A 130,307-nucleotide genomic window follows, 5' to 3' on the forward strand; every position below is an offset into this window, starting at 1 on the left:
ACGTCCAGATGAACAGAATCAACTTTTTGGGGTTTCATCACATTCCTCGTTCTGATGCTGTTTGAACTTCAGCAGGCTGTCTTGATCATATCTACCTATCTAAATGCATCAAGTTGCTGCAATATGAATGGCTGATTAGACATTTGCACTAACAAGCAGCAGACCAAGTGTACCAAGTGACTGATTTTTTTTTTAATCATTTTTACTTCTATTATTACAAACATAAGCTTTAAAAAAATAAAATAAAATAAAGAATGTGTTAAGAGCACCAGAGCACTTTCCCATAAACTGCTTCATTGATTACAAGAGGAAAAAACACGATACCCATATTACATATCAAACATGATTTACATTACACTGAATTGGTACATCATCATGTTTAGTATTTCATGAATCAATTTAGGCCACAAACTGTTCAATGAAAACAGATCTACAGACCCATGGATCAACACTACAGCCAAACCAGTGATGATTGGTTTCACTGGTTTGGTTCTGCTTTGTTTTGTCTGCAGGCATTTTTATATCACACTTACTCTTTTCTATTTCTAACACTCAGGACATAAAAACACACCCTGTTTCGTGAAACCACTCCTCTTCCTGGAATTATCTGAACCATAAAATACCCTCCCCCTTCTTCCTGTTTGCCCTTTGATCAACATAACTTCCTGTTTTCTGATCCTTCCAAATATATGCCAGAGTGCAGACAACTGACAAGATAGCAAAGCAAGAAAAAGGAACTGAGTTTTGGTTTGGATCGGGTGGCAGGAAGTGAAACTTTCACACACGCACTCTCTCTGAGGTAAAATGGCGCAGCAAGGAATTCAGCTCGACCAGGACAAACTCTGCTGTTCGATCTGTTTGGATCTACTGAAAGATCCTGTGACTATTCCCTGCGGACACAACTACTGCATGAACTGCATCAAATGCTGCTGGGATAGAGGTGATCTGAGGGAGATCCCCTGCTGCCCTCAGTGCAGACAAGCCTTCATACCAAGACCTGCTCTGGTGAAAAACACCATGTTGGCAGAATTAGTGGAGGAGCTGAAGAAAAGCGGACTCCAAGCTCCTCCTGCTGATCACTGCGATGCTGGATCTGAAGATGTGGCCTGTGATTTTTGCATTGGGGAAAAAATGAAAGCTGTCAAGTCGTGTCTGCAGTGTCTGGTCTTTTACTGTGAGCAGCACCTCCAGCCTCACTATGAATCTCCTGCCTTCAAAAAACACAAGCTGGTGGACCCCTCCCAGATGAGGATTATCTGCCCTCGCCACAATGAGGTGATGAAGATATTCTGCCGCACTGATCAACAGTGCATTTGTTATCTGTGCTCCATGGATGAGCATAAAGGTCACTGCACTGTCTCCGCTGAAGCAGAAAGGAAAGAGAGGCAGAAAGCACTCGGGGCAAGTCATGAAAAACTCCAGCAGAGACTCCAGGAGAGAGAGGAAGCCAAGAGAGTGTTTCAGCAGGAGGTGGAGGCCATTAATCACTCTGCTGATAAAGCTGTGAGGTGCAGTGAGACGATTTTCACTGAACTGATTAAAACAATTGAGAAAAGAAGATCTGATGTGACCCAGCAGATCAGACTTCAGCAAAAAACTGAGGTCAGTCGGGTTAAAGAGCTTCAGGAGAAGCTGCAGCAGGAGATCTCTGAGCTGAGGAGGAGAAACACTGAGCTGGAGCAGCTTTTCCATACGGAGGACCACACACAGTTTCTCTGCACTTACACCTCACTGTCACACATCAGCGAATGGACAGATTCACCGAGCATCAACATCCGTCCTCTGCGCTACTTTAAGGATGTGACAGCAGCTGTGGCAAAAGCCAGGGATAAAATGCAGGAAATGTTTAGTGATGTTTATACCAACATCTCACAGACAGTGAGTGAAGTGGATGTTTTACTGCCACAACCAGATCCCAAAACAAGAGCTACATTCTTACAGTATTCCTGTCAGCTCACACTGGATCAGAGCACAGCAAACTCATTATTGATATTGTCCGAAGGGAACAGGAAAGTAACAGGAATGCCCACTTTGCTAGCGGCAGTGCAACTGGCAGTGGATTTATATGCCAACAAACCAGAATCACATGCTTTCACTAACAGGTTTCAGGTGCTGAGCAGAGAGACTCTGACTGGACGTTGTTACTGGGAGGTGGAGTGGAGCGGCAGAGGGGTTACAGTGGCAGTCACATACCGGGATATCAGCAGGAAGCAGCAAGAAGAAAGTGAATTCGGACACAATGACAAATCCTGGGCTTTGCAATGTGTTGACCAAAGATGCTTTTTCAAACATAACAAAAGAAAGACTCCCATTTCAGTCTGCCGGCCGTCCAGAGTAGGAGTGTACCTGGATCACAGAGCAGGCATTCTGTCCTTCTACAGAGTCTCTGGCACCATGACTCTCCTCCACAGAGTCCAGACCACATTCACTCAGCCCCTCTGTGCCGGACTCGGACTAGATATGGGATCCACTGCTAAGCTGTCTGACCTCAAATAGACTGGAGTTATTTAACAGCTGGTGCGAGTGGATAGAAGCTACACTAATCATGATGATGTTTGTTATGCTTCTATGATCATTTCTTTGACTAATTACAGTAATTTGTGGGAAGTTTCGATGCATGCTCAAACATGCAGGTAAGGAAGTCCCAAAAAGTTGATTCTATTCATCTGGTTGTGGTGTTGTAATTTGTGGGGTCAAAATACAGAAATACTACATATTTCATAACTTCATTTATGTTTCTAATCATATCTCATTAAATAAGTGTCCCTGTACTGGGTGCTTATTCGTTTAATGTTTCTTTAGGTGTGTTAATAGCAGAAGAGCAGAAGAGAAAAGGTGATGAGGGTCACTGAAAAGCAACACTCCATGATTATTAAGCCTTATTGGTGTGCAAAGTGTTCATGATATAAATGGGTACATGTATATTTCGTACTCTGTTCAGCTGCGCTATGTGGACATTCTTTATTTTCCAGTGTTGATGCTGCCTATGGGGGTGCGCAAGGGGGAAAGTGGTGGCAGTCTGGTCTGATCAGGGGGCAACATGTGACCCCCTTTGCACGACAGGAGGTGGATCTCTCTCCTGAGGGCTTCAGCTTGCTGAGACTGCTTTATCACCAAGTCTTGGAGATTCTGGATAGCCTCCTGGTCTGTGCGTCTCCTGTAGTCCTGGAACTGTTGTCTGCCCTGGATACATTCACACATATATAGATTATAGAGTATATGGGCAAAGTAACACATGATAGCAACAAATATTTTGTATATTTTGTATAAGTCTCTGGATCTGAATGAGAAAAGCAGAATTGCATAATTATAGCGGGATTCACTTTTTATCCGGAACAAAAATGAAATATTAACATATTAAAAGTATTTATGTTAAACGACACTATTAAAATAAACTGCATTATTTGTTTATATATGTGTGTGTGACACCGTGGATCCCAGGCTCATCAGCCTTGCACATTGTTTACCATTTTCTTTTGGCTGGTGCTGAGTTTAAGCTGTAGCTCCTTCTTCTGTTCATTCAGACTCGTTGCACTGCGGAGATGCTCCGTATTACACGTGGTCACCTCCATCACAGCTTGACGTGCCTCTTCTACCTTAGCCTGAACACACACACCCCCCAAGTAGAAGATTTAAAAAAAATGTAACCCGAAGTGGTTTTAAAATGTTCATTTTGCAAATGATCAAAACAGCACAGATGTAGACATCTCGCACACACACAGATAAGCATACATCCCACTGTCTGATCTCCTTGGCGTATGCGGCTTCTTTGAGGAGTTTTTCCTGCTTCAGCTCCTCCAGCCTCCTGTTCCCCGATAGCATCTGCAAAGCTTCCAAATCCACAAGCCTCCCAAACTTTGTTCTCATCAACTCGTTGCATTGCTGGTCCAATGCTGCACCAAGATACAAGCAGGCACCCAACAGCACAGATTAACAAACACATGATCAAATCTACGCATGAAGAAAGTCACAGGAATATTTTCTTGAAGCCATGTGGCAAATCCTGCAACACAAATCTGGATTTGTTTTCATCTGCATGTGTGTTTTCTTTTAAAGCTAATGTCTACATGTGACCTGTGAACTTCTCGTATATCTTTACACTTCAGCTCTTCCATGTCAGAGACTCTTACTCTGGATCGTGGCAGCCATGTTTCTGCGGTCGTGGATGAGCTTGGTGTGCTGCTGGCGAGCTTGACGGTGCAGATCTTTCTGATGAAGCTTTTCCCCCTGCAGCTGCTGGATGCGCCCCTTCAGCCTGTCCAGCTCACTCTTGTCCAGCACCAACGCCTCATTCAGATCTGACGGCACTGAGCCATTAACAACATACTCAATCTGGAAGACGCAGGGTGAAAGTGGAAGGAAGGAGAAAACAAAAAGAAAAAGTTCAAGAACTTCTGTAATATAGACTAAACTGCACTGTAACCATTTCTTTTAAATAAAACATCACAAAGTATTGCATGGAAGTCTATTATGGTCAATATTCATAATAAAAATCTGTAAAATCCATGAAAATGTTTTGTTTTAATCCTGTTTGGCTTTGGATCAATAAAGATCAATAAAATCACGCATGCAAAAGAGTGTTCTTCTACTTCGTTTCTTCATTTGAATTTTTGTTTTATTCACTTTATTTAAAGACTTAAACATCTCTACGAGGACAAAAAAAAAACATGTACACAGAATGTTTTTTTAATGGCTATTAAAATTTGTGGATATTGTGTGATCGCCACAGTCCAAATGCCTATTCTGAGAAAAACCTTTTATTTCCTGCAATATTCTTTTAAAATTTATAATTTCTAAAGTGTATTTTTAATTAACATACATTTAATTTTTTAATTTAAAAAAAAAAAGGCAGGATTTGTATAGATTTTGTAAAAGCTTGGATATTTGGTGAAATGGACTAATCAATTGTTTTTGTACAGACTGAGCTGGTTGTACTTTCTCACTATAAGTATTTTTGACAGCAGGCAGACAATCATCTGTTATGTGTTGTTATGACTTGCTGGAAGCAGTTTTGTCACCAGAGAATATCCAGCATGACATCCCATTTACCTGGTGCAATCTCAGAGGAACCACAACATCCAGTTCACTGATTTTCTGCAGTTTCTCCCTGTTGATTAAATCCAAGTCGTCTTCCAGTGCAGCCCGGCTGCTCTTCACAGATTTCTCCTGCAGAGCAGATCAAATCCACGCAAAAACACAAGCACAATAACATGAGTGCAAAACACACGAGTGATAACAAGAGCAAGGTACAGAAAGCACAACAGTGATGAAAACCGATGAGTTTGACCTTTTTTGCGAGGCTGTCGCTCTCCTTCTTCAGAGCTTCAGCGCTCTTTTTCTCCTCTGTTAACAGTTCCTCCAGGTCCAGTCGACGTTCACGCAGCTGCAGTGTGTTCTCAAACAGCTCAGGTTCACAGCCTGAGACACACAAACACAGACTTATGCTTAAAGTCAAATTAAAGAGACCTGTTTTCAGGCTGAAAAATGAAATGACCTGAAATCTGTCTTTAATGGTGCATTTCAAAGTACTGAAACGTTTCTGTGCTCCTGCTGGAACAACAGAAAAGTTTTCACTGTTAAAAAATTAAAGGAGATGAATGTTTTTCACCACTTTACTGACCTTCAGGGCAAATACTGTCATTCACAGCAGCTCCTCCTTCTTCACTGTCATAATCATCATCCCAGTCATCGTCTTCTTCAGAGTCTCCATCACTGTCTCCATCACTGTCCTCTTCTTCTACAAACACACACTGTGATCATAAAGTACTGATGCACACATCGTTACACACACTGTGTTACTTTCCCTCACCTTCATTTCCCGTCTGCTCCTTCTTCTTCACACGTTTGATCTTCTTCTTGAAGACTTTGGTCAGAAACTCTTCATACTTATTGTTTTCCCCGAGCGAAGCCTGGAAGGCAGCGGTCAGAGCCTTCTCCCTCTCCTGCAGCTTGGCTATGTCTCTCCTCTTCATCTCCAGCTGTTCATTGCACTCTCCCAGCTTTGACTGTGAGTGATCAGAGGAAGGAAGTGTGAGGACTACAATAACTGCAGGTCCAGTGTTGTGCTTACACAGTTTTTTGGCAAATAATGATTTCCAGGCCACCAGTGTTTGGCAGCAAACACTACACAGTTATTGTAGTTATGTGTGGAAAAAATGAATTGTAAATTTGAGTCACATATCTGATAAAATCTTCATGCTTCAGGTCTGTTTTCAAGTCTTTTTTTTTATCAATTTAAAGTAAGTCAGTGTTATTTTAAAGCACATTTAGCAGCAGAACAAATAAAATAAGGAATGTCACTGTAAAATAGCAATGTATGAAGCCACCAGAAGCATCAAGAGTACAACAACTACTGATGAATGCAAGTGACAAGCTTTTTAAAAGCTGACAATTGTGCCGACCCTAAACAAACAAACCACTTGCTTCCACGTCTTCCTGTTATGACAGTCACCTGCATGCCCTCTGACACTAAAAACCTCCTCTTTCTCTTTCTCCATCTTTAACATCTACCTTTCAATAAGCCCAACATCTCTCCTCTGCTCGTCACCAAATGAGCCACTCTGTTTTATCCCTAAACTGTCCATTCAAAATAACGATGCATGTGGATGCGCATAGGTGAGCTAAAACATAAGAACGCTGCTATATCCTTTTAAGCAGATTACTATAGCGTATTATTAAATAAAAACACCAACTCCAGGCTAATTCAATCCACCTACTGTGATGCTGTTCTCCTCCATAATGCAGGTGTTGAGCTTCTCATGTAAGCCTCCCTCTCTCCTCTGAAATTGTTTGAGGAGCAGCATCTCCTGAAAGAGCGTCACCAGGCGGAGGTCAGCCAGCTTCAGCCGCCAGTCCAGATGCAGCTTCTGTCGACACAGCAGCAGCAGCTCCGCGTCAAACTGACAAACCGCAGTCTCCATCTGAGGATAAAATCCATCCCCACATCAGTTATTATCCAGAAGACATTCCAACTAGTTATTCAGTTAAAAATCAAATTAATGACAATGACCTCCTCCAGCAGAGTGTTCTGCTCATGCAGCAGTCTGATCTCCTCCTCCTTCTGAAGCTCCTCCTCCAGCTCGCTCAGTTCAGATCCTTCGTCCACTGGTGTCTCCTCTTCTTCTCTGGTTACAGATGAAACAGACAATCTGGGAGTTTCTTCTACATCTCTCCTCTGCTCTTCTTCCTTTTTATCCTCCTCCATTTCTTTCTCCAGCTGCTCCAACAAACTCGCTGCTCCCTCCTGCTCCAAATCCCTAAACCTTTTTAAAATCAAAACATAAAAAATCTACAGTTTTTGTTTTCTAATGTTTTTCATGTCATTGTAGCAACAATGTCAAGCAAACCAACTGAAACCATTTAAAGTTTTGGTTTTCAGAGAACAGCCATCCTCTGTACCTCTGCTCCCTCAGTGACCGGTATCGCTCCAAGGTGGAGTGGCTGTACCACAGCTTCTCCTCTGGCACTTCCTCTGTTAACATGTTGGGCAGGATGGGTGGAGGCCGGCGGAGATGAACCACCAGGCGCTGCTGGACCTTCTGCAGCCGCTGAGCCTGAGCACGCAACCAAGACACCAGACGAAGTTTGGAGTCCCGCAATGCCACGATCCGTCTGTTCAGCTCACTCTGCTTTTCATGCATCTAGTGATGATGGAGTGAGTCATTAGATTATCCAGATAATTTAATAATGACATTTAAGGACCATAATTATATGCCTGCACGTAGGTGTGAAATAGATAGCACAAAGTATATTTAAAGCAGATGTGAACATCTGGGTATTAGTGTGAGTTTGTACATTTTCCTCCAAGGAAATCAGTTCTTCTCTCTTCATCTCAGCGTTCACCCTCCGGTGTTTCACCCCGATGTAGTCCCCGATGTTCTCTTTGGCTTCACGGATGGCTTCCACGTCCTTCGGATCTTCATAGTCCTCACTTGGTTTCTCTGCGTAACTGAGACACCAAAAATCCAAATACATTTTTGAACCAGCATCATAGTAATCATTTAAGCTCCAGCTACTCCTTAGTGGGTTAACCTGACACTGCAGAGTCACTCACATTTGTGCCCATTCCTGCTTCTTCTTTTCTATTTTGGCTCGAGCTTGCTCAGCTTTCTCTGCAGCCTTTCGAAGTCTCTCTTCCTGACGATCTCCCAGCTTGATCTTGGCTGTACGAATCACTGGGTGGCATAACACCTCCTCCTCTGAATGCACATAGGTGACAATGCAGGTCAAGATATATCTTTGATGTGTAAAACAAAGACACAATCACTTTCTTACCGTCAATTTTGGTGCTGCCTTTTGCAGTCTCTGCTCTGACTTTCCTACAATCTAGTGCAGCATCTCTGTGTCCAACAGGCTCTCTGGTTGTGCTCCGATGCCTGACCTGAGCTGAAAGCTCGGCAGGCTCCGGTAAATGGTAAGTGGAGACTCTGTGGCTGGTCTGGATGGCAACCACAGTGACCATTTTTCCACCAAGAGAGTCCCTGAACCTGACATCAAGCATAGGTGTTTGTCATTTGGCTACATACACTATTCTAAAGATGCACGCTCATATTTCACTTGGCCAAAGTTTCAAGTAATGTAGTCTGTGCAGGTCAGTGGTCAAGTCAGGAACACAGCTTTGTCCCACCAGCTGTTCAAGCTTTCTGTTTGAGGGGCAGGCAGTCAGAATCAGAACAAAGCTGGCTGAAAGGGACGCTAACCTTAGAAGGAGAGGAGCTAACACTTTGTTTCACACCAAAAAGGCTCTTTTTAAGACAAATTACTATTTTTTTGATTTGTGAATAATATAAATAGTTGTAGAATAAAAACTTGCATGTACCAGTCCTGTAGTTTTTTGAGTGCTATGCTGCAGCGCTCCTGCTCCCAGGCTAGCTGCTTCCTGACCTCCATCACGCGCTGGGCCTTCAGCCTCTCTGCCTGTTTGTAACATCGCTGGTCCAGCTGCAGCTCCTACAGACACACAACAACACATACATCTAACAACAATCTACTGTGTCTATCCCTTAATAAAACATTCCAGATCAGATTATTTTTCACATCTCATTGAATCTCAGTTTCAGTGGCAACGCAGCTGAATTTCCCAACTCAGGGATAGTGCACACATACACATCCCAGATTTGCATTTGTACCTCAGGTTTCAGGCGAATGTGCTCCGACAGATTCTGGTTGTCATTCAGCACTTTCTTAAATTTCTTCTGGAGTTCACTCAGGTTCTTCTGCTTTTCAGAAACCTTTAGCTCAGCCTCCTTTTGCAGTTGGTCATTTTGCAGCTTTTGCTTAGCCATCTCTAAGCTGGAACAAGGAGACATTAGAAAGTTAGAAGAGAGAAAACTTGATACTTTTCATGAGCCACAGCAAAGTTTCATTGTGAAGAGTCAAGCTTTCAACACCCCCACTTTGGCAGTTTATAACATGATGTCACGAGCTATGAATCCGAGGAACCCTGCACGCTCATATTCTGCCTACTTGTCAACCCTGTAAAGTATGTGTAACTCTGATGTCCAAAATAAACATAATGCATTAATAAGACTTAAAAGTAGTGACTGAGACCATTAACTCATCAGGAAAATGTTTACTTAGGTCACAGATGTGTTGGTTGTAAGGTTATTTTCGTTCTATGTCTTTGTGAAACAGGAGTGTCCTTCTACTGGCCATTAGAAATAATGCAGGATTAAGGTATCTTCATGTTTCAGATCGGGTGAGCTATGTCCATCATATACAGGTGAAGCTGAATTTGAATATCATGCAAAGTTCATTTATTTCACTGATTCAACTTAAAAGGTCAAACTAATATATGATATAGACTCATTACATGAAAAGCAAGATATTTGAAACCTTTATTTTTTATAATTGCTTCAATAGCGGCCTTCAGCTCTTCTGCATTGTTCGGTCTCGTGTCACTCATCTTTCTCTTGGCAATGCCCCATAAATTCTCTATGGGGTTCAGGTCAGGTGAGTTTGCTGGCCACTCAAGCACAGTAATCCCATGGTCATTGAAGCAGGTTTTGGGTACTTTTGGTAGTGTTGGCAGGTCCCAAGTCCAGTTGGAAAACAAAGTCAGCATTTCCATAAAGCTTGTCTGCGGAAGGAAGCATGGAGTGCTCCAAAATGTCCTGGTAGATGGCTGCGTTGACTCTGGACTTAATAAAGCATAGTAGACCAACACCAGCATGACATGGCTCCCCAAATCAACACAGACTGTGGAAACTTCACACTGGACTTCAAGCATCTTAGATTGTGTGCCTCTCCATTCTTCCTCCAGACTCTGGGAACTTGGTTTCCAAATGAGATGCAACATTTGCTCTCACTAGAAAAGAGGATCTTCGACCACTGAGCAACAGACCAGTTCTTTTTTTCATTTAGCCCTTTTTCTTCCACACCTTTCCCTTCCACATAACTTTCTATTAATGTGCTTTGATACAGCACTTTGGGAGCATTCAACTTCTTCTGCAATTACCTTTTGAGGCTTTCCCTCCTTATGGAGGCTGACAATGATGGTTTTATGCACAACTGTCAGGTCAGCAGTCTTCCCCATGATTGTGATTCCTACTGAACCAGACTGAGAGAGCATGTAAAGGCTCAGGAACCTCATGCAGGTGTTTTGGAATAATTAGCTTATTACAGTGTGACACTTTGAGCCTAAAATATTGAACCTTTTCACAATATTCTAATTTTCTGAGATTTTGAATTTGGGGTAAGCTGTAAGTCATGAGTCTATATCATATATTAGTTTTACCTTTTGAGTTGAATTACTGAAATAAATGAACTTTTGCACGATATTCAAGTTTTTGAGTTTCACCTGTATATACAGTTTATGAGAGTCCCAAAAAGAGAAAATGGTAGATATACAGAGGAAGAAATTATTAATTGATACAAAATTATAACTAAACTTGCTATTTATTCTCACCTGTAGGCTGCTGGATCTTCAATATCCTCAGTCTCATTCCCAAGAGTTATCTAAATCATGCAAAAAAGATGATATTGATACAACCTCACACATATAAAACAATTTTATTAAACATTTCTTTAATTTTTTTTTTTTTTTGGGGGGGGGGGGGGGGGGGGGGGGTGTCTGTCTTCTACTGAACTGTTTTACTTGGGAACACGTGACCACGAGTTCAGCATTTAGGCCTATAAAGTGCCCCTCTAAACTTAAACTTATGAACTAGCTCAATTTTAGTCCCTTACAAACTCAAGCTGATTATTATATAACTGGTTTAAAGACAATGCGCCATCAAAATGTGACCGACCTTGGGTGAAGGAATCTTGGCTCTCTTTCTCTGTAGGCTTTGCTGCATCTCCTCCGGAGGAAGCAGACTGAAGGAGAAGATGTTCCCGTCATCTCCCGCTGTCAGCACAAACAGGTCGTCGTGGCTACAGCGGATGTGTCGCAGGTGTCCATACTGGTTGTCGTGGACGCTGAGAGTCCAGTATGCCTGCATGGAGGTGAGGCTGTGATCACCAGGCTGCAGGGGATAAATCCTGATGGAGCCCGAGTTCATGCCGCAGAGAAGCAGCTGTCTGTTGGAGCTGCAAAGCACCAGGAATTGCACTTCAATCACCACCCTTTTCATTCAAAACATGTAAAGTGTAAACAGCTGCACAAAAGTTTAGAAAAGCTCGTCTGTCCTCAGGCTACCTGAAGGTGATGGAACAGATGGGGTCATCCTCTGCGTTATGTACAGGCAGAAAGCTGAATGGTTCATCCTGCCGCTGCTCAGGATCCTCGTCTTGATTCTCAGAGAACTTACAGTGATATAAGAAGCCTGAGTCAAAGCCTCCCTACAGGGTTCAGAGAGACAGAAAACAGTTAGTCGTGAAGAAAAAAAAAATCACACTTCAGGATATTTACCTATATCTCATCAACTTCCAGAGCTAAACAGATATCATTAACTCCTTGTTGATGAATGTGACTGTAATGTGTGGCCATTGCATTCAATTACACTAAAGCAGACCTTCCCAAAGTGTGGGGCCCGCCATTGCAGGGGGGGGGGGCGATATGAAAAGGGAAACAAAAAAAACAAAAAAAACAAGGCTTGGACGCTGCTAGTACTGGGCGCCCACACAAACGCAAAGCGGGAGATGAAGCATTGCTGAATACACTGTTCCAAAAAATAGTAATGTCAAAGTATCTTACTGTGTATTTTACAGTTTGTATTGTCTTTCTAGAATATCATTAAATTTACATAAGTAGACTGTGATTTTACATGTCAAAGGTAAAATAACATAACATCACTGTAAATATAGTAAAACACAATTTACTTGTTTTGTAAATATATTTTCTTGTACATATGCATATTTAGATTGTAAAAATACATTCACAAATGTATCATGATTTCACAAATATCTGTCTGTTATTTGAAAGATTGAACTGTTGAATTCAAATGTAATGCTATGGAAAAGTATATAACATGATTCCTATAAGCTTGTGTTACATCACATAAGTATTATTATCATTGCTATTTAGGGCGATTGTGGCTCAAAAGTTGGCAGTTCACTTTGTGATCAGAAGGTTGCCGGTTCGAGCACCGGCTCGGACACTCTCGGTATTGTGTCCATGGTCAAGACTCTTCACCTACTGGTGATGACCAGAGGGGCCGATGGTGCGATATGGCAGCCTCGCCTCTGTCAGTCTGTCCCAGGGCATGCAATCCATTATTATTTAAACCAACTGTTAACTGTATATTTCTGTACATTTACGTATTATGATTCATATTGCCACATTCATTGACCTTGTTTATAGGTAATTTCATTGTTTGATCACGTTAAAATGTTCCTAATTTAATGTCTAAAAGCACTTGGAAAAGGCAGAATCCCATGTAAAATTAGCGCAACAAACTCTATTTTCATTACTGAAAATAACCGTATTTTTATGGGACAGTTATTTTCTGTTATTTTACGGTCGTATTTTGGCGCCCCAGCTGCCGGAATATTACCGTTCTTTTAAGATGTTTTTTTAACAGTATATGTTTCCAAACCAACTTCATTCTAAGCCAAAGACTAGAAAATATGGTGAAACAAATCTTCCCTTTGGTTTCACCTGCACAAATGCCAAGGTAGGTCTCCCCTGCATAATTGATTTTCCCTTCGTCAGCACAGCTGAGCTCTCCAAATCACGGACAAACAGTATCCTACAGTTGTTTATGTTTTTAAACCCATTTTGCACAGAGAGGCATTTTTTGAAAAATGTATTGATAGCAATGTTGAATATTATTACACAAGAAAAAAACAACTACATGTAAAATAATTACACCGTGACGCCTCTGCCTTTGTAAATGGAGGGACAGTAACTGCGTGTAAATGTAAGCGTGTAAAACCTGCAGATAGTCAGATTAACAGTATTTTGTCTCTATCTGCCATTCTGCAATTCATCTCATGTAAACAATAACGTGGCGCACAGCGTGACGTGAAAAAGGCACATACCTTTGACGTTGCGTGACGAACTCTGTATTCCTCGTCCGCACGTAAACGCAAAAAATGAGTTTTAAAAAATCTCCGTTTTCTGTGATTCCAAACGCCGTTTATGTGTGGACGAAACAGCTGAGTTTTCAAAAATACCCGTGTAGGTGCAGATATAACGTAAAAGAGTTAGTAGTTTATTTTCTTACTACCTGTCATTTATTGCAGATTACTTGTATTTGCTTAATTGCTTACTAAATGTTTGAGGTGTGAAATAAACCGCAATGGAGCAAAATACGGGTGTGTGTGGTTGGAGGATGTGTTTGTGCGTGCGTGTGCGTGCGTGCGCGTGGAAGGGGGGGCGGGGGGGGGGATGTGAACATTTTTCTTGTAAAACAAAGGGGGGCCCAGCAAAAAAAGTTTGGGAACCTCTGCACTAAAGACTCTCAGAGTGTACAATATATTTGAAAGTGGAGATGAGTTTTCTAGTCTTCTTGTTTTTGGACTATATCTGATATTGCACAATGGTTTGTTTTTTGAACAGATTTGATAGCTATCAAAAAAGATTTGGTACCTCACCCTTTTTAACTGTGAATTTTACATGTTTTTACTCACTGACAGCAAATGCAGGTTGTACTCTAGTTTATTTTCTACTTTTGTGGGTGAAGGAACTTGGTATCATATTCCTGTATGACTCTAAGAAACAGACATATTATGGGTGTGTGTGTTTGTGTTTGTATGCATACCATGGAGAGCCAGAAGTGTCCAGGCTGTGAATAGAAGCCACAGCAGAGAGGACTTGGTGGATCAGGGATATAGATAGGAGGTAATTCTTCCTTCTCCTCTTTTTCTTCTTCTTGCTCTACATCCAGCTTTTTTGTATCTTTTAACCGTTCTTCTTTCGCTTTCTTCTTCTCCTCCTTTATAGCTTTATTTCTTGCAAAATCCTCCTCTCTCTGAAACACAGAATTTAAAATGCAAAACATCTGATCTGAAATGACGTTTCCATTCATATTCAAGCAGCAGTTCTTTTAAACAGAGTAAAAAGGCAGGAAATAAAGAAACACCGAGTACAAAAACACAGTTAATGGAGCCATAAAAGTTAAGAACAGCGATAATTCAAAAAGGCCGCACAATTAACCTTAGCCACAGTACTGGTAGATAAAGTTAGTGGTTACACATCCAAGTAGTAAAACTTACATACTTAAGATTTTATAGCTGGTTAACCTGCTCACGGTTACTGTGAACCTGCAAGCCTCTTCACAAACCACTTCTGTCACAGCTCAGCTATTGCTGACTTGGAGCATCTGGACTTCTTTAAGTTGCCTAAAGACGTTTCACCTCTCACCACCCAGCACAGAGCTGTACTGCCAAAATATGAACACTCGCAGAAGTGAAGGTTGATCTTTCTTTACCTTAGCGGTGCTGACGAAAATGAATTTATTTATTCAAACAGACTAAAGTCAAGAAAGACCACTTTCAGACCTTGATTCGAGACTTGATGCTTTTAAACTTGAAGGATCTTCTGGGCAGCTCTGACAGATGAAAGGTGTTGGTTGGTTTCTGAGTTGCCAGATCAGGACTGTGCACCTCAACCACATGACCGCTCTGACACAGGATGACCAGATTGTTATCGTTCTGTATAAAAACGTACAAAAAACAACGTTATGCAAATCTATCACAGAGACCCTTCACATTCACAGCAGCAATGATTAAACACTGAGCTTACGTGAGAATGCGGTGACCACTCCAGCGCCTTTACCAGCCCAGGGACGTGGATAAAACCGATGGGGTTGTAGTTCTCTCCAACAGTGAAGAAGAACACAGTGCAGTCAGCACTCTGAGGAGAAAGATCAGAATAAGAAGAGATATCAGAAAGATACAACAAACACCAAAACTAACCTTAGACTGATAAAGTGTCTACAGAAACTTTACAAACTTCACCTCTAGCTAGCTTAGCTCTAGCTGAACTTTTAATGGGTGGAAATTCCTTCTTGCCAAAGCCAATAAATGCTGACAAAACCTAGCTTTGTGTAGCAGATGAATTTAGCCTATCTGAAGAAGCCTTGTTACTGGTACTCCATATTATATGCTTCCACAGTAGTAAACTAGAAAACCGCTTACCCCAGTGGCCAGGATCTCTCCATTTCGTTCATATGCCACAGCTGTAACAGCAGCATCATGTGGTTTGAAGGGCTGTCTAAGGCGCAGCTCGGCATCTCCTTCGGGGCTCTGTCCTGTGATAGTTTGCAGCCTCTGAGGGTTGTACAGCTCCAGCAAGCGAACTACTCCATTCTCAAAGCCGGTCACCAGTAAACCTCCACTCTGGCTCACCTTAAAGCCAACACCGGAGCCATTGTTGAGCCTTTTGAGTCACACTGGAAGAAGAATTCTGTTTTCACTGACACACTCACCTTAGCTGGAGCCCAGCAGAGAGCAGTTCCTCCCTGATTAAAGCGTCTGGTGGTCAGTTCTCGTTTTGCCAGGAAGTCAAAAACTTTGACAGAGCCTGGATGACATGGACAAAATAGCAGCTCTTACAGAGTTTGAATGTGTTTTCACATATATAGTATATTTATATAAACTATATATCTATAGTATTAGCTCTTGAGAACAGGCATGTGTGATTTTGGTGATTTTTCTAATATCTACTGACATGAAAGTGGTTCCAAATCTGGGCCCAATAGCTTTGGGGTGCGGCGACAGTTTAAGTGTAACAGCATTTTTCTTTGAAATGCATAGAACTGCTAGTGGTTGACTGGCCACTAGCACTGAATCAATGGAAAAGGAGAGCATGGTACAGGTATGTAAGCACACATGGACTCACAGTCCAGAGTGGTTGTTGCCATCAGGTGGGATTTCTTTGATACGTCCAGGCCTTGAATCATCCCACCATGGAACGAAAACAGGCACTCTGGATCAGGACTCTGCACACAAAAGACTTTATTACACAGGCCGGAACCTGCGCACTGTATTATGACACACAATGGTTTAACGAAGTTCCTATGAAGAACGGAGAATATAACATTTTGGTCTTTATCAGTTACAATCCATCCATTTAGAAATGCCTGCACTGTTACTTGTTCATTCAAATCCCCAATAAACAAATTGCTGCATTTACATAGCTTCTCCATAGAAACAAAAGATGCAGGAAACTTACTGTGTTGGTGAATGAAAGGTCCAGTTTCCAGATGGCTCCATTAGAATCCTACAAGTTCACACAGGAGAGTGATCAGGACCGAGGTGAGTGTGGATCATGTGTTATGGTTTCCAAGTGCAAAGCTTTTTTTCTGACCTGGGCAAACCAAACGAAGGAGTGAGGCAGGGAGCTCCTCCTCACCACAGAAGAGAGGCACACATTGCGTCCGACCACCAGCTCATTATTGGGCTCCATCTCAAATCTAATGCCGTCACTGTTACTGTCAGCTGTGTTGATCCTCTCAAAGTCCCAAACCTGATGGGAAAATTTTACTTTTGCTATTCACACATTGATACAATTTTACAACTAGAAAGAAAAAAAGAATGGTATTGATAAAAATGGTCATGGTGAAAATATTACAGAAAATTGGTTGTACTGTAAGCACCAAGATTATCTTAAAAGAGAATGTCAGCATTTTTTTTTAAATAACTGCTTGACATGATCTCAATAAATCCATCTGCTCAAATCCACGCTCAACACAAATTCCAGTTTCTTTAAGAGAAAGAGAAAGTGCCTCTATATTTCTACTCTAGCCCTTAATTAAAAAATGTATGCTTGTCCAATAAAGTACTAATAATTAAAAATAATGTATTTTAATCCACTAGGGCAATAGTCCCCAACATAGTTTCCGAAAGAATAATCATTTCTTCCTTCTTCAGAAAAAGTTCATTGTTAATTTTAGCTGTACAAAATTGACTTGCTGTGGCAGTAGCCTCCATCAGGATCAAGCATGTTTGGCATGTGGTGGAACAAGCTGAAGGACAAGAAGTATCTGCTGGCAGTTACTACTGTTCACACCCAGGGGACACATGGCCATGCTCTGACAGGTCAAATGTTTTTGTTTTTGGCAAAATAAGGGGACTCTATGGTTTAATGCTGTGATTGGTGTAGCAAGGATCTTACCCTGACAACACCATCAGAGCCAATCGTCATCAGCTGTCCATCTTCTAGGGAAAACGGCTGGACCGTCCCTGCATGACAGGTCCGGCCATCATTACGGCAAATCTCCACCTTGATGGTGTTCCCATCCCACAGCAGCAAATTGCCCCAATCTGTTCCTGACAACACCTAAAAGGAGAAGATGAGGTGAAATATTAATTCTCTTGTACAGAGCCAATCTCGCAAAAGTTCATCTTCATTTTTTTGCTCCAATGTCCCTTGCGAGGCTCCATACTCTTGACTAAAACATGAAGTGGTATGTAAATACTTCTTTCTGAGTGTCACCGACCTCTCAAAGGACTTTAGACTAAAGGCTACATTTAACCATACTTTCACACAGAGCTTTATTTCATGCACTTGTATAATTCAATCTACCTCTTATCTACAGTTAATAACAAATCACCTATTCACTTTAATTTACACATGTAATCAATACTATAGTTGTAAAAAAGTAAAATTCTTGCTTTTTATCTGGAGACTTCACTACATGATGTGTGGCCAGTTTCAATTTAAATGGATTAATGGGAAGTTAAGAGGTTCTCTTGGAGGTAGCCTCTGGCTCTCGAGTACAGACCTTTCCATCAGGAAGTTCCACGTAGCCCTCGATATCAGTTGGTACAGTTTTCCCAAAATGTCCTATAAGTCCTTGTAATTTAGGACCTGTGAATGTGTTTGCCATTTTCCAAAACCTAAGAGAGAGAGAAAGAAAACAAAAACATTCGACATTGCAAAAGGGTAAAAACCTCAACTCTGCAGTCAGAAATGACTGCAGTTATTTTTTGTTATTCTGACCCCAGAGTTTACCACAATATCCTCTGCATAAAACAAGAAACTAACTCAAAGTTGTTTTTGCAACATTTTCAGAGGACTATACTCTGACTTTACTTGATGTGCCCAAATCCAGACGTTGTGAGGATTCCTGGGTTATATGGGGAAAAGCTGACTCGATAGACCTCCTGTGAAATGGCCTTGCAGCTCAGTATCACCTCCTCCTGACTCCAGTCCCACAGTGTCAGCGTGTAGTCAGGTGCACTCCCCACACTGGCCAGTATGCTTCCGTTGTGGTTAAACTCCACAAAACTGTACTCCCGCTCAGTACCACCTACAGACATGCAGGTTAAATCAAGAGCATCAAATAACATTAAGATAATAACTGTAAAATGAATCCGATGTACCTCTGAGGATGCGGTAAGGTCCCAATGAAGGATATCCATAGACTATGATGTTGGGCTGTTTTCCCTTCTCTGCTACAACAAAGTACTCCTTGCCAGGGTGGGCCTTTAACCACACACACACACACACACACACACACACACACACACACACACACACACACATGTCTGAGAAAATGCAGTCATCAAGTGATTAATTATGCAACTGGACCAAATGCATTTTATAATAAGGGATTGTAAATCTTCTTGTAAATACTGCATTAAAACAATTGAGGTATTAATTGTGTGTACCTCAATCATTTCTGCTTGAAAACTGTAGGTGCATAAATGTACACTTCTGCAGGAAATCTTTGGAGTGCCTACGATATAACCCACATAAGCAGCCGACCAGGTTGCTGGCATTTATCCTGGAGTTTTACATTTGATGCTAGCCGCACTGTTAAATTATAAAACTACAGCAGAACTTCTTTGCAAGCTCCTCTGACTACAGCAGAAAAGCGATAGAATTTGGGGTTACGGTGTAGTTGTGCCGTAGATTTCCCGCTAATGCTTAAATCCCCAGTAGCATTATTTAACTCCTCAACGTGCCTGCTGTCCGTCACAGAGATTGCAGATTCCGTGGGACAGTTCCCTTGCATGATGAGTAATTTCCCCTTACCGTGATTGCTCCAATTCCCCCTCCACTGCAGGAGCGCAAGTATCTCTGCTCCTTGGTGTTCACATCGAGCAGGACGAGCATGTTCCCCGCTATAAAAATCAGAGTTCTGTCATCCAGCAGCTTCAGGTTTGCCCTGCGTCCACAGTCATAGCCAAAGGAGTGACTGATTGCATCATTAATTAAGGATATCAAAGTTAAAATTCACATCAGTGTTATAGAAAAATGTTTTTTAGCAAAAGTCCCATGAAAATGACAACTGCTTTTTTATAATAATGTATAAATATACTAATATCTCTGGCCCCCATACTGTTTATACATACTATTAATTTAGAAGCATTAGTATTAGCAGAGAAATATATGACACATACCATAAGATAATGGCACTATAATGCTACTGTATTAAACAATATTACTGCTTAGTCTACACTACATATTACTTACAATATACACAACGCATGTTTAAATGTACAGTATATTATACTGAGCATTCATACTTACACATACACTTATATAATACAAGCTAAACATATAATGGCTGCAAACATTAGCACGATATAGAGTTAGGTAGTGTTTATAACATATTTAAATAAAATCGTGAGGTGTTTACATTACAATATAAAGTGCCTTGAGGCGACTGTTGTTGTGATTTGCTGCTGTATAAATAAAACTTAATTGAATTGAATACATAAAAGCTGAAGTTAAAAACTACTCAAAATAAACTATGTGCACTATTCTTATAATGGAAGGTGTAAAAAAAATTTCAGCAAAGGATACGAGAGATGCAGGAGGTTCTCTGGGATTTCAGAATCGGGTGTGATGTACGGTCTGGAGTGAAGCTCTTCATATTTGTAGTACATGTCTGCAGGGAGTTGCTTTTTTGATTGGCTCCCAGCCTCCTGCTGCATTGCTGAGTGCTTGGTATCACATTCTGCCAGGAAGGAAAGATGTGAAAACAGTTTTTAGTCACTGGTGACTTGTACCATTTAATTAACTTTATTTTTCCAGCATTTTAGCACTCATAACTTAGGAACTACAAGGGATAGCCACATGATTTTTTTTTAGTGCTTAATCACATTTATGTATCAATTTTACACCCACTCCAAGTGTAACAATCTACAGCCAAGACCTTTCCTCCAGGACACTGTCTTCACAACTTATTTTCTAATTCAACCTAGGACCTTCTTGCTTTAAAGTGATAGTGCTACCACCTCACAACGCAAACTTTACACTAAAGGTAAAACACCGATATCGGGTATTGTAAAATGGTTTTAGTGAAACGGGGTTTTACGTGGTGCATGACATAAAATGATCAGCAAACTACAATAACAACGAAGTATCTAAAACTGATTGGCTTTAACTTGGTACATTCATGAGAATACATGCTTTATTTACCCCAAAGTTTGGGCTACATTAGCCAAAACTACTTAACACAACCTAGAACAAAGCTTAAATAGGTAGAATGAGGAAATTGCTATGTACTATAACGATGGTTAAATGTTATTTTACAGTGACATGTTGGTTATCTCTGCACACGGTTGTTATTTCTTTAAGATACATGTTTGGTTGTGCTGCAGGAAATAGGGAGTTAATGTGTGCAGGAAGGGGAGGGGGGGCCCTTGTTGTTGTGTGACGGTGCGGGGCTGAAGTGAAGTGTTGTACGAGGGCCCGTTTGCCTGTGTTACCGAATAAACGGACAAACTGAGATCCAACCGTCTGGTTCTTGTGAACGTTACAGTACAATAAAATTCAAAATCAAAATAAATGTCTCAATAAAGTAAAAAGAGAAAATTAGAACAAAAATACAACATTTTAAGTTTAAAATGTAAATATGTAAATTTAAAATATGAAATAAATTAATAATTAATAATAATGGGTTTTCATTCATTAAAAGTTGAAATAAAGCGGGTTAATAAAGTAAATTAAAATAGCTGACATTAAAAAAACAATTATTAATTAAACTTGGGGGAAAATAGCATTAAGCTGCCTGACCTTCATGTGAAGATGTCCGTGTGCTTTCAGTCTGTTCACTAACAAAAGCTCCGTTTTCTCCCAACATTTCCTGTTTGTTACCTGCTCTGTGAAACACACACAGGCAGTCTATTATTCAAAGGTATTTATAGCTTGAAATGAAGGAAGTTAAACTTTAGAATATGATAATACACAATGCCACCAGATGGATTTAAAGTCCTATCTTCTGGATATGGCTCCGTAAAGTCTGTTGCTACGTTGCCGGGCAACGGGAAACATGTGAGTTGCAAAGCCTTGTGGGTTATGTAGTTCTCAACCGTTGTCTTGCGTTTGGAGCGTAATGGGTCGTAATTTTAAAGAAAATGACATAATTTTTCCAAACATGATTAACTTTAATATTAGATTAAACTAACTTGATTTTTAAGGAATTTTAAAGAATGTCAATTTCTAATTCACATCGATGTAACCACAGTAACGAGGTCTGCCCCTTTAAATGACAGTCTGTAAACAAACATTGGCCGCGTTACAGTGGCTCAGAGCTCCACAAATCGAAAAAAAAGTTCACTTTTTGTCAGTACACTTTGGGACTGCACAACCACTCAAAGTGTTAAATATTGGGAGCTGAAACGAATAAATTTATCGGTGCGGCGTTTTTGGGCGATAATGAATTGTCGCAACAACCAACGTTTTACGGCAGTGGAGTTTCAGTTTGATTGGACGCTTGGTGCCGTAAACCGTGTCGGTTATAGAACACATGGGACGGAGCTGAGGTAGCGTGTACATCTGAAATGTGAGTTAACTGCTCGAAAAAATCACGTTTACGTCGTTATGTTATAACAAAATGCTATTTTTATTTGCGCAATAACAGTTCCTAACTTGTGTTATATATGTTGCTAACTAAGTAGCATGGGTAAAAGCACCAGAAGCGCTTTATGGATCGAAAACACATTTCAAAACTGTTATAACTGATGGAAAAGTGGTTCATTAATATTAAAATTTAAGCAGAGTTTCGTCATTAACAGCACGTGAAGAAAAAAAGCTTGGTGTAGTTTCTTGTCTGTGGTTCTAGTTTAAATCCAATTAGAATCAGAAACGTTATCGTCAGACACTTTCGCCCAGTCCAACAAAGCTTCTCACTGCCTCGGTAAGATGTTCAGGAATACTTTATTTTTCCCATATTTGGTTACTTATTAAAGCAGTTTAAATAATGATCAGATGATACTAATATTTATTATTATTATTATTATTAACATCTGTCAGGTGCTTCTTTTTCAGATATATTGTGTTATAGAGAGTGATAGCATAGCAAGTTTTTAGTTCTCATCAGTTGCAATCACAGAACCAGTCTTCGTGATTCCAGTTTGTACAGTCTGTTATTATCACCAGCTGTAGTGCTGCTTCTCCTGCAGATCACAGCAAAGTACACTGTACTTGCAGTAACTGATGGATAGAAAATCTCATCATCACTTTGCAGCACACAGTGAAGGATTGTGGTGCCTGCTAAGCCTCTTGTTGTATACAGCCTATGTGTGACAGCATGAGCGGTCACGCAGTGGTTTTGATGAGTATGAAAGAGATATTGATCACATGCTACACTCTCCATAACCAACAAATTTCAACCCAGATAACCGCTTGTGGGAGATTGGCGTTCCATCCTTTCTTTCTTTCTTTTTTACTTTAATTTGTCACCTGCGTGTATGTGACATGTTAATTTTCCTACTCTTGTCTCACTTTTTCTCTCAGACAGACATTAGGATGGAAACTCAATCAAAAAAAATTTTTTCTCCTAAAAATGGGAAGAAGTTCATGCAGAAAGGAAAAGGAAAAGGTAAAGCATCTTTTACAACAACGCTTCCAAGCTTCATCACATCAAACCAGTTTTGTGATTGCGGTGTCTCATTTTGCCCAGATTCCACAGGGACCAAATTTGGTGGAAAACCGGGCAGCAAAAAGCCCTTCAAACAGTACAACAACGCAGAGAGGAAGAGCCGACCGGGGAAGGGCCGGGATGGCGACAAGAGACAAACAAAGTTTTCTTTCTCTAAAGGAGGGAAGAGGAAACTGACAGATGCTAAAGATGAAGGAGGTGAGGGTGAGGAAATATCGGCTCTTTACAGACCAAATCTGACACTGTAAACATTGGAGTTGGTTGTATATCATAAGCTGAACATAATTAACACACATACATTCTGCACATATACAGCACATGTTATCAACGCACTGCTTGTTAGTTTTAGAGTAAAAATAAATAAATACATGAGATACACTCTCTGTGCTACAGTGTGGACAGTCAGACTGCTGAAATGACGCATTCTGCTCTAAATCACTGATTCTGTGTTCGGCTTCTCCTGAGAGCCTTTCTGTTAGAGGACGGTCTTCAAAAGCAAAAGTTGTATTTCCTCTTTTGTGTGAGATCAGGTCCTGGGGCTAAGAAGGTGAAGAAGGATGGGTTTAAACCAAATGAGAAGCTCACAAAGGAGGAGCTGAAGAAGAACAGGCAACAGAGAAAGAAGGACCTGAAGAAGAGTCGACAGGAAGCTGAGAGGAAGGACATGTATGAGATCATCAATCAGTCCAAACATATGTGGGGAGACCTCAGGAGGTACATGTCCACACACACTCACTCACAGGGTCGGAGACAAGGCCGTCGTTTGTATTGCTGCGGTCGGTTCAATATTGGATGTTTGTGCTAACAGGAAGAACTGCGAGAAAGACCTGAAGAAGAAACTGTTGAGAGAGCTTCGTGATCTGATCCATGGAAAAGTCAAACAGGTTCGTCTGTTTGTTAGAAACTGCACATTTGGATTTATCTTTATTTTTAAACCTGTTTAACTTTTCTTTAAAATGAACCCATCCTCAAATGACCATATTATGGACATTCACTCTTGTTGACATCATACAGTGGGGAAAAAACCTCCTGAAATCTAAGTATTTGGCTCACAGGGATTACGTGTACATACACTAGCCTAATCATATATGACGGAAAAAAAGAACAAACAGGATAGGCTTCCAATAAGATGTACCTTTTTAAAATGTAGTTCTCTTAGGATTGTTCATCATGTCTGCAATTGACTCAGAAAGTAAAGAGGCTTAAAAGTGGACACACGGATCATAAAACATCATAAAAACAGAACAGAGGAAAACAAGCAGTTTCTTGCATTTTGTTTTAATTTTATGGAATGATTTGGATTGTTATGTGACCGTGCTTTCCTTCCTCCAGATGGCGTTTGCTCACGACGCCGTGCGAGTGCTGCAGTGTTACATTCAGTTCAGCAACCACGAGCAAAGGCAGGAAGTGTTTGAGGAGCTCAAAGGTGAGCATCATAATTTCATCTACTGTCTTTGGAAGTGTTACAGTCTGCGTGTGAGTTACCCCAAACTCTGAGCTTTTTCATCACCAGTTAATTCAGAGGTGACGTCTAGAAAATATCCCCAATACAGACAGAAAACTCAGAATGGGCTGTGGGCATTTAGCAGTTCTGGATTTTAATGTGACAGTGGATAGTTTTCCCTTTATTTTTTATTTTTTGTTTGTTTTAACTTTTTATTCTTGCACAGAAGAATTTTTAGAAATGGCAACGAGGCTTTTAGCAAGAAAGGGAAATCACAAATTGACCACACGTGGTGCTTTAACCAGCCAGAATCTGAGAAAACCCTGGCGTGCATGAGTAATGTACGTTCATTTTTATGCTGGCATAAAAATTCAGCACACAGTGTAAAGACATATATTTAGCAGGGTTAGGTTAATTGCTGTTTCTAAATTGGCCATAGGTGTGAATGAGAGTATGAATGGTTGTCTGTCTTTCTCTGTTAGCCCTGTGACAGACTGGTGAGCTGTCCAGGGTGTACCCATGCCTCTGGTGCCCGGGACAGGCTCCAGCTCTCCTGCAGCCCTGATAAGGATTAGCGAAAAAGGATGGATGAATGGGAAAAATGTCTTATATGTTTGAGTAAATGGGCCTACAGACCAGCAAAACTGGTTAAAAATATTAGAATTCTAGTGAGGTTCCTTTGGACCTTTTCAACTCATGCAGGAACGGCCCTGATAACTTTGCTGGTAACGAATGATTTTTGGGTCCAGTGGGTTTTCCCTGCTACTTCCCTCCAGAAAATTTATATTTTTATCAAAACCAACAGAAATCCATCAGCGCCAAAGTCATATTTGTTGCTACTGAAACTAGCTTCTGCCGCTTTTTTCAAAACACCTCATCCACGGATTATGAACAGGCAGCACATTTTCCCTTTTACATCAAAATTCAATAAGTAAGATGTGAGTAGATATAAAAAGATCCAGTTATACGACTGTGTCCTTGTTTTCTTTTAACAGATGACATCCTGAGTTTGAGCAAGTCACAGTACGGCAGACATGTGGTGAAAAAGCTGCTGGTGTATGGGTGAGTCGGCTTAGAGGAGTTTTTTTCCCCTTTCTGCAAAAGCATCTTGAAACAGGTGTTTCTATTATTTTGTCCAACCAGTTTAAATGAATTCAGCTAAATATGACAGAATAAACTGCTCAGCAGCTACAATGAAGTTCTGCAGTAGATAAGTGTAATCTTAGGTGTATTTATTATTTATGTATTTACTTCCTCCACAGGAACAAAGAGCTGGTGGCAGCAGTGATTAACAGGTTTAAAGGTCACGTGCGACAGATGCTCCGGCACGCCGCTGCCTCGTCCATCATCGAGTATGCGTACAATGACAAAGCGGTGCTCGCACAGAGACTCATGCTCACAGATGAGCTGTACGGCAACACCTACACTGTCTGCAAGGTAAACACACACACACACACACACACACACACACACACACACACACACACACACAGGCTTAAAACTATTGTTTTGTATCAGCGCCACCAGAGGGCAGACAAACAGGCCGACCACTATTGTGATTATTATTTTTGAGAGGTGTGTTTATTAATTGGTGTTGTGCGTCTCTTTGTCCGTGTCCAGTCATACGAGTTCAACACCCTTGAGAAAGTCGTAAGGACGAACCCGGACAAGCTGAACAACATCATGGACGAGATGAAGCAGATTCTCACACCCATGGCCCAGAAGTAAGACCAGGAAAAGAATCACCTGCTAAGTTTGACTTTGAAGTCCTTTACAAATGTTTTCTGACAGAGTGTGGTTAAAGCTTTCAGTTTTTGTTATACTAATGAATAAAGCAATTCACATTAAGTTGAGGTAAAATGGCAAAAGATTCAATAAAAACATTGTTTAAAATGTTTTTCCTAAAGATGAGAACAAATCTGAGCTGATGTGGAAACTTTGATTTGGTTTGAGACGCATTTATGGTCAGAATTTAATTCTTTTAGATAAATTAGAACCTAAAAGAAAGTTAAAGTTATAAAATTTCATTACTGAACTTAAAAGTTACAAATAAAACCTTGAAGTCGATTCGTCCACACATATTTAAGGTTTTGTAAGTGAGAGAGATGTTACATGCTGTTTTAGACATTTGTACGCACACAAAGGTTTTTGAAAGTCAGAATTATCGGATTGGTGAGCTGAACTTATTCGGGTTTGGATGTACGCATTTGTAAAATGGTTTTAGGTCAGATTTGGTATTTCTGTTTTGTATTTGTGTGGATTTAAACATGCGCGTGTGAGTCCTCAAAAGTTATACACAAATCATTGAACACATTTGTTAAACTTAATTTATACTTGCAGATCATATTGTACGCACTGAGACAAATTTCTCTCCATATTTCGGAGTCCTGTCCATCTTTGGATCCGTATACCTATGCGAGAAGGTTTTCTCAAACATGAACCACATGAAGTCCAAACGGTGCTCTTTCCTGACTGATGCCACTGCAGTACTGCATTAATATTACAGCCCTGATATGGAGAAGCTCTGCAGCGATGTTCAGAAACAGAAATCGCATTAAAAGAGCATTTAATATGCTGTTATTTTTCAATAAATATCTCTATATTTTTGACCCTGAGTTTTACGTTCAGGGCTGGACCCCAGACACAGACACACGGCTCTGTTTCTCCCAGTATTCAGCCTGAGGGGCTAAAATGGCTCTTTGGTGCCCTGATTCAGACCTAAGTTACTGTCATTCTTTTCACTCAAAGTCTGCACGTTGTGCATATGGGTGGAAGAAGGAGGTGATTTTACATGTTTGAAAAATGAAGCACTGGTTTAGTTCTAGGGTGAAAGTGGCCTACGTCATTTGGCACCACTGTGGATTTTCTACCATTAGAAGTTAAAGGTTTAACCTCTTTTGAAATGCCACAAATATTCTATCCAAACTTTTTAATCTTCAGACCAAAGCTCACAGAAGCTATCAGATGGATTTTAGATATGGTTAACTGAAATCCGCTGCAAAGCTGTCAAACAGGAAGTGAAGTTGTATGCCAGGATTGCTGTATGGGTCAAATGGAAGGATGAAAAGTGAATCTAAAGTGGAAATGCCATTAACTGCAGTTGCTCTGTTTTTAAAATTCTGTTTATATTTTATTTTATCTGGATGTTTGTTAATCACTTGGACTGTTTTTTTGTATTTCAGGGAACAAGTGATCAAACACTCTCTAGTCCACAAAGTCTTCCTGGATTTCTTCCAGTGTGCTCCTGAGAAACAGAGAACGGTGAGCCTCTTTTTAAAGTTTCCATGTATTAAAGAACAGAAGCTGAATATCGCTGCTTCATTGGAACTAAAAATGGAATAATAATTGTTTCTCCTTGCTCTGTGTTTGTTGCGATTCGAGCAGGAGATGATCGAGTCCATCAGACAGTCTGTCGTCTACATGGCCCACACTCATGACGGAGCCCGAGTGGCGATGAACAGCTTGTGGCACGGCACAGCCAAGGTGCGCACACGCTCAAATGCAACAACTGCACGTGCACATGCAGGAGTTCTGTTGTTACAGACAGTTGAGAAGCAGCCTTCACTCTTTTCTTTTTTCCTCCATGGGAGTCATTTAAAAAACTCTGCTCGAAAACAAAACTTATGGGCTCAAAATACACGAAGAGAGAGCCTGATCGGATTTTGTTTACGTAAAGACTCTTGTACCCAGTTTAAAATCGGTGGCATAAATGACCTCAAGTCATCACCTGTGTTTATTTATCGGTTCATGAGGTTAGCAGGAGGACACACAAACCCAGGCTTTTACCTGTACTAGTAAGCCAGTACAGGGTTGCAGGTCCATCCACTGTGACCCCTTGGGAAATAAAGGTTAGGCTGAAAGTTGTTTTTTTATTATTACCTATCAGAATTGTTCCATGTACCACAAGCCCCAGGGTAAACTGATATTGTGGTGATCAAAGAGGTTTTCTTCTGCGGTGTAAAAGCAAAGCTGTCAGTTCAGTGGTGCATCTACACTCTTACCCTCAAGTTCTGGGTAGCAACCAAAAGATGAGGGGAAATGAGTTTCCTCTAGAAGATGCAAGATGGCCTGTTCTTCATTAGAATAGGGGTGAGCTCAGAGTAGAGCTGCTGCTTTATTCATTGAAAGAAGCTAGTTCAGGTGGTTCATGCATCTGATTAGGATTCCTGATGGACATCAAGTGGCAGAAGATGGATGATCATAATTATTTTCTAACATGCCAGCCGCACATTAAAGCTTCTTCAGTTCCTCATAATCTTTAGATTGGCACCATCCAAACTTCATATATATGTAACTAATGTTGATGACTGGCAGGAAATGGAAGCGTCTGCTACACAAAGTCATTGTTTTATTTTTTGTTTCAGGACCGAAAAGTCATCATAAAAACTATGAAGACCTACATGGTGAAATTTGCCATGGTGAGTTCATTTAATCATGTGTTGATTGATTAAACCAAAACCTATGTTTATATGTTAACAATTCATGCAAAGTGTCTGCAGGTCAATTAAAGTATGTTATAAACAGTTTGGATGTTTTTAGTGTAGTGTAAAATAACTTCATGGTTGTATGTCTGCCAAAAAATAATCACTGTCATTTCTGTACTTTGTATTCTCACCTCCACTTCTACCTCTCATTAGTCTTATTTTTCTTGTGGATTTCTGTCAGTTTCAGATGTTTTGTGATGAAATTCTCTGTTCTTGATGTATCTTCTAAAACGTCTCAGACAACTTTTTATGTGCACAATTGTTCAAAACTAGAAAATAGCAGCTGATTATTTAATCTCTTTAAAGTCACATTGTTCAGAAATTAAAATTCCTCAGAGTGAGTAAGAGTGAGGACTGATATATGTATGTATCCACAGGGGGAGTTTGCTCACCTGGTTCTTTTGGCCATATTTGACTGTGTGGACGACACCAAGCTGGTCAAACAGGCCGTGCTCTCAGTAAGTCAAATGCAAAATACTTCATTGGTATGCAGACTCAAATGGTTTTGGAGCCCAGCAGGAATCTGCAAACTGACTAGAGAGTGTAGAGAAAAATGACTGTGAGTGGCCTGAGCCAAAGTGCAAATCTGTCTGAACAGGAACAGGGCAGACACACACTGCCACAGCAAAAGAAACCTTAGCTTCAGACTTGGATGGTTCCTGGACTCATATGCTCCTGACTGGGAGGGGAGAGAATGCAAAGCATGACATGTTTAAGAAGTATCCCCATTAAAAACTCATTTGTGTCCCACCTTTCCAGGAGATCCTAGAATCTCTGGATGAGGTCGTAGGTAACAAGTACGGTAAAAAGGTCCTAGTGTACCTGCTGAGCCCCAGAGACCCGGCTCACCTGGTGCCGGAGATCATCAAGGTGTTGGAGAAGGGAGACGGAAACGCACACAGGTAACAGCAATATGGACGGTTTTGTTTAATCCAAGAAAGTAAAAATAAATAGTAATGCTAACATATAAAAATCTGAGATGGAGTGAAGGTCACATGTTTCTGCTCTGTTCAGTAAAAAGGACACAGCAACTCGGAGGAAGGAGCTGCTGGAAGTTGTCTCCCCACCGCTGCTGGAGTACCTATGTAACAACGCAGCTGCCATGGCGATGGACAAGGCGACCAGCGTCACCATCAGCGACATCTTGGCGTCGGCCTGTGGGGACCTGCGGCCCGCCATGACGGCTGTGGCTCAGCTGGCCAATCAGGAGTTGGTACCAGGAGGGATTAAAGGCGAGGTGTGTGACAGCAGTTAGAAACCGAGCACAAAAGTGTCAACAAACAACAAATATGAATATGAAAGGATTTTTTTTTTTTACTTGGATATTCACTAAAAGAAGCTTTGATGGTGACTTTATGTTTGATGCGCTGTGCTCTTTGTGCCCTCTGTAGCTTCACATGGCAGAGCATCCAGCAGGACACCTGGTGCTGAAGTGGCTCATAGAGCAGGACGTCACGCTGGCAGAGGCCGGCAAGGAAGGTAAGGACACCATGACACACACACAGTAAACTGGTTTTAATGAGAATGTTGTTGAATTCAGGGTCATTTCTGACAGCGTGCTGAGCATTTAAAAAACCTGTTTAAGTGGGTTTCTTAGATTAGCTTGAGTCATTTTCACACAAACTCCAGATATTTGCAGGGGAATCAGGCTGGGTTTAGATGTGTTCACAATGCTGGGAACACTGTGTTTTTTAGACAAGCAGACAGGACACATGACAGCTGCTTGGAAGCAGCAGCTGTAAATAAATAAATAAAATTTTGTCAACAGCCTAGCTGCAGCATTTTGCACAACCTGTAGACGATCCAGAGAACCTTTGCTTAGACACATAAAGAAAGAGTTACAATAGTCCAAGCGTGAGGAAATAAATGCATGTATGGCAATCTCCAGTTCAGGGTGAGATAAAATAGGGCTTAACTTAGCCACATTTCTTAAATGATAAAAACAAGATCGAACCAGAGATTTCACATGCCCATCCAATGTGAGAGTCGTGTCAAAAGTTACACCTAAATTCCTGATAGAGGATTTGACATACACTGAAAGAGGACCAAGGGCTTTCACTGTCTGGGATAAAAATCTGTCAGGAGCGCATACGAGGACTTCAGTTTGAGTTAGAGGAAATTTGCAGCATCCAATGTTTGATGGAATCTAAGCAATCATTCAGAAGCTGAAGCTTAGATAAATCCTGGGGCTTAAAAGAGATGTACAACTGAATATCATCAGCATAACGGTGATAACAAATGTCCTCAAAAGAGCCCATTATATGCTGGAGGGGGAGAAGATATATTAAGAACAATAAAGGCCCCAAGACCGAACCCTGAGGGAGACCACAAGTAAGGGAAGTAGAGGATGACCTAAAATCAGAGACCACCACAGAAGAAGATCGGTGATGTAGATATGAGGAGAACCACTCCAAAGCAGTACCCGATACACCAACCCAATGTTTAAGCCTTTCCAGGAGGCTGCGGTTGTCAGCAGTGTCAAAAGCCGATGTTAGGTCCAACATAAGTAGGACTGAGCATTTTCCTGCATCATTACTCATCAGAATGTCACTTGAGACCCTAAGAAGGGCTGTTTCTGTGGAGTGAGCTCGGCGAAAGCCAGACTGAAACTTATCACAAATGCTATGTTTGTCCAGAGCTGCTATAAGTTGCTTAGCCACAACCTTTTCTAGAAGCTTAGCAATTAACAGTAATTTAGAGATAGGTCTGTAGCTGCTCCAAAGAGTGGGGTCTAGCTGAGGTTTTTTTAAAAGTGGGAGAATAGCAGCATTTTTAAGATAAACCGGAACTATACCAGACGCCAGTGAAGAGTTGATTAGAGTGAGCACAGATGGACCAATTACCTGGAAGACATTTTTGAATGATGATGCAGGAACAATGTCAAGTGGACAAGAGGATGTCTTTACTGAATTCGCTAGTTTTACCAGCTCAGGTAGTGAAACGGGAGAGAAAGTATCCAAAATGACGTGCCGAGATGGGGTTGAGATCGACATAACAGGTGCTGAATGAGAAAAATTTATTCTTACATTCTTCATCATTGCAAGCAGAAAAGAAAGAAAACTGTCACAGTCGTCCTCATTAGATGAAATAGGGGCTGCAGGAAGAGCAGGAGTAACAATGTCACTAATTGTGTTGAATAGCACCTTAGGATTACCTCTGCTCTTTGTAACTAAGTGTGAGAAATAGGCAGCCCTCGCATCTCTGATAGCATTATTAAAAGAAGCTAAAAGGTCCTTTAGGTAGAGGAGATGAACATTTAGATGGGTTTTCCTCCACCTGCGCTCCGCTTTACGACAATCATGTTTTAGACCGCAAATACTGTCATTTAGCCAAGGAGGAGATTTGCAAGCAGAAACTCTCATTTTAACCGGACAAATTTAATCTAAAATAGAAAGGCAATAATTATTCAAAAGATTGGTTGAATAATCAACATCATTATGAGGAGATAGTAGGTTAAAAGCATCTGCAAATGTCTTAGCTGTGGAGGAGTCTAAGATACGAGAGCTAAGTATCCGTTGAACAGGGAACAAAAGCTCATTAAAAGACATGTTAAAAACAATAACATGGTGATCACAAATAAAAATGTCCTCAGAGTAAATAAAATCAATAGTTATACCCAAAGTAAAAACAAGGTCCAGTGTCCAGCTGTCACACTTCTAACATACCGCCAGGTTAAAGACCAGCTAATGCCTGATTCAACTGAGCTGGACATTGTGTTCTCATTGGCAACTCTCTAGAGCATTGTCTCCAAATGTTAATGGCCACATGTGTGAAAACAGCTTAGTGCCTGTCCCCTCTAACCCGATTGAGGATTTAGTCAGTTATAGCTATGGATCAAAAGAAAGAACTGAACTTTTTAAAAACACGAGTACGCTAGAAGCAGACAGGTGGTATTCAGTGGACTAAAAGCCAAACACACAGCTTTGGAGTGTGTCCCTGCTGAGCTGAACAACAGAACCACAAACCACCACAAACTGCAATACTCCTACATACCTGCAGGAAAATCACTTCACATCAGCGCTAGAAAGTGGAAACTATATATCTTCTTATCTCTGTATCTTGTTAATCTCTGCCTGTCTGTTTTACCCTCTCAGAGCGATTTGGGAGGATCCTCGTGGACACAGTAGGAACAAATAAGATGAAGAGCTGGGCCAAAGTCAACAGAGGAGCCATGGTGCTCTGCAGGTCGGTGAACAAACACATTTCTATCACTTCAGAGGGTGTTTCTTGAGGGTTGTATAACAACTGAAGTTCATCTCAGATAGTCTTTTTATTAACTGGCTGGACAAAAACTCAAACCCCAGTCAGGGATGAAGGGTATCATAATGTCAAATGTCACATGACTCTTCTTTAGCACAAAATAACCTCTGCGTGCTGCCTACTTCTATCCTAGATATTATCAGATGATGATAAAACGGTGATTAAAAATCTATCAAGAGCAGATAATCGATACTGATTTTAAAACATGCTCAAAGAACATGTGAAAACATGGCACTTCCAGCTGATTTTAAACTGAAGATAACCATGTGTTTGTTCTAAGGACCAACAGGGGGCGACTCTGGTATCACAAAGAAACCGTTTGCCCTCTTTTTTTGTAAATTAAAGTTTTGGGGGGCGGGGTTTCTTTGCAGTTTGCTGAACAGCTGTGACAAGTCTGTGGCTGCGGAGGTGAAGGCGGCGCTGGAGTCCATCAGGTCGGAGCTTAGCAGCATCAGCAACAACAAAGGCGTGGAAATCCTGCTGGAGAATCTGAACAAGTAGACCTGTTTCTTCCAAACAAACTGCTGATGTTTAACCCATCGCTGCCTCTGTGGCACCAACACCTGCATGACTGAGTGATTGAAGCAGCAAATGGGAACATTTTTCAGGAAGTGGATACAACCTGACACACTGCTGTGTAATTACAGTGGATGGGAATTTGTTTGGAATCTGGGAAATTAGGAAAAGTGTTTGGAAAAATGGTCACCGCTACAAGAAAACAGATTACAAACATGGAAGAACAGCTGGCAGTTCAAAAGTCAACGGACAACACACATAAATTCTCAGATAATCAGTTTCGAGTCCATTACTGTCTTTGAAACTCAGCACTTCATCATTTACATTAAACAAATCTGGACAAAGTGATGGGTTTCATGGACAGAGGCTAAAATGTTTAGATACAGAGCTGATTAGTGAATGGGAAACGGCCTCTGTCTGTGATTGATGAGCTTAGCATGACTGAATGAATCATGACAAGATCTTCAAGAAATGAACAGAGGTCTCTTATACTTACTGTAATTATAAGAGAAAATTCTGCTTATTTTATGCTTGGGGTCTTCTCCAGTTGACTTGATTTTAAAATCTATGTTCAGGCCAACACTCTGCAGGTTGGACAAGTAAAACCATGTGCATAACATGACAAAGCCCAAAGTTTTTTGGTAATTTGTGTGAACTAGGATTCATCTGATCAGCCTTCAGATTTGGTTTGTAAGATTTTATATGTTGTAAGCATCAGCTACAAAGTTACTGTGTTTGCAAAATAAAGACTATTGTGACAATTATAATATGAATTATGATTTTTTTTTTTTTTTAAATAAGAGATTTATTTATGTGATGCTGACACAGAACCCCAAAACCTGAGTGTGAGCAAGCAAGTAATCAACGAGCATTGTCAAAGTAGACTTTAAAATGTTGGTTTATTTCAGTGAGCGGAAGAACCTGTCACATTTTTGCCATAGATATTGTTCCAATGGTTGGTGCTCATGGTAAATGGACTGGTAATACCTGTAAGATAAATAATTTTTAACTCTGAATCATGCAAAGCCACTCCTGTAGAGCCTAAGAATAAAAATATGGAGGGGAAATGAACATAATGGGTCCTCTTTGACAATGTCATACGTGTAATTTGACTACATCGCTTTTTTAAAATGTTGCTTTCTTGTGAAAGAACCTGGCTCAATTCTTTTTGCCATTTGAAGCAAGAAATTGCTTAAAAAAAAATCTGATATTTTATAAAAGAAGGTTGTCGGCTCCAGAGATACAGTTCATATTTTGAGGATAGAAAGTTCTGTACACAAACTGTTGAAGACAAGACGATGAGAAACAGTTTCATTCTTACAGAGACTCATGGGGCAGATAAACAGGTCTCTCAGGCACTGTCCAGATGTTGGATGTTTCAATGTTATCGGGTCCCATGTCGGGGATGGAGGCTTTAACAGCTTCACCACAGACAGGTTTGGAATAAATAAACACCTTTAATTCAGAGGACATTTTTTTGACTTTGAGAATTGGAATTTAAAAAAAAAACCTTGTACAACAATAATAAGCAAAAGTGATACTACATATAAATTTGGCCACAGCCCCCCTTCAAGGTTATCTCCTTTTGCACCACTGAACTGTTTACAGTGCTGCTTTCAGTTTGGGTCACTCTCTAGAAATCCTGTCCTGATCATTTTAAATCCCTTCTGTGTAAAACTAACCGTTGACTTTTGTGCCAAGGATCATTGCTTGTGAGAGTTGAGACCTGGGATACTTCGGGTTAGGAATGTGACCAGGAGCATTTGTGGGAGTGTTCATGAACAGAGGCAGATATGCCTCTACAAAAGGTATTTAAACCTTGGTTAAAAATAAATTTGGGGGCTTGTCCAGGATCGGTACTTCTGGCCTATAACATGAATTTTTGTTGCTACCCAGCTCACAAAGCTAAAACATAAAATTGAGACTGACATCGGCTCATTTAGAAATGTGAGTTTTTATTCAATTTCTAAATAATCTAAGTTTACACACAAAGAAATTTAAACACTGCAGCCAGGAGAGCATGACCTAGCAAGAAGAAGTGGTGGTGCATTAAACACCAACTAAGTCAGTTTATCAGGTCCATGGTTATCTGTTGAGGTCATACACCCCCAAAGGTGTGCACTGCGAAGCCAATAGGAGTTGCAGGGAGCACAACAGAGCAAGAGTATAGTAACCAAATTTAAACCACCTGTGTTTTGTTTTTTTTTTAATGGGCGGGATTACATCATGTATAATGGGAGGATGGATGAAAGTATGCATAAATAAACAGGTTTGCCAATTCTTTGGCCAGAAAGTCCTCAAGTTTGACTTTAAATGGCTTCTGGAAGCTGTTTCACTGAAATGTCTCTTGCCACATTAGTTTCCACTTCCACCAGTGCTGGCATCTGAATAGTCAAATAGTTCTATTATGAACAATAATATTGCTTTGAACATTGTGAGAACAATTTGTAAAAATAACTGAATAACCTGAAAAAAAGAGGTAGAATGACAAGTACAATTCCTGGCTTCTATTTACCTGTACACCCCCAAACTGATATCAGAAAAGTGTTGTTGGTGGTGGAAGTTTCCAGAAGCATCTCACCATCCGGCAGTTCATCCAGATAGAGTCTAGCTGTTATGGAAATTTCAGGTACTGTCTGCAGTATGTGTGATCAGGAACCTGTCACACATGTCACAAACACATGTTTGTAATTCTTCTCTTAAAACTTCTACAAGCTACTGTCATCACTTTTGGTGAATGCTGTCATCGCAGAACTCTGAGAACTTCTTTGCTGCCCTCCTGGCAAAGCCCAACTTCCCACGAGCCTTGGTCACAGCAGTGTACTCATGGGCCTTGAGCTTAGTGTAATAAGCAGAGAACTTGTTGTAAAGGACGGAGATGGGCATGCCATTGAGAATGATGCCAAAGGAGATACAGGCGAAGGCAAAGATACGTCCAAGGTTGGTCTCTGGGTACATGTCGCCATAGCCCACTGTGGAAATACTCGCCTGAGGGGTGAAAGAGACAATAACTATAAAGATGCAAAGGTAGACACAGAGATTGAATGATCTTAGGTAGGATTTACTGAAACATGTCTTTCTTTTTTGTCCCACCACACAAACACTTACTTGTATACATTGTTATGTTTTATGTAAAACACTGGTTCTAAAATGAAGTGTAAGATCTTCATTTTGTGTACGTTGAATCAGTGGATATGAGTTAAAAGTCATAAATAGGGGTTTCATATCCAGAAACACAGACATTAATAGATGCCAAGAGGCAAAAGTACATTTACTGTTACACCTTGCTTGTCTTAATTGGCAAAGATTCAACAAGTTGCTGGAAACATTCCTCAGAGATTTTGGTCCATATTAACATGATAGCATTAGATTTGTTGGACTTACATCCCTGATGCAACTCTCCTGTTCCACCACTTATTTGCATTAATGAGCAGTTGAGCAAGTGTACTTAACAAAAATTGTTGGTGTAATTGTGTGTCGACTCACAGCAGCCCACCACCATGCGTGTGGCATGGAGGTGAAGCTGGTGTTGTAGCTATCGTGCTCCACTGTGTACACCATGGCTGAAAACATGAAGATTCCCATGCCGATAAAGAGCAGCAAACATCCCACCTGGAGAGATATTTTAGAGCAATTTCAGCATTTAGTTAAACACTTTCTTCATATTTCTCTCAACCTGCAGATAAACCCTGACCTGCTGGTAGCACTGTCTTAGCGTGAAGCCAAAGGCTCTGAGGCCCGTTGAGTGACGAGCCAACTTCAAGATCCTGAAGATTCTCATCAGACGCATGATCCTCAGAACCTGCCCAACCTACAGAGAGGGAAAAAACACTACTAAACATGGATAAGACCACCATATTTAAAGTTTAACAACAACAACTCTCCCATCTTTTCTTTACCTTCCCGACACGTGCTACTGTCTCAATGTCTCCAGAGTGCACGTGGATGTCCTTGTCTTCAAAGCATTCCAAGATCATCTGCAAGTAGTGTGGCAGGATAGCGATCAGATCAACTGTGTTCAGCATGCTGCGTCCAAAACATTTCAGGGCAGGGGTGGAGATCAGGCGCAGCAGGTACTCCAAGGTGAAAAAGGTGATGCATAACGTCTCGACGTACTCGCCGTAGAACCTGCCACTGGGCTCACCTGATGGTGTCTAGAACACAGAATATAAAGATACAGCTTCTGTTCTGAAACAATAAAGGATCAGTCATGGTTTTAGTGTTATAGACACCTTGTACTGCATCTCCTCCACGGTGTTGAGGGTCATGGCGACCAGCGACACCAGCACAAACATGGAGGATGCGACTGCCACAAGCTTGGCTGTGATCGAGGAGAATGGCATCTCCATTAGGTTCCAGATTTTCCTCCGGGTCTGCCCAAAGGCCATGCCGTTAAATAACACCTCATTCTCCTCTGTTTCTACCTGCAGGATGGAAATGCATCAGCAACAGGATACAAACAGCATTTTTTGTTTGCTTTTTAGAGGGGAGTCAAACTTGATGCTCACTAGAAACAACCAGAAAAATAGGCAGTATAAAAACATCTTATTTTTCATTGAGGATAAAACTAGACGAATGAAATGTCAAGACAAGTCACCAAACTGAAACGCGCTTGAATTAAACTAAAAAACGGGCACAGCAAACTGTAATGGAAACATCTGTATAAATCTGTGCCAAGGAAAAGCTTATTCTCTTCTCCCCATCTGTCAAGACAGCAGAGCAGAGCGCTGATTTATAATGTGGGTCAAACAGACTCAGAGTCAGCCAGCAGATTACTGCCAAATCAGAGTTAAAAAAATAACTGCTGAACCAATGAGGCAGCAGTAGGTGATGAACCCGTGACATTTTATTTTGCAGCACTGTTAAACATATGGAGTCGAACCGGTGGTAAAATAAATAAAGTCACTGATTACAAACTGCCTCCTGTGTCCTGTGGATTATCCACTTCTTACGGAGAAGGGAAAGTTACTGTTTTCTAGGCTGTGAGGGCTGCAAATAAAAATCCATGGCCATGTATATGTGTGTGTGTGTTACATTTGAAGACGGAAATCCCAAAAGGGTCACAAGATAAACATGAGGGATCCTGACATGAGATCTTGCACTTATTTTTCAGACCTTTTATAAAACGCAGCACATAAAAGATACGTTTCCTATTTGGTCCTCTAACATTTAGCATCCATGAAAAAAGCCCCACCCACCTGTAATTCAAAATATTTATTTATGAGGGTCAGCCAATTAGAAGAAAACTGGTTTAAAGAAAAGAGACAGGGAGCTATAAAGGTTGTTTCAGACAGATGGTGAACTGAGTGCCTGCACTACGGTGTGGTATAAGATAAATACTGTGAACTGTGAATCATGCAAAGGTTTTTTAAGTCTGTTCAACTGAGGTGAACTTGAGCACAATAATGTAAATGTTTATTTATTACACACAATTTAAGTAAAAATGCACAAAAAGTGTGACATTACTCACCAGATCGCCCATCTCTGTAATCAGCTGCTTCTGTATTTTCAGCTGCTCGTTCAGCTCGTCCTGCCTCTCTTCAAAGGAGATGCGGCAGCAGCGCTGGCTGTTTTTGATTCTGACCCCCCAGTAGTTTATCTCCTCCAGGAAGTTTCGGGGACACAGCTCGTCTTTAATCCACAACACTCCAGTTCTGACAGAGAGGAAAGAGACAGGAAAACAGCATCCATGATCATTCCAAGATATCACAAAGGAGATTAAAGTGTCCCTGTGTTGACTTATAACCTCACGTGTTTTATGTCACCTGTAGAAATTAAAGATGTTGTGGAAAATTGTTGGGTCGCGGTCAAAGAAGAACTCGTTGCGCTGGACGACGTAGTCATCACAGAGGTCCAGCTTCCTGCTGTGGTCTGTGTATGTGGCCAAGCGACCGATCCGAGTCTTCGGATACCTGGCGGCTAACCTGTAAGGCAGGTGATACACCTGAGAAATAAAAAGAGAATTAGTCTCTTCTCTTTAGCATAGACATTTGAAAAAACATAGAAAATTTTTCATTACAATTACAAAATGCTAATATCACAAAAAATATGCAATGTACAAAACCAGTTTAAAAAAATCTAGTTTTTATTCATTGCTACTGGAAAAAGTCAGAGTGAACTCAGAGGAGACCTCCTGAATCTGTAAGTTTCTATGGGATTGGATCAGAACCACTGATTCCACGGGTTCAGCAGTAACATCTGAGCAAGACGGCTGTGACAGATATGCAGCTCACAGTCTGATAATGATGTATGAGTGCCACCTCTGCTGCTTGTTAATAAGTGTCAGGTTCAGTCCTAACAGTAAAATAAAAATATTAGCAGTTATGCAAAAGTTAAGCGGAGTTACCGTTCCTCCAACATTGATGTTGAGAATGAAGTGTTTGGTTGGAGAATTCAGCAAGCGGGAGGGAGACACTGGCAATCGATCTTCCACCTCCTCGTTTTCATACTCGGCATAAATATCGTAGATGTCTCTGCCAAGGTCCTTCAAAATATAACAAAACACAAAATGAACAGAAAAACTGAAAAATATCAGCTTAGATATGATCGTAGTAAAGTAGTAGATTTGTTTTTGCTCATCACAGTTCCAATTAGGTGAATGCTACTCTACACCAAACCTGGTGTAGAGTAGCACCTGTTGTGTAATTTTTACCTTATTGGTTGCCGTGACAGATCACTTTCCAAACTTATGAGAAAAATAAGTGGCATGGTGGTTCACTAAATAGCATTTCTGCCTCACATCATAGCAAGAAGGTCCCCAGTTCACCTGGTCATCTACAGTCTTCTGCGTGGAGTTTGCTTTGAGTACTTCAGCAAATTTAAATAGCAGATTCTGAACTGGCCGTGGATTTGAGGAAAACACAGTGCTTAAGGCAGATGGAATACCAAGTCCAATTCCACTTCCTGCTTGGCATCCTTGCCAAAGATTTCACTGAAGAGCTCCACATCTGTATATTTAAGTTCCAGTTTTACTTTAATGTTGCTGTTGATTTGTTGCTTATAGTAGCCTGTACTATTTTTATTCATTACCGTTCTGCTGTGAGACGGCAAGTTCCCCTGTGGCATCAATAAAGTACCCATTTACCTCTCCATATCTATGCATCCATGAATCCTACTTTATCTTATATTTGAGAGTCTTAGCTTGAGCACTAGAATGTGGTTCAATGCTGAAAAAACACAACAGCCGTAAAACCATGGAAGCTGTCTCAGCCTCACTGAACTTGTTGAATCTGAACAAAACATAACCAAAATCCAAAGGTATAGCTCAAATCTGTTTTTTAAAAATAGCTTCATCAAATCAAACAAATCCCAAATGGACCGAGTGACTGACCTGCATGGAGTTCCATGGTTTAATGAAGGCGCTGATCAAGTCCAGGTGTTCCACTGTTTCTTTGACCTCTTGAGTCCGGCTGCCGGGCTTGTAGCTGGAGAATAAACTCCTGCTTCGAGCTCTGAGGTGGTTAAACATGATCGCTGCTTTAAGTGTTAAATGTAAACTGCACAGAGACACGTCGCATTCACAGACACATTCAGTAATAAAGAAATCATACTGTTCACACACATGCACGCAGCTGACAGAGAGATATCACACGCAGAGTGATGAGGGAAGTGATTCTCCTTGCCTAATGCTGCTGACTGAGATGATCCGGGTGCTTAAAGTTTTAAATACTATTATCCTCTTCTGTCCATCTCCTGATCTCTCAAGCTCTCCCTCTCCTCCCACTTTCACATAAGTTTACAAATCTGGTAAATTAGGGTCATAAATGTGATCATTTTAATACTATTCTAAGATGTCAGTCCACTGCTTTGTACAAGACAGTATTTGAAAACTCTTAATTTACAACAGCATCTGAAACGTAATGATACAGAGCAGCTATAAAATGCAGTTCTGACATTCATTGCCAACAGATAGCATAGGAAAAAAGTAGAGTAGCAATTTCTTTGTAGGTGACTGTAGGTGTCAAAATCTCTGTACCCTACAGAACACATGCAGATCTAAAGTTCTGTCATTGTTATACTTCACTACACATGGACATTGATCTGGTCCGTAAAGTAGCTGAGGGGATTGTTGATCAGTTTCATCTGCTTTGGTGTACATTTTAGTACAATGACACTACTGTTAGCGATACCTGGACCTTACAGTGTTTCCAGAGGGAGCCCAATTCCTCCAGGCTGGCACATCAATACATGCCATTGCCAGAAGGTTTGCTGTTTCCTCCAGCACAGTCTCATAACCATGGAGGAGATTCCAGGTAATAGGCAGTTACTGTAGCAGAGCTGGGCAGGCCTGTAGAAGGTACTTTAGCAGGACCAGTATCTGCTCCTTTGTGCAAGGAGCACAGTTGCATAATGACCTCCAGCAGGCCACTGGTGTGAACATCTGACCAAGCAATCAGAAGACAGCTTCCAGAGGTTGATCTGAGGGCCCAACATCCTTTAGTAAGCTCTGTGCTCACTACACCGTGGAGTCCGACTTAGATTTGCCATAGAAGACCAGAACTGTTAGATCTGCCACTAGTGGGACGATGTAGGAAAACCACTGACTGGCCCCAAACTCCCCTGTGTTAAATCCAATAGAACATCTCAGGGACATTATGTTTCAGTCTAAATCTGGGAGATGATCCCCTTAGACTTCATTCACTGTGTCATTAGGAGATTTCTCCAACATTGACAGACACACATACAAGCACGTGGTGGGACAAACAGAGTACCAATGCTGCTAGGCTGCACCTCCGTTCATCCCTGGTCCCTACCTGGGATTTTTTCCCCCCCCCACTCAGATCTGATTTTTTGTGTTCTTACAGTCTTTCTTAAAATGTTCCTTTAAGGTTTTTTTTTTTTTTTGAATAGCGTAGTTTATGAAAGAAACTTGTGAGCTAGTAACTCGGCACATCGCCTTGTCCAAATATGGTAATTTCTGGCTCATCAAAAATTGTCAATATCAATGATTTGACATAATGTTGCAGCATCTTTGTCCATCTTTTATGCAGTACATGGTTTGAAGCCTCACTTCACTGAAAAATGTATTTTGAGGCTTGGAGGGGAACCGAGCCGGTTGAGTCGCTCCTTTGAATTAACTGACATGAATCGGGCATCTGATCATTTGAGGGTTTCCAGCTTGCAAGAGATCCAGAAGACACTCAAGGATCCTCCACAGTATGGAAAAACTAAATTAACCCTCCTGTTATGTTGGTTTCCAGGAACACCAATTATGCTCCTGGGTTAATTTGACCCAGGGCAAATTTACTCATCCAAAAGTGTCAGAAACACTGGCATTGATGACTTTGATTTTCTTTTATAAGTTTGATTTTTTTGTTGTTTTCTGTAGTGATGCAGATGACATGTGACATCTCTCCTGTTCCGCAACATAACAGCAGGGTTAACCTGCTGTCACCTTGAGCCAACTGTGGATGAACAGATGGATTTTATGTAGTAAATATTAGTTTTTCTAAAAAAATAAAAAATAAAAAAAATAAAAAATGAAAGCAAGGCATCTACTGTTCCCAGCAGTCAAATAAAAGACATTTTTGGTTTTAAGACACAAAGTTTGGATATTTCAGTTGATACGATCTTGGGAAAGTATTTCCCGTTGTTCAGAGCGCTCCTTAAATGCATCACAGCAAACCTCGATTTTCAAATATCTGATGTAGCCTTCCTTCAGATGCAACAGACTTTCGCATTTTAAATCTGTGCCTTAATCCAAGTGTGTGCGTTTGATGCAGTTGCTGCAATTATAACTCAAGTAGTTAGGTGGAGATTAATCCTTCCTGCAGTTAAACAGGGATAATAAAAAGATGGAGGCAAACTCAGTTTCTCGACCCACTTCCCTTTACATACACGCATCCTCATGTTTGCCCCTGATCTGACTGAGGGTAGATTAAACTGTGCTGGAAGCAGAGGAGGAGAGTTTAAGTCATTACATACAGAGTCAGTCCTGCTTGTGCAGGGGAAGTCCTTAGACTTAGATGAAAGTTGTGCTGTTACTTGTTCCACTCGGTCTATGGGGAGGTGCGCACGCACATGCATTAACATTTTTAGTTCTCTTGCACCCAAATTTACCTTTATAATTTGCTTTGAGCATGAGAACTACATATTTTTGGAGTTATGCTTTCAGTAAATACACTGCAACTTTAAACACCCCCCCCCCCAAAAAAACCCCCAAAAAAACCCAACCCAAAATGCACTAAATCTCTGGCATATCCATCTGGCCAGTTTAGTCAGAGTTGGTTAATCAGCTGGTTTTGTTTTAATGAAGGTGCACTACAAGGGCAACGATGAGACAACCCCCAAAACAGGAATAGCTTTACAGGTGGAGGCCAATCACATATTTCTCCCTCATCTTCTGTGTGTGTAGGTTTGTGTTGTTTTTTTCCCCCCCCCCTCGAGGGAGTTTTGCATTTGCTCAGGTCAGTGTCACTACTGGAAGCATGAGGCTTTACATGGACCCTAAAGAGGTTGTGCAAGCAGTCCAATCCTCCAGGATGGCACATCAGTGTGTGCCATTGTCAGGTTTGCTCTCCCACCCCTTACAGATTTAAGGACACGGAGAAAATTCCGAGAGCTGGGCAGAAGCAATGTTTCTGCTCCTTTGTGCATGGAGGAACAGGATGAGCACAGCAAAATGACCTTCAGCTGGGCACTGCAGAGAATGTCTGAACAAACAAACTGACTTCATGAGGGTCGCCTGAGGGCCCAAAATCCTCTAATGGGCCTACTGTTCAGTGCCTGGGATTTGCCATAGCATAACAGAATTGGCACACTCGTGGCAAACCAGCTCTCATGTGAATGACGTCTGGAGAGACCATGGAAACATTGCTTTGCACCACCTGTTTTGGTAGGTCTGTGATTGTCTGGAATACCCATGCAGGGACGTACAGATCTTTACAACACCACAACTGCAATCAAGTATTGGGATGAAATCCTTTGACCCCATCATCAGACCCAATGCTGATGCAGTGGGTCCTAAGCTCCAGGTTCCTGCTGGTGCACAACATTGTCCAGCATCATGCAGATATAGTATGGCTGTAATGGTTAACCAATGACTGTTTTCTACAGTCATTGGTTAACAGACAAAGTTACAACTACTGTTGTTATATTAGTCATGTACAAGTGGGATTTTAGCATTTGTCAAATCAGCAAACGTAATGTTGTACTTGCTTTGTAGAATAATCAGCTCTGCTGAGTGAAATTCTGGTATTTTGCCTGCAACCTACCACCTATAGTTTTCTTGATAACCAAGATTTGACAAAAGAAAAAATTTGTACAGCTCAGGAACAGGCTTTAAAACAGTCCACAAATCAGTGGGTGAGGTCATAGAGGCCATGTATCACAAAACATTTATGCATGACAAAAAACAAAGAACAAGATTTTCTGAGCAAAGTTGTGGATTAAATTTTAATTCCGAAGTGATTCGCAGATCAGTTTCTTCACAGATACAGAGTCTTCCCATTTTATTGGTGTCCCCCCTTCTTTGTACAAGGCTAGAAAAAGTTCACAGCAACAGCACAAACATACAAAATAGTTTTACCAAATTCATTGTGTTTTGTTTTTTCCTTCTTAAATACATCTGAGCCACTGGTATGACGCCCAACCATAGCAAAAAACTGATCAAGTCAAATGTATACAATCTTATTTACACAAGGAGCATTTGATCAAAGTGCATTGAAGAGTCCTGATTGACGATCATGTCCAAAGGATGGGCAAATATGTACAGTGTTTACAAAAGCTGTAACCATGGTTATTTCACAAGCACAAGCATAATAATAATAATAATAATAATAATAATAACAATAACAACAACAACAATAATAATCCTGTAAGAATGCATTCTAAGAGGTGGTGATGGCAAGAAAACACTCAAATTAATGAAAGAAAACTTAGTTTTGAGATATTACTGCCCAAACATGATCGTACATAAATATTCACATCTGAGGAAGCAACAAAATCTGGACCGCATCCTCTCCTCATTAAAGCCTTACTTCTAAAGGACCCTTGACCCCTCGTGTTTTGTGCAGTCTTCAAACATTCACCGTGTCAGATTCTGGGAGCCTAGATGAGGAGATCAAACTGACAATTCATCCCTTTCAACTGTTGCGACACGATGCCAGCAAGCTTCTTAAAGAGGGCGGGACAAAGAAATGACTGGAAAATGTCTGTGGCCCAAAAATAACGGAAAAAAAAAAAAAGAAATCCTTACAACTTTGGATGTGGAATGAAACCAGTCGGGACAGAATTCATTGCAATATTTACATAATAAATAACATTTCCTCTTCACCACACACAGTGGTCTAATGTACTTCAGAAGGCATGTGGTCGTACTATAAGGTCTGCTGCTGCTGCTACGGTCAAGCGTCGGCACTGGAACGAGGCGGCGCGGTGTGACCGTGAAAAAATAAAAAAGACCCAACACGATCAGGATAAATCATCCTCTGTGCTCACTATCGAAATCTGGAGGAAGATGAAGGGAGGGGGAGGAGAGAGGAAGACCGGTTTAGAAATGCTCACAACAACAGCACTTTAAAGGCTCGTTCATTCCAAGCTGCACCGTCTGCTGCATTCATGAAGTAAGACAGTGTGCTGGTTTAAAGGGAAGGCGTGTGCTGCAGGTATTGAACTCATGTTGCCTTTTGAAACGTCTGCTGCAGCTGTGAGGGCGACAGCAGAGGCTCGTGTCCATCTTGTGGCCCCGGCCGGGCTTAGGTTAATCCGTTTAATCTGTATACATGCTTTGCAGACGGCCAACAATGAACATTAAGGATTACTACGGGCCACAAGGTCATGGTGAGAGTGGAGGTCATTAACATGCAGGCTCCATCTTCCGAACCCTGGCTGGAATCATTTAAGCTGCTCAGAAACTGCAGCTTGTGGTTATTTTCACCTTCGCTGAGGAGGTTACGTGACTGGTTCAGTTCATTTGTTGGGAGGATTACACAAAACGCTGGCGAGGTGTATGAGGGGGTAAAAAACAGACAGGCATTGTTAAGGACAACTTACAAGGACTCTTTACCAGTCCTCTACCACTGCCCACGCCTGGTTACCTACTGACTGAATGCATGTACAGTGATGGTATTGTTTGCATAAATAAGCAGCTGCGTGTTTTAGTTACTCTGGTGATTTGAGGCCATGGTTTATTTACAGCTCCAATAGTTTATGAGTAAATTGAGCTAACATTTTGTAAGTGATTGCTCACAACCTAAGGTGACAGGTGCACCGAGTTACTCCTGGGTTGTTTTTATTTGCTTAGAATAGTTTATTATTTTGATGCCTTGCACACCAACATGTGAATCAAAGCTCCGTCATTTAAACTGTTCCTGCAGCTCAGACCTTTACAAAGTTTCACCAACAAAATGTCTCGAGCTGAAATTTCCAAATTCCCAGTCTAAATTTTCATCTGGAACGAACTGTTAATCACTACCCTGAGTTAACGTTGTTCGTGGATTCTTCACTCACCGCGGGGTACGTGTGTCCTACATTGGCGCCGTGCCTCGTGATGTCAATGTTGAGGTCTTCTTCTGTGGTCTTCAGGTAGACTGGGTTGTCAAAGTTCATGCTCTTCTGGTTCTTCAGCTGCCAGTTCCTCCACATCAGGTAGCCGCCTGCTGCCGCCATCGCCAGTAGCACTGAGAGGAGAGACGAACAGTCAGGAGTCAAATCAACTCCCCCCCCAAAAAGTGCCAAGGATCTGAAATGAGGATTTTAATTAGTTTGCGCAAGTGTGTGGGCAGCATCTACTCACAGACGGGTAGTATGGCCCAGGCAGCAGCAGAACCTCTGGCTGTCGAATTCACTTGAATTGATGTGCTCACATTGGCTTCTGAAAGACAAAACAAGGCACATGCCAACAGCCAACAAGTTTAAAAACATTTCCTTAGACTTTGACTACCAGTTAGGTTTCCAATCAAGAAGCAGAATAAAGTGAAAATCCAAAATCATTTTGGCAACTGGTTTTTAATCTTTTAAAGAAAACAGCATCTGATGAGTCTTTCATTTCCCCAGTCTACTTTACCCAGTGTGTTCTTGTATCAGTGTCAAGTGAGGGCGGAAAAGCTTGGCTGAACGCAGTAACAGACCTCAGAAGAGAAAGTTGGATTTGCTCGTACTACCAGCTGGCCCCCTTTGTGAAACTATTAAATTCTTGCAACATGTCAACATTTTGGTTCAGAGTAAAATATTAAACTTCTGGCCTCATCCTTTCAATGAATTCATACCTCACCCTTCAAATAGCGTAAACCATCATTTTGGAGTGCTGACCGCATATGTGACAAAATCAATAGAGGTAATCAAAGTTCAATCTGTCCAAATCTTTGGTTTGATTTATTAAAGCTAGAACATCCTTAGCTTCACTTTGTTTACCAAATATCAGCTAGAATCATTATGCTGCAATAAATGTCTTGTCTACCAAATCAAAGCGAAACACACAGACAGTCAAACAGTCTTTGTGTTCGAGAAGATTTCAGTCTGAGATCCAGGTTCACTTGGATAAAGAGACTTTAGGGCATTTTGTTTAGCTTTTGTGGACAAAGTTATAAGCTCAGACTTCTCTTGTTCCATGTGGGACAGTTTTTTATAAATAGAATGATGGCTTAAATTCAAACAAAACTGTCAAGTTCTAAAATTCACCAGCATACATGGTTTTTAGTTTCTATAACGTGTCAAAAAACCCGTCAGGAGTAAAGTGGAAGCTCTTTAACAGCTTATTACAGTTTAAATAAAGCATTTCCATCAGCAGAAGAAAGTGTTTGGAGCTGCGTCAAACTAAACTACAGCCTGTGTCTTTATGTTAATGAAGGATATCAGAACAATGCAACAGTGTTTTGCAGCAACAATGGAGCTCAGTGACAGGAAGAGGATATAGCAGGCTTTGGATACTTGGGCATGATTTCATAGGAGGATTAATTCATTGTTCTGTCGTTTGTTGATAGTCTATTTTTCTTTCTTTGATTTTTGACATCCTGCAACACCTCATCTAAAAATAGGACATTAAGATGTTCAGGACTGCAAGACTTCTTTAACTCTTGGTGTAAGCACAAATGTTATGCTCTCCCAAGAAAGCTGAGATCACAGTTTGAAAAGCAGCGTTGGGGAAGGAGGGGGTTACAGTCTGAGAATTGCTGATTCTTGCTTCTCTTGCACGACTTCATTTCTTGATGATGCCTGAAGGATTTGTGCTACAATCCCTTTGTGTTGCAGTAATATAACAGTCACGTCTTAATTACCAGATTATGCCAAACTTTAAATGGGAAAGTGATTCTAGTGATGAAGCTTCCTTGTTCCTGCCACTAGGTGTTGCTCATGTGCTGTGCTCTTAATAGTGTAATGAACTGTGGTTTAATCAGCTGAAACAGAGGCAAACAACAGCTTTTCCCTCTAAGTACAGCATAAAAAACCCTCCGTGGTCAAATTGCCTATATGAGATTCATGAGAACAAACTCCACTTTAGAAACGGGGAGGATCTCATCAGCAGACCTTGTGTTTCTGATTAGGGTTGCTGTATGCATTTTTAGCATTTTACAGAGGATTAGAACAAAGTTCCTGAAGTTGTTTATGCAGTAATCACATTTTAGACCTTGTGAGTCTGATATGTTTGACACATGGCCGACAAGTCACACATCCAACATGATGCCCGCTTTGTTTCCAACAAACGTTAAACATGCAACAAGAGACCTGAGAGGACTTCCTCACACACAGTCCTACATTACATTTATCTGCACAACAATGAACCTGAGATTAGAAGCACATTTATGCAGCTGAGATTTAACAAAATTCTCAGCTCCTCAGGTTAAATAAAATTTTAACCTGAGTGAAATAAATGAAATCTAGATAACATGACCTGAAAATCAAATTTAACAGCACAGGAGACATAATCCTAGTTTTTTTTTTATTTTTTTTTTTAAATAAACTAATAGATTCTTTGTCCCTTTGGATGAAATATTCGTTTTTTCTGTGCAAAATGTATAGTACTCAAATATATTTAGAGACTTATATCAGCTCATTAATGTTCATGCGCAGATATTCTCAGACTAAGATTTCATCAGGTCAAGAGTGACTCGTCTAGAGTTACTGTGTCGTTTTGGCTACAGGTAGTTCTGTTAAGGAGCTTATTGACCTGCTGGATGTTGAGAGGGTGAGCAAATATTTTGTGGCCCAGGCATTTTCATATTTTGTTAAATATGTGTATACACAGAGCAGACTGTCCCTAGATTTGGGTTCCATAATTTATATTTTGGACAAAGCCAAGATGAGTTCCCATCATTTTCTGTGGGCAGCAATAAGGGGAACACTAGAGGAATGGACTCTAAAATCACTGAGCACAAATACTGCTGTACAGAGACACTGATGCAACAACTGCCCGTTACACTGCAGTTATGTGTCTGCAATTCTAATTCCTGCAAGCTTATCAACCAAGTGCGTTACAGTAATCGAAGGCCAATTAATCACATTTGAGAACTTACAGATTCATGGAACATTAATGGCCATCCTCTTTGCCTGTACCCGCATGAAAAGATGAAAATACTTGAGAAAAAAAATCCTGATTGATGTCATAATTCATGCATGACAGGGTTAGATAATTACAATGACACACGTCACACATCTATAGTAAAATTAAACAACCAGTGGGTGGCAGCGTATGGAGTGAGACATCAGGGTCCAATGTAGTGGTTTATGTGCAGGCATATCATCAGCACTGATACCAATACAAGAAAACAGCCTTTGAATAGCTGTCCACTGTAGTGACCACTATGCCTGAAAGGGTTAATATTGACACCAGCAGGCTACTTGACTACCTGAAATCAGCCCACTGTGTTATATTAAAAACAAAACAAAAAACAAAACCCAAACACCTTCTGTGCATCTTCAGCACAGATAAACACCAAAGCACAAGCAGAAGCTAGCATAACAGACGTGAAAAAATAAAAAGAGCAAGCTCCAAGTGGTTAAAAATCTCCACAGCACCATGGACACAAGAAACCTTTAATTTTGGCTTTAATCAAACAAAAAGCTGATTAAATGAGTAGGTTGGGGGAAGGATGGGCTGTACCCAAAAACATTTAAGTCAGATGTTCCCCAGTTAACAATTCAAATGAAAATGCCTCCTTGATCCATGGTGAGGGAGGAGAAAAGCCTGTTTTTTGTAATATTTTTGAACCAAGCCCAACATTCTTTAAAGCGAGCCAGAGACAAACGCAGCGCAGCCAACAGTTTTACCTGAGGGTGGCTGTATTAGACCTTTCCCAGTATCCTTTGAAGGACCTTTGAAAGTAGGGTCTGTACAGAGAGAGCCAAGAATCATGCTTCACACACACAAAACTTAACAGAGGGTGTCCCATTTATAAAAAAAAAAAAAAAAAACCCAAGCAGCACACATGCAAGTAGGCCTTCTTTGAATATAGACCAGATCTCAGGAGACTAAGCTAGTAAATAAATGCTCTGAAGCACTGATCCATTTTTGTTCAGTGAGAGGAAAGCCAAGCCAAGTAGAGAACCATCACAACAGCAGCAATGTCACATCTTTAACATTACCCTTGTGGTTCTCCTGCTTTGATATGACGAATGCTGGACAAGTGAGAGGACGACTCAAAGGCAATTTCACAGATTGAAAGCTGCAGCGCACTATAAAAAAAAAAAAAAAAAAGCATCAATCAGGACGTCTCTACCAGCATCTGTACAACCAGGAAGGACAGCTACAGCAACAATACAACCTTTATAGCTGGATCAATATGATCTTGATTAGCAGAGGCAGCAGTGTTAGGATGTCTCAGGGCTTGAAATGAACAAGTCAGACTGAAAAAGCAATATTAACACAGTCAAGACCAAACTAAAGCAGTTTCCAAAACTTTTATCTACAAAAGAAAAACATTTTCAGATCAAATCACTCATAAAACTTGCAAAGATTAAAATTGGAATTGAACTGCAGTAACTTTGTGTGAGGGCCATTAATTCTTTTGGTTGCAATTATCTTTACTCAGACGGCACAATATTTTTGGCCGTTATGATGAGACTGTCAGGTCAAAACTTCCCTTTTCCATAACAGACCACTTTTTCTATGACACTTGTCATATGTCATGAAGAAGGTGGGGCTAGCTGGATGGCTATAAGCAGTCAATGGGAAACAAAAGCAAATGTATAATTGGGAAGCAAAATGTACACAGCTCTGGTTTTACATCATTAGGCTCAAATGCAGTCATTTTAGAAAAAAAGCTCAGATTGCCATCATGAAAAACCTGCTACATACGTAACCCTGACCATTGACGGGTTGATCAAAGTCTCAGGTATGTTATACAAGCATCAGCTAACATAACCCCGAGCATAGCCTTAAGTAGAGATAAGCAATGTGCTACATGTGTCTGGTAAGCTCACCTCTTTCCTTCCAACACCAAATATCTCCTTTCCAAAACTACATCTCCAGACCCTAGAAAGGTTTTACACTCCAACATGTCAGTATGTCCCCAAACTCACACACACAAAAAATGACAAAGCAAGCACCTGCAAACTAAGGCTCATCTTTGAGGCATTGGTTCAACTTTACTTTTTGGGCAAACAGGAAAAGCCAGGAGCAAGCTTTCAGCCTTTGAATCTGCAGAAGGGTAAAGCACGTGTTTGCCACACTCCTTTGACTTTCACATTTGACTTTAATCCAATAATCAATAAATTCCAAATGCAATGAAAACTTATCTGATAAAAGGCAAGGACATTTAGGAGAGTCTGTAAAACAGTGGTCTCAGTATGCATTTTGCTTAATATAAACAGCCTGTCATTTTTATAGGTTTGTGTATGAACGGCAAGAAAAAAAAAGCATATTTAATTAGACAATGTTTCATTCAGATAATTCAGAAATTTTGGATATAATATTGGCAGCTTTATAGAAAGATGGGACCTGTGATGAATGATACCAAATGATAAACAGTGGAACAAGTCTCAGCAGAGTTGCAAAATCCATGAAACGCACTGCATTTCAGCCTGAGATGGTGCAGTCTGAAGGAAAAACACTCCCCAGTTGCCTCTAAAGACTGTTATACGAATCCCTCTGTAGTAGTTTGAGGTCCAAACCCTGAAGTGAAGAGCAATGCTCATTACTCTCTCTCCCCCTGTGCCACACTAACAAGATTAGGGCCGGTCCAAACTGCAGCTGCACAATACTCTACAGTTCCCCATTCGGTCCAGCTGCGACGGCTGTAAAATGGGATAAATGTGTTATCTGCTGGTTTAGTAAAGAGCAACGAGGCCTGTGACAACGAAGCCTTTGACTACGAGGAAGGTGGAGGCGCTTTTAGCAAGTGACAGGCATCCCATTTTAACTCCTCCCACACTATTCTCACTATTTATTAACAGGACAGACAGGCGTGAAAATACAGTTTCATATAAAGACAGCAACAAAAAAAAAAACTATATACAAACAGGTCTGTACAGAATCAATCTCATAACTGCAAACACAGATGCCAAGGAGATAAAGACAAGTATGCACTTTCACATCCCGCCAGTCAGGGTGGTACTTCCAGTTATTAGAGTCTGGAGACAGCTCGAGGTTCCCTAACAGTCTATGAGATGGTGACTCAGGCTGCAGGGATGCTCACTACACAAAGGCCTTGTATATCTGCAAAGAACCCAGGCTGTAAAGTCTGCTGCAGAGCACCAGGAATTTATTGGTGCACAGTTCATGGCATCAAAGCTTTAATGACCCAAATGCCAACTGGGAATCTTCATAACCACAGTATTACCCACCACCATCATGCAGAAAACACTGTTACATGCCCCTCTGCAACCCCAGCAGCATCAATCTGCATGCTCAGCAATGTCGGAGGCTGGACTAAAACTTTCTAACTACAGCAGTGATAACTATGTTCTACCACCCTGACACTATTACAGCTGTGGTTCAAGCTTTTTCTGAATGACCCACCAAAAGCTGAATTAGAGCTCATGCCCCACACTTCAATTTTTAAAATCAAATGAGTGAAACAAAATGCTCCAAGTTGAATTCAAGTTAAAACGCTTAAACATTTACCTGCACTTTTCTCTTTTCATTCTAGCTGACCATCTAGAATTCATCTTATAAGTTAAAGAGAAACTGAACAGAGAATCTGAAGAGAAAGGACCTATTGTGGATGCTTTTTGCACTGGGAGCTTCATAAAGTGTTCTAAAGGGCCACCACTGTGGACCACACTGAGAACTATGGGCCTACTCTGATCTTCTGGTTGTAGATGCAGGCATGCACACCTACAGAAAGACATTCCTTCAGTTAAAGTTTTGGACACTCTTCGGCAAATATTTTGCAACAAAACAATAGAATCTGCTGCTGAGGTCTCTAGGCATCATCTTTGACTGCATTTGACAAATTTAGTCCTTGCTCTGCTCAGCACAGTGACACATGAGCCAATTCTCCATCTGCTGCAAGCTCAGGTTATAGTGCCCCTCCAGCTTGCAGCACATCTTTAAATCACCAGCTGCAGTCCAAGACGGTACAGCTGGAGGAGGCCTGAGGCTCTCTGGAGAGGCAGCTGAATGGATCAAGTTTGAAAAGTCTGGAACGTGCTGCAAGGATTATGCTGAGGTCAGTGAGGAATTTTAAATTTGTTTGAGTGCCCACTCAAGCATATTTAAAATCAGCTGGAAACTGTTGAACAGTTGTATTTGACTGAACCAGCGAGTTTCCCTTTCACGAGCTCCCGCCTTTAACATTTAGACCATTACAGAGCTGACCTGCTGTGCACGAGGCCAAGGGACTCTGATAAAACTTCACCTATATATTTAAAAAAAAAAGAAAAAAAAAAAGGGGGGGAGTAAAAAATAGATCTGAGGAAAATGAAACTTTAAAAACCACCAGATATTGTACACTAAGAAAAGCTGTAAAACCTGTCAAAACTCCCAGAACTCAAAAATGAGGAGGGAAGTGGAGAAGACTTAAAGAAAGCCGAACAGGCTAACTAGAGAGACTTTCACACTGGAGGACAGGAGTGCAGAGAGTCGTCACAGAGATGTTCCAGTACTTTGTGTACACCAGTGTCTTGGTCTACAGCTCTAGTCCAATTAGGAGAGAGTGTGTGCTGAATTCAGCTGTCAGGTTCCTATCTTACAGTGCTTCACTATGAAAAGGATAATCTGTGGCAGCAAAAAAGGAGCTGGACTGCTCAAGACAGAAACTACTAAGGGAAGAGGACAGTGTTTCTAGGCAACCTTTCCCTGGCAAATAAAAGAGGCAGAAGGAGAGAAGGGCTGCAGTTTGATTTTTTTTTTAGTGCACTACTACAATTCTTACAATTCTCAGATCTAACAGTAACAAACACACTGGTACTTGGCCATTTCTGGTGTCCAAACTCCTTGCTTTCGAAGTTAAAATAAATCTTACGAAGTTGCCGGAAATTTGAGTGCCGATGCAAGCAGATTAGGGCTGCCACAAACGACGATTTTAAATAGTCGACGTCATCATGACTAGTCGACTAATCGTGGCAGCCCTAAAGCAGATGTAGTCTTGCTCTAGACAAACACTGAAAACTTCACTTGAAACTTATCTTTTGCAAAATCTGCAATCACATTAAAGCCATCTCAGCTGTCAAAGTACAGAGACAAGGTTAAACTACAGTAGTGCTACTGGAAACATCTGAAAAGGTATCAAACAGTGGGAGTGCGGAGTTCTCCAAGGACCCGTTCCTGAACCCGCTTTCCCTATAATATCTCAGAATATGGAATACATGCAGGTCCATAACTAAAGTCAGAGTTACTGAAGAATGCTGTGAAGGGATTAGGGTCCCATATAATCGTTAAATGGTAGCTGCCTGCAAATATATTACATGTAGGTTCCATATACAGGCTTGTTAGATCCATCTCAGCACCATGCCGTGCATCTTAAAGCATGAGCCTCAGTAAAAGGAACAGGAGTGTTTGCCTTCATTTTATCAGTATGCCACAGTGTAAGCTTTCTCTGCAGCCAAAAATCAGCCAACAGTCTCATCCAGAGCACAAAGCACACTTCAGTGAAGTGCAGTGTTGGTGTAATGCGTTACTGTAATTAAATTACTTTTCCACTGAAAAAGTAGTAATTACTGTTCATTTTTAGGCATTTTAATTACAGTTACTTACAATGTACTTGTGTTACATTGTAAAATAATTAAACTCGCTGAATATCATTATTTAATTTCAATAATTTGTCTTCTAAACGTAGAAGTAAACTCTGCCGCTTTAACATCGCTGTAGTGCAGCTGCACGTCATTTCGCCAGTTTGCTGCATAGTCGTATTCTAAAGCGGAAGATGTCGGACTCGGCTGAAGCGAGTGGCGGTTTTATGAAATTGACACACTCTTCACTTTTCTGAAACAAGCAGACAAGAACATTACAGTAATATGTAAGCTATGTCCTGGGGAGACAAACCCCCCCCAAAAAAACCAACAACTGTCGGCCGTTGTTAATAGCACGAGTAATCTACTGAAGCGCCTGACACGAGAGCATAGACGAACACTTGATCCTTGTTAATCATCCATGGATAACACCACGGCAACTCCTGCTAAGCAGGCAAAACTAGATTTTACTTCAGCAGCACAGAAAGAGTCTGAAGGTGAGCTTAAAAAAAATGATTGCTGGCTACGTTGTGGAAGAGATGCTACCGCTGCGTACTGTAGAGTCTCCGTCTTTAAAAAATGTATTTATTATTTAAAGAGTTTAATTTCTATTGTTTGTCCACTCAAGGTTTACAGGGATTTTTAGTAGTATTTAGTTAAATTACTTATTTAGTAATTAAGTTACTTTTCTGACAGTAATTAGATACGTATTTTAAATACAATATTGACTAATTAGTAATTAATTACTTTTTTAAAGTAACTTACCCAACACTGGTGAAGTAATTAGACAAAAAGATTGCTTTCAGGGAAAATGTTCAATGCTTTAATTACTAGTAAGTAAAGCTGTTGTGTTGCACAAGTATGCAATTCAACGGACCAATAAAAATGAAAAAGTAGGAGATGTTTATTGCACGGCCACATGTAATGCTTCTGCTCCGAAACCAACCCCCTCATCTTCTCAATAATGTCAAACTAAACTCCAGTTCAACAATAGTTACGGTCAATATTTACTGAAGTCTACAGAAGTTCTCACGCAAAGGATGTGTCTTATGTGGTTTAACTAGTTGTCTACAAAAGGGGAACCAGCAGTTAAACAACTGAACTGGAGAATATTTGGTCCCGGTGCCAAAACAATCAAAAGACTGTTTCTTTGAGTTAATGTGAATAAGAGGCCTCCAGTCACTGAAGAGGAATCATGGAACCGGTGAAATCCTTCATAATCAAGCTTCAAAAGTTCAGAGTACAAGTTTATTTCCTAAGGACGTTCATTTCACAATACTGTGCAAGTCTTTCATGAAACGGGCACAATCAGCCTTTTCCATTATTCATGTCAAGATTAAGCCAGTCCAGCACATTTTTTTTTTTTTTTTTTAAAACCAGTCATCCCATCAATCTGTAAGCATAGTTCAACTATGACAGTCTGGTTAATACTGAAAGGAGGGTGTTACACACAGTACAGTTTGTGTACTTGTTTTTAGGGCTTCTTCATAATTTGTTTCTTTGGTTCCAGCTTTCGTTTTGGTCTGTAGTTGCATTTTCTAAGTTATTTAATAATATCCGTCCCTGCTTGGGGATTGTAGATTGAAATCAGTAGCCAACTTCATCTCTCATGAAATTAAGGTTTTAGTTTTATTCTTCATCAGAAACAAACAAGATTTCAGCCTGGGGCCATTTTCAGAATTTGGACCCATTAGGCTCAGCAGTGATAAATGTCTTGAATTATAATTACACTATGGTAAGAGTTTGTTTGGCCTTTTTGACCCAGTGTTACATAATGCTGCCGGTGTTACGAGCCAGGCCCAGAGTGATGTGGGCTGTGGTATGACTGGTATGCACGGAGCCTTAACTCAGGATGTTGAATTAAGAAAAGCTTCATTCATCCATCAAGGCTGGCAGGTTGGTGTGACAACTCAATCACATGCAAGGACTTCATACAAATTCCATTTTCAGATTCTGCATTCAGAATCTGAGACAAGACAGCTGCACTGCATTTGTAAAGACCTGTTCATGCCTTTTTATGAAAACAGAAATAAATCAGGATTCAATAACTTGGTCAATAAAGAACAAGGACTGATGACGGCAATAGTATCAATTAAATCATTGTCCCAAAGGGTTGAGGTCAGAGATCTGGAGGGATAAACTGAAGCACTTTCTCAGAACCAGACCAAATCCCTGCAATCAGCTTCCAAAATCTTGTGGCAGATCTTTCCACAGCAGCCGAGGTCAGCCACAGACTTGCTCTCATGATTTAAAAATGAAAACCTTTAACAATCTCATGGTTGGTGTTGTGTCCATTCAGCTACAGCACTAACAGTCACGCTCCACTCAGTGCAGAGAAATGAAGACTGCACAGGGTGGGACTTAACCCCCAGGGGGGAAAAAACCAAACAAAAACAAGAGCTGGGGGTTACTTTCAGCAGCAAAACGCAACAATTGAGTGGAAGAGGGATCAACGTCAGGATCCGACACTTCAGCTGTCAGGATGAAACACTTCCCAACGCAGGAGGAGACGAAGCTGCAGCTGAGATGTGAAGGAGGACGATGTTGAGACTTGCCAAAAAGGTGCTGAAAAACTGGATCACAACACCGAGTGACTCAGCTACTGTTCAGCTGTCAGACTACTAATACAAACAGACAGCTGGGGTTTTGGCTGGCATGGATACAGATAGAAACCAAGACACAGTGGGAGCACACACCATGGAAACATGCTTGGAAAACCGTAGAATTAGACTGAATTTATTCCATCTTCCAGCTGTTTGTGTTTTGGTGGCTAACCTGTGAAACCTAAGATCCTTTTTACCTTTTCTTTAATAGAGTCACATTTGAAATGAGCAGCAGGGGGTATGAAGCAGAAAGGAAGGGAAGCAATTGGCTTAACAAAAAACAAAAACAAAAACCAGGTGGATGTGTGAACACAATGAGGTGGTGTACACATTCTCAGAACCGCTGAGGTTTGGCACCTCCCTGCTTTCCATTTTTCCTAATACTTTCATGCAGTATTAATGTCTTACTAACTGTATTGTGTTTTAGGGCTTCAAATGTCCAAACTACAAAAACAGCAGAGCTTTTAAAGCCACTTTGCTGGAGATTCACAATAGTGACTGAAATGAGAACTGACAGGAGTGTGCACAATTTTCTCAATTCATCAAGAAACCACTCTACCTCTGATGGGATGTTCCTGCTGCTGAATAATTTGGTTTCTCTTCATGTAAATCTGAAGATTTACTTTCCCTCCATGTTCTTTCCATGTTACAACTAATAAAATATTTCATTGTGTTTAGATTAACACCGCATTTGCATTTTTTAAGATCATGCAGTCCAGGGTTTCCGTCAGCATATTTCAAGCCCGGCAGCCCACAGAACCAAAGCACTGGGAGTGGTTACCATTTATTTTTAAGATGCTTTAACATAAGTGAATGCTTGCTTGGCTACTTCCTGAACTTGTAGCTCTTATGTTCTTGACAACCCTACATTACTTTTTAATTCATGCTGCAAGTGGGGGAAAAAAATAAAATAAAAAAAGTATGCTTGTGAAGAAGCAGTAATGTGAGAACCACAGACAGCTCTGCTGTTCCACTAATCCACACAGTGTCATGTGGTTGGCCATACAGCTTTTATTGAACAAGACCATCTGACCAGACTGAAAGTAGGAAAATACTTTAAAAAAAAAAAAAGAAGGAAGAAAAAATCCAATCTAGAGGCTGGACACTGCCCAAATACTGCATGCACCATCTCAAGCCATCACTCATAAGCATGCAGTGTTGTGTTTAACATTAATGACAAGTCAATGTCATTAGCTCACCAAGTGTGTAGCTAATGTTTGTGCAACAGCAGCATTGTTTTCACTAGCAAAGATCCACCCTGTCTGGTTTTTGCCAGGCCTGTGGTACCGTCTCCAGAGTCTTGACTCCCTGTTTTTAAATGGTGGCTGCAACTAAGTTCTGTTGTGTATACAAATTAATGACAGTTGCTAACACGAGAAAACAAATGCAGAGAACAGAACATCGCCTTTGCATGGGATAGATAATAATTACAGTATGTGTGCAAATGCTTGTCCAAACATGAGAGATCATTAAAGAGCTGGATGAAATTCATGTCACCAAAACAAAAAACTGTATGGCATCTTTACAAGCGCTGGACCATTTTACAGTATAAGCTTGTACGCAGATCATGACTTGTACCATCAGACTTTATAAACAACTGCTGCTGGCACATTTCAGATGTATCTGAATACTGCTCGTACTTCAAATGCTCACAAATCATTAGTATTTGTTTCAATTATATAAACATGTCAAAATTTATGTTGTAGCATTCAAGTTTGCAGCTTTGGTGAGATTTGCTCCGGGGTTCAGCCAGGTGTAAACACAGATGAAGTGCCAAAACACAACTCAAGCCCGCGAGGGTGCCGTGACTCACCAGGTCTGCAGCGCAAGCCGTCAGCAGTCAGCTCCTGGCCCTCAGGACACACGCAGGTATATTTGGGGGAGTGTTTGTTGATCTGTGGTGCAGGCAGGCACATGTAGCTGCAGCCTCCATTTTCACCTTTCTCTGAGCACCAGTTAGTACCTGCACACAAAGGTTAGCAAATAAAAGCTAATCAAACCATTTCAGTTAACAAGTGTCACATGGGTACATTAAATCCACAGTGAAAGGAGCTTTAACGGCCTCTTCTACTATGAAGTATATCCACAGGTTGACGGAACAAAATTAGGGCTTAAGTCTCATCCATAGTGTGATCGTCGACATTTTCATCCTATGGATCTTCGCACACATGATCATTAAAAACCAAGAGGACACATTTTGATAGACTAAGTGTTTAAATATTACAGATTTACCACAAAATATCAAGAAACTACAGCTTCTAAGTGTACAAAATTAAAGTGGTGGTATGTATTGCATACATAAGTATACTGTACATCATGGAAACAAATACTGCTGAGTTTCTATACAAGTACTGTGTTGGACCCACTGGTGATCTCATTGATACAGGTATAGCCCATTGACAGAGCTCAATGGTCATGGATCTTTACCTTTCTTATGAGAACTTTAAGAGGATCGACTGGCTTATGTTTCCCTTTATAATCCAATCAGAGCACAACATGTGACTGTAAGGCTTCACAAACATGTGAGGATAAATTAAAGATTGGGGCTCGACGTACTAGCCTCCTCTGTTACACCCTTTACATGATTCTCAACTTGGTTGCATCATTAGCTATTAAAACTCGCGTCAATAATGGCGACATGATCACAGCTTAAAATTATAATCACTGGCACTCCTTGTACCTTGATCATGTGTAATTACAGTAATTTCTGATTACTTTCCCCTCATTAGCTTTCATTAACTCAGAAGTGACATCAGCTCTGATACTGGGGTTCCTGTGATGTCACTGAGCCTGCAGGAGTAAAGATTTCCAAGCTTAAGTATTAATATCCATCAGTTCCTCCTCTGCTAGTTTCAGCTCCCTCCTTTCTTACCTGACAGCTGAATGAGCTCATGGTACACTATGATGTCCTGGGGGTCGTTCAGGTTGCTGGCCAGCGTAACCACGTCAGAGCCTGTGAACTTGTTTGCACCGTAGATTGCTTCCTTTTCCCCATCAGTCCAGAAGACTCGATCCTGGACAAAGGGCAGAAGAATAAACAAAAACTTTAACACTGAAGTCCTCTCAATCACAGCAATACAAAACTTCCATAAATCACTGTCATCACACAAGTGCTTAAGTGCCAATAAAGTGTCAGCTTTGTGTCATTACAAGAAAACTTGCTCCCATTAAGATTTGGGCAGATTTTTACACTGATGAAAACTTTGGCTTTATTCTGAAATTTTGTAACAGAGTTAGCACTAAAGCACTAAGTAGCACAAGAAATTTATTCCCTTCAGGAAGCAATACATGACTTCTTAAGAAGTAAATCATAACTTGAGTAAAGTCCTCCAACACCACGTTTAATATGACTCATTAAATTATCAGAAACAATTTCAGTGCCATAACATACCAACATTTATACATCTTAGAAACAATTACATGTCATTTGTTGTGATATTGTTTTATACCAATATAAAATAAGAGTTAATTCTACAATAATCTGTAAACTGAGTAGCCCTTCAACAATTGTAAGAAATTTATGAATCCACAGTAATACAAGTCACATCTGCTCAGATCATGTGTGGTGTTCCTGCACTGCACGCAAAGTTGCATCTAAATATTCTGATGAAGCTGCCACATGGCTTTTGATGCTTACGTTAAGCCTGTTCATGTGTTAATATATTAAAATATAAAATAAGGACGAGGACTTTTTATAATGACTGAACGCGATTTAACCCCTGAAAAGCTTTATGGACAAAATAAAGCAAAATTTTGCTTCAACATAAATGTTCCTGATGATATTAAATGGATGGATTTTTATAAACTGTGCTGTTAGGAGAAATCTGATGATGGTTTTAGACCTCATGCCATCGTGTGAATAAATGTGCCATCACATCTATACTTTTATACAGAATACCTGAAAACCCCACACACAAACACATGGGAAAGTCTTTATTCAAGAACTGGAAGGTAAAAATGTACACAGAACACTCGATTTGAAAGGTAATATCTTCTAGTTGTTTTGCATGTTGTTAAACACAAACAACATCAAGTGTTTTGGTGGATACTAAAACATGTCAACACTGTACCTGCACATTGCAGTTCTATAAAATATGCAAAAAACAGATTTAAAAATTTTTTTGGTTCATTTTCCATTAGTCTGCATATAGTTGCTGTGTGGGTCATTGGCAGATCATGTACAATACACATTGAGGGCGACTGGGTTGATTAAAGGATTTTGTGCAACAAAAGTCTTTATCATACTTGTACATGGTTTGAAGCTGGGAGCAGCTTTTCCTTTCCTGTGTTTGATTTTTGTAATTTTACTTAAAACTAGGACCAGTTTGTTTTGGTAGATGAAACATCATCAAGGACAAGGCAACTGGCACCAAAGACACATTTAAAAACATGCAAATAAACTCATGTACACAGGCGATGAGGTCTGTGGCAAATTTTCCCAGACAGATTTCTTAAATGCAATGTGCAATAACTGATTGTGTCATGAAACCAATTTCCTGGATCAGAACTACATTTTTAAAACGTTTTGTTCATTATCCTCAGACATGTGATGTAAAGCGCTCTAATGCCCAACATACAGGTCAGACAGTTCATCTTCCAGCTGTCAACATAAACTGACCCAGACTGGCTTAGAGAAAAGACAAATGCAGTACCTCAAAAACGGTGAGAGCAAAGGGGTGAGCGAGGTACTCTGAAGACTGGAGCACTTTATTCCTGTTGTCCCCGTTTAGGTCGACGCTACAGAGCATGTGCAGCTTTGAGTCGACCCAGTACAACCTGCCTTTGATCAGATCTGGGGTAAAAAGAAAAAAAAAGAAGAAGCAGGAATTAAATGGGAAGACTAAAGAAGGGAGAACAATGGGAAGGAAAGTAGAAAGCAGACAGAAAAGTGGAATGAGATGAAAGATTAAATTGTTGTACTGATGATTCTTTAACAGGATGAATCAACTGACTTTTAGTCTTAATGGTGCAAACGTCACAAAAGAAAGCCGCACTGCAGTTTGTTTACCCATTTCTTTCTGTAAAAGGTCACTGTCCAAGTCAATTTAAAACACTAAGCATTTCCTGTAAGGTATTTTCAAGCTTTCCAGCACCTTGTAGTTATTGTAAGTATATACTGAGATTACACCATTTTACTAGAAACAATGTAACAAAACAATCAGATGAATGAGAACTTTTTAAAACACATTAACCTAGGAGTTGTGACATTTTTGGAAACAATGTATAAAATGAACATTGACTCAGACTGGTTTGTACAGGCACATATTTGAATCTGTATTTCACCAGAACGCCTGACTAACCTACAGCTGCTACAGCAACATAACCATCACTTCGCAACAAAACAAAAAAACAAAACAAGACTAGCCTATTGATTAGTATTACTATGAATTCACCAACTCTGTTAAACTGAATACATCAGGACTTCAGCTTATTTAATGTAAAATCCCCTAACTACAGCCGCCCTCTTATGTTGTTACCTGGTAAAAGAAAAAAGAAAAAAAAGGACTCTTCTTAGAGACTGCACAATTGGTTACTCAGAATTTAGCTTACAAAAATTGATTGAAAAGGAGGCCAAAGTCAAGCCAAAGTTCATTCAAATTGCATGTTAAGTCCCACACACAGTTCCATCAGAGGGCAAACATCAAAGACTGACAGATCACACAATAGACTCAAACAACAGCAAGCCAGGGTCGAGCAGCGTCCTCTTCAAAGATTCTCTGCAACTCATTTTCTTCTTTCTCATTTACCTCCTAAGACCTGAACTCTTCCACGGCATGCATTTTTAATTTCTTTGATATTTGGTCATATTGGGGCCTGATGAATGTAAAACCAAAGAATTACCAGATTTATTTTTTTTTAACCTTTTTTTTTTTTTAAGAAAAGAGCCAAATATGAGGCCATTTGTTTAAAATTTTGATAGAACAGTAGCGGTATAATGTCCTCGTAAATGGATATCAGGCCCACGTAGAGCAAAATTCAGTATTTTGGTCTAAATAACCCAAAATGTGATGTCCACATATGTGGACGCCAGGTCCTGGGAGGTTAAAGAGTGAACTATTCAAATACCAAGCGATTTATAGTCAAAGTATTAAAATCACAGGCAGCTTAAGTGCTTGTGCTGAAATTCTCACAGTGACATCACTAAAATTTAAGACCAATCCAGACTGAATTTAAGATTTTTTAAAAAATGACCTGTAGACACCCCAGACTTAAAGAAAAACGTGCAGTGACTTGTTGGTTTGTTCCTACCCAGTGTGATTCCATTAGGCCACTGGATGTCTGTCGCCACCAAAACCTGTCTGTCCACTCCGTTCATACCAGATTTCTCTATCTTGGCTGGCTCTCCCCAGTCAGACCAGTACAGAAACCTGTAGGACCGACACAATCATAAGTAAAAGCAGACCATAAGCAGGAGATCAGAAGGGTTTCATCCAACACCAAAATGAGCCGTCCACTTACCCAGACAGCGGATCCACAGCAATATCGGCCGGTTCTTTGAGGCCCCTGTTGAACAGAACTTTCTGCTTGGTACCATTGAAACTGGCCACAGAGATTGTTTTGGTTGAGAGATCAGACCAGTACAAGTTCTTGTAGATCCAGTCCACAGCGATTCCCACTGGAGTCTGCACGTTGTCAATGACTTTCTTATGGGTGCCAATGTCTACACGCTTGTCCAGAAGAGTGCTGAGTGGAGAAGAGTTCAGCATCGGACAGATGCGTAGAGAATTTATACATGTATACAGTTTTTCAAATGCTGCTAGGACTCCCAGTATATTATCCTTTCAGTCTGAGACCTCTATATCACATAAAATTCAAAACTATTGCAGGCAGCTCAGTAAAATAGAACCTTTCATTCTACACATTTAGATTTTTTTGATGAAAATATCAAGCAGCTGAATTGCAACACGGCCACGAGAAAAACTTACTGCTTTAACAGACCAGAGGAAAAAAAAATTTAAGTTTACCTTACAAATAAAATCCATTTACCCTGTGAAGTTACAACTACATTGTGCTGCACTGTCAATGCCTCCCATAGTCCTACAACAATACTCTATTGCCCGTTTGCCTGCGTCATTCCCTCTAATCACCTACTACCCTACCTGTAGATCGCCTTCTGGCCCAGGTCAGCCCAGAAAATGGTCTGCTGGTCAAAGTCTGCATCCAGAGCCACTGCGTTTCTCTGCTGCTCCACAATCTGAGTGTACTCCTTCCTCTCCAGGCCCAGACGACGGATATCACGGCGGTTGGTGAAGATCAGGCAGGGCTCCTTACCTGAGGACAGGAAAGGGGTTATTGAATGACGACAATCTTTCCAAAGTATTTTATGCCTTCCATTTATTGTTTAGGACAAAATTATTGGTCATAGTTCTTAAAACTATTTTAAGAATTGGGATTATTGTGTGCTTAAAAGTAGGAGAGCTTGTTTTCACCCATTGATTTCTATTCATCAGTAAAGTAGTGGAAGGGAACAGGCGTCATCTTTGTCAACAAGCTGAACAATTAAGCTTTTTTTTTTTAACTGCAGAAACACATAAGACCTACAATGGATGACACCTGCAGCCAGATAACACCAGACCCTGTGTTGTCAAATACACAGTAGTACATCTCAGGTTGTACATAACTCATTCTTGCCCCCCCGCCCCCGAAAAAACGACTTACAAATGAAAATGTTCAGCCGTGGTATTGTTGTGATCCTAAGCCTGCTTTGAAAATATACACCTTAAAAATCAATTCACCACCCAGCTCTAGTGCCAACCCATCATTTTCCCCATTATTCCACAGAATTGTCATTCTGCTGGATTTTTTCCATAGCTGAAAGCTGCATTAAAACCACAGTTTTTACAGTTAATTAGCTTCACCCATTTAATACTAATGCAATCCAACAAGAGCCCTGTGTTAAAACGCTGCTTTCCACTCTGAAAGCCTTTCAGAAAAGAGAAACAGACCATTTCAACTTGTGGACCTTCATATGCTGTCAACATCCCTTCTCCTGACATTAAAGTGTTTTGGGGTTTTTTTAGCAGCGAACAAGCCTAAAAGTTTAATACTGATTTGACATACAAAGGCACTATCATCACTTTGCATCCGCAAATTATGGACCATTTTGAGTCAATGGCGTGAACTTGCTGTGCTTCGGAGTGAGAGCCCACAGTATAGTGGTTGAACTCTATCACTTAGTTCTTTTGGGCTGCAAACTATATTACTGTTGGCAATAAAGGAGCTGGAGAATCCGAGTGAACTCCCCCAAAGAAGAAATAGATCTGTGGGTGTGTTTTCAGCACTCTTACCTCGATGTATGTGAAGCAGTTAGTCAACTAAAGCCTCAAAGCTGCTGGTTATAAGCGATGACAAACCAAATGCAATGCCTACAATTTTCTCCCACACAGAGTCTTCAGACACCGAGTGTGAATCACTAGATGTTTTTCTGTCTGGCAGCAAATCATACGCACACCAAAGGTCATAACCCTGATCAGACATGAAGCTGCCAGTTCAGTCACATCAGCAATCTGTAAGGGTTCAGTGTCATCTAAAGCCACTGCAGCTCAGACACACTGGATGCAGCCGTTTGTGAAAAGTAGGAGTAAGTGAGGCTCAATTTTGGATCACGATGGACAAATCCAAGTTTTTGGGTCTGTACTGGACAGACGTCTCCATATATGAACAGTTACACATGTGAGCATCAAAGTGACTCCGCTGCCCCCCCAGTACATGAATATATCCTGAAATGTCTTTTCTGCCATGAAGATGATATTTCACCATAATCTTTCAAAAGAGCCCAAGTTTGCATTGCTCAGGACTATTCCTGCAGGATCTGAGGGGTCAGCTCAGACTCTTGCTACTTATCAGGAGACGAGACCCATTTCCACAATACTTTACAAGACACCAAATTTTTGTTTAGCTCGAGGGATGCAAAACACCGTTATTATCCAGAGATCGGGACCCAGACAGTGGCAGAGCCAACAATATAGACAAATATGATCAAAATGTTGAGGTGAAATTTTAATAAGATCACCCAGCTGCTAACTCACCAACAGCCTTGCAGACGCCGGTGGTCGGATCCATCTGATAGCCGTTGTGGCATTCACACTTGTACCCTCCCTTCAGGTTGATGCAGATCTGACTGCAAATGCCAGGATTCATGCACTCATCGATATCTGCAGAAGAGTAGCAGAAAGGCGAATCATGAGGCGTGTGTGAAGAAAGAACAGCTGTATGCGGCATGTTTCATCTATCAAATCTGCTAAATGCCTCAGTTTGAATAATCAAATCTTTCTATGGGGGCTCAACAGCTGTATAGTCCGTGTGTATTGATGAAAATTTATCTTGCTTTTCAAAAATAGGATGTTCCTGGGATTCCTACTGCATGAGTGTAAAGTGATTTGAGCCTCGAATACACAAAATGCAAATTAAAACTTGCTTTAATTGCCGCTGATGTTTTGCCAAAACACTCGACGAGCTGCTCTCATCAGAATTAGATGTAAATTTATCAAACGTTTTCCAGAGTTTAGTGATCATTCTACATCCTGGAGTAGATTAACGCTTCTGTGGAACCAGTGGGGTTCATACAGATGGGATTATACACGTTTACCAAATATCCAAAGCAGGGTTTGAGGCCAAGATTGGCTCAATAACAGAACTGTGACGGATCAGTGCCTCCTAAACGTAACCAAGAGGATTTCTGCTTTTAGGAAAACAGATTACGACACGCCCAATCACATTACACGCCAAACCCTTCAGAGGCCAGAAGTGCACAACACCACCAGCCCATCTGACCCATGGGATTAGATATTTGAGGGCAAGCATAATTAAATATTCCTTAAGTCTTAAAGGTTTTAGATTGAATTCAGTGTATCAAAGTTGTTTGGTTTTTGGATGGATGCCTATACTTGTGTACATTCAGACAGTCTCACACTTTTGAACCCTTTTAGAAAAATGCATTCATCCTGTGTTGAGTAATAGTTTCCCAACGCTAAATACTGCAGCGTTGTCAAAACTGATTTAAAATTTTCTTTTAGCATTTTTCACCAAGCTGTGTAATGCAGAGATCGCATACCTCCGCAGGTCTTGTGGTCTATAAGCTGGAGCCCAGGCGTGCAGTCACACTCGTAGCCAATCACCATGTCTTTACAGATGTGCGAGCAGCCACCGTTGTTCAGGAGACACTCGTTAAAATCTGGAACACAGGAAACAGCTCTGTAGTTGTGTGTCCAATTAGATCTAAAAGGTTACAATAAGGTGGTTTGGGAGAAGTCTGAGTCGAAGCTAAACGAGGATTGTATTCACTGAAAGATCTTCAAACCACAAGAGGTTTGAATATCATGAATTGGCATTTGTTAGTAGACTCAGAGGGTGGAACACAATATGGAAAAGCCCCATAACTTTTAAGAAAAACATTTAAAACCAAAAAGGCTAAAACGTGCATCAGTAACCTGTGTGGACGTGAAGCAATGTACTGTGTAAGGTAGCCAGAAGATAAGCAACCAATTGGAAAACCAGAGTGATGACGAGCGACTGTTCAGCCATTCCCAATTTTTAATATTTTGCTTCCAAGGAAAGACACTAGTTATTCTCAAAGCTTTTAAATGTCTTTTAAAGGTTCTTTGGACACCAACTGCTTTTTTACTCATTTTTCAGAGCAATGTTTGTTAAGACACTTATTTGCCTTTAGTATGTAGTGGTAACTAAAAGGCACGAACCAGTGTTGTGTTGAGGTCTTTGGAGCATCAGTGCCATAATGAAAGCTGGGTAAACAGGTGTGGCCTAATTTCTTTTAAATCTGCTTTAAAACAAAACTGCAATTTCATCCTGTTGTATTAAAGGAATCTGGCTTTCTGAAGTTGTCGTCCTCTTGTTCTTTATACATCAAGCATGTGTATGAAACAGGCAGCAACAAGAACCAACAACTGCTATCCTTGTCAGGATTTACCTCCTTTAACATGCACTTGGCTGACCATCATTTACATCAGCACAAAGTCAAAGGCTGTACTTACAGCACAAAGACCATGTTTGTAATTAGTGCGCTTGTTGAAATCTTAAAATGCACAACTATAATTATTATGAGAATAAACCCAACAGCAGGGAGAGACTGATCTCCCAGAACCCTGCAATCACAACAGTAAGCACATGTTCTGGGTGGTCAGAGCAAATCTCTAAAAACCTCCCGAAGCTGAAATAGAAGAAAATGAACCAAATGCATGACAAACTGAAGAAAATCCCTCAGCATGGCATCAGCTTAGAAGCTGGCGTAAACTTCAGATCACGGTGCTTTAGTTTGTCTGTGGGCAGAGAGTGTCAGTACAGAGATGGCTGAAATTCACCATCATTAAGAACATACAGTGTGATTTATTAAGGTGTAAGGCTTAATGAGCCACAGGCCAACATCCTTTCACGTGCTCAAGCTACAGCTGTTATTATTTCTAGGGGGTGGGGTGGTGGTGGTTAGGATGTCACCATTGCTTTTCATTTCAGCACTCTGAACACTTGTTTGGCCACCAAGAATAAGTTTTATGTACCCCAATATGCATTTTGACAATATACACTAGTTCTGTACAACAATCTGTAACATTCTTACATAAATAGTCATGAATTGTCATGCAAATTTGTCAAAGTTTCTTCATGAGTGATTGTAGATTTCTTTTTATATTATTTCCAGATCTTTTCATTTGTTTGAGCTGCAGCTGAATTCATATATTTAGTATTCTGATTGTGGAAAGCCTGATAGTCACTTTTGGTTGAGTTGTTTGATCCATGAAAGAATTATTTAGACCTGAACTGTAGAACGCATGAAAGATTCATGGACTGATTTACGTAAAAAAAAAAAATCCACATATTATCAGCATAAATCCATGTGTAGCACAGAGGAAGGAATGTCATTGCCTGAAATAAACTCTCCCGGATACTTTCAGGCCCGCAGGAAAAGACATCTGAATTCGCTGAAAAGCAAATCATCTCCTGAACACATTTCATCTTTTCATTGCAGTGAGGCATCAATGTCAAAATCAGAAAAGGAGCAAGTCTGTGACCTAAGAGGGGCATGACCCAGAGTTGAAAAATCAGTCATGGATGAATTCAGTTACATTTTTTAATTAAAAAAATAAAAATGAACACTTACTGCATTCCTTGATCGGTTCATCGCTCCAGTCGGGACAGTCTCTGACCTTGTTGCACACTTTGCTCATCTCTATGCACTCCCCGCTGCGACACTTGAACTTCTCTGGACCATTACACTGAGTCACTGCAGGGAGGAGGAAGGAGTAGGAGGAAGAAGAACAACCTCATTCAACATTTGGATGTTTGGGTCAGAATTAAAACATGAAAGCAGGGAGTTCAGGCTAGTTGTGGTTGTGTGATGATGTAGGGGATGGCACACTCTGGGCTCCTTAGTACCAACTGAGCGTGGCTTAAACATCACAGGCTGCGTGTGTATCGCTACTCCATCCCTTTATGTTTACAATGAACTCATCAGATTGCTGCTTCCAACAGGACAATGCACCATGTCAAAGCTCAAACTAGTTTTTGAACATTGAAATTTGTGACACGGGTTGAGTACAGTGAACTCAAACTGCTTCTAGCATCACCAGACCTCAAACCAGAAGAGCACCTTTGGGATGTGGTTAAGTAAAGACCTCAACTGTTTGATGCCATCATGTTAACATGGAACAAAATCTCAGTAAAACCTAAAATCCATACAATTAAATATCAAAGGCAGTTCTAAAGGCAAAAGGAGGCAAATACAACTATGGAAGGTTGTACTTAAACTGCTTTAGGGCTTGTTGTAGGCCCTCAGTCTATCCTGTGTGAAAATTAGCTCCTCCCCCTTTAAGCCAAATTTCTCCTCATTATCTGCCCCTAAACATCCTGGAAAAGTACATGTGGGCAGAGCTTCTAAACTCAAAGCTAAAGGTGTGTGCCTGACCCATTTTACAGGACATCTGCTCTCAGACACACGTCTCACAGGGATTATATGCACTAACCTCATGGTTTAAAACTAGACTTGTTTAAAATAAGCATTCAGCGCTTTAAAAAGCTGAAGTTGCTTAATATTCATTAATTTTTCCATCTGTCAGAGTAAATATTACATAACAAATGTAATCACAAGTTTCTAAAACTACACTGGAGCAAAATCAGCAAAAGATAATTGGGTGTTTGTTTTTTCACCGAATATACATCTTCTAGATTAGGACACAAAAATGAAACTGCCACAAATCTGGAGAGTGACAGCTTTCCTTTGAAGAAACAAGGAGCACCACCTGAGGTTGACTGTTACAAAAAACACCTGAAAAATGTCAACATTTGCATGCCCAGAGCAGCTTTAAAATTAAACACTGTTGGTACCTCAGGTGAGCCTCAAGATGTAGAAATGGAAACTTGCATGTTGTAGAAGAATTCCCCCCCAAAATAAAAAAACAAAAAACCACATCCTGATAATGCACTCAGGTGATAAGTTTGTGAACATTCACACCAACACACAACACTTACTGTTTCTACAGTTTGCCTCGTCTGATCCGTCTGCACAGTCTCTGAGGCCATTACACTGTCTGCTGCCCAGGATGCAGTTTCCATCGTCACATTTGAACTGATCCGACCCACAGGTGCGAACAGCTGCCAAGGACACAAACATGAGTTGCACATGTGCTGACATGGGCTACTCTTTAAACACTAAACATTTGTGAATATTCAGTGAACCATTCAAAATCCATTCATCAGTGCAGAATAACTAAAATACCCAAGTTTGTTTGAATTCAGCCAATTTGTGATAGCTGTTCACTCAAAGAGTGAAAAGAAAAACATCACTAGATAATTATGTTTGTATTCATGAGCACCATATTAAAATTATCAGCCACGAAAGCTCTTGTAAGTAAAATACAAAGCCAATTAAAAATGTGCAGATGACTGACATCTTGTTTTGTTTTTTTACTGAATCCTAATCACAGCATGGATTAAAGTGGAGAGCATCGACTGATAGGCAACGAACAGATTATCAGGTAATTAATGGAAGAAACGTAGGAGTGTAGCACCCACAGCTGGAGGGTTTGTTTTATTAAACCTCTTTAACACTGAAATAATTTAAGCCAGTTTATACCAAACATTTTCCTTTGATACAGATGAAATGAAAACAAGTGAAAGCCAAGTTTTCTACAGAAGCAATACTGCTAATCTGTTCTGTAGAAATTGATACTCAGCACTTGTTAGAACAGCCGTTTGATGCTATATCCAAGTGTGCATCCACTTTCTGCCATTTATCTGCGTTTGGCTAACAGAGGGCAGCGATCGGAGCAGAGATGCCCAGACCTGGGCATGGGTGTTGGACTTCCTCACTGGCAGAACTCAGGTGGCGAGGGTGGGTAGATGCGCTAACAGCATCACCATCAACACAGGAGCACCACAGGGATGTGTCCTCTCGCCACTGCTCTACTCCCTCTACACTACAGACTGTGTGGCCACCCACGGCTCCAACACCATTGTAAAGTTTGCTGATGACAGTGGTGTTGGGTGCCATCTCCAACAATGAGGTGGCCTACATGGACGAAGTGAAGAATCTGGCATCATGGTGCCAGGACAACCACCTCCAGCTGAATGTTGGCAAGACCAAGGAGCTGCTGGTGGACTTCAGAAGTAGTCAGCACAGAGACTACAAGCCCATTATCATCAATTGAGCTCCAGTGGAGAGGGTGCAGTCCTTCAAGTATCTTGGTGTCCACATCTCCTCAGAACATCCAGAAATGCATACACTATTATATATTGTACATATATTTATTAGTTTCAGGTTGGCCATTCTTGTATTTTGCTCGTTTGTGTTGTTGTGTTTGCACATCTGTTGCTTGTGGGGCTCGCACACAAGAATTTCACTCGCATGTGCTGTGCCAGTGTGCCTGCACATGTGATGTGACAATTTAATAATTTAAAAAAAAAAAAAAAAAAGGGTCTGCCCACATTCAGGTCCAGACCAAAAAGGCTAGGCAGCGCCTGAACCATCTACGACAACTGAGGAAGTTCAGGGTCTCTCCAGAGATCCTCAGGATTTTCTATACAGGCGCTGTGGAGAGCATCCTCACACAGAACATCTCATTGTGGTTCGGGAACAGCTGTGTGAAGGACCAAAAAGCTCTTCAGAGAGTGATCCGTACAGCAGAACGCTGCTGCAGGATTGCTCTCCCCCCGCTTCAGGACACCTACACCAGGAGATGCCGGACTAGAGCAGCGCAGATACTGAAGGACCCGTCCCATCCTGGCAACAAACTGTTCCAACTTCTGCAATCTGGTAGAAGGTTCCGCATCATCCGGGCAAGGACAGAGAGACTCAAGAGGAGCTTCTATCCCCAAGCCATCCGGGCCCTGACACACTAACTCATGCTCCCTCTCACATAATCCATAAGTGACTGAGAGGACCCTTTTATACACTAAACCCACCGGCACAATGTACATTTCAAATTCCTTTAATTTTAAATATGTTCATATTGTCTCTTCTTATTTAATTCACTTAATGTACAGAATTCACCTGCTTGCTGCATACAATGCTACTACTGCACATTCACCTAATGTATATAATATATAATGTTCTTCCTCTCTCCCCCCTTTTGCACAAGTCGAGGAGCGTGTCAGGTTACATTTCACTGTGTTATATACACACTTGTATAACTATGCATGTGATGAATAAAGAACCTTGAACCTCCCCCCAGAGGACTACAAAGGAATTCCCAAGCCAGCCGAGAGACACTCTCTCCAATGTGTCCTGGGGTCTGTCTCAGGACCGTTTCCCCTGTAAGACATGCCCAAAGCTACTCAACTAGGAGGTATCCAGCAGGCATCCTAGTAAGATGTCAAGCACCTGAACTGCCTCCTTTCAATGTGGAGGAGTAGTGGCTCTATGCCAAGTGCCGCCAAAATGGTGGGTGATAATCGTTGTGTGACCATTTCACTTTATGTGCAAACAGAAGCTCCACCCGCTGGCTATTGGGAAAGGCTACCCATCAGAACAACACTGGATCAAATGGAGCTGGAAAGGAGCCCAAACTGCTTGTTTCAGATAGTAAGCTGTAGTTTATCCTCTGTCCAGTATCAGCTAAAGATTATTTGGGATTGTGAATCAAGCAAAGCTTGTGTACATACGACAGTTCGCTTCGTCACTGCCGTCCTTGCAGTCGGAGTCTCCATCACACCTCCACTTCTTGTGAATGCACTCTCCTGAGCGACACTGCATCTCGCTGGGCGAGCACTTGGCTGGGGGTGTTGGGTGCCGACCACAGCGGGATGGAGACTCATCTGATTGGTCCTGTTAGGACACAAGGTGACTTTTAGGGCACTGCAAGAGCTGATACTCATTTACTTTACAGAGAAACTGACATAATCATATTATAGGACCTCCTGATTGGTTAAATGGTGTTAAAGTGTTTTGCGATGTTTATTTCAGCAAATATTCAGTTTGCAAAATTTTCTATGTGCAGTTTTCTTGCCTCTTCTAGCAATTTTCTGGAAGGGAGCCTGCCATAAGTAAAAGTAAATACCAGTTACAATGGAAAACGGGTTATAATAAAGTGTTTGACCTTACGCGACCATCAGATTAAAGACTGCCAGCAGGAGCAAAAAGCAAACATGTACAGTCTAAAAAGGACATTTGTCTTCTTGGTCAGTGCTAGTTATCCACACACACACACACACACACACACACAACAATTTAAATGACTTAAAAAAAAAGTTAAGTCTAACAGCCGTTGTGCCACCTTTTCAATTAATCACAGCATCACCAGTTGCCTCACAGAAACTCCCAATTTGCACAGCAGTACAGCAACATTAAGTCCCTCCAGCTGATCCAAGCAGACAGAAAAGATTTGCCAAGCCAGGTGTAACAACACTGTTTGCCACACACGAGCAACTCATGTTGACAATATTTTATTTATTTTTAAAATTATGCCGACTGACAAAGCCTCCATAAAGTGATTTCACTGAGGCATCCTGGAGTATCAACAGCTGTGGGTGATGGAGCTGAGGGTGAAGGTTTCTTTACATTATTCCAGTAGACAGGAACAATCTGAAGGCACAGACTGCCTCCCTTCACCATTCATAAATACAACAGGTCTGAACTCTAGTTAATTTTGCAGAGAAGCAACATTGAGTGCATCATCCTAAAGTTTTGTTGGCAAACTCCCAACTCAAAATTGTGTCTAACTTAAAGCTAGTAAACCTGGCAGGGAGAGCTGATGGCTCAGACTCAGTTCACCTATCAGGCAAGCCGGCTGGCCAGCCATTTGCTTATCTAGGCTACTGATGATGTTCCTGGCAATGACAGGTGTGTTTTTTTTTTTTTAAAAACCAAAACATTCTCTGGCCATCAGCAGCTTATTTCATATTAAAGTGTGAAATTGAGGTTTAAGTCACTGTAATCTGAAATACAATGACTAAAAAGCAAACGAGTCCTTTATTAAACCAGCTCTGAAACAAGTTAAAACAAGCACATCTGTTATGTAATACTTTAATACAAACTTATTTACTAGGGTCTGGTTTGAGTGTATGAGAAACTTTAGTCAAGCTGCATGTCAAAGGCCATTTGTGGGTTTTATAATTCTAATGAGACATTTTAAAACTTTTAAACCAAGTTTTGCACCATCAGCCACTGAAGGACAGAGCCCAGACACATACACACGGTTCCTCACACTATTATTTACATATGATCTGGAAGTGGAGGGGGGCATACAGGTCACAGATAACATAGCCAGAAGCATTTAGCACTTAGATCTCTGATGATTAGCTCATTAATTAGAATTAATCTCTGCCAAACAGACCAGAACAGGAGCAAGAGAAGCAGCACGAAGGAGTTTCTCACACTTTCATCATCTCACAAAGTCACCGACTCACATGGGAGCAGATTAATGGAGTGTGAGAACGCACGTGTCTGCTGCTCCGTAATACTGACACAGGGCAGGCGGGGTGTGAGAAGCAGAGAGGGAACAATAACGACATTCCCACTGAACACAGCCCTTTAAATATTTGTGGGTGTGAGTGTTTGTGTCCGGTGAGCCAATTAATGGGTATGCAGCATATTGTTGCATCAGTAGAACTTGTTCTGCAGTGTGTGAAAATATGTGTGTGAGGCAGGTCAGTGGCTGCTGGGTGGTACAACTAAATTAAGCTTGCAAAACTGGTGTGCATGGATGTGCGCGCCTAGGGATGTCATACTGCTTTCTTTACAGTGAGGCTACACACATTTAGGAAATGAGGGAGTGAACTTGTGCATCTTTGCTGTACACCTGAAATGCATGTGGGAAATCCAATGCAGGTGTACAGCAAAGATGCACAAGTTCACTCCCTCATTTCCTAAATGTGTGTAGCCTCACTGTAAAGAAAGCAGTATGGCATCCCTAGGCGCGCACATCCATGCACACCAGTTTTGCAAGCTTAATTTTCTCGTGTTGTTTATTTAAACTTGCTGCATCTTGTATAAAGTCATGCTCAAGATATTAAAAAAAAAACCAGTTTCATTGATTAAAAACACACTATATCAGATTCTTATCGTATCGGCAGAAATCCAAATTTATGATATCTGTATCGAACATAAAGTGGTATCGTGCCATCTCTACCGCAGATACTTAAGGCTCAACAAAAACACCTGAAGACAAAGTGAAGATGCAAAGCCAGAGTCAGGAAACCTGAGTTTTAACTCTGCATGTCTCAGTCACAGATTTTGCCTATTCAATGTAGGATCTTAAAATAAAGTTTTAATGTTATAAAAGAAAAGACTGATTTAGAAGAGACTAAATTGTATTCATGTACAAAAACGTTTCCTCATAAAAAGGAAAGAGTGAGCTTAAGCTTTTATTCATCATGTGAAGAACATCAGTATTTTAAGGATAGACTAAAGTTTGAGTTGACAATGCATATAAAGGGTCAAGTATTACAAGAGCAGAAAATGATTTAATACCTCTTCATGAATACGTATAGTAAGTATCAGTTAATAACTATGTGGGGGTGTTAAATATCGGACCATTGATTGGCAGTCTGCCTCAAATTAAGACCGTATCCCTACTGCAACCCTGACAAAGGTTCTCTTTTTACTATCTTGATGTAAAATGATTTGTCATGTCCATCCATTTCATGGAGTTTGCCATTATTCAGCGCCTCTGAATCAGATTTCAGTTCTGGCATTCAGTGTTCTCTAGAATAAAGTGCAAGATCAGATTTGTGTCATCTGACATGTGGCAGATGCATCTCCCCTCCAGCTTGTGTGTGGGTGTGTATAATGCTGACACAGGAGGAGCCCTGTGACCAGTTAACTCAGCGAGTTTGCAGTTTCTGGATTGGTGCACTCGTTGTCTGCAGCCGACATCCCCCTCATCCCTCTCCTCACCTCTACTGCTCCCACTGAAGAGCCAGCATTCATTTTTCTGTTTTGTCCATACGACAGTTTTAAAGACAGATGTTAAAACTGACATCCACTGGGTTTCAACTCCACATTTTGGCACTACATCTGTAGTATTTCAGTTGCTGTCATGGTAGTTTGTTTGGTACCAGAAGTAACCATTTTTAGATCAGAGGGTGGCGTGCACTGTGGCAGTTGAACAGCAAGCTGGAGTCATAATATGGTTGTGCTGATGGATGTTGTCAGTGACCAATTATGGTCAAAAATAAATGTCAATTATATCAAGTGTTTGATCCACATGTTGTCTATAGTATAGCACCACAACAACCTCCTTTGCTGCCCAGCAGTGATGCAACTGGCGACGCCACAGTGGTACTGTACCGCTGTATCTTGTAATTCTAATTAGTTCAAGATACTAACACTAGAATTTCACTCTAAACACAACTTCATCACACACACCAATTCTATTCTAAAATCCAGTTTTAAAGAACACGAGACTGTGGAAACTGCTTTTGGCACATCTGTGTTGGCTTAATGTTTTGGCCCTGGAGGTTGCAGCTGGGTTGTATTCATTAGATTTAATAAATTTGGGTCCTAAAAACAAACACTGATCTGGGTTCGACACATTCTCATAGAAAGTCAAAGGCAAGTTTTGACAGTGTTGTGAGATTAAGCAAATAAGTGCTAAAAAGCTACACTGGTCAAAAGGTCAGGTTTACTGATCAGAACACCATAAGAATTTTTTCCTACATGGGTTGTTTAGTTTGAATCAGCATAACACCAAAACACTTCCTGCCATGCGACCATACTTTAGTCAGACCCTAATCATCTGCTCCCATTAATAAATAACTGAGACAGGCTGGGTCACAATTGTGTCAGAGTGCGTGTTGCAAATTAGTGTGTGGCATTCTTTCTTACCTGGCAGTCAACGTCATCGTCACACACCCAGCTGGCCGGGATGCATGAAGAGTTTCCACACTGGAACTCGCTGGGCCCGCAGGAGGACGGCGCGCACTCCACCTCATCCGAACCATCGCCGCAGTCATCCTCGCTATTACACACAAAGTTCCGGGAGATGCAGCGTCCACTGGCACATGTAAACTCATTTGGGGCACATGTGATGTTTCCTGGAGAGGGTTATGGGAAAAATGTGAGTGTGCTGTGAAAGGACTGACAGCACAGAATTTTTAATGCAGTAACAGTAATAAGACATTTTTTTTTAAAGCTAGAATTTATGACCTCTGTTTACTGTTATTACAGCTTTAAAACAATAGGCTAAACTTAAGTTTCAAGCCTCAGCCTTTGTTTCCTTGGACAAGCAGCAGAGGACATGTCTCAGATTAACAAGCGCAATGCCACGCTTCAGCTGGAGCAAAACATTTGTCACATGAACACACACACAGACCGAGTCCTGAAAAGTTCACACAGGGCAGAACCGAGTCAACAACTTGCTGTGTGCCTGTTAACGACTTCCATCCAAAATATTCAATATTTAAAATACTGCATTTTGTGTTTACAAGTCCAGCTTGATGACCAGTTCACAGCCATTTTAAAACCTCAACAGCAAAACCCATCATGTGTGCACCTCTCTGCTTTCTCTAATAACACCAGTGTTAGTTTAGTGCAGCGACTGGAAGCTCCAAGAATGCGCGAGACATTGAGTTTGCAAGATTGCGATTTACACTGTATTGTGGCAGCTCACTTTAAAAAAAAAAAAAAAAGTCACCGTCTAAGCACGCTACGCTGCAGTAAGTCATCACAGCACACAGTTCAAGGACAACAAGGGTGCAGACTCAGCAGGAACAAACAATTACCCGTAGCTGAGCTTCTGAGTGTTTTCAGCTGCTTCAGAGCTGATACTAAGCAGTATTTAAACAATGATATATGTATAGTGTCACACATTAGTGCTAATGCTCAAAATTGGCACCTTTTAGACAACATGAGTCACGCACTCAGCACAAATGTGCAAAGCCAATTATTAAAATCTTCCAAGATATGGCTTAAAAGTATGCAAGCCATTTTAATGTGTATGTGAAGTAATCATTTGCCCTAATTAAAAATCTAAATGTCTACAGGGTGCTTCACTGTCAGATTGTGTTATCGTTCAGACCGGGCTGTGCAGGAAAAGCCGTTAGCTTGTTTATGCAAGAATTTAGGATAAACAGCTGGAGGCGGCAAACTGATGCCAGCGATTAGAAGCAGTTTTAATACTTCAATAAAAGCTGGAAACCAAATGCTACAAGTAATAAGCAGTACTTCGAACACTTCTGAAACACTTAAACACACCAAGAACTTATGTGCACTTGTGATATTAATGAGATGGCAAAGAAAACTGCTCAGCTGCAGCTCTAAAGGAGACTTCAAATGGCTTCACAGTGATAGTCTCAATTCATTACGTCCACGGCAGCATTTCTGCAGCTCCCAGCATCACGGTGCTCATCAATGAACAGCAAACATGAGAAATGAAGATGTCACTGCTTAGCTGTGACAAACTACACGAGTGTTTGATGGCAACCTGGGAATGTTTTAAATCCCAAAGGATTTCAAGAACACCGAACAATATCCTCATCACTTAAACTGAATAGGCAGTTATTGAAATCAACTGAAGTCATGTGCACTCCAAGCCAAACAGCGTCCACCTACCACAGTTGACCTCGTCCTCGCCGCTGTCGCAGTCCTTCTCACCGTCACATTTCCAGAAGACTGGGATACACTGGGTTGAGCCGGCACCACAGCTAAACTCATTCATCCGGCATGTCCTCATGTCTGTATGGAAAGAAAACAAACAGATCTTAGATATTTTCATGCTCCGAGTTTCGGCTTCATGTTTACAGTGCAAATATTTTCCAGGTTAATCTGTCAGAATGTACATCATCTTTTCCATTGTCTTCGGTTTTGTTTTAGCATTGTCAGCTTTCTTGATCATGTACTTTATTTTAAAAGCCAGCTACTAATACAATACGATCCCCTTTATGGCCAGAAAAGGGGTTAAATTCCATCTCCAGAAATGCGACTCAGAATTCTACTGAACTATCAGGAAGCCCCTTTTTCCTCCCCCAGGGTACATATTCCCCTAACAATACTTTCTTCCATAAAATTTCAGCTCCAAGATAAAGTTCGCTTCTTATCCCTTCATCTCACACTGGAGATAAGCAGCATGCACATAAAACTGGCTGTGCAGTGATAAGAGCTGCTCGGTGGAGCAGCAGATGAAGGTGAATAGAAGAGTGACTCCCACAGATGTATGAATTATTGACTATAAGAATTGTAGTTTGGGTGATAAGCCAGGCTGGTGATATACTGACATAATTCTGAACCCAGTTTGGTCTCTCAGCTGCACACTGCACACACAGTGCACAGGAGCCAGTGTGCGCACTAACACTTATCCCCATCACTGACTAGTTGATTTTGCAGTCTCCTCTTCACTCTTAAGAATACAGGGTGAAAAGTTCCAGTTCAGCCATTAATCAGTAGAGTACAAGTTTCTGCATAGTCTGTACACTGCACGCGCACACAAAGTACTTGAGCAGGCTGGTTTGATGTCTGCATCAGAATGAAGGTTATTTCACTGAATGGCATGCTTGTTGGTGCCAGACAGGCTGACCTGAGCCTTTCAGATGATATGCTGGGATTTTGTTACCCGTTTAAGTTCAGAATGTGCCTGCTGGGCTGGGGTTAGCATTCACTGTTTTCTTGGCTAGCTTAACTTTAGCATGCTGGCTGGCTGTGCAGATGCTTGCAAATAGCTGAAATTGTGTTAGCAGAATAATGCAGTTGTTTCTGTCCTGGATGCACCACGCTCTTGTCCATGCTATAAACTGTGCCATTATTTTCCCACTTAGACACATGAATTGAAATCAGCTGATTGCGGTGGAAGTGGAACCAATAAGCAGAATCGATAGGCAAGCCAACTACAGCTGGGCAAACACTGCGATTTTTTTTAGTCGCGTTATTCAGCTCCTGCTCAAACTGTACGATTGACTCGCAGGGGTTAGAAGTTCCTAATTCACGATGCAGGGTCTCACACTATACGGCCCGATGCTCTGATGCGACCTCAGTGCTCACACTGTGCGTCCATAACATGAAGGTTATAACAAAATCTGTCTCTCGCTCTGAGTGACACACAGACCACCACCATCAACTTTGCTAAATTGCTAATGAAAAACATTGATTAGGCAGCTGTGATTGAGCAGCAATGTCCATCCAACTATTTTCACGGTTGTTGCGGTCGTGATAATTTTGTGAGGCCACATCGAAAAGGCTCAGATGAGCAAATACAGAAATTAAAGTGAAGACTGAGCAGCACAACAGTGATGAAAGCACAACTTGTAGAGCTTGCCAAAGTTCTACAAGTTGTGCTTTCATCACTTGTGTCCAGATCACACGCTGCACTGTTGTGCTACTCCGTCTTCACTTTCATTTCTGTGTTTGCTCATGCGTGGTGTGACAGGCTGCGGTGACACCCTCACGATGGCCAACAGGATTTCAAACAGGTTTGATTTTCTTACGACGAAGCGATTGATGATCGGAAGCTGGTCGTGAGGTGTTAATCGCTTCTCGTTACCCCACGTATACTACACGATGCACGACACACGATGAAGCCGAAACTCGGGCCGACCCCCAAAACAGTCAGACGACTGAAAAATCGGCTCAAAAAAAAAAATAATAATAATAATAATAATTTCGCACCGTGTATGCCAAGCTTAACAAGACCAAGAAATTTAACTACTTGCACCACTGGGAACTAGTTCTTGTAGAGAACTGCTTCTCTATTCCCATCCCTATCCAACCAGGTACTAGCAAGGTATACAACAATGAAGTGACTGAAGTCAAATTTGAGTTAGCAGTTGGTAAATTCCAACAAACTACAATTGAGCTGAATAAAATTTGTATTATGGCATTTTAAGATTATGGTAGTTTCACAGCAAATGACATTAACATTTCTCATTAACATTTTTGCCTAAGGAGGCCTTTATAGGGGCTTACAAAGGCTCATTCATCTCCCTTTAGACTAGAAATAAAAATAAATAAATCATTTGTCTATATAAACTAGTGATGTTTCCACAGTGAAGCTGGCTTTGAAAGAAACTCCATTTGGACCCTTCCTTCTAACCTTCATGGCAAATCACTGCCTCCAGGTAAAACCTCCATTACCTTTTCCTGAAAATTCTTCATATTTTATTAACTCTGTAAAGTCTGAACTATGAAAAACCAAACTGTTGTTTTGAATCCAACTGGACTTTTTGTGGAATCTTCTGAGGAAAGAAAAATCTTGAAAACTGAAACACTCATGTACACAAAAACACAGCTGTTGGCTTAATCTTTGACTTGATTCTGTGATTAAATCAAAGACCAAATGGCAGCTCTGTGTCGTCCATTTGTCTTTACTGATTTTGAACGTAGCTCTGAGCCCCTCCAAGCTAACATACACATGCAGTTTCTCCTCAATACACTGATAAGTGCTCCCAGTAACCAATTACGTAGAATCTAAAATGGAATTGAGACTGGTATAACAATTATACCACAAGATTAAATACATGTTAACACTGTTTCAAGGAAGCAAGCTTTAAATTATTAATCTTATTTAATGCTACTTCCAATCATGAACACTTTCCAAGCCTCGAGTTTACACCAATTTAAATTTCTCTCATTAGCCACATAAAACTGACACTTGAGACAAAGCAAACATGGAAGAATCCTGCCAAGATCCACATAGTGAAACTACGCCTGTTCTGCAAGTTCTGTTTACCAAGAGGTCTCAAGTGTTTTTGTACAGGGAAATAAACTGAAATAATTTCCAGAAATGCAACTGCAGTACAAAAGTCCTTCATGCAAATGTGAAGGAAAAACAGGCATGTAGCCACTCAGACGACGTCACTCTGTTGCCTGCTGTAAAGTCATGAGCAACAGCTGGTCAAACAGTACAGCGATAAATGCTACAGTAGCAGTGTTGACTGGCACGTACACCACTGTAGTTATGACTGGAACTTCTCACACAGACTGCAAACTGATATCCCTGTCAAGACCTTCAGTTGACCGAGACACTTTTCCAAGTGAAAAGTGAGACATGCACTACAAGCTTTTGTAGAGCATAAACCGTACAAAAACTCAAGCTGATTTCAGAGAAAAACACTTAGATGAGTTTCATGACTTCAATCAGGGGTGAAAGAAAAAACAAAAAAAAAAAAAAAAAAAAAAAAAAAGGGGGGGGGGGCAGTTAAATGGCAACTGAAAGTTACTTTGTTCTTAAACTTGGGAATGTGGCTCCTCCAACCCACCGGACCATACTCTCACCTGCCAACATTCCCGTTTATCCTGGGGTTGTTATTCTCCTCAAATGTGTTACTACAGTAGAGAGTCTCACCACTTCAAGCTTCTCTAACAACTCGTCAGTTAATGTTCATAAATACACAAACAACACCTCTGATTATAAATAATATCTATGAACGTGAATTTTTAAACACCAGTTATATACAAGTTCCCATTCATAAATATTTTCTATTCCATTGTTTTGTGCTCAAACCTTGATAATGTTGCAATACAGACCTCTAACATTTGCTTGATGGCCTACGTATGTGCTGCGTATGTTGCATTTGTAATTGCATTTTGTAACCAAGCTAGTGGATGGACAGACACACTTTTTACATATGCACAACTTTATGAGAGCTGCTTTTTGACAGGAGCGGTTGAGTTCTGAAAGCACTCCCAAATACTCCTAACCCTCCTGTTATGTTGGTTTCCAGGAACACGAGTTATGCTTCTGGGTTAATTTGACCCGGGAGAAATTTACTCATCGAAAAGTGTCAGAAACACTGGCATTGATTTTACAATTTTCTTTTATAATTATGATTAGTTTCATTTTCTGTAGTGATGCAGATGACATGTGACATCTCTTCTGTTCTGGGTCAATCTGACCTGCAACATAACAGGAGTGTTAACCTGCAGCTCACCAACCTTGTTTGCGCCCCCATTATTTTAGCGTTTTGCCTGACTGGCCCTTCGTGTCCTTTGGAGCCCCTAATGGGGTTTCGTGCTCTTGTATTAACAGTAAAATAATGTCTAGTGTCAGTTTTTACTGTTGAGTATTGATACTTTTAAAAATTGGTGACCTATAACTACTTTTTCCACTTGTGGTCCAATCCAATACATTGTTACGGGCATTTGTATACATCTGGTACAAATTCATTACCAGCGCTAAAATATGAAGTCCCCGAATCATTTTATGGGTTTAAAAAAAAACAAAAACAAAAACCCAACCCAAAAACAAAGTTCAACTTAATTATTTTACCAAATAACAAAATCAAAGTGTAACAAAGGTCTTTAAGATGACATCACTTATGCATTTGCTTTTCCTTAGGCCAAAACTAAACAGGCTGAGGATAAATACAGTGAAAGAAAACAGCAAGTTATTTTTTCCCCTTACTGAGTCTTTCGACTGCTGCATCCTGCTGTCATTTACAGTCACCATATTCTCCTTTTCTTGCACCTGAAACCTACGTCGGCGTGTGGAGCTGACAAGATTCAGCTGAAGTCAAATTATATTTAATGGTGTCACCACAGCATGCTGTGTTACTATAAGTAACAAAAGCTTCCCAACAGGTGTTCAAACCAGCATCCATCAGGCTTCTGCCTTCTGACTGAACGTCACGGGCGAAAACAAATAGTGGAGCGACTGAAAGGAAAAACACAACTACTGTTGGATCTTTTCAGCCATGTCAACTTGCTTCACTACAGTTGGCAGTTAAGTAAAAAGAACCTTGTTACTCCAACATTAGTCTGCTTTAGCCAGAACACTGAAACCTCAACTGTCCAAACTAGTCTAATCATTACTTTGTCACATTCAACATGATCAGCTTTACACTGGGTCAAAATGTGGTGCGCAGGCAATAAGACGTGTTTATTGTCAAATACACAGAGAAGGGTTTGTCTTCAATCCAACAACGCGACCTGGCTGCTTAGTATTCCAAGACATTCTAGTGCTCATTTGTCCCATCTGGGAAGCCATACACTGATTTGCAGTTACTGAATGGATAACAGCAGGTGGTCAGCCAAGTCTTGTTTAACAGTGGTTGTATTATACAAAGTTATTTCAATGTTTGAACTGATGCACAGGGGGATGAATTAGAGATTTAATTCCTTTTCATTCATTTCACTGACGACTTTACAGTGGAGTTTCTCTCCATTTTATAGGCCTAAAAGTCTTTGTTTTCACTTCACCCACTTTGTCTTTCTAACTGTAGGAATTCTGTTGTAGCCTCAGCAACACCTAACAGCCAACGGCTTGGAACAACTGCTGCTGAAACGACTCCCCAACGGGTCCCGCTCATGTTTTGGCAGAAAGCACCAAACATCCCCTCACAGGAGTGCAGAAAGGATTGGCCCCAACTCTAAGATGTTGCTTTTCTGCTGGTTGTTACTTTCGTATCGTTTTCAGGTTTGTGCACTGAACCTGCTGAGTTGAAATACTGCAGTGGGAGGAAAGGGACTATACCAGACACACGACTGCTCATTGTGAAAACTCAGAGCTGGTGCGCAACCCTGTCAGACACCTGAGATGCTCTGCTGCCCCAGCAAATCTCACTCCAAACACTGATAAAAGTGTTGACACCCCCGTGTTCCAAGTTAAATTTAGTGCCTGGTTCTATAATTGTAACATTAACCATTTGCTCGTGTTCCCCCAAATAATGTTGAAAGTCATGTCTGTAACAAGCTTGAAACTGTCTAACTGTAAAGTCATTATTTTAGTCCATTTATTGCAATAATTTAAACCCCCACAACAAAACTGTTCCTTCCAACCTTCACTGCCATGCAAGTCGAGTTCTAGGTCACAGAAATGACATAATAGGAATTCTTCAGGACTTTAGGACTAAAACGTAGTTTGATTTTCTGCTTTAAAAATAACAAAGGAAGGGTGTTGATGTGTGCCAGACCAGAGTTTCAGTATTCTTTTACAGCAGCATTCATGAGCTATACTTTCTGCATTTTTATCATCTGCAATCAAGATTTTAAAGCTGCAGTGAAACCACTTTCATCTCCACTCTGATGTTTATCTATACACCTGAGGAGACACCAAAGTCCATTTGTCATTAACGCAGCACAGTGGAGGCAGCACACAGAAGTGATTCATTGAAGATCTTCATGAGTCATCTCTGATTTCAACAAGCACCTTGGTGAGACCTCATATCACACAATATTTAAAGCACAGCAGCTTTCCCATTTAAACAACTTATTTGACAGTACTTGTGGGGGGGGGGGGGACTCTTCCCTCACTGCTTTCAAGTACCTCGCTGAATTTCTGCAGCAGCATGAGCGTCTGTTATGAACAGCAGGGAGACTACCATTCACTTTGAGCTTAAAAACAACCCAGTTTGACCTCATGGAAAGCTTATTAAAGTTTATAAATGTGCTCTAGCATGAGTAAAGGCAACTGTGCTTGAAAATACAAGTTCAGCCACAGTTTTAGCTTCCCACAAAGGGCAGGTATGAAACTTACACCAGTTAAAATCTGTAGAAAGCTCTGCATCGGGAACATCTCGCTGCACTATTTGAATACATTTCAGTGTGCAAATTCAATTTCATTAACTTTAGGCCAAGAATTTTATTTTATTTTTTTAATTAGTACTTTTGAACTTCCATTGTGTTGGTTTTTGGGGCCTAGAAGTGACCATTTATGGAAAAGTGTGTGGACTGTTATCAGCAAATGCTATCAGTGCTTCAACAAGCCACATCCATGAAATCTTAAACCAGCTAATTAGTGCAGAGTAAGAAACTTTTAAATCAATTTAACTCATTACAACTGAAGCACAAACTTCACCAACCACATCAAGCCATTGGTCACTTTAAGAAATTAAAATGCACCAAGACGCACAAATGACGACGAACGGCCAGTTCAGTGACAAGTTCTCCCCAAAAAGAGTTTGTACCAGGCTGCAAGCATGCTTTTAATACTGTAAAAGGTGGGTCTCAAATGGGCATTACAGGACCAGCAGCAGCTGCTTCTCGAGTCAATGTAAACCTAATACTGTACCAGGCAGCAAACCAAACATGCAAACTAACATGCATAGACATTTGATCGTGTGTGCTTCAACTGTCAACTCTAATCTTAGAATTAATTTCATATTTTCACTGTTTTTAATGCATGGTCTGGGATCCCAGTCACTACCAGTTATGGGGAAGCAGCTTTAGCTTTCATGCACCAAGCTGCTGGAGCAACAGACTAACTGATAACACATTTGAAGACTAGCGTTTAAAACCACACAAGTCAGACGAGCCATCACATTTACATCAAATTTGGGTTTTTGAAATCATTGTGTGTCATTTTTATCGGTCTATTGTTGCCTTTATATCATCACTGGTTATGATTCTATTATTAATTTGCTTATTACACTTATCAATTCTGTTTTCCATAATTCATATAGTGCAACTTTTGCTTTTTGGGGTGACAATGGACTTCCACCTCAACTAAAATGTGGTATAAAATAACGTTTTGCTTGCTTGCTACAAGTGTGATGCGTGCTTGTGTCTGCCACGACCCCATGGGAGGAAGGCCGACCTGTCTGTGGTGGCCTACATCCTTGTGGCTGATGTGAGCCAGTCACAAGGATGTGAGCCAAAGAAGGCTGGACAAACAATTTTTAGGTCAGTTTATCCTCAGTTTTTTTGGGGCTGAACCTACAGTTTCCACTGCTGTTTGTATCTTTCACAGAATTAAAGTATCTCATGCTGCTTGACCTCCTGAGAGAGATGTGTATACAAGCTCAGGTTTCACACGTTAATGTTCATGATATTGTTCCTTGTCGTTAATCTTAATCTGTGTGATGGCTGCTGTGCAAACCTGTGAATGAACCCATTTTCCTCCAAGTAATTTATAAATTAAGAGTAACCGACCTGCATACAGCAGGAACAATAATCAATCTTGCAGCATGCAAACCTTTTACTCAGCACTAAAAAGACTTCAGTTCTGGGGCTCTCACTGTGTGCGATCGAGGCTGATTATTTAGCCCAAGACCAATTCTTTGCCCCATTGGTCTTATAATAACCGTACTCTTAACTGCTGGGGAAAACTGAAAGCACCATCCCCTTCCTGTTTCTGTTACAGCCAAGCCTAGATTTTCTTAAAAGATTTACATGGGGTTGCAGACTGAACAGCACACTGAAATGACCACTGCCACATTAAAGTTGGTTACATTTCATATTGATTGCATTGTGAAATTTACAATAAAGTAAGGTTGATCTAATGAGATAATCAGGCATTTAGACAATTACATTCTTACAAACTGAAAGGTTCCACTTTAACAGCTTACAGGTTCAAAACTAAATTCTGACCGAAAGATTCATATTTACTTTAGTTGCACATGTAACACTTGACTGTTGGTGTAGCGCAGCGTTCATCAAAAACCATCTACTTACGGCAGATGTCCAAGCTCTCATCAGAACCGTCTTCACAGTCTGGCTCCCCATCGCAGTGCCACCGCTTCGGGACACACTGCCCATTGTCACACACAAAGTCCGACTCCGCACAAGTCTTTTTAACTGAAACATGGGAGAGAAAATGAAATCACTGTTTGAATGAAATGTCTCACATTATACAAAGAAAAACACATAATATCAAGGGAAAGATCAAATCCATACTGGCGCACTTCATGAATATGAATTCATTTTTGCTCCTCTCCTGTGAAAAGGTCAGTTTACAACCTGTTCTGATTAAGCGAGATTCAAACACTACATTTGCATAAGGAATGCAGTCAATACGGTCCTCGGGAGGTTCGAGTGTCTCGCTCACCTTCCATCAAAGGGGGGCTGAAGACAAAAATAAAGTGTAATTTTTATTTGGTTGTAGGTCTGTTCTGGGACCTCACAACCCTTCAAACAGAACATATCAGTGACAGTCATGAAAAGGAAGATCAGCAGCTCTCACACTGCTTTAGCTTTACAGATTTATTGCACCACAAACATTTTGACATTTCAAGCACTGCTGTTTTTTAGACTACGGTGATGCAAGGCTATGCTGAAGCTACATGCCCCCACCTGACACATGTTTAAACCCAAATCTTCATGGTCCAACTAGAAACTACATTAGTTCACTTGTGTTTGAAGACAGCCAAGCACAATAAATGTGTGCTATAGCCAAAGAACCATGAATGCCCAAAGCCCATAAATGGTTGTGAACGACTGGCTTGGTGGTTCATTCCTTTGAAATTATTGCCCTGCCTCAGGTTTCCATCTTTTACACTTATTTTATTCTCCATTAATATCAATAAAGTGCTAAAACCATTTAAAGCCATGAGCTTCCCCCATTTTAAAGACCATATAAACATAAGGTTTACAAAACTAGGTAGTAATTAGGTAATAATTTACAGGTCGGTCAACTTCTACAAACAGTATATGCATAAGAGCACTCAGAGTGCAACTCCACCCAAAGGGCGAGGGTTATAATAAAATGATTTCTTACGTTGTTAGCATTGTTAATATGGAAATTAGAATGACAAAGACTCTGGCATTGGCACAAATGCTCTATGAAAACGATGCAGGTGTCATTAATGGGGACGCCATAACACGTATAAAAATGTTTTTCGATCTTCGTTTGAGCTCATTATCTCCCAAATAACTAATATTTCTTTAAGAGGTTTTGAAAATATCCACTTCCTCCCCAATTCGTGTGACCCTGACCCTTGACTGAAGCATTACATACCAAAAGGGTGAATTTTCTTTACTCATGATTGGAGCAGAACTAGCTGAAATCTTTGGGTACCATAAGCTGGGCATTCAATTTTGACCTTGGCTGCAAACAGTGAATTTCAAGGTCAAATGCTTAGGCCTTGTGGGACATTAGTACCTAGGTCGGCCATTTTGTTATTAGCCTCTACATCACAGTATTTGAAAATGTTGGTGTAGCTTCCAGTGTTTAAGCTAGACTGCAAACAGACAAACTAAAAGATCACATACTCCCTTTGGAAGGAGAATATTGTTCCTAGAATGTCACTTAAAGTCTGGAGTATAATAGTTTTTGTCCTTTTGCCATGTTAATTATGTGGTTACACCTTTGACTTTCTGTCATCGTTGTATTTTTACTCAGTTGTATATAGTATTTGTATTCTATTTTTTTATCTTATTGTATATTTATTTTATTTTATTCTACTGTATATAGTATTTTATTCTATTCTGTACAGTTGTGTACTGTATTTATTCTTATTGTATTCTAATTTTTGCCTCATAACTTTTGCACTGTCCACTTCCTGCTGTGACAAAACAAATTTCCCACGTGTGGGACTAATAAAGGTTATCTTATCTTATCTTCATAACACAACCTTTAAATTATTCTCAGTAACACTCTCACATTAAAAAGGAAAATACACCTTTATGCAAGTGCAGTCTCCAGGCTATGTTGGATTGATGAATCTCAACCAAACCAAAGTTTCAAAGAATCTGATAGGAACGACTAGAAATGTGGAAAGATGTTAATTTCTCATGTCGGTAGAGAAGACACAGAAAGGTTTCCAAGAAAACTTGTGAAACAACAAACTCCAACACTAGCATCTCTACTGGAGGCTCAAGAACACACTTCAGCCCTCTTCACCATCTGACCAGAATACAAATACAGACTTCAGAACCAACTCCAATTTGAAGCTCATGACAACAGCCAGCCACAGTGGGACTCATTACCAAACTCTTCTTTTATTAATTAAATCTGGATTCTCATCTTTCACGCATCAGTGAGCCTCAGTTCAGTCTGGGCTGAAAGTAAAACAGCTCTGATCTCCCAGAGAGAATAACAGTCTGAGACTCAAATACAACAACACGTCAGCAGCTGAGAGAGCGTGAAGGAATAAAACTAATTTTTAGTTTTCAGTTCACCATCACTGTTCGCAAAACCAGTCATCTGCTTCTGTTCTAACTGGCTATAAGTAAAACTCCAAATCTTCCCTGCAGTCACTCGATGCTGTGTATAGTGTACACTTCCAAAACCCGTTTGAAATAGAGTTCCCAGTCTAATTAAAATTGGCCATCAGGAAATCCTGCAAAACATTGTTGGGAATTAAGTATGGCCATTTCGAGAGTGCTAAAGCACAGTACTGTGTACTGATAAACCTACACGCTCTTAAAAAGGAGCAATATAATCATTCCATCTCAATTATCTTGTTTTTAATAATTGTTGGAAGCCATAATTTCAATTGACAGCAAAGCCCTACTTCCTCTCCCATCATCCCTTGTTCTTTTCTCCCTCCTAGCACCATCACATGACCCAGATAGATGAAAGTATAGGAGACACACACAGCTGTAACTATATTTAGCTCTGCTCTATGTGCCACCTTGACATCACCAGGTCATCATGTCCCAAGGGAACCTAGCAAAGCTCCTGATGGGGACTGAGCCAACATGGCAGGTTCTGAATGTCATGAGATTATATTCATGTGTGCAAATGTTAAGAGGAGAATAACCCATCAACTCCACTCTTAAAACTCAGTGAAGGATACGAAAGAAGAGGACAATGTGATTCGAATGCATTTATCTGCATCACAGACAAAATGTGTGCAGCATTCGTCAGGTCCTTTTATGACTTAAATATTGGTGGATCAATTTGAACCTCATACGTCACTTTACTCAAGTTCTTACTTTCAAACTTCGTCACCATGCTAGATGGGTAGGCAGGCACCATGGATGCCTGCCTACCCATCTAGCATGGTGACTGTCTTTATGGCTGAGGAGTAAAAGGCAATTTTGAGGGATTTTTTTTAAACACAAAATGCACATAATAAATTGATGGGATAAGCAGTAATCAGCAGGTGTAATAAAAAATATAATCTTAATATATAGTGTGTCCCTTGCAGCCAAGCATAAAAAGAAAAAATTAGTGCAAAACTAAGAATTTTAGTACCTGTTCTAACAGGTTTTGTAAATACAAAATCAATTCAAATCTGGCACCCTGTGAGCTGACCTTTACAGACAGCTCGACTCCATTTCCTGCTTAATTTACATGTTGTTCACATTGGCAGGAAAAGTCGTTTAATTGCAAGCAAGGGGGACTGTCGTTCAGTCGCCCACACTCCAAAAGGCCACAAACGGTGTAAATAATTAGTTTCCAGCCCAGTTACAGCAAGAGAGACATAAATGGCAACTGATCCACAGAGCAGTGCAGACAAGCTCCAGGCAAACATTGACACTGAGGGTTTTCAGGAGGTGAGCAAGTAAGGAAGAGACATTCTCATTAAACTGATGACACAAATAAAAATCAGTTTGTTAATCCATCTGATTTTTGACTGTTACACTGTCTGTGGTCTGTATTGAGGACAAGCGTCTTTGGAGTAGTAAAAAAAAAAAAAAAAGTCACATATGTTCACACCTCAAAACTAAGTAAAATTGAAGTCTGGTCCTACTTTCATGAATAAGAGTCAATAATGAAATGAGCACAAAAAGAGCAATTCTAATCATTTACTTCCTTCCCCGGTTCCACGCTAATGCTGACCTGACTGTGGGACCAACAAATTTATTCTGGCTTATTAGTTTCACTCCTCACCCATGTAATGCATTTGATGGATTATGTTAACTTCACATGTTTACATTTCTGATGGGACTGTGACATAATCTGTACGCCAACCAAATCCAGAATCAGTTTTGTTGTGTTGCCACAGAAGTGAACTGAGGTGGTGACATTTAGGCCACCAATTCATCCTTCCATGAGCAGGATGGCATGTGGGAGTGGGTCAAAATAAACTCCCACGTGTTCACAGTGATAAAGGAACATGTCACCAAGTATATTTTTACACATTTCTCAATAACCATAGCTCTACAGCAGAAAGTAAGACCCTTGTATAACTGGAGCCTGGCAGACTAAGTGTTACCAACACAATCACTTCATTGGTGATTTGAAAGATTTGATATATTTAACTCCAGAAATATCTGGACAGCTGCAATTCCAAGCTCTGTATGTCAGCACAATAGATTTAAAACTTAAGATGCAGAAAACCTGTTTTGACTCTTTAATGGTCAAAGTTTGAGCCAATTTGATGATGGACTCTGAAGCTTCTTGGACACATACCCCACACTCGGCAGGTAGCATCCCAGGAATGTAGTTACACATTCCAGAGACTGAGACCTCAACTACTGATGGGTCTATTTGGTAGCAATATCCAGTGTAAACTATTACTGATCACTGGAAGGAAGTCACTTGTTCACTACTCTATTAACCAGGATTCTCAGTGTTTACGACACATCTCATTTTCACAGCTCTGACTTAATCAGTTAAAAGTTCTTAGCAAAGTTAACGGTGAAAGATCAATGAGCTCCAAGTCTAACATTAGCAGCTCAGCTTCACTCATAACAACAAGAATACAGACAAGTGTGCAGGTATAAATGTAACCTGTGTTAATGCGATCTAAGCACAGAACCAACCCAGCTACAGGCTGCAGCACTCTCAGAAAGTGTCTCCGAAAGAGTGCGGGTGATGTGATGAATGTAACCACTCGACGTCACCGATCCTTTTGTTCACAAAGTCGTGCTGTAAAATCTCAAGTTGAGCACATTTGCAATCTTTGTGTTTGAAACCTTTGAGTCCACCAAGGACTAATTTACAAAATGATCTCATCAAACTTGGAAATAAGGACTCAGGACAGCAAAGCATTCATCAAGGTCAGAGCAAGGGAGCCGAGGTCAGTTTCAAAGATTTCTATAAATGTCCAGTGCTTGCTGGTCATTAGAAAACCAAAAAGTCTGTCCTACAACAAATGGCTTTTCAGAGCCAGAAAACCACATTCATCTTTTATAGTCTACAGAGTTGGTACATTCTGAAAATATCCCTTTTGCCCCAATAAAAATTCCTTCAGAACATGCAGTCAAGAGAGGAACCCTCTCTGGGAGGCACGCAGATCATTATCCAAGTCTGTCAAGGAGGAGAAAAAAGAAAGAAAGAAAACTTACGAGAGCACAGTTCACCACAGGGTACAAACCAGTAAGTTTCAAAATAAGGCCATTTCCAGAATTTGTCAAAATGCATATCTAAAAAAGATAATGCAGGATTCGCTCCAAAATGGCATTGATTTTAGCGATAATAGAAGATCAGTCAGCATAAGGATAACTGGAACTAGTAAGCACTGCGGAGGCTTTGAATGGGCATGATATGAACCATACAGCCTCATTAGAAAGACAGTCGAGGCCTGTCTATGAGATGCATGGGCATGTGCAGCATCGTACAGAGAAGCTGGATGAATTCTGATGTGCATCAGAACATTTAGCTCAGATTCAGCCAAATGCAGTAAAGTAGTTTGGACAGTGCCTCTCAGTACCAGCCGATAACCACCCAAAGACATATAGCAGCTTAAGTGGAATACATTTCTTCAACTACTTGAATTAAAGTTTAGAGTGTGCACTTCAACTCTCTCGATCATTTCCACTGTGGTGGTGTACAGAGGTAAGACTTGAATTTTCTTAAATACACTTTAGCCAGTTTTCAGAATCTGGCATTAGCTATATTCAAAAGATCTTCATCCAAAGAACACAGATGAGAATTTGTGTGTGGCAAAGGTAAATTACATTTCCTGACATATGCAAAGGTCTGATGACCTGAATGTTTAAATTCAGACTATAATAATCTATTATAGTCTGGGACATTTGGAAACCATTTACTTCAGTGATTCATAATGGAACAAATCTGGCCACGTGCATTAGTCTTAGTCTTTCACACTTCAAGTTGTTGGCATTGCTGTGTGACAGCTGAGTGTTTTTCCTCACCACATGAGTTCTCGTCGCTGCCGTCGCTGCAGTCCTCATCTCCGTCACACTGCCACACGGACGGGATGCAGCGACCGTTTCCACACTGAAATTGATTGGCTTCACATTCTGTCTTCGTACCTACAGAGGACAACAGACAGTTTGAGAGAGAGAAGAAAAACAAAAACTCAACTTATTATAGTCCCAAATGTTTCCACATATAATTTGGAGTCTGGGATGTCATTTCCATTTTGTTTTAGTTCTATCAAGGTTCGCTCCAGTGCTTAAATCTCCTTTTAAAGAACATTAGTTGGCACATATTTTGGAAATCCACAGTAACTTGTTTCACAATTCAAACTTCAACAACTAAAATGTAACACTAGTATTTCACAAAGAAATGACAATTTCATGTCAACTGAAAAACATGTGCAACAGTAAACTGAGTAGTTGTTGGGCTTTGCAACTATCACTTTAATTACAGCAACAACTTTGACTCACCGCTTAAGATAACAAATTGTGCTTGTTTTAACTTCACCAATACGCTCCTATTTTGCCTTTAAGTACAGTGGAGTCTATCCTAGCCGTCTTAGGGTGAGAGGCAGGGCACACCCTGGACAGGTCGCCAATCTGTCGCAGGGCACAGACAACCAATCGCACTCACATTCACTACTGCAGGCAATTTAGAGTTACCAATTAACCTATCCCCATTAGGGCTGGGCCATATCATACCGTAAACGGTAATACCGGTATAATGTTGGGCAACGATAGGAAAATGAAATATTGCGATAGAATATGGATAAAACGTGCATGCGCAGTGTCTGTTTTCATACATACATGGCAGAAAAGGCACGGTGCAGAATAAGAGTGAAAGCAGATCGTTGAATGGAACGGATGAACCAGAATTTGTTTGTAAAAAAAAAAAAAAAAAAAAAAGCTGCAACTTCAGTGGTGTGGAGCTGGTTTAGCTTTCGTCCGTCAGATACACAACAAAGCACTATTTTTGGTAGAGCATGCTAGCGGGCCGTCGTTATTACCGTGTTGTTTGGAAAATACGGCACACTTAAAACAATCCTTTTCTGAAAATCGACAGGTCCCCTTATGGATTCTGGTTTTGTTTACTGACCTCGAAACGATTGTGTCGTACACGGCGCTCGAAAATCTGTCAAATGTTTCAGTACGACTTTGCTAAGCTACGAAGCCGCACCGCTTGATGGATTGTTGGAGCATTACGGCTATATTAGGCAGGAGCCTCGCGGAGTGATGCGAACTGTGCTTCAACATAATATTACCGTATTGTGTGTGTGTAACCTCTAAGTTTTGTGGATGTTAAACATGGTTATGGTGAGGATGTTGGCCAATTTCCACTGGAAATGCATTTTGGTTAAACTGTTAGCAAGGAATTTGTACTGTTACATTTTTATATAACTTTAATGTACAAAAAAAAACCAGCTGCTTGTTTAAGTGAAAATACGTTTTGGTTGGTTTTTTTTGCACTAATTGTGGAGTTATAATTGACACTAGACAAGATACTTTACATCATCAGTTATATCGTTATCGCAAATTCTCAAATTTATATTGCGATAAACATTTTTGGCCCTGCTCTAATCTCCATTAACTGCATGTCTTTGGACTGTGGGAGGAAGCTGGAGTACCCAGAGAGAACCCACGTGAACACTGGGAGAACATGCACACTTCACACAGAAAGACCCCAGCCTGAACTCAGGATGTTCTTGCTGTGAGGCAACAGTGCAAACTATCGTCTCAAGGTCAAACCATCACCCAGAAATATGCAGCGAGTAACTTTAAAAATCTGAAATAATGCTGCCGTGCAGAACTGATTTAATACTATACAAACAGGTTCTCTTTGCTAGTGAAAAGAGGAATCTATATAAAAAGAAAAAAAAAAAATCACAAGAATATGAAAAATTTGAAACTTTTTTTTTTTTTAAGTAGGGTTAAATTTTGTTAAAACATGGATTTCCCCACAGTGCCTTAACTATAGGAAGCTCTTACGTGCTTGGACTGCTCCAAAACCCACCAGTTCCCCCACTCTTATCTTGAAAGTATAATGGCTGCAAACCAGCCCCAAGACATTCTTATCTAGCCCTATAGCCAAGTAGCTATTGTGTTCGGTTCTTTACGTCATTCAGATGCTTCCCCTTAGAACATTTCATCCCCATGTTTGACTACAGCTGGTGACTAGTTCTACGCTCCCAGAGGACTGTCCTAACCAGACTCTGAAGCTGACAGCTGCCATCCCCAGTGGCACTCTGAGAAGCAGCTAATATTGCAGTTTTCTGGTGTATGACAGTATGAGGATCATTCAGTGGAGCCTAAACAGCCAAGATTACCATGTTTACCACATCACTATAATTTAGTAAGGTGGAATAAATAAGTGGGGTGGGAAAAAATAAAATGATGGCTTAACCAGAAGAATGATTCTTAGGCTTCTCCATAAAAACCAGATTCCAATTATGAGTTTTAAAAGTCTGCTTGTGTCCTAAATGACAACACAATCCCACTTTCAATACACTGTAATGCACCTACCCACAGCCTGCAATGAGATATCAAAGCCTCTTAAATAGAGACATTAAAATGAAAACCTTAAGCTCATTTTGACACTTTACAAGTAAAACAGACATAAGCAAAGCACCGATTTGTAGACAGTACTGTGCAGTCTATTACCAGAGTACTGGAGGCACTACTCCAGGTCTTAAAATACCACAGTCTGACCTTGCTTTAGTGTCGACTGTCTGCCTGACCAGGTGGATAACTGGAGCACATAATGATTAAAAGCAGCCCAGAGGAAGTCACGGTTCCAACTGAATCTGTATGCCACTGAGGTCAATGAATTTAAAGATGTATGAAAAAAGTTTCCCCCCGATAAAACTTGAGATGTGTATAAAACATCAAAAGCACTGCAGGAATGCACACCAGAATTATAGCCCCGTCAGGCCAGAAAGAGCCTCTAAAAACTGCATTCAGACACTGAAACGCCATCTGAAGGATACTTAAGTGGGTCAGCAGCTCCTCCAGAGAGAAAAAACACCCCACACTGATTTGAACCTGAACAGCTTTGGGCCTTTAGCTGAAGCTGCAACACTTTATTCAAGATCTACATCAATGAAACCATGCCACAGTTTCAAGACATGCTGCCAACACCAACGACTAATATTCAAATGTTTTGTAAGAGGCCAGACACTTTAAAAATGCAAATCTGTCAACTTTAATATGTCACTGCTGGCATCAGGGGAGGGGGCTCATGACGCAAGCCAGCTTTACACCCTGGCAAGACTGCATTTGACTTCTGACATTTCCCACTTATAGTTGGTACATTTGTTGAATGTATTATAGCATTATTGTTTTTTGTTTGTTTTTTTTTAATCTAACATTTTCAGAGCTTAATACATCAGCTAAAGTATCCATGTAAGATTTTACAGGGAAAATATTGGAAGTTACAGAGCTTTGACAAATTCTAAAGCACAGGAGGTGGCAGGATTATTTCAGGGATAAAAACATTTAAGCTTACTTAAAAAAAATAAATAAAAAAACACACCACCAACCAAATCAATAATACACCCAAGTAAGAAACAAAACACTTGGGAAGGACATTCTTAATGAGTCAACAGGGTCAAGTTAATCATCAAAGCTCTCCTTTTCACATATTTTTACAAACACAGCCTTGTAGATTAAGGGTGTGACTACAGGCTTTCTATCCCGAAGTCAAATTTACTCCTGTCAAACCATCTACAGAGATGCTAAACACAAGCACAGCGCTGCACTAACAAAGCAAAGACTTGAACGCTTCATCAGAGCATGCTGTTGATCAGAGTCCAGCAGCTTCACCGCACAGGACGCAAATACACGCCTGCAGACATCCATTCATCCAAGACTACACCACCTGTACTTAAAGAGTTCATTTCATTCATTTTCCATTACATCAGGAAAACGGCAAGTAATTTCACCATATTAAAAATATAAATCAATCTAAAGAGACCAAAAAAAAATCATTAACCAAGACAAATCATAGAAAGGAGGAAATGTTTAGAGAAAAGGTCAGTGGTAAAGGCAAATTATTTTAAACTGCAAACATTTATATAAAAAAACAAAAAAAAAAACAGTATATTTATCTAATGCAAAACTATTCATAGCAACTGTTAATGGTGGAGGGCACTGTGGGAAACCGACAATGAAGTGGATAAGATCCAACAGCTCTAAACTTCATATTACTGAGAGGAGTCAATTATGACTGCAGCCACATTTATACAGGCCATTGTTCCAATTTTTGAAATTTTAAATGTTTCCACTGAACTTGACAGGCTACACCATAACTTCACTCATTGATATAGTACGGCTCTTGTTACCATTGCAGGCTTCGATTTTATTAACAGCCCTTTATAAGCCTTATTGCTGCAGAAGACTGGGAATTAAGTATCTTTCTCAAAAGTGACAATGAAAAGAGCCCAATTGAAGGAAATCAGTCAGGTTGATGCCTTTAAACTAATTGAAAAAAAGGCAATAGATTTTATGTCTGTAAGAGCGGAAGGAAATTTATAATTAAAATAATGCTATTTTTAAAGGAATGATTAAATGACTCCACATGTTATTGTGACTTTGCACAACTTCTTTAGAACCTTCCCTTATATATCCTCATGGCCACATTTGTCCCAAGTTTCATTCGACTTGACAGTGACATATGGACTTGATAACGGGCAAGATGATTAGAAATGATAGGAGACTAAGATTAGACTTAGTATTAAAAAAGTTACTACAAGAAGATCCATCCAAAAACATGACTCCTGTCAGAATGTTTTATTTTCTGATGACTTGAGAAAATAAAGTCCGACCATGACAAATACATTTCCTTGAAAAAGGAGAAACTGCTAAATGAGTCAAGCAATTACATAAAGACTTCCCATTTGTAAGATGACCAAAACAAGCAGACAAAGCTGAATAAATAAAGCACTCCGAGAGCCTCACTAACATTCACATTGGATCTGGGAATTCACTGAAGTCTTCAATAGGCACTGCCAAGCAAAAGTGTTGAGGTGTCAATGAAAGAAAAAAATAAATTAAAAAAAAAAAAGGGGGGGGGGGCTTATCCAGCACCTAGTGTTTTCCTTAATCCCTCAGCACTGCAGTGTTTCTGGGAAGACCTTATATTTTATGAAGAAAATTAATAAATTAAACTGTTATGAAGCCAGAGACATTGGCCATCAGCTCAATGAGCAACAGAATCCATTAACTGGGTTCAACAACTCCTGACCCATCTTCTGAACATATTCACATCTACGCAAATAAAAATACACAAGCAGAAAGTTATTCATGATTTCGCCAAACTTCCAACTTTCTCAGAAGAAAAAAAAATGTCAGGATACTGTGCTGCATACAAGACTTGATTTTCAGCGAGTGATTACACATATTCGGCACAGTTTAATCAATTCTGTGCAACTGCAACTACTCTCAGGGCAATGATTACAGCAGTATTTGTATCTGAAACGCGAACCAGCAACTTGCAAGTTACTGATCTCCCATGCCACCCCCCAACAATATGACATACTTTAAGCAACCGCTTTGGCAACATTGGGAAGGGAAAAAGCCTTTAACAGGAAGAAACCTCAAGCACAACCAGGCACAGGGAGGGGGGTGACCAGTTGGGGTGAGGGGAGGAATGAGGAAACGAGATAAAAACCACAACATTGATATTAGTCACCCATAAGGCTCATTCACAATTCAAATGTAGCCTTGACCTTGTGCACAATGATCACCCTATTGGTTTTCACCCAAATTGTGCACAAGTTTCACTAAAATCTGACCCAAGCAGCAACAATTTGTGAATTATGAAATGACAGTTCTGCAGTCCTTCAACCAGTTAAGTTAATAACCCTGAGAATGACCCTCACTCCTCAACACAACCCTTACATGGTGAGTGACTTTAGAATAAGCCTACTAGTCCCCTTGGCCTCCAAGTTTCTAACACTGAACACGCACCGTTTATGTCCCCTGAAGTGTCCATCCTTTTACAGTGTTCACCTTCATACTACTCAGCCCAGTTGTTCATGTTTCATTTCAAGGGGAGGGGGGGGGGGGGGGGGGGGGGGGGAGAAAAAAAAGGGGGGGGTTTGGACAAATAACTGCATATCTGCATGTTACAGGAACAAAAGTCCTGACTCATCACACTGCTGATGTACATTTAATGCCGACTGAGGTAAAGAGTGAGATCACATAAAGAGCCTCTGGCACACAGTAGCTGTTAACTCCAAAACAAAGCGCCACCATGTAAACCAGAGAAATCATAGAAGGTCCAGCAGCAACACTGATACACCTCCAATTTCTGTGGGACTCTAAAGTGAATCCAAAAAGAAAACAGAAGCCCAAAGCACAGTAGAAATATAAAAATATGCAGCATTTGCTAGTGTAAACATGAGGTGTAGTAAATGGGGTGCAGCGGCGCATACAAGTAACCATAAAGCCAAGCTGCAGGGAATGGTAAATATATTCCTGTTTTTGGCTTCTTTAAGAGCGTATCCTCCTGGGTTACTATTCCAATATCTACACAGAAAACCATCGGCTTGCTGTCTGGAAAACTGCACTTTGATCCACACATCGCAACAACACACCTCAGTAGTAAGCTCGAGTATACAAACCTGTACGAGCTCCTTCTCCCTGCAGTGTCAGATTCAATTTTGAGCTGAGAGTTGAAGCCTGAACCCTCCAGACTGTACAGAGTGAGGACTACTGCTTACAATGACATGAGAAATGTCGCTCTGCTTTAATGTCATTCTTTGTTTGCACCTTTACATTAAATATTTTAACATGACTAAAGATCACATTACTTGGCCATGTTTTACAGACTCTGCATACAGCTTTTTTTTGAAGCCCAACACGTCCAAGAAATAAAACAAAAACCTGGCCTCTTTGATTGTAGTCATTATTTAAATATTGCTGCTGTCCAGCTAGTCTCACTTTCAACCATCTGGTATATAAAAACTCGATTTCTGATTTGCTGTTTACTTTTGTTTGAGCAGCACAGAAGCAGGTTCAGATTGGTCTGTCATTTTCCAGAATACTGGCTCGAGCGCACCGACTGCAGTTTTCCACCAAATCGATTTATAGCCTTTAAGTTCCAGTTGATGCATGCTCTTTTAAGTGTGTGCATCCACCTCACTCCCACAATATTCACAGGATATTTGGTTAGTAGCAGCACTGGAGTATTTGAACAACCATGATTGAAAATGTTCAACTTTTCAGAACAAGCAGCACGAGCAAAACTTTGGTGTAGTAACAGATGATGATACCTGGAATACAAGTGTGATTTCTACATAGTTGCCCATCCATAACTCCAAATGGCTCCTGTGACACGACACTGAGCTCAGAGACTGCAGCATAAAACAATTTGAGCCAAATTGAAAAGCTTTTGCTCTGCAAAAGGAAGACTACGCTCACCAGCTGCTGTCCAGCACAACTGAACCCTGTTGAATCAGCACTTAAAGGCTGCTGGTTACTGTGTTCTGTTATTCATTGTCACAAAACAGTCGTGGTATTCTTAATTGAAGAAAAGGACTGATGTGCACGGCCACACTGCCACAAACTCTACTGCACTAATTTTCTGTGGCGCAGCCACTCTCTCCTCAAATATATAAAAACAAAACTTAAAAAAGCCAAAAAATACATTTTTTAAATAATTTTATTGATTTTCTAACCTGTCTCACTGACATCGTTTCATGTTTTGTGCAATACAGATATTGGTTGCCACCTTTCTCATTGGCACCCACAGTAAAAGATGCTTAAGCAATTTAGATTTTTAATATCGTGTACACCAGTTAACTGAAATGTAGTGATGCCATCTGCCACCATCCAAGTCGGCATTCCTGGAGAAATTAGAGCACTTCTCCCTCTCCATCACTGCGAGGTGGAAAGCATTGTGAACCAGCACTGTTCTGCATTACTGGGCACAGAGCACGAACTGTTTAATGTCTCAGTAAACTGTCAAAACTACACTACTTTAAGACTAATTTACAGAATATTCTCTATTACTACTGTGAGAAATACAACCCAACTGTGTCAGCTAGTAGTACTCTCCTAATTTAAACCACAGATTCAACAGGCATGGAGCTGTAATGAACCATCTCCTGCCCAAAATAGCAGCTCATTGTGTGCTATAGAACTGCTTTCACAGTTGAGGTCATGGTGATGCAGTTTTCCCCAGTAACAGAAACGTTTGCAGTGCTCTCCTCCTCCTGTCCACCTCCCCGCCCACTTCAAGAATCAAGCGCACCCCCACATAGCCGCCCCCCCCTCTATAGCCGAGGATCTGGGTCTAGCATGGTATCACAGTAACCATGGAGGGAAAAAAAATACATCCATTTTAATCAGGCCAGGGTTGCCGCTGCTGATCTCGCTGTTGCCTAATTTGCGTGGCATCTTGTTCAAATAGGCTCACACGGTCTGTGTGTGTGTGTTCGTTCAGGCCTGGTGAGAAGCTGAGAATGAGACAGTGGTGGTGGTGCTGCTGGTGGGTGTATTGTGTGTGGAGTGTGTGCGCATTATAAGCACTTCTGATTCACCAGTTTCCCCCCAAAGGCCATTTTTCCACAGCAGGCTGGAATTCAGGGAATGCATCTCTTTCAATAACTTGTTTCATGATTAAATTTAATATTTCGTGCACAGGTTAATTTTATTTACATATCGCCAGCTCACAACCACTGTTTTATGGAGCCTTCTTATTATAAATCTCTACAATAGAGAGAGAACCAACCATCAAACTACTGATGGAAGGAGAAGCTCCCTTTAACAGGTAGAGCACCAGCAGAACCAGGCTCAGGGAGGGGCCGTCACCAGTGGAGGGTGTGAAGCACAGAAAATATTGCCATTTTTTTCCTTTTAATGTTAAACACACATTTAAAAAAAAAACAAAAAACAATAGATTAAAAAAAAATATAAGTAATTGGGGCCAAAAAGGAAATGCTAAAATTTCTTCAACAAGCACCAACCAAAGAAAATATAAACCAACCAAGTAGTGTCTAAAAGCTGCACTACTAATGGTCAGCAGGGGACAACTGCTCTTACTGCAAAAAATAAAAATTAAAAGCAACAAAAACAAGACTATGGGGGGAAGCCCTCACCTTACTCTGACATTGAGGTCATGAGCTCCAGCACCAGTCACAGTCTTAGAGTAAAGCAAAGTTTATTTTCTAAATTCTGGTCAATATTAGAGCCAATAAGGAGAATTATGAGGGTAAGTCCACTGCCTAACTACTTGTCACTCAAATGGTTAACCAGTGATTGTGCTGCATCCACGATTTCAAAGAGCTTGCTGAAAGGATTCTCTCTCTCGATTGGCCTGGGAACTCCTTAGGGATCTCCAGGAGGAAAGTCTGGAAAACCCTGATGTTCCCACAACATTACTTCAGATAAGTGGATAAAACTGATCAAAAGATACACATGGGGTTTTTTAGGCTTCTTAAAGGGACTGATACATTTATAAATTACTGAATTCTTACTACAATGTAGCCATTTTCACACAAAATTACTAGTTTGATCGATTCAACTGTGCAATAACCCCTACAGCACAGCATTTAATGCTTTTTATTATACATAATGGTGAATCTGGGTCTGTTGAGCAAACTCAAGATGTAACTGATCTGTGCATTTCACTTCATGTTCAGAGTTTCTACCAGTGTGCTGCATACTGCCAGGCCTAAGGGACTAACAGATTTTTCAATTTGTAAGACATGTCTATAGACACAAGTTAGAGTACAATGTTAAAAAAAACTGCACATGTGATACTGCAGCTGCTCAATTCTGTAAAGGTAACGGGTATTGTTCAACACCTGACCTTGAGGTTAGGAAACAACTGATGTCATCCAACAGTGATGAAGCTTAATGCAAGTTGCATGAGGACAAAGAGATGCCATCTTTGAGCAAGTGGCATGAAGGCAAAAATATAGGACAAACATCTTGTTTTCCTGGACTTGAGACTTTACAGCCTTAAATAAAAGCACTTTAAATAGCTTAAGAACATGATGTGATGCCATAAAGACCTGTTAAAAGTTGGGGGCGGGGGGCAAGTTCAAAAGCCAATGAAAGCATCAATATTCACATCCCCCACATGTTTAAATGTTAATTGCGAGATTGACTATGTCATGTTCTTATTAGCTGTTAATAGCTTATGTGTGTGCTTCTGATTAGCTTACCACATTACTAGGACAAAGTTTGGGGTTCGGGCAGGTTTCAGACAAGTTTCAGGCCTTTGGAAATGAATCATTTAGGGGTTCTGCCCAGATTCCTAAACTTTGCTTGTAAATGACTAAACTTAGCATTTTGCTAGTAATGCCATAGTTGCTGAAAACTTTGAAAGCATCCAGAAACTTGTAACCAGATAGTATGTGTTGACAAGGCTTAGGAAAATCTCCAGTATTGGCTGCAACATTGTGCTAAAACTAAGCTATCCACAGTGCACAATTATCAGAAAAGAAACTAATCACTGACAGTACTCTCATATACCGACATTTGGACCAGGTCCAGAGTCATGTATGCACCTCAGTTTAGACCAATATAGATGGATGCATGAAACAAACTCTAGCAATACTGAAGCACTTTTATAATAACCTACTTTCAGCTGCTCCGTTATTCCCAAAACAATCCCAAAGGATTTCAGTCTTCTCTCAAGATCAAGTTGGTAATCTTTCTTTTGTTCATGGCTCAAGAGTTGGCCATTTGTCTTGTAATCGGAAGGTTGCCGGTTTGAGCCCCGGCTCGGACAGTCAGTCGTTGTGTCCTTGGGCAAGACACTTCACCTGTTGCCTACTGGTGGTGGTCAGAGGGCCTGGTGGCACCAGTGTCCGGCAGCCTCGCCTCTGTCAGTGCGCCCCAGGGCACCAGTGTGTGCCCTGGGGCGAATGACTGAATGTAGTGTAAAGCGCTTTGGGGTCCTTAGGGACTAAGTAAAGCGCTATACAAATACAGGCCATTTACCATTTTGTTAGGCAAATGTGATAACCATTAGACTATGAAGTCATCCTAATCAAGGGAAAAAAGACAAGCTATGTTCTGGATTTTGAGGCTTCATCACAGCTGCTGCCATGCTACACTGATGACACTAGAATATTACTTAAACATTAACAAACCTCAAAAAAAAAAAAAAAAAAAAAAAAAAAAAAAAAAATCACACAACAAGCCATGTTATTTGGCAGCCAATTCCATTAAAAATGCTCCAAGCAGCATGAAGTTCAGTGGCTCTAATTAGATGAAGTGAGGCCCTGTAACAGACAATCTGTTACAAAAGCCTGTGTTGGGACACCTGATAGATGAGTTATTAAAAATATAATGAAAAATAAATAAATCACCTTCTCTAGCAGTTATTAAAGGGGGGAAATCCACCAATAGAGACCAAAATCAATATGCTTAATTCCTCAACGTTTTAGCACTTCATATTCTCAGTCACAGATGTTGCCAAAAAATGGATGCGTTTACCATTTATGGAAAGCCATATATAAATTCTAGAGGTCCCTCTACATCTACGCATCAATCTTTACATTGATACAGAGTTTAGATTAGAGGGGATCGATGTATGACTATGGTTCTGAAGTAATTAAATGCAGTTAAAAGCTCATTCTAATTAGCCCCTTGTCTGTATCCACATATGTAAAAGTATCCATATGATACAATGTTTAAAAAAATATAACTTAGCAGGTGCATCACAGAATTTAAGTGAGGGGTTTGTGTGACATACAAATATTTCTCCCAAAAAAAGTTGCTCATATATTTGAGTGTATGCAGCCCAGTTGTGCTTAGTCCACCTCCACATGCCCATTTCTGAACCCGAAACAAACAAAAGCCCTGCAACTTTTTAACTTTTGATTGTTGCTATGCTCTGAACTTGTAACAGACACTCCGTGACATTTTCTGTTACTCTGCAGACCAGAGCGCTTTCTCCATTCCACAACCAATCATGAAAATCACCAACAGCTGCAACCCCAGTGCGCACTGCTCTACAAGTACCACCAGCTGCCAACGGCTCGAGCTTGGCCACTTTGCTCTTAATTGGGCCTTCACTGGGATCCCCTGCAGTACGTAATTTGCGCCCCCCCCCCAAAAAAAAAAAAAAAATCCGTCAACTGCTGATACTCCTTTCCCGAAACTGCGGGGCTGCTTGCTACCCTTATTTGTGGCTTTTTCTCTCCGTGTTAACGCACTGTGTCCACGCTTTTCAGCCTACCCACCCCCTTTCCCCAGTCCGCTTCCACTTTATGAATAAATAAATAAATTACGAAGCTCGATGGGGGTGGAGATGACAGGAGAAAATCCCAACAGTCTAAGTAAAGGAGAAATCAGGACGACAAGGGTTTACAATTTGAATGGCTGCGGGTCTTCAGGGCTAAATTAAATGACCGTGGGGCTAATTGGGCATCAACGAGCAGCGTTGAACCCAACGGGGCCACCCCCCTCCCTGTAGTTTCCAATAATTAATAGAGCTAAAATAATGCAGACTCAGATTCATTTAAAGCACGTATTTCTCATTTTGTCCCCTTAAGAAAGACGCAGTTTGAGAGCTTTCCTCGATTAGAAGCGGCAGGGGTTGAGTGGCCCCAAGGTGCAGCCAAGCACGGGCTTTTCTTCAAGGAGCAGCCAAGACAGGTGTGCAGCTCCGTTTAAGGTTAGCTAAACTCACCGCACAGGGTGCGCGTTTCGCCGGTACGGTGACTCCAAATGCACACACAAAAGAAATGGTGGCTCGGGACTTACCGTGAACGTTAACGAAGCGTTGGAGACATATTAGCATCGGCAGCAGAAGGATCCCCTGTGTGGACGTGACCATCTCTGGCAGTGCGAAAAAAAAAAAAAACCGTGCGGCTGCTAGCTGGGCTACCTCAACACTGCCCGTCTTCCCTGTCGCGCGCTGGCCTGCTTTGCTCTCTGATTTTGCCGGTTCACACGCAAGCCACACATGCGCACACAAAGAATGAGTAGAGCAGAAGGGCCGCTTTTGCCTGCCGACGCCACACAGACCTGAGTCCGGCCGAGGGGAGAGGAGCGCTGAGAATAAGACACGGAGGGGTTCGCCGCGCACACCACGCGTCTTCTGATCTCCTTCTACAACCACGAGCCCGCACGGCTCCCGTCCTGTCCTATCAAGGCTAAATCCATTTCCCCAAATTGACGGTAACGAGCGGAGACCGGTCAGGTCGTTAGGTATTGGTGCCACAGCTGAGGAGGATTTTTTTTTCCTCCTTCAATACGTCTTCGGCACACGTTAACCCTTCGCTATCCGCATGAAGTAATAAAACAATAAAGCACATTTTATATGGCAGGAAACACTTCAAAGAAACTGGTAACTGTGTATCATAACACAGCAGTTCTATCTTAAATCAAAGATAAATTAAGACACAGTTGGCTTCTTCAATATCCATTATGAATATATTTTTGCATATACTTCAAACATAAGGGCAGTAACTATGACTGCGATACTTATATACAGCAAACGTGCTGTATATAAGCTTTGTTTTCACACCTAAAGAGGTAAAATTATTATTGTTCTTATTATTAATGGTAAGTGAAATCTGTGAAACAGCATAATCAAAATTGCACATCCTCATTGGTGTGACATGGCATAGGTGGGTGGGGCTAGCATCAAACATGAAGAAACTATAGGCTGAGATGTCATCAGCCTGAGTAGTGTCTGTCATGTGGCTGTATCAAAGATAAAGGGCAAATAACTTATGGAAACACGAGTTTGATCTACTCCTGCAAGAAAAGCAGTAAAAATAAATAAATAAATAAAATTAATGTGAGGTTATGATGTGTCTGTTTATGAATCTAGTTCTCATTTACATTGATTTTAGAAGATTGGGCATGTGTTAAATGGTCTTGTACTAGAATAGAATATGTTATGTTTATGTTCTGTATTCTCTAGATCAGGGATGTCAAACTGTAGGGCACATACTTTTATCTTTAATGGACTACAACAATGGAGCTCCACTTCATCATTAAGAAAATCTATTAAAAAACTTAGGTCTCGTTTTCCAAAGCCATCCAGGGGAGCCAGATTACTGTCTTTGTTGAGACAATTCCTTCCCTTGTGCCTTATGTTTGACACTCCTGGTCCAGATTACTGGCTCCAATATGTTGCACAGACTCTAAATCAACAAGTTAATGTTCATGCGCCAGCTGAATTCTGTGAGCAAGATATTGCTAATTCCACACCACGCCTTGCTAATTTGGAGGATGGGTGATCACAAGTAGTGCATCTGTTTTTTCTTTTTCTTTTTATCCAGCCGTCCATCTTCTCCCACGTCACATGGCCAGCAGTCTAAGCAGAAATTCCCAGACCTCCTTCTCCTCAGCCACCACCTCCAGCTCTTCTGGTGGGACCCTGAGGCGTTTACAACAAATCACATAATCTCTTATGTCTCAAGAGACATAATCTCCTGAGTGTTAGATAGACCTAACACTCAGACAAGGCCAAAATGCATAGGAAGTTTTCGGGAAGCATCATTATAGGATCTGCTGAACCCTACCATCTTTATTAGTCCACTAAAATCAGGTGGTTGTAGCTAATGTAGTAATGCATTTGAAATCCTTTGCCTTCACCAGTGAGGGTGGCAACACTTTCCAGCTCACTCCACTGAAAAAGGAGTTGTTGGGATCATGAGGAAAGCAGCTTTATACTATTAATACTATTATAGATTCATTTTTAAACCTTCAACAATGTCAAAGTACAAGGATAAAACAAATTCTGCTATACATGTCCTAAACCTAGACAAAAATGTGTCTTGTGTTGGGCTATTTTTTGTGTCCTGTTTTCCATTTTCAGTCTGATTTCATTAAGCTACCTATCCTTTGGATTACTGATAGGGTTATAATACACCTTTTTAGTGGAAAAGTCACAGCGCTCAGTTAAAGAAGCAATGGAAGATTTTTTCAGCTACCAACCCCCACGCGCCGCTGTTGTTTCTCAGTTTAATAGTGCACTTGCACTGCAAAACAAACACAAAAGATCATAAAAGGACTCCAAAGACACATAAAAGGCTCTATTCGTCTGATAGACTTAAAATAATGACAAAGAGACAAAAAAGAAAAGCAAAACAACTCCTCCCTAAAAATCTAAATGATTACATTAAGTAACTATAAACGCAGATAAAAGAAGCAATACAACTAATGACTGCAGTATATTACTTTCAGTCTATACCTTCACAGACATATTTCAGTCTATATATTATCCTGATTAGAAGAAGAAAAAAAGACCTGGGCGATTTTTTTAAATGTATTGATAGGTTCACAAAACAGCAGCCTTGTATTGTGTTCAATATATTTTTCGACTTTATTACCAGTGCAATGAAGTCTGCGGGATATACTCGTGTCCTTTCAGTAAGAAATCACTGCACCATTTGTTTAACAGCGGCCCCTGTGGCCACATGTGGTAATTACAGAACAATGGCGCAAAAAACAAAAAATCCCAGTATTTCTTTTCAGGACTCTAGCTCTTCCTTGACTATTTTCAAAGAGGAAATAAGGCTTTATCTATAAAACGTGATACATTTGAAGATTATATAAGTACTGAATCCAAATACCCAAATAAGAAAAGCAGGAGTTATCCCATTTACACATTTTTATATGTGGAATGCCTGGAGATCAAATGTGTTATCATTTCAGCACAGAAAGACTGAAATCACCTAGCACCTCAAGAGCACCATGTGTTGGTTTCACTGCCAGTCATTTTGTAAGAGCATATGTTTCACTTTCCAAATACTGAATAACAAATTTCTGAGCCAAATTCAGCTGTAGGTTTTTTTCCTCTCTTAGTCTGATACTATTTCTCCCCCATTTTGATCACCAGGCCTTTGGGATTTCCACAGGGCTGCGTGGTGCCAGGTTTTATAAACTCTCAGAGTTCTTATCACAGGATTGAACCTCATTCTTAGTGATGGCTTTTGGCTGCTGATACACCCCTAGGCTCACTCTGTCCCAGATTTTCACGTCCCCTAAACACACACACACACACACACACACACACACACACACACACACACACACACACACACACACACACACACACACACACACACACACACACACACAGAAACCACTGTATAATTCTGTAACAGGAAGTGCTTCTCTCTGATTGTGTCTTTCTTGTAGTGTCGTGTTCAGAATTTTTGGAAGGAATCTCAGGAGAAAGGTTTGTCTTTTAAAAAGGATTTACTTTGCTTTTGGCAGTTGAAATTACAAGTTTACACAATGCTGTGGACCTCTACATGAACCAACAGCATGTAGCACAAAAAGGATGACCCTCAAGTGTACAACATTATATAGTGAGACAAAAACATAGATTATAGCGGCTATCTTCCTCCCGCACAGACGTGGCAGTCTTGGTGTCTGCTCCGAAGCATCCTCTTATTTCCGTGACTTCGTCTGGTATCTGCTTCCTCGTCTGTAAGAGACAGAAAAGCAAAACACCTCTCTGCCTAGCCTTGATAATCTAATGTTATTATCCATTGTTCTTCTAGTGATTCAAAGTTGGTTTAGAATATCATGTTCGGGACTCTCTGACCTAGAGAATTATTCTAGTCACAATCTATGTGTGTAAGCATGTTTGCAGTTACCCCTCTGCACTCTAAGCCCTTTAATACAATATATCAGTCCGGACAGTCACGCCGAACGAAGCTTATGACCTTCAGAAGACTGAGTGCCAACTTATTATGAGCACATTTGCAGTATATGTATGAAAATGATTATAACCACTTATTTTGGTAAAAGAAATCAAACATTTTCAATCCCAACAGCAGTCATCTCCAAACATCCACAGACTGATTACAGATCTAAAGGTTTAGAAATCTAGTCTGGTATGAGATACAACCTTCGAAGTAGTATTTTCCACTTGTACAAAATGCTCAGAATTTATTTGCCAGCTTGATGCATATTTCTTAAAATGAATCATTTTGAATGCTTATCAGACACAATAGCATTTCACAACAGTTTACAATACTGCACAATACAATTTCACAACTCAGGATACAATGATCATCTTTCTTTTACTCTGCTTAGTGGTGATTGGCAGGTTAGTTATAAAAAAAAGCCCATTGCTATTGATCTTAATCTGCTGTAATGCCTGTTTCTATCTATTTGATTTACCAGCTAGTGCAACTGTAGATAATTTTGCAGAAGACAATGGAAGGTGCACACTGGTATTTCTACTGTGTCAACATAATAGCCGCAGTGAAATGAATGTGAGTGTTTCTTGTGCAACCCTAACTTTAAAGGAGTATTATGACATTTTGGAAATGCACCAGAGTTGCATCTGTGCACCAAATAATATGTAAAAAAAAAAAAAAAGGTTTTAGAGGGATTTACATGTTTCCAATCTTGGAGATTGATTTCCTGGAGAGGAAACCTCACAGTGACAGCAGGTTTTCTTTCACAAGAATAATCTTTATAATATTGTCTTAAATTACCCTCTATTTCTCTTACTTAAAGTATGTATTAAACTGAGATTACACACAGTTATTTATGTGTTATCGTCATCCGTTCCCTACCTGAGTAATGTTGCTGACCATGTCCATACCTTTATGACCACAGTGTGCCCATCCTCTGATGGTTGCTTCCAGCAGGATAACACACCATGTCGCAAAAGCTGGTTTCTTGAACATGAGTTCACTGTACTCAAATGGCCTCCTCAGTCACCATATTTCAATCCAATAGCGCACTTTTGGGATGTGGCAGAACCAGAGATCCACATCATGAATGTGACAAATCTGCAGTAACTGCGTGATGCTGTCATATCGAAATAAACCAAAATATCTGAGGAATGCTTCTAGCATCTTGTTGAATCTATGCCATGAATAATTAAGGGAGTCCTGAAAGCAAAATGAGGTCCAAATCAAATCCATGATGAGGATATGTCTGTGTCAAGCATCAGATAGCTTAGTAAGCTAAAATCACTTCCTGGGCCCTGTTTCAGGAAGCCGGTTTAGTGGAAAAACTGAGTAAGTATACCCTGAGTTAACGAAAACTCTGGGTTTTCGGTTTCACAAAGCGAGTTCAGCTGAAGCCTGAGTGAGTCACTATGACGACACACGCCGTGAAGCTAACCTGCCCCCTAGCAGGTTTACTACAACTAACCCTGACTGTCTCCGCCCCTTTGTCGGAAACCTGACAGTAGGAAGTGTCGGACATGGCGTGTCCCTTCCTTGAAGAGCCAGTAGATCGTGAAGCCCAAATTCTCCGCAGAGCTCTCCGCCGGGAGAGAGTGATTCGAGCGCGTTTGGACATTTTATCATTTCCTGATGATTTTCTGTGCGAACGTTACCGTTTCTCAGCACAATCTATAAGTTATTTGGATAACATCCTCAGGCCATATATTACGCATGTGACACATCGCGGACATGCTCTCAGTTCTGTACATATTATTTGTATTGCACTTCGTTTTTTTGCAAACGGGAGCTTTCTGTATAATATTGGTGACGCTGAGCACGTTTCCAAGGCTACCGTCTGTCGGGCAGTCAGGAATGTTACAGTTGCACTGAAACGTCTCCTGTACTCGTTTGTGGTGTTCCCCGGTCACAGACCCACAAGATTCATCAAAGAGGGATTCCACAAAATTGCAGGTATCAGGATGACCAAAACTTAATTTATGGTGTGGTGATACTTGGACTACTACTTAAATTTTACATTTATTTTCAGGGTTCCCAGGCGTGATTGGCTGTATAGATGGCACTCACATTCCAATCATTGCTCCTTCAGTAAATGAAGGAGACTATGTGAACAGGAAGTCTTTCCACAGCATTAATGTACAGGTACATAGTTCCCTGTAGCATTTCAAACTAACAAATTATTTTATCATAGTAATGGATGCTAATTTGTGTTCTCTGCACTGTGAAGATCATATATGATGCTGCCAACATTATCACAAATGTGGAAGCCAAGTGGCCAGGCTCTGTCCATGACTCACAAATATTCCGTGAATGTACACTGAGCACAAAATTTGGACATGGTGAGTTGAGAATACTTTAAAATATATAAAGACCAATTGCTTCAGGGACATTTGAACTGAAGTGTATCCTTCTGTCTTAGGAGAGTTCACTGGCTACTTGCTTGGTGATAGGGGGTATCCATGTTTACCCTATTTGCTTACCCCTTACCCTGACCCTGAACCGGGCCCACAGCAGCGATATAATCTGGCTAATTGCAGGACAAGAGCCAGAATTGAAATGACTATCGGAATGCTTAAGGCCCGGTTCCAGTGCCTGCAAAGACTCAGGGTCACCCCAGAAAGGGCATGTGACATTATTGTGGCATGTGTGATTCTTCACAACATTGCCACAATTAGAGGAGAACACTGTCCTTCTGAACCAGACATCAGCAGTGATCCAAACCATGAACATCCTGACCCTCCCACGGACATACAAGATGGAAGAGCAGTCAGAGACACCATATGTCACAATCATTTCTTTTGACCCATCACCTCAACATGTTGAAAGAAGAATAAACAGATTTTTTGTTCAACTGGCTTTATTGGTCGCCTGTATTTCCTGTACACAAAGTATTAAAAGATGTAAACCTCATAAAGTGTCTCTGTTGCTTCCTCCTCTGTAACAGCTGTCAATGTTTCTTCATTATTTTCCTGTAGTAAAGAAATAAACAACATTGCTGTTCTACTGTAAACTCATATAATCTGTGGAGTATTACTCACAACTGCATGTTGGTCTGGCTCAACAGGAGGCTGCACCAGATGCAGTACACCACCACCATCAACTGATAGAATATGAGGTTTATACAGGTCACTTATAACTTACAAGGGACCAAATGGCAATTAACAAACATACCAATCACCTTACACTTCATTGTCATTATGCTCTCAAAGACAACCAAGACTGAGGGAAGGCAAAATCAGTAGGAAAATAACTTCACTACAAAATAATCCATTATGGTAAAGAGTTTATCAAATGAATGAGTAGCACTGCAAAGGTGACTGTGAAGAAAGGATGTATGCACATCATGTATTATTTTGGATTTACCCCCTATGTAGGCACTTGTGTCTTGCGGGGTTATTGACTCAGAGGATGTCCCCGCAGAGATGCCTTCGGCCACAGGGCGCCCACTGTTTTGGCTGAGGGCCAACTGCTCAGCCTCTGTGAGTGGTGGTGGTGGAGGACCCCCACCTGTTTTTCGGGCCTCCGCTTTTTTTCTGTTGGCTATAACGGGCCACATTTGAGCATACAGAGTAAGCAAATATGTACTTGTAATGTGCTCAGATAATTTCAATAAGTGCTTACAGAAAGAAAATTAATGTAGCCTCTAACTGCAATTGATTTACATGGGACAAACAGACCAAGCACTATGGCTCATAATACAATTACACCTCACCTGTTTGGACTATATTTTTATATTTCATTTTTACTTGCTGCCAGGAACGTTTGGGGCCTGTTGGGTTGCACCTGCGCTCACATCACATCACAAAATAAAATGTATAAAATAACAAATAAAATAACATATGATAAAATAACGTGTTAAATGGGTGGAAATCCCTCGATCAATGTTTAAATTAACACTCACGCATTGACTCTGTCGGCTATGTTTTGCCATGCATGCTCCCTGTCTTTCGCAGCTGTGGCTGTGTTACTTTTTTCCGCGGAATTTGCGTGTTATCGGCATATGCTACCATCAGAATTTCGGCCTCAAGCGCTGTAAGATACATTGATCACGCCTTCTTTCCCTCCGTCTCCATGGTGACTCGCTTAATCTGTGCTCCGCTTATCAGGGCTTTATGTATCCTCGTCCGCGCGCTTCACTTGGGGTTAAAGCAACTCCGCGTTGACTGAACTAATTGTTATCAGCCTTTCTGAAACCGAATATTCCGAGTTGGACAGTTCGGGATTACTCAACCCTGCGTATCGTTTTTCACTCTGAGTTTTCTAAACCGGCTTCCTGAAACAGGGCCCTGGTGGCCAAAAGAAATCAGTACACTCCAGCCATTTATCCTGTGTAAAAAACCCCGCAGGTGAAAAAAATATGTCAGCATCAGTAAGATAACAAATGCTTTCTTTAGCCCATATTTATAGGATATAATCAGTAGTGTCAGATGGAAAGATTGGCTGCATATTCTGAAATAAAACTGAGTTGTACTATGTACTATTTTTTTTTTTTTAAAAATGTGTTATCCTAAGAATCCCATTTCACAAGAAAGTCTGGCCCAACTAACTAAACAATCTTCTAAATATCTCTAACCATGCATATAAACCAGTGTACATGGTGTTAAGGTTCAAAATATTGGGGATGGAGACAAGAGAAAAAACCACAATAACAACACTGGTCCGGCCGGGTTGAGTCAAACGATGATTTTAATGAACACACGCGTGGGAGATGGACACTGATGCAGACAGCCTCAAAATCTCAAAATGGTGGAGCATTGCTCAAACTTTTATAGCCTCTGGTGCCTCCACCTTATCATACAAAGCCTAAACATTCACATACTTTCTCTCACACAGCGCCTAAGCTACGACCTTGGCTCCCTGTTTATCTGCTCCTGCTGAAATGGGGCAGAAAACTCCAGCACACTCTGTTCTCTTCTACTCAGACAAATTAGATTTCTTATAACTCAGCAGTATAATGCATCATAAAACAATATCATTCATTCACAACAAGTCAGCAGTTTAATGTAATGCAAATCAGTTTAACTAATGTAATAGTTATCAGCTTCTTCTAATTCAGGAGAATAATGCAAACTAAAACTACATAATAATTCACAATCTTTAATTAGGGGTATAACATGGCATAAAATAATATTATAATCTAACAATTCCCCCTGATGAGGTCATTAGAATAATGACCTCACAAACACCCTTCAATTCAGTGTGGCCGGGTTCATCTCTTCTCACTCCTGAGGTCCTTTGTCCCCCTGAGGGGCGAACCATATGTGGGATGACCTCTGTGTTTGCGCAATTCAGATGCAAGAAAAACTATGATTCCAACAGTAGCAGGTCCAGATGACACTCTCCTTGTCTCCCACTGCTTTCAGCCTTTATTCTATTGCTGCAGCTACCAGTGTCGTCCAGTTGGGTGATCCTCTGCTCTTCATTCTTCAACCTTAGGGGTTAGACAACCCTTCAGTCGTGGCACAGATCAGGGGATTATTCTGCCCCGATTTCAAACAACGATCTGTGTATTCTCCAGAAAAGGAACAGGAAGGTGTCCCCCTTTTTGCCCAAAAGCCTCTCGAACTTCGTTGGTCTGGTGTTCCTGGATTTCCGCCAACCCCTTCATGGTTATTGCTGTGTTTATGGGATCCATCCTTTTGTGGTGACTAGCTGGAGCCCAAACGCCATGACCCTTGGACCCAGTTGATGTCTCGGCAGTCACTGTGTCTGTCTCTGCTACGGAGGATCCTCGCATCTCTGTGACCTCGTCTGGTGTCTGTTCCTTTCTCTGTAAGAGACAGAAAACCAAAACACCCCTCTTCCTAACCCTAATAATCTAATGTTGTTATCTACTGACCTTCTAGTGATTCAGAATTGGTCTAAAACATTCAGAATGTCCCAGGGACTTATTCTAATCATATCTTATGTGTGTGTAAGCGTGTTTGCATTTAGCCCTCTGCACTCAAAGTCAATACCTACAATATATCAGTCCGGACCATCACGCCGAACGAAGCTTCTGACCTTCAAAAGACCAAGTGCCAACTCATTATAAGCACATTTGCAAGGTGTGTCTGAAAATTATTGAAACCCCTCTTTTTAACAAAAGACAAAGAAATTAACAAATCTTCTAAGCGCTATTCAGTTCATTTCAATGAGTAATGATTAAACATGAAAGTGATAGTTTATGCTTTTTCACTGATTCTCTAAAAGGTCCGTCTTCTTGGACCGCTATTAGCTTAAGCTTTACCATTCCTAAGGTATTAAAGACACAAATGAAGTTATAAAATGTTCAAATAATCCTGGTTTGATGTTAAAGCTCAACTTTCCCCCCTTTTTTGACACATTCCAATGTGTCAAATCAACGGAGCTAGAACATTCAAAAAAAAAAGTTAGGCAGCTACAAAGTTTCCCAGACTCTTAAGGTGATCCGCGTGTAACGTTCTGACTCAGGTATTTAATATTTTAATAAATGTCGTTTAATTAACTGCCACTACTTAAACTAACCTTAAAGACATAAGTGAAGCAAAGATCACAAAGAATAACATGATATCAATGTTTTGTAAGCGCGTGTGGCCTTCTATGCTCGAAGCCTTTCCCCTCAATAGATCAGTCAGACATTCGCGCTGACTGTAGCTTTTAACCCTTATTAACTTGAGCACAACTCCACAATGAGCAACAAGTTGCAATATGTATAAAATGATCATGGTTACACCTGCAATGAAAAATTATATCATTATCCTAACACCTGTAAATAGAAGATTCATCAGAGGTTATAACAATCACAGGAACACAGATGTTAGTATAAGGTCAAAAGCTTCAATAAATGATCATCAATGCAATGTTTGTTGCATGATTCTCATACAATAATAATGCTGACATTGAAAATAACAGTATAACACCCCCTTTTGTCCCGTTTCACTTGACACCTAAACGTTTATAAATGCCTCTTTTTTTCTTGATTTTATTTCCCCCTTTTCTCCCCTTACTGACCACAGCAGGGGGATCTTAGTTTTGAATCAGCCATGAATCCAGCTCACCTGATTCATCAGTGAGCTCCACCATCACTGGCGTCTGACAGGGTGGTGCTGCATACTCTTCCTTTAATGTCACTATTTTCAACCTGTTAATGAGAGTGTTTAAACCTGAAGTCGACTACGTCCACAACAAGTCAATACAGCTGTAAATGTGGCCAATTATCAATCTATTACCAATCAATAACAACAGATAACTTCTATTTTATGCATGCTTTTAATCAACCACTCACCCAGAGGATCTCCAATCCCAGGAAATTCCTTCTCCTCCTTTAATGAGTCTGTCCTCCTTCCATGCCCTGGTAACTGGTCCATCCAGAGCCATATGATCTCAAATATACATACAACAAGCCAAACCACACCTTGGTCACACCAACCCTCCTCCGCCCCGAAGATGTCCAATGCCATCCTAGTATGGACTGTCAAAAGTGGCTTTAACGCTGACTGTCCTGACAATCCATTTTATAACGTTTCCTGGTCAGATTTGCCAATCTCTGCACCAGGGTTTTAAACGTTTCGCCATTTTCATTAGGTTTTATTTTTTATTTAGTTTCGACTCCAGATTTTCAATTTTTTGCCAGTTGTAATTAGTTTTTACCAATTCTTTGCTAGTTTAGTCTAGTTTTTATTTTCTGAAAATCCTTAGTTTCAGTTTAATTTTATTTGTGTTTTACAAAAATTAAGTGTAACAAAATCCCAGTTCCATCATATCAATCATGCTCTTCTGGTTATCCTTGGGTATTGAGACTATTAACTCTTGCCGCACCGAGTGGTCCTAATTTTGGTTGAAGTGAATTGATAACCTTTTGAAGGCGATTGTTTCACACCTTTATTTAGATGTCCCAGTCCTGTTATCTCGGGATACATCACGCTGCCTTATCTGGGGTTAGCTGTTTTCTGGGGATGCGAGTTAAGTGGGGGAGCTCTTCAAGGAGGGGGAGTGTGCTCCCCCTGATGAGGTCTTCTAGGTAAGCTAGGTTAACCTTCTTGTGTGAGCTTTTCAAGTGCACTTTAAGGTTTGTGGGATTTTTCGTGTCATAAATGTCCCTCATGACCCCCTGATGACCCAGTAATTCATTTTTTGCGCACTGTAGTACACATTTAGTTTTTGCTTGTAGCTCTCATACTCTACTTGCCACTCCTCTAAGTCCTGATGTTTCTTAGAGAGGACAACAGTACCTTTAACCTTATATCACATGCGTGGGGGTGTGGCCTTGCCAATTGTTTTTTTTCCCACCTTTTCAAAATGGCTGGCGTGCCCACAAGCACATTTTATGGAAGAGAGAAAGGTAAGCTTGATATTTACATTTAAAATGTTTTGTTAAACTCAGATTCTTATTTTATTCAAAAAATAAACATCTAGTAAATAATTTCAGGGGTCTTTAAGAATTAGGCTCATTTACTTTCACAGGGAACATGACTAATTTATTAATGTGTGCTCTACACATTGGGACTTTATATTTATATTTATTTCACTTTTTCCTAATACACAACTTTTGACAAAGGCGGAGAGAATTCTTAACAGAATTATTAAGGGAGATTCAAACATAGATTTTTCAAAATATGAGAGGGTCAGGACCCACTAAAAGCCACACAAAGATTATCGAGATGCAGTGGCAGATGTAATAGAGAAAGACACAGGGCCACCTGAAATCTGTCGTCCTATCTGGTGCAAAACCAACATGTAGTAGAATCTGGAATTTTGATTTTGAGTTAAAAATAAAATATGGGTAAAATGCAGAAATCTTTTCCAGTAAAGTAAAAAATAAGAGTCGCAATTATAGTTGAATCCATAACACCTAATTGTTTCTACGAGATCACGTCGTTGCTGAAAGTTATCAGTGATCTCAATGTGTGAAAGGAACTCACAGTATCTGGGGTTCAAGCTCCTCTTGGCTGAGAAACCCTGGGGCAAACATGTGAACAAGACCTGAATAATACCAGTAATGAAGAGTTCTCTCCAAAGATCAATAAAAGGAAGCCCCAATCTGATGAGAGTCTAGCAAAATATAGTTCACTCCACTTGCCTGAAATGGTTAACAGTCCAAGGCATTTCAGTTGTAGAATGATTGGGTACAACAATGAAACAGATGTGAGATGAGGGAAGTGCCAAATGTTCCTTTGTGTCTCCAAATAAAATCAGTACTTCCTCAGATATCCTAAATAAATTGACTTTTGTGAAATAGAAAGTTCAGTGCCATCACTTATTCCTAAACCAATAATTTACAGCTAGTGAAGTGTCAGTGACTTCTGGGTTGGTCCCTGATCTTCATCTTATGAGATTGTTATTTTAATAACACTTGATTTATTTAAAAGAAAAAAGGAAAAAAAAAAAAAAAGAAAAAACGAAAATATTTTCTCCCTGTTTTTTTCTTATTCTCTGGGTCTCAGGAGGACATTATGTCCCTCTCCACTACAAGACTCTTGTTATGTCTACAAAACAGTCATATTAAAATCATCCTCAATTCTATTCTGGCGCTGTCTCCCGACTTTTCCTGACCTGATTCTGCGCGTGGACGAAGCAGCAACACAGACGACTCGACTAACGTACTACCTTAATTTCACTATAGCAGGGCACGCACACATCAATGCAACCAAACACATTTTGCTATAAATCTAGTTAATTTTAGTTAGTTTTGTGAACATTCAGTACAGTTTTAGTTAGTATTCCTTTTTGTTTTGATTTTATTACCGTTAACGCAAATTTTTTCCACTTCTAGTTTTCGTTATTTCATTTGTTGTCTTTAATAATAATAATCTTCTCTGCACCCTTGAATAAACATACTTAATATGATCAACATTTTGCTGCTTGTTTTTTCACCATCTTATTGAATCAAATACTTCATCCTTATGTGGTTTACGAAATTATATTTATCTAAATCTCCACTTTGTCTCTAAATGTTTGAAGAATTTTTCGAGTTCGGGGTCAAATTTTGAGAATTTGACCATAAGTGAAAGTTATGGCGTTATCACCCCCTTTGGGGATTACCTTTTTCCCGTTTTGATGATATTCCTCCCCATTCTTTATTTTTTGCAAGTACCCCTCTTCGGTAGCGAGAAACTGTTGGTGTGATCAAGCGGGTGCTGTAAAAACAAAAGCTCAGGACAGAACAGTCACCAGTCATGTACTTCATTCAAAATTAACAAATATCAAGCTTCATATTGATCCTCTGAGTGTAATGGTACATTTTAATTTGCACTTCTCAAAACTAAAAACAATATTTTCTTTATTTTACTCTTGTTCTTGTGCAGCACCACCCCTCAGCACATGCCCCTGTTATTTTATCTTACTTTTAAATTGTTGACTACTTCAAGAGAGCGCCCAAAAGACGGGGACCAGTGTTTATCATTACATATCTCCATTTTGAGTGTGGCTGTCTATCATTCCCCTCTTATTCATAGACCTCGGTGGAGGGTTTTTTTGTTTGTTTGTTTTTTTCTAAAATTAATTGACTCTCTATAGTGACCCACTATGGTTAATAATAACATGCTCAGTCATGAGTGGGATCAAACCTTTTCTTCACTTTAGCATTTAACATTCCCAACAATATAATGTGATACATTAATTAAAACACAGCTACTAAAACACAATTTTCTTAATGCAAACATCAGTAACTCAAAATTAGCAACCAAGGGGTTCAGCCTGCAGTTCACACTCCTGTGAAACTACAGCTCTTTAGTCTCTATCATTCTTCTGTTCTTGCAGACAAAACAAAGCAAAACAAAACATCCACCCTTCTTTTACAGGTTGGGTGAATTGTTGTGGACATTTAATAATCCTAAAGTCGGCACCGTTTTTGTCTCAGTACCAAGTCAGTTAAAACTTTTAGTCGTCAGTCCATCCCAGTCCAGTCACATGCATACATTCACACACATTCGTACCAGAAGTTGCTGATAATGGAGTCTCACGCGCAGCCTATTCGAGGCTCCATCACCAGCAAGATGACGTCATCATTTTAAAGGAAACAGCTCCTTGTTTGTTTTTCCTTCTTTGGACTGGATTGACTCGCTGCAATCCTTTTAGGCTTCAGGATCAGTGTCCCATATAAGTGAATTTTCTCCCAAGCTCATTATAATCATGGAGAAAAAATACTTTGCGACTGTTTTCAATAAGAATATTTTATAGCGCTTTAAAGTTCAATCTCTCAGGCCTGGATTAAAGAGCTGATTTGTTAAATCAGGAACTCACAAAATACCAAAATATCACCACCGGTGGATCACACCTCTCAGATGTTCTTATCTCAGTGCACTGTAACAAAAGAAAAAAAAAAAACGTAAACAATAAAACACTCATATAATAACAGATACTGGGGCCCATTGCAAACATGTCCAACGTTCAAACCATCTTTCTCTCTCTTAGAGAAAGAGAACAATCCAAACCTCACTGATAGAATCAACCTAGTGTCAAGCAAAACCCAAAGATCAACCAAAACTTCACACACTGTATTGTGTAGGCCTACAGGCACCGTAACTCCTTTTTTTTTTTTTTCACTGACAAAGACATATTGGATTGACTTGATTCAATAGTGGACACTGGTTACACACAAATGTTTTGCTTTGGCAGAAACTTAAACAACTGAGTCAAATCAACACAACCTTTTGATATTCTCTCCGAAAGAAAACTCACATCATTCACTCATCATTTTCGCTCTGTACCACTGCTCCTTATCAGGCTGTGTGAAGCACAGTACACAATTCAGTGGAGGCCTTAAGCCATAAACAGACATCACGCACAGACATTGTTTTCACAACCAAACTACTTTAAACCTTGTCCCCTAAATCTACACAGATGCCCTCTGTGTGGCATGAAATGCATTTAACCAAATAACAATCAATGGCTTCTTATTGTTGTACCCGACTCCATATTCGGATGTTTGTGTGCAGCATTTGTTAGTAAAGCATTCTTCGTTGCATCAGCGTGTGTGTGTATCACTCTTTATTGCACAAGCTTGTAGATGTGTGTGTGTGTGGATCACTTCTCAGTGAATTGAATTAGCATTTTGATTTTTTGCGGGTGTGTGTGTCATTTCTCACTCAATCAACGAGTGCATATGTTCGTATGTGTTTCTCTTCATTCTGAGTCAATGCATGTAGATGTGTGTGTTTGTGTGGGTGTCTGTGTTCATCACTTTCCTGTTCTGGTGTTCTGGGTAAACCACGGCCTGAAGCGTGCCCTGGGGTCCTGCCCTCCTCCTTTTCAGTCCGTTTGCATCTGTTGGTGCTGCTGCTCAAAGTTCTGTCCATACTGGTTCTGGCCCCAATTGAGGCAGTGCTTTTCTCCAGTATCCTGCATCTTCTCCTTATTCCACTCCTCCTTAGCTTGACCCTTTTGCTTCTGTAGCTCCTTCAGGGTTTTAATACGCAGCTCAATCGTCTGGATGTCAGTGTCAAGCTCCAGTCTACGCTGCTGCTCCAGCTCTTCCTCTGTTTCTCCCAGCCAAGTCAAGATTTTGTTCAGGTCAAAGTTCAGCTGCTGTCACTGCTGCTCGTTCTGCTTTGTTCTCATCTCCTTGCTGAGGCCCTGAGCCTGATGTCAAGTCGTGTGTCTGGGACTCCAAGTCTGATGGGTTCGATAATCAGCCAGCTCCTCCTGAGCCATGCTCAGTTATCTGCTCTGATGCCTTGAGCTCTTACTGAGGGGCAGAAACCTCACAATCTTTTCCGTCCACTTCAGATTGAAGTCCATCGATGTTTTCCTTGCTTTGCTCCACGGCCTTTTGCGGCTCTGCTGTTCAGCTCTTCTCAGAGGTCAGCTCCTGGCCGAGCCCCGACACCTGTGCCTTCAGCTTATTTTCTCCTGGTGTTTTGTCCATTCTGAGGTGCCTCCTGACCTCAGTTACTCCTCCTGTCTCTGGCACGCCCTTCTTGCTGCCCGATGGTCATTGTTGGTCCGTCACTGTCCTGCACAGTTTTAATGCAGAGTGGTTAAGGTCAGCATGGTTTTGCTCGGCCTCACTTTTCATCTGGGCTTAATGGGCGTCTCGTCACAGCTCTGTCAGCTGAAGCTGTCTTTTTCCATATGGCAAGAGTGTGAAGAGTGTGTGAGAGGGGTGTGTCCGATCAGGCACAATGCTGGTGGCTTTGCGAGTGCCTCGTTTTCCAAATCCAGATTATTTGTCACGTACACAGCAACAGAGAGAACAGTCTGTTGTTGGGATGGCTGAGGTCTTTCACGATCTTCCTGGTCTTGGTCCAGCACCGCCTGCTGTAGATTGAGTGCAGGTCAGGGTGCTCGGAGCGAATGGTGCGCTCAGCTGATTGCACAACCCTCTGTAGAGCTTGTCTGTCCGGCATGGTGCTGTTCCCGAACCAGACAGTGATATAGCTGCTCAGGATGTTCTCAATAATTCCTTTATATAAGGTGGTCAGAATCGGTGGTGGGAGGCGGGCCTTTCTCAGTCTTCTCAGAAAGAAAAGACGCTGACAGAAATCTCCCCGTGTAGTGAAACGGGCCTTGGATTACCGCTCTCCGTCTCCGCTGCATGAGATCATTTTCCTGCAGCACTGTTGACATTTTCAAGTTGTTGTTGTGGGTCCAGCTGCTTTAGCATTTGGTCAGGGTCACATCAAAGATGGTGGAGGAGAGAGCAAAGATGGTAGAGGGGAGAGCAGGAGTCCAGGGTCAGCTTCGGCTTCCCGGGCCGACAAAGCAGCCTGTAATCAAGCATAAAGAGAAAAAACAAAACAAAACAAAACAAAGACAAACAAAAACAAACGAACAGGAAAATGATGTTATTTTGGCTGCGTTATTCAGAGAGGGGAGAAACAACGGGACCAGGCCCTGTGTCAGCCTTCTCTCCCCCTTTTTTGTTTTTTCTCTCCATATAATCCACTCATGACCCACCAAGCTGACAGGACAACACAGGTACATGTTAAAATTCTTAAGATCATGTTTAAAAGCACAAAAATTGGAATTTTCTTTCATTTAGTAATCACTTGTATTAATCAATCAACAGAAAACATGTCACAATTTGACTTTTATTAACCACTAAATTTGTCGTGTTATCACTGGTTGTGATTTTTTTTTTTTTTTTTTTTTGAAGTTAAGTTGTTGTCCTGCAACCCAGAGGGTTTATTTGTTAGTAGTGGATAAACTTTATTATTTAACGGCGGATGTATGTTAAGTTTCACTGTTTTACTTGCTGGAAAATCTTCACGTGTTCATGGGTGTAAGCTGTTTCTTCATTGCGTGTATGTGCGTTTGTAAATGGGCTAATTTAACGTTTTTTCTCAAACGAGGCATTTCTCTAGCACGTGCCTCTCTCTCACATTTCTCTGCTTGTGTGTGTTTTTATTTCACCTTTTTGTTGTGATGCTCCAGGCGCCTTCCCAACCTCCACAAGTCTGTTGGCCGCAATTTTATGTGTTAAAACTTCTCTTAATTTCTCCTCTAATTCTCTGCTAGCTGCTGTCTTTTCCACAGCTGCTGATTCTTGCTGAGTTTGGTTTCCATTACTATAATTTTGCTTCGGCCGCTGTGCTTGTGGGGGCAGTTGGTCCAGCCCCGTAGCCACCTGTATCAACACACTGAGAGATTTATTTAATATCATTTTCATCACTGTTAAATAGACCAGCAGGCAAGACGCCCACCTTTGCACTGCAGACTACATGCCAGTCTCCCAACACACTCCTCTCTGAGTTTCAGCTTTAAAACCCAACATCATTCACACCCTAGTCGTTCAACACCTTATTTGTAGTATCATAATCAGCAAAATCAGCGTTTTACTTACAGGCATGTATCATTGTTTGCAAATCAAAATTATAAAACTCAAAAACACGCTAAACAGCAACAAAAGTCCTCTGTGCGCGTCACCGCTCATTTGCATGTTCACACACCGTCTAAAAATAGCTCGCAGCGCTGCAGCTGCACGTCACACACAGTCTCACACAAAGCTCAGGCAAAACTCTTTTATTTTATATTACAAAGACGTCTTATATTTACAATCACTGACAGGCCTGACAGATTCAGCACCTAACAAATTTCGACAAATTTAAAATAACGGGTCTCACCGAAGAAAGTCCAACTTTTTTGTAGTCAATCAAACAGTATCTGTTACTTCTGGGAACAGTTTCTGACCTAACTTCTAAAGAGCGCCTATACAATTTCGACAAATTTAAAATAACGGGTCTCACCGAAGAAAGTCTCACTTTTTTGTAATCAATCAAACAGTATCTGTTACTTCTGGGAACAGTTTCTGACCTAACTTCTAAAATCCCTAACTCAATTTAACTTTGTCCAAACAAGCACATGACACCGTTTTAAACGATGAGGAGACTCGGTAACTCCTAGCTTATTTCAGGATGCCCTGTACCCCACAGATAAGCCAAACTGAACTAACCCTGTTCGCCGACAGGTCAAGACCGCGCGTCCACGGCCAGGAGGGGGCGTAACCCCCGGGCTATGTGCTTCTTAGCAGACTTCTGGGCTGCCGTCCTATAATAATTTTCACCTAACCGATTTTGAGAAATTTTACCATAACGGGTCTCACCGAAGAAAGATAACTTTTTTATGACCAATTAAACAGTCTCTGTTACTTCTGGGAACAGTTTCTGTCCTAATTTCCCTACCAAACTACCTGAGCCTTCAGCTCAATATCCAGGGACTCAAACCCAACATTATTACGTTCATATTTACTTCAACTTCATTAAATACTCTTAAGCAACTTTAACTGCATAACACATGGTGATTCTCATCAAAATCAAAACAGACACTCTACCAGTAATTTCAGTGAGTAGACTTTAATTTAGTCATATCCAATTTGGCACACTTTGGAAATAATTCAACAGGTAGTGCCTTACCTTTAGATAAGCCGGCTTATGTCCACTCACAGCAGACCACTGGCTTGTGCCTGTCCGTTCGACAACCTCGGACCGTCCAAACCTTTAAATTCCACCCCAATACCACAGGACGAGCCCCCAAGCTGTTAAGGTTCAAAATATTGGGGATGGAGACAAGAGAAAAAACCACAATAACAACACTGGTCCGGCCGGGTTGAGTCAAACGATGATTTTAATGAACACATGCGTGGGAGATGGACACTGATGCAGACAGCCTCAAAATCTCAAAATGGTGGAGCATTGCTCAAACTTTTATAGCCTCTGGTGCCTCCACCTTATCATACAAAGCCTAAACATTCACATGCTTTCTCTCACACAGCGCCTAAGCTACGACCTTGGCTCCCTGTTTATCTGCTCCTGCTGAAATGGGGCAGAAAACTCCAGCACACTCTGTTCTCTTCTACTCAGACAAATTAGATTTCTTATAACTCAGCAGTATAATGCATCATAAAACAATATCATTCATTCACAACAAGTCAGCAGTTTAATGTAATGCAAATCAGTTTAACTAATGTAATAGTTATCAGCTTCTTCTAATTCAGGAGAATAATGCAAACTAAAACTACATAATAATTCACAATCTTTAATTAGGGGTATAACATGGCATAAAATAATATTATAATCTAACAATGGACAGATGCACAAGGAACTGTTAGACATTAACCATAGACGTATTTATTTTATTCTAATAGTGACTGTAATCATAACTGCCTGAAAGTGAACAGATAACTTACTGATGTCGTCGTGATTTTGGCATTAGTCACACTTTCATGTTGAAAATGAGCCATGCAGTGAACAAAGTACACACACAAGCAACAGGATGTGACCTCATCTCCATGTTTGAAGAATCCAAACATGTAAGATGGGTAATATTTACACTTGTGTACATATATAGAAGTGCGTACCGATTTCATATCTGACATGTTATTGTTGGTTTTCACATTTTTATCCTTTTTTTTCACAGAAAGGTTTGAGATTAATAGGTTAGTACGATAATTTGAGTTTAAAATAAAAGTCTCAGTGCTAAAGTCTAAAGTATATTTGACATTTGATATTTAAAGATAGATTTGGACTTTATTAACTTACTAAAAGATCAATTTTCTAGGGCAAAAATGTTAAAGGAGTTTTCTTAACTCTTCTGAAACAGGAATATATTAGCACTCAAAACATGCAGTAACATGAACATGTAACTTTCATGTTACTGCATGTTTGGACATAAAATCTTTTCATGGCAGGAAAAAAGGGGGATGTTCATCTGACAATGAGGATGTGAACTTGGTGAGAGCGAGAGTGAGGAGGAGTGGATCTCAAAATGATGTTTGAGGAGCACTTACAGTAGGAGGTCAGGAGTCAATTAAGGGTCACTGTTGTGTGCCTGAATGTCTCACTGGATGATTATGACTGACTAGAAGACCCCAAACTCTGTTTCACATTCATCAGCATCTGTTCCCCACAGAACAGTTATCAAACACACAAAAACATATCCAATCAATTACACAAGCAGACTAGCTCATGCATACATGCATACCCTTGGAATTTGATGATGTAAATATTAAAAGGCACTTCTAGGCTCCCTAAAAGTAGGATAAATTATTTTTTTCTTCAAAAAAATGAAAGTCATGCCGTAGAGAGTTGGATGACTCTTTTTATTTTCAGTGTGCTGTAAGTGTGATACAGATTCTCTACCGGAGAAATATGTTTTATACATGTAACCTGCTGACAACAACATCTGAGGTGTCTGCAGGAACATGGAAGGCCCCAGTCCACGAAATCTTTAACGCACACCTCCAAAACCCAAATCCAAAAACTCAAGCTTCAGTTGAAAAAATACATTTACCCAGTGAAATAATGCAGCCTGCATTAAACATAGGTAAGTCCTAAAAATATTTTTAATGCACAAAATATTAGCAGGTAACGAGCTGACATTAGGAGCCTTTTAAACTCATTAACTGTAAGCCAGAAATCTGATCGATAGGTGATCAAATACTTATTACCTTCATGAAAATGCAAATTCATATATAAGTTTTTTGAAATGCTTTTTTGGGGACCTTTTTGTTATTGTTCTGCCTCTCACTGTTCAAATAAACCTACCACTGAAATTATAGACTGATCATTTCCTTGTTAGTGGGCAAAATTACAAAGTCTGCAGGGGTTCAAATCATTTTTCCATG

At 40.6% G+C, this 130,307-nt stretch overlaps 5 protein-coding genes across 5 annotated transcripts; 2 read left to right on the top strand and 3 right to left on the bottom strand.

Moving 5' to 3' along the window:
* The first annotated feature begins 730 nt into the window (after positions 1-730).
* Positions 731-2,532, top strand: LOC146628639 (tripartite motif-containing protein 16-like). Its single transcript, XM_085357962.1, has one exon. It carries the CDS (start codon positions 805-807, stop codon positions 2,494-2,496), a length of 1,692 nt encoding a protein of 563 aa, XP_085214088.1. The 5' UTR covers positions 731-804; the 3' UTR covers positions 2,497-2,532.
* A 429-nt stretch (positions 2,533-2,961) lies between these two features.
* Positions 2,962-21,422, bottom strand: cfap44 (cilia and flagella associated protein 44). Its single transcript, XM_085357963.1, has 34 exons — positions 21,356-21,422; positions 20,141-20,294; positions 19,367-19,529; positions 18,712-18,814; positions 18,422-18,638; positions 18,111-18,225; positions 17,501-17,665; positions 16,694-16,852; positions 16,559-16,606; positions 16,226-16,325; positions 15,813-15,907; positions 15,523-15,732; positions 15,128-15,238; positions 14,884-15,036; positions 14,145-14,354; positions 11,639-11,781; positions 11,250-11,529; positions 10,907-10,956; positions 9,129-9,291; positions 8,819-8,949; positions 8,275-8,486; positions 8,054-8,198; positions 7,795-7,948; positions 7,399-7,640; positions 7,010-7,262; positions 6,717-6,920; positions 5,810-6,005; positions 5,621-5,737; positions 5,288-5,418; positions 5,050-5,166; positions 4,131-4,332; positions 3,733-3,893; positions 3,468-3,602; positions 2,962-3,183 (listed from the first exon to the last, which is right to left on the bottom strand). Exons 1-34 carry the CDS (start codon positions 21,420-21,422, stop codon positions 2,962-2,964), a joined length of 5,328 nt encoding a protein of 1,775 aa, XP_085214089.1.
* Positions 21,423-22,081: 659 nt separating this feature from the next.
* pum3 (pumilio RNA-binding family member 3) lies at positions 22,082-34,594 on the top strand. The gene is made up of 18 exons (XM_085357964.1): positions 22,082-22,124; positions 23,078-23,162; positions 23,244-23,426; positions 23,753-23,936; positions 24,031-24,106; positions 24,555-24,648; positions 25,662-25,728; positions 25,929-26,103; positions 26,287-26,390; positions 27,849-27,927; positions 28,051-28,149; positions 29,031-29,084; positions 29,528-29,608; positions 29,910-30,052; positions 30,165-30,387; positions 30,542-30,629; positions 33,245-33,335; positions 33,782-34,594. Exons 2-18 carry the CDS (start codon positions 23,090-23,092, stop codon positions 33,909-33,911), a joined length of 1,944 nt encoding a protein of 647 aa, XP_085214090.1. The 5' UTR covers positions 22,082-22,124; positions 23,078-23,089; the 3' UTR covers positions 33,912-34,594.
* A 2,056-nt stretch (positions 34,595-36,650) lies between these two features.
* kcnv2a (potassium channel, subfamily V, member 2a) lies at positions 36,651-41,394 on the bottom strand. Its single transcript, XM_085357965.1, has 9 exons — positions 41,257-41,394; positions 40,273-40,410; positions 39,692-39,870; positions 39,397-39,580; positions 38,159-38,350; positions 37,826-38,080; positions 37,621-37,737; positions 37,380-37,538; positions 36,651-36,914 (listed from the first exon to the last, which is right to left on the bottom strand). The coding sequence occupies exons 1-9, from the start codon at positions 41,392-41,394 to the stop codon at positions 36,651-36,653; spliced, it is 1,626 nt and encodes a 541-aa protein (XP_085214091.1).
* A 4,343-nt stretch (positions 41,395-45,737) lies between these two features.
* Positions 45,738-108,524, bottom strand: vldlr (very low density lipoprotein receptor). Its single transcript, XM_085357966.1, has 19 exons — positions 108,381-108,524; positions 95,655-95,774; positions 89,340-89,462; positions 80,574-80,696; positions 78,849-79,057; positions 74,687-74,849; positions 72,056-72,178; positions 70,689-70,811; positions 68,631-68,750; positions 67,606-67,731; positions 65,677-65,848; positions 65,036-65,260; positions 64,826-64,944; positions 63,229-63,368; positions 61,449-61,590; positions 60,390-60,539; positions 47,662-47,739; positions 47,376-47,545; positions 45,738-46,373 (listed from the first exon to the last, which is right to left on the bottom strand). Exons 1-19 carry the CDS (start codon positions 108,451-108,453, stop codon positions 46,338-46,340), a joined length of 2,535 nt encoding a protein of 844 aa, XP_085214092.1. The 5' UTR covers positions 108,454-108,524; the 3' UTR covers positions 45,738-46,337.
* Between the last annotated feature and the right edge of the window lie 21,783 nt (positions 108,525-130,307).

The sequence above is a fragment of the Diplotaxodon limnothrissa genome, linkage group LG7 (assembly GCF_057381915.1).
Source record: "Diplotaxodon limnothrissa isolate DT_005_m linkage group LG7, D_limnothrissa_male_GT1.1, whole genome shotgun sequence".
NCBI classification, from domain to species: Eukaryota; Metazoa; Chordata; class Actinopteri; order Cichliformes; family Cichlidae; genus Diplotaxodon; species Diplotaxodon limnothrissa.

What these genes read in the sequence shown, in the direction of transcription:
- cfap44 (XM_085357963.1), bottom strand. Translation starts at nt 21,422, where the DNA reads ATGTTGGGAGAAAACGGAGCTTTTGTTAGTGAACAGACTGAAAGCACA. An exon ending in GAAGATCCAGCAGCCTACAG is followed by an intron (nt 9,292 to 10,906) that starts GTGAGAATAAAT and finishes TCCTTGTTCCAG; the next exon opens with CTTAGAGATGGCTAAGCAAA. An exon ending in GCGACAGCCTCGCAAAAAAG is followed by an intron (nt 5,167 to 5,287) that starts GTCAAACTCATC and finishes TCTGCTCTGCAG; the next exon opens with GAGAAATCTGTGAAGAGCAG.
- kcnv2a (XM_085357965.1), bottom strand. Translation starts at nt 41,394, where the DNA reads ATGTTTAACCACCTCAGAGCTCGAAGCAGGAGTTTATTCTCCAGCTAC. An exon ending in TGGAGGAGATGCAGTACAAG is followed by an intron (nt 38,081 to 38,158) that starts GTGTCTATAACA and finishes TCTGTGTTCTAG; the next exon opens with ACACCATCAGGTGAGCCCAG. An exon ending in TAAGACAGTGCTACCAGCAG is followed by an intron (nt 37,539 to 37,620) that starts GTCAGGGTTTAT and finishes ATATCTCTCCAG; the next exon opens with GTGGGATGTTTGCTGCTCTT.
- vldlr (XM_085357966.1), bottom strand. Translation starts at nt 108,453, where the DNA reads ATGGTCACGTCCACACAGGGGATCCTTCTGCTGCCGATGCTAATATGT. An exon ending in CAGCGACGAGAACTCATGTG is followed by an intron (nt 89,463 to 95,654) that starts GTGAGGAAAAAC and finishes CCCATGTTTCAG; the next exon opens with TTAAAAAGACTTGTGCGGAG. An exon ending in TAGGACACACGTACCCCGCG is followed by an intron (nt 46,374 to 47,375) that starts GTGAGTGAAGAA and finishes ATCTTCCTCCAG; the next exon opens with ATTTCGATAGTGAGCACAGA.
- pum3 (XM_085357964.1), top strand. Translation starts at nt 23,090, where the DNA reads ATGGAAACTCAATCAAAAAAAATTTTTTCTCCTAAAAATGGGAAGAAG. An exon ending in ACACCTACACTGTCTGCAAG is followed by an intron (nt 26,104 to 26,286) that starts GTAAACACACAC and finishes GTCCGTGTCCAG; the next exon opens with TCATACGAGTTCAACACCCT. An exon ending in GGAGCCATGGTGCTCTGCAG is followed by an intron (nt 33,336 to 33,781) that starts GTCGGTGAACAA and finishes GTTTCTTTGCAG; the next exon opens with TTTGCTGAACAGCTGTGACA.
- LOC146628639 (XM_085357962.1), top strand. Translation starts at nt 805, where the DNA reads ATGGCGCAGCAAGGAATTCAGCTCGACCAGGACAAACTCTGCTGTTCG.